Consider the following 102,954-nt stretch of genomic DNA (forward strand, 5'->3'; position numbering starts at 1 on the left):
ATCATGTCTTAGCAGGATCAGATGGTGACAGTGCTCCCAGCAGGGTCAGACAGCCAGGGAGCTCAAGTGAATTTAGCAGTATATTAATAATATCGGTGAATGATACAAAGATTCCATCTTGAATTGATGGGTAGACCTAAAGTAGCTACAGGACAGCAGCTTTAAAGCTGCAGTCTGGGATCTAGGAATAATGGTCATTTCAATTATTGAACCATTGATTCTATTCTTGGAAAATATAATGTATAAATGTACACCAAGGTAATTCTTTGTCATGCCTCATTTTAGGAGGATCAGACAGGGGTCTCAGCAGAGTCAGGCAGCCAGGGAAGACCAGTCTTTGACAGAGGTGAGGTGCTTTTTTGCAGATACAACGCTTTATTCTCTCTGTGCCGCAAACACTGGATGAGCCAGATGCTCATGCTCAACTCCTCTAGCTCCACAATGAAATAGGGTGCAGGCCAGGCAGCAGGCTGTTAGCCAGCCTGCCAGCATAGTGGAGTCTGCCACTAGCACAGTCAGTGTAGTCAGCTCAGCTATCACCATTGAGACCGTGTCTGTGCCTCGACCTAGGTTGGGCAAAACTAAACATGGCGGTGTTCGCCTTAGCAATCTCACTAGGATAAAGACCACCTCCATTCCTGTCATTATTGAAAGAGATCATGTTACCTCACATCTCAAAATAGGGCTACTTAATGTTAGATCCCTTACTTCAAAGGCAATTATAGTCAATGAACTAATCACTGATCATAATCTTGATGTGATTGGCCTGACTGAAACATGGCTTAAGCCTGATGAATTTACTGTGTTAAATGAGGCCTCACCTCCTGGCTACACTAGTGACCATATCCCCCGTGCATCCCGCAAAGGCGGAGGTGTTGCTAACATTTACGATAGCAAATTTCAATTTACAAAAAAAAAAATGACGTTTTCGTCTTTTGAGCTTCTAGTCATGAAATCTATGCAGCCTACTCAATCACTTTTTATAGCTACTGTTTACAGGCCTCCTGGGCCATATACAGCGTTCCTCACTGAGTTCCCTGAATTCCTATCGGACCTTGTAGTCATAGCGGATAATATTCTAATCTTTGGTGACTTTAATATTCACATGGAAAAGTCCACAGACCCACTCCAAAAGGCTTTCGGAGCCATCATCGACTCAGTGGGTTTTGTCCAACATGTCTCTGGACCCACTCACTGTCACAGTCATACGCTGGACCTAGTTTTGTCCCATGGAATAAATGTTGTGGATCTTATTGTTTTTCCTCATAATCCTGGACTATCGGACCACCATTTTATTACGTTTGCAATTGCAACAAATAATCTGCTCAGACCCCAACCAAGGATCATCAAAAGTCGTGCTATAAATTCACAGACAACACAAAGATTCCTTGATGTCCTTCCAGATTCCCTCTGTCTACCCAAGGACGCCAGAGGACAAAAATCAGTTAACCACCTAACTGAGGAACTCAATTTAACCTTGCGCAATACCCTAGATGCAGTTGCACCCCTAAAAACTAAAAACATTTCTCATAAGAAACTAGCTCCCTGGTACACAGAAAATACCCGAGCTCTGAAGCAAGCTTCCAGAAAATTGGAACGGAAATGGCGCCACACCAAACTGGAAGTCTTCCGACTAGCTTGGAAAGACAGTACTGTGCAGTACCGAAGAGCCCTTACTGCTGCTCGATCATCCTATTTTTCTAACTTAATTGAGGAAAATAAGAACAATCCGAAATTCCTTTTTGATACTGTCGCAAAGCTAACTAAAAAGCAGCATTCCCCAAGAGAGGATGACTTTCACTTTAGCAGTGATAAATTCATGAACTTCTGTGAGGAAAAGATTATGATTATTAGAAAGCAAATTACGGACTCTTCCTTAAATCTGCGTATTCCTTCAAAGCTCAGTTGTCCTGAGTCTGCACAACTCTGCCAGGACCTAGGATCAAGAGAGACGCTCAAGTGTTTTAGTACTATATCTCTTGACACAATGATGAAAATAATCATGGCCTCTAAACCTTCAAGCTGCATACTGGACCCTATTCCAACTAAACTACTGAAAGAGCTGCTTCCTGTGCTTGGCCCTCCTATGTTGAACATAATAAACGGCTCTCTATCCACCGGATGTGTACCAAACTCACTAAAAGTGGCAGTAATAAAGCCTCTCTTGAAAAAGCCAAACCTTGACCCAGAAAATATAAAAAACTATCGGCCTATATCGAATCTTCCATTCCTCTCAAAAATTTTAGAAAAGGCTGTTGCGCAACAACTCACTGCCTTCCTGAAGACAAACAATGTATACGAAATGCTTCAGTCTGGTTTTAGACCCCATCATAGCACTGAGACGGCACTTGTGAAGGTGGTAAATGACATTTTAATGGCATCGGACCGAGGCTCTGCATCTGTCCTCGTGCTCCTAGACCTTAGTGCTGCTTTTGATACCATCGATCACCACATTCTTTTGGAGAGATTGGAAACCCAAATTGGTCTACACGGACAAGTTCTGGCCTGGTTTAGATCTTATCTGTCGGAAAGATATCAGTTTGTCTTTGTGAATAGTTTGTCCTCTGACAAATCAACTGTAAATTTCGGTGTTCCTCAAGGTTCCGTTTTAGGACCACTATTGTTTTCACTATATATTTTACCTCTTGGGGATGTTATTCGAAAACATAATGTTAACTTTCACTGCTATGCGGATGACACACAGCTGTACATTTCAATTAAACATGGTGAAGCCCCAAAATTGCCCTTGCTAGAAGAATGTGTTTCAGACATAAGGAAGTGGATGGCTGCAAACGTTCTACTTTTAAACTCGGACAAAACAGAGATGCTTGTTCTAGGTCCCAAGAAACAAAGAGATCTTCTGTTGAATCTGACAATTAATCTTAATGGTTGTACAGTCGTCTCAAATAAAACTGTGAAGGACCTCGGCGTTACTCTGGACCCTGATCTCTCTTTTGAAGAACATATCAAGACAATTTCAAGGACAGCTTTTTTCCATCTACGTAACATTGCAAAAATCAGAAACTTTCTGTCCAAAAATGATGCAGAAAAATGAATCCATGCTTTTGTCACTTCTAGGTTAGACTACTGCAAGGCTCTACTTTCCGGCTACCCGGATAAAGCACTAAATAAAATTCAGTTAGTGCTAAATACGGCTGCTAGAATCCTGACTAGAACCAAAAAATTTGATCATATTACTCCAGTGCTAGCCTCTCTACACTGGCTTCCTGTCAAAGCAAGGGCTGATTTCAAGGTTTTACTGCTAACCTACAAAGCATTACATGGGCTTGCTCCTACCTATCTCTCTGATTTGGTCCTGCCGTACATACCTACACGTACGCTACGGTCACAAGACGCAGGCCTCCTAATTGTCCCTAGAATTTCTAAGCAAACAGCTTGAGGCAGGGCTTTCTCCTATAGAGCTCCATTTTTATGGAACGGTCTGCCTACCCATGTCAGAGACGCAAACTCGGTCTCAACCTTTAAGTCTCTACTGAAGACTCATCTCTTCAGTGGGTCATATGATTGAGTGTAGTCTGGCTCAGGAGTGGGAGGGTGAACGGAAAGGCTCTGGAGCAACGAACCGCCATTGCTGTCTCTGCCTGGCCAGTTCCCCTCTTTCCACTGGGATTCTCTGCCTCTAACCCTATTACAGGGGCTGAGTCACTGGCTTACTGGGGCTATCTCATGCCGTCCCTGGAGGGGGTGCGTCACCTGAGTGGGTTGAGTCACTGATGTGGTCATCCTGTCTGGGTTGGCGCCCCCCCCCCCCCCCCCTTGGGTTGTGCCGTGGCGGAGGTCTTTGTGGGCTATACTCAGCCTTGTCTCAGGATGGTAAGTTGGTGGTTGAAGATATCCCTCTAGTGGTGTGGGGGCTGTGCTTTGGCAAAGTGGGTGGGGTTATATCCTTCCTGTTTGGCCCTGTCCGGGGGTGTCCTCGGAATGGGCCACAGTGTCTCCTGACCCCTCCTGTCTCAGCCTCCAGTATTTATGCTGCAGTAGTAGTTTATGTGTCGGGGGGCTAGGGTCAGTTTGTTATATCTGGAGTACTTCTCCTGTCCTATTCGGTGTCCTGTGTGAATCTAGGTGTGCGTTCTCTAATTCTCTCCTTCTCTCTTTCTCTCTCTCGGAGGACCTGAGCCCTAGGACCATGCCCCAGGAATACCTGACATGATGACTCCTTGCTGTCCCCAGTCCACCTGACTGTGCTGCTGCTCCAGTTTCAACTGTTCTGCCTTATTATTATTCAACCATGCTGGTCATTTATGAACATTTGAACATCTTGACCATGTTTTGTTATAATCTCCACCCGGCACAGCCAGAAGAGGACTGGCCACCCCACATAGCCTGGTTCCTCTCTAGGTTTCTTCCTAGGTTTTGGCCTTTCTAGGGAGTTTTTCCTAGCCACCGTGCTTCTACACCTGCATTGCTTGCTGTTTGGGGTTTTAGGCTGGGTTTCTGTACAGAACTTTGAGATATCAGCTGATGTACGATTCACCGTAGAAGCACGGTGGCTAGGAAAAACTCCCTAGAAAGGCCAAAACCTAGGAAGAAACCTAGAGAGGAACCAGGCTATGTGGGGTGGCCAGTCCTCTTCTGGCTGTGCCGGGTGGAGATTATAACAGAACATGGCCAAGATGTTCAAATGTTCATAAATGACCAGCATGGTCGAATAATAATAAGGCAGAACAGTTGAAACTGGAGCAGCTGCACGGCCAGGTGGACTGGGGACAGCAAGGAGTCATCATGTCAGGTAGTCCTGGGGCATGGTCCTAGGGCTCAGGTCCTCCGAGAGAGAGAGAGAAAGAAAGAGAGAAGGAGAGAATTAGAGAATGCACACTTAGATTCACACAGGACACCGAATAGGACAGGAGAAGTACTCCAGATATAACAAACTGACCCCAGCCCCCCGACACATAAACTACTGCAGCATAAATACTGGAGGCTGAGACAGGAGGGGTCAGGAGACACTGTGGCCCCATCCAAGGACACCCCCGGACAGGGCCAAACAGGAAGGATATAACCCCAACCACTTTGCCAAAGCACAGCCCCCACACCACTAGAGGGATATCTTCAACCACCAACCTACCATCCTGAGACAAGGCTGAGTATAGCCCACAAAGATCTCCGCCATGGCACAACCCAAGGGGGGGGCGCCAACCCAGACAGGATGACCACATCAGTAATGTATATTTAATGTATATTTGAGGTGCATGTGTTTATTTTGATGTGTTTTTTTTCCAAACCTACCGTTGGGAATGAAAACATTTTAAGATGTGAACTGGGAAGGAAATTGTGTTGGGAGAGAGGTGAGTTACTGACTAGACTGGTGGGGGTCGGGCATGCAGGCGGCTCGGGCTGGCTGGTCGGTCTGGCTGAAATTTGATACAGAGGATGTCTTAATAAAGACAATCAAAAGTCTGTATTTTTTCAAGAGTTGTTCATTTGTTAGGCTACTGGTTAAAGGTGCAACACAATATGTATTATTGAATTACCTTTGATCTAGTTCAGTCTTATTAATCACTTAAACATATTTAATAATGATCTCTTTGTCACGTTCTGACCATAGTTCTTGTGTGTTTTCCTTGTTTTAGTGTTGGTCAGAACGTGAGCTGGGTGGGCATTCTATGTTGTGTGTCTAGTTTGTCTATTTCTATGTTTGGCCTGATATGGTTCTCAATCAGAGGCAGGTGTTAGTCATTGTCTCTGATTGGGAACCGTATTTAGGTAGCCTGTTTTGTGTTGGGTGGTTGTTTCCTGTTTTTGTTTTCTGCACCAGTTAGGACTGTTTTGGTTTTGCCACGTTTATTGTTTTGTATTCTGTTCATGTTTAGTTTCTCTTATTAAAGAACCATGAACTTTAACCATGCTGCATTTTGGTCCTCCTCTCCTTCCCAGGAAGAAAGCCTTTACACTCTTAACTAGCTTGATGACTGTGGAAATGTTTGCTGACTTCTTGTTCTAAATAAAGACAGCATATTGGATTATATGAAAATGAATGAAATTAGCTTTAGATGCCCAAAGAAATTCTGGGGGAGGACACACAGGTTATGCCCCCCACACTTCCAAAACCAAAGTGGTGCCCATGATTTATACAATAAGCAAAATGATCATGCTGTTTGTATGTGGCTGCCATGAAAGTGAACTGTGTTTGTGTTTGGTCAGGTGTGTATTCATTCTGACGATTCTGTTGAAAAACATTTCATAAACAGAAGAAAACAGAACAAAATGGGGATAAACATACCTGAATTTGTCCAATAGAAACTCTTGTTTGCAACTGTTAGACTAATGATTACACCCTTGATCAGCTAGGCAGGAGATTGCAAGGTGGTATTGAATGTGTCACTGTCTGTCACCTAATTTTCCTCTGGACCTGTGTTGTATACTTTCATTCATAGGATAGGATGTAGCAACCTCATGATGGGTGTAGGGAAAATTTGAGTATCATGTAGTAGCCCAAACCTATCGATGTTACATTGAGCTGGGTGAATGGAATATGCTGTAATAGAAATAAGCCATGTTCATTAAAAAAATCGTCCTCCCTTATCTTAAAAGTTACCGACAGCCACTGGCCTACAGAGGCTGACGGCACCATTTGCCCAACATCTCTGCGAAGGTCATCAGCTAAATTAACCATGCCCATTCATGCCAAGGCAGAAGGGAAAGCCCCATGTTAAAGTGGGAGGTTTTAGTAGTTTCCAGCAAAGGCCTCGAGAGGGACTCTCAAACTACCACATCTGTAGCTGTGTGAGAGAGGAATCAACATATCACAAGGACGAGTTTGGGGGAGATGCAAAGAACTAGATAAAACGTTGAGTACTGCGGACAAAGATAAACAAGTAGGTCGATTATAGTTAGAGTGGAAATTGAGCGTTAAAACGTTGGGATGCCAAATCATTGATGCAACCCGTCGCACCTCTTTCTTTAATTAAGTTAATCTTTAGAAGCAAGCTACGTTGAATATGTATATTTTCGACATAGGATGCAAGTGATAATAATATTTTTGACACCTTATTTTGCATTTGGAAGCATTTTTCCTATATGTGTAGTCTAGTAGGCTCTTGAAATTTGTTGACAAATACCTACTTGAAGAATCAGGCAAAAGTCATAGAGGGCAAAACAGGGGCTTTTTGGACGGGTGTAGTGGAATGGCACTCTGGATAGAGGCGTTTGCCCAACTGCTGTTTCTCGTGTTGGCGTGGGACCCGAGCGCACAAGGAGCGGCACCACAAGATATAAAACACGAGGTGAGTGGTCAAAGAACAAATAACGGGAGATGTTGCCCTATTGAAAATGTATGCATGCAAGTATGACTGTCACTTTGGACAAAAGTTCTGCCAAATGGCATATATTATTATTAAATAAATGCAACAAATATGCATTATTTAAACAATTTGCATTATGATGATTTAATCTGTTATAAAGCAATAGTCCCTACTGTTAAAAAAGTGGAAATAATTTCCCAAGTCTGGGATGCCAGACTGTAGGTAAAACTACGCCTGTGACTATATCGAGTGCAGCTACGACCGGAAGATACTTTTCGTAGTAGGTTAGGATAGCATTTTAGCTAACCTTAAACCTTTTCCTAAACTTTATCAAATTATCCTAACCTGCTGCCTAAATTCTCCTCGCCTGTTACGAAAAAGTAACTTCCGATCGAAGTTGTATTGCACATATTCATAACCTAGCGGGACGGCTTACTTCCAATGTCATTTACACAAAATGTACAGTCATTACCAACTACATTGAAATTCAATCATAAAAATGTACAGATAGATATCATTTAGAATATTAAAATGGTTCTCTTTAGCCTTGGGTGGTGTAGGTAAAGACACATATTGTGTTCTTATTTACTTGGTTTCAGATACATCAAACATTTCACAAATATAATTCAGTTTTAACAGTTCTGGGAAGAATTCTTTGGAAATAACTTGTCTGACATGTTTATTGTCACGCCTCTTGTCCCACAAACACCAGCCACCTATGTATACATATGGTAGGCAAGGAGATACATCGGAATATAATAGTATCCCTTTCATGATTGTACAATTTCAAAAGCTTAATAATAATAATAATAATATATGGTTTACTTCCGCAATCTTTGAGTGCGGTCGAGGATATCCAAGATTACAATTTACAGTAAAACTGGGTGGATGTGGAATTGATCTGGCCTCAGCCAAAGGAAGCAGGCCACAATGGTGATGGCTTGCATGACAACACTTAGGAATGCTGAGGCTGCAAAAAAAGATGAGATGAGAAAAGAAAAAGACAAGAAGGCGGCAAATGGGAGAAATACCATGGTCTCTGTATTGTGGTCAGGTACAGAGGCACTTTCTGAAAGGAGAGGGGATTTAGAGTTGCGCTATAGTTGCAGTATAGAATCCAAGTTCAAAGAGATGCAGAGATAATTGTTGACATCTGTCCTGAGTTAGGGTTGAACTGGGGGAGGGGAGTTTTAAGGGCTTCCTCTGAGGATATGATAGTCTGGTGTTCAGCAGTGGAGGAGGACTCGCCTGTTTCGACTACAGGAAGTTACCATGATGTTAAACCCTTCTGCACCCCACCCTCTGCCATTTAGGACAATGCAGTCAGCTAGATCATGTCCCAGGAAGCTCTGACTTCATCACTGCCCTTTTGATGTTTTTAATCTGACTGCGGGTGCATTAACTGTAATCTTAGCGTAATGTAGGTGCCTGGATTGTATTGCCAGCTGTGCAAATGTAAAGAATAATTGAACTACATTGACCTAGATTAGACTGCCAATTTAGCAGAAAGCAGGCTACTAGGTGAGGGAACTGAAGCATTGATAGTGTTTGTTTGTCATTTAGACAGACTGCTTTTTGCTTCTTCTCCTTTACATGCTTTGGGGTAAATCACCAACAAGCCACATAATACTACTGGTAAAATGAGTCCCTCAAACAGACTCTTACAATGCTTGGCCATCATTTTGCACCAGAACACTCACTAGCTTACACATTAGGTATTGAGAGAGTGATAATACCCTAAATGAACGGTAAATCAAGACCAGCAGTTCTGTTTAATAGTCCGTTGGACTGGGCTCAAAGCAGCTGTGTGAAGACCATAGTACCAGTCATGGAAGGTAGGCAGGTGTGTGAAGACCATAGTACCAGTCATGGAAGGTAGGCAGGTGTGTCATATCCTGTGGCCTCAGGGAGAGATAGGAAGTGGGCATGGGATTTCCTCTTTTCTTGAATTAGTCTCACTGCAGCCTGACCATGACAACACATACAGTGACTGACATAGAGATGGAGGGGGGAGGGGGAGAAAGGGAGGAGTGTTAGTCAGTACAAAGAGGGAACCAGTCTCAAGGAAATGTGAATGAGTGGGAGATGACTAAATGCAAAATGAAGGAGAGAGAGAAAAAGAGGGAAGGGGTACTACCCACATGAAAAGGAACCGAAAATAAGTAATTGTGATGATGCAATTTGGGAACAAAGTGGTTTAGGTTTATGAATGATGTAATTAGGCAATACACAGTGTGACCGGATGTTACTCATAGGCCACATACACTTAGTAGACATCTGCAAGCAGCACTGCTGGGTAGTAACATGGCAATGAGTCTACATCCCAGTTTCCTGACCACACAACCTGACCAGGAAATACTCAGGGTCTTAGTTATAACCTTATCATAATGATAACGTAATTAAGTATATTAGACTGACCTTCTTGTTTTTGCTTTTGAGAAGAGGATTCTCTGTTATTAAGATATGCAGACAAATTGGCTAATGCTCAAATGACTTTGGCATCAGTGGGATGTTTTAAAAATGTTACTTCTTATAAAGTTGAAGTCGGAAGTTTCCATACAATTTAGCCAAATACATTTAAACTCAGTTTTTCACAGTTCCTGAAATGTAATCCTCGTGAAAATTCCCTGTCTTAGGTCAGTTAGGATCCCCACTTTATTTTAAGAATGTGAAATGTCAGAATAATTGTATAGAGAATTATTTATTTCAGCTTTTCTTTATTTCATCACATTCCCAGTGGGTCAGAAGTGTACATACACTCAATTAGTATTTGGTAGCATTGCCTTTAAATGGTTTAACTTGAGTCAAACGTTTCGTGTAGCCTTCCACAAGCTTCCCACAATAAGTTGGGTGAATTTTGGCCCATTCCTCCTGACAGAGCTGGTGTAACTGAGTCAGGTTTGTAGGCATCCTTGCTCGCACACGCTTTTTCAGTTCTGCCCACAAATTTTCTATAGGATTGAGGTCAGGGCTTTGTGATGGCCACTCCAATACCTTGACTTTGTTGTCCTTAAGCCATTTTGCCATAACCTTGGAAGTATGCTTGGGGTCCATTTGGAAGACCCATTTGCGACCAAGCTTTAACTTCCTGACTGATGTCTTGAGATGTTGCTTCAATATATCCACATAATTTTCCTATCTCATGATGTCATCTATTTTGTAAAGTGCACCAGTCCCTCCTGCAGCAAAGCACCCCCCACAACATGATGCAGCCACCCCCGTGCTTCACGGTTGGGATGGTGTTCTTGGGCTTGCAAGCATCCCTCTTTTTCCTCCAAACATAACGATGGTCAGAGGACATTTCTCCAAAAAGTATGATCTTTGTTCCCATGTGCAGTTGCAATCCGTAGTCTGGCTTTTTTATGGTGGTTTTAGAGCACTGGCTTCTTCCTTGCTGAGTGGCCTTTCAGGTTATGGACTGGTAGGACTGGTTTTACTGTGGATATAGATACTTTTGTACCTGTTTCCTCCAGCATCTTAACAAGGTCCTTTGCTGTTGTTCTGGGATTGATTTGCACTTTTTGCACCAAAGTAAGTTCATATCTAGGAGACACAACGCGTCTCCTTCCTGAGTGGTATGACGGCTGCGTGGTCCCATGGTGTTTATACTTGCGCACTATTGTATGTACAGATGAGAGTGGCGTTTGGAAATTGCTCCCAAGGATGAACCAGACTTGTGGAGGTCTACAATTTATTTTCTGAGGTCTTGGCTGATTTCTTTTGATTTTCCCATGATGTCAAGCAAGGAGGCCCTGAGTTTGAAGGTAGGCCTTGAAATACATCCACAGGTTCACCTCTAATTGACTCAAATGATGTCGGAAGCTTCTAAGCCATGACATCATTTTCTGAATTTTCCAAGCTGTTTAAAGGCACAGTCAACTTAGTGTATGTAAACTTCTGACCCACTGGAATTGTGATACAGTGAATTATAAGTGAAATAATCTGTCTGTAAACAATTGTTTAAAAAATTACTTGTGTCATGAACAAAGTATATATCCTAACTGACTTGCCAAAACTATAGTTCGTTTACAATACATTTTTGGAGTGGTTGAAAAACGAGTTTTAATGACTCCAACTTTAGTGTATGTAAACTTCCGACTTCAACTGTATATATAATAACAATATATGCCATTTAGCAGACACTTTTATCGTAAGCAACTTACAGTCATTTTACATATTGGGGGTGGTGGGAATTGAAACCACTACCACTGGCGTTACAAGTGCCATGCTCTATCAACTGAGCTGCTTCTTTTGCTCAGTCTTGTTGATGCTGGCTAGAGGACTGTTTGCATAGACAGCTGGAATCCCATACACACTATGTGCATGTAGAGACGAGTCAGAGGTCAGGGAGGTTTATCAGTAACATCCACATAGAAGATTTATGACGATAATGTTGTAACACCACCCAGACACATTTATGTTTATTGATTCTTATGATATACACTACATGACCAAAAGTATGTGGACACCTGCTCGTCGAACATCTCATTATAAAATCATGGGCATTAATATGGCGATGGTCTGGCCTGCAGTCGGCGTTCCAATTCATCCCAAAGGTGTTCGATGGGGTTCGGGTCAGGGCTAGAATGTCATTGTATGCTGTATCGTTAAGATCTCCCTTCACTGGAACTAAGTGGTGTAGCTCGAACCATGAAAAACACCCCCAGACCATTATTCCTCCTCCACCAAACTTACAGTTGGGGCAGGTAGCGTTCTCCTGGCAACCGCCAAACCCAGATTCGTCTGTCAGATTGCCAGATGGTGAAGCGTGATTCATCACTCCAGAGAACGCGTTTCCACTGCTCCAGAGTCCAATGTGACGAGCTTTATAACACTTCAGCCGATGCTTGGCATTGCGCATGGTGATCTTAGGCTGCTCGATCATGGAAACACATTTCATGAAGCTCCCGACAAACAGTTATTGTGCTAACGTTGCTTCCAGAGGCAGTTTGGAAATCGGTAGTGAGTGTTGTAACTGAGGACAGAATATTTTTTTACGCTCTACGCACTTCAGCACTCGGCAGTCCCGTTCTGTGAGCTTGTGTGGCTTACCACTTCGCAGCTGAGCAGTTGTTGCTCCTAGATGTTTGCACTTCACAATAACAGCACTTACAGTTGACTGGGGCTGCTCTAGCAGGGCAGAAATTTGACAAACTGACTTGTTCGAAAGGTGGCATCCTATGACGGTGCCACGTAAAAAGTCACTGAGCTCTTCAGTAAGGCCATTCTACTGCCAATGTTTGTCTATGGAGATTGCATGGCTGTGTGCTCGATTTTATACACCTGTCAGCAATGGGTGTGGCTGAAATAGCCGAATCCACAAATTTGAAGGGGTGTCCACATATTTTGACCATGTAGTGTATGTATGTGTTGTGATTTGTAATACTGTGTGCTGTGGCTCCTAAGCCAAGTGTCTTGTATGGGCCAGATCATTGTGTATCTAGCTATGAGCTATGAGGCTTCTTTCTCATGCTCTGTTGTTGTGTTTGTTGGTAGTCATTGTGACACACTAAGTGGATCAGTAATCTGGAGAACCAAGCCAAATTTCATGTAAGTCTTTTTAAGGTCAGGGAAGTCATATCCTTGCCTCTAAAAAGCCTGGGGCTATTCATTTATTATTTTGTTCATGGAAAATGTCTATATACTAGGTCTTACTCACTCAACTAACTAAAGCAAATAAAGGGACCACTATAACTGCCCACTGCCCACTCACTCTCTAGGCTTCAGTGATCAAAACGACAAGAGTTAGGAGTAGTATACCCTTATTGAAGAACACTTAATTAAAGACTGTTCTTTGTGGACCCACCAATGGGACCATGGATGGGAGGAGTGGGACTCACTAGGCTTATCATTGAAACAAGTATTCAGTGTTGATCAATGGCTCTCTCGCACATACATCCATTTTAAATACAGTTTAACAACAACACACACTATGAAAGACCTAGATAGAAGACTAGAATGTTCTGTCGTAACCGGCCGCGACCGGGAGGTCCGTGGGGCGACGCACAATTGGCCTAGCGTCGCCCGGGTTAGGGAGGGCTTGGTCGGTAGGGGTGTCCTTGTCTCATCGCGCACCAGCGACTCCTGTGGCGGGCTGGGCGCAGTGTACGCTAGCCAAGGTGGCCAGGTGCACGGTGTTTCCTCCGGCGCATTGGTGCGGCTGGCTTCCGGGTTGGATGTGCGCTGTGTTAAAGAAGCAGTACGGCTGGTTGGGTTGTGTATCGGAGGACGCATGACATTCAGCCTTCGTCTCTCCCGAGCCCGTACGGGAGTTGTAGCGATGAGACAAGATAGTAGCTACTACAACAATTGAATACCACGAAATTGGGGAGAAAAAGGGGTAAAAGAAAAAAAAAAAAAAAAAGAAAAAAAAGAAGACTAGAATGAAAGGTATAGTGGCCTCAGAAAGAGCAGCTGTGGCCTTATGTCAAGCATAGAATTGAATCTTGTCCTGAAACAAACTATTCCTCTAAGACATGTCCTCACACCTCCATTATATTTCTATTATCATAATCCATTAATTACACGCTTCACCATCCCTCTTTTTCATGATGAAAGACCTCTTTCACATATTAAGTCTTAACACAGAGAACAGGGTCTCCCCGAGAGAGATTAGTCCCCTCCATTCCAAGCACGCCTACGTGTCTAGAGAATTTTGAGTAATCACGTTTTTCAACAGAATCAGCGGAATTAATACACCCCTGATCACACAGCATGATCACTTTGCTCGTTGTATATATAATTCCTTCTCGCAACTATCTATGTGCGCTCCTCCTCTCCCCTTTTTCCTTTGCTTGTGGACTTCAGTGCAGAACACATCAGCTGTCTGTGACCAGGCAAGAAAACCTTTCCAAGCCAAACCTTCATATCATGACCGCTGACCGCTACACACATCCTACAGCATTGTCACGTCATAGTCTAGAGCGTCATAGTCTAGAGCTACTAGAACTAACGCGTTAGTAAACCCGCTACAATCAAGCAGTTCAGTCAATGCAGTTTAGCTGTTACACCAGCGGGCCACTGTCGTAATCAATTAATAAAGCCAAAAGCTTACCCTGACTTGGAAAAGTTCTAGTTTTGCATAGTCATAGGCAGCTAACTAACATAGCATCCCTCTCTGTTTGAGCCGGGTGTTTGAGTAAGCTAAACTAGCTAGCTGAATTTGCTAGCTAAGTGAATGTTGAAAAAAATACAACCTAATATAGCTCTCTCTCTCTCTGAAAAAAATATATACTTTGAAATATAGTAAGCTCCCTCTCTCTCTTGCCTCTCCTTCATTTTTAAATAAATACATTTGTTCAAAACTATTCAACTGTTGTCTTTCTCTCTCTTTAAGTCAACAACTGTCCACATTTTATGCACTGCAGTGCTAGCTAGCTGTAGCTTATGCTTTCAGTACTGGATTCATTCTGGAGGACGTCCTCCGGATGTTTAAATCAAATTTTATTGGTCACATACACATATTTAGCAGATGTTATTGGTCACATACACATATTTAGCAGATGTTATTGGTCACATACACATATTTAGCAGATGTTATTGGTCACATACACATATTTAGCAGATGTTATTGGTCACATACACGTATTTAGCAGATGTTATTGGTCACATACACGTATTTAGCAGATGTTATTGGTCACATACACATATTTAGCAGATGTTATTGGTCACATACACATATTTAGCAGATGTTATTTGTCACATACACATATTTAGCAGATGTTATTGTGGGTGTAGCGAAATGCTTGTGGTCCTAGCTCCAACAGTGCAGTAGTATCTAACAATTCACAATAATACACAAATCTAAAAGTAAAATAATGGAATAAAGAAATATATAAATATTAGGACGAGCAATGTCGGAGTGGCATTGACTAGCATACAGTAGAATACAGTATCTACATATAAAATTAGTAAAGCCGTATGTAAACATGATTAAAGTGACTAGTGTTCCATTATTAAAGTGGCCAGAGATTCCATCTCTATGTATATAGGGCAGCAGTCTCTAAGGTGCAGGGTTGAGTAGCCAGGTGGTAGCCGGCTAGTGATGGCTATTTAACAGTCGGTGGCCTTTTGATAGAAGCTGTATTTCAGTCTTTTGGTCCCAGCTTTGATGCACCTGTACTGACCTCGCCTTCTGGATGTTAGCGGGGCGAACAGGCCGTGGCTCATGTGGTTGATGTCCTTGATGATCCTTTTGGCCTTCCTTTGACATTGGGTGCTGTAGTTGTCCTTGAGGGCAGGCAGTGTGCCCACGGTGATGCGTTGGGCAGACCGTACCACCCTCTGGAGAGCCCTGCGGTTGCGGGAGGTGCAGCTGCCGTACCAGGCGGTGCAGTTGCCATACCAGGCAGTGATACAACCCGACAGAATGCTCTCAATTGTGCATCTGTAAAAGTTTCTGAGGGTCTTAGGGGCCAAGCCGAATTTCAGCTTATCAAGTTGTCATAATTACTGTATAAGTCTATGGAAGGTGGTGAGAACCATGAGCCTTCTAGGTTTTGTATTAAAGTCGATGTACCCAGAGGAGGATGGAAGCTAGCTGTCCTCCGGCTATATCATGTTGCTACCCTACAGAGTGTTGCTGAGGCTACTGTAGATCATCATGTCAAAACAGTGTGTTTTAATAAATTATTTGGTGATGTGAATATATTTTGTATTGTTCTAAAAATGAGAACTTGTTTAATGTTTCACGATTTTTATTTATATGAAATTCACTGAGGAGCATGGTCCTCCACTGAGGAGCATGGTCCTCCACTGAGGAGCCTCCACTAGTATAATGAAACTGCTGACATTTTACTGTTGATAGAGAAAATGCTGAAATGGCATCATTACTAGTTAATTAAAAGTGTTGTTATGTTATTTATGTTCCTGGAACATGGACACCAACCTAACAGGAAGTTACATACACTATAGTAACGATGTACTGACTGTGCACAGGGTGTGGTTGTTCACAATAATTTACCCTCAGGCCTTTGGGTTTTCCATATTAGAAAAGAGAGGGAGAGGGGAAGGAGGAGTGGGGAGAGAAGAGGACAGAGAGACGGGTAGGGGGGAGAGGTTTTGACTTTGAGGTTTGGATGGGATCATAGAGAAATTCCCAGTAAAATGACTGACTGACTGACTGTGCTGTTTCAATAGAGACTGACATTAATGCAACTGAAGAGTTTAGTCTACTTTTGTGAAGAACTAAATAGTTGAAGGTCAAACATACAATCAAACAAATTGTATTTAGAGTTGTGAAAAACACTTCCTGGCTGTGTGCTAGCTTATTGACAATGTTCAAGTCAGGATGTGTTCGGTAAAGAATATCAGAGAAGTATCAGCTTTCACTACCTCCAACTCCTGTTTGGGGGGGAGAGAAAGGGCAGAGCTGAAACTGTGTGGGAGAGGTTTGGGACCCAGCCACGGGTTCTGCTCCAAATAGAAAGAGGGATGCACCAGAGTTTAATAAGTTTCCAGGGGAAAGTAAGGTCAGATATATAATAATTCGGCACCTTCTCTAGTGCAGCCAGACACTGTAATCTTACAAGAACAAGCCTGGAAAGCGAGGCCACCCTAGACCTATAGGGATGTAAGGACTTACTGCAGAGGCCCAACTGGAATAAAAAATCTCATAAACAATTATGACATATATCTGGAGCATGGTCTCAATCAAAAACGATAGTTCTGTAGTCCAATAGAGACCATGTTTGCCATGTACACACAAACACAATGAAAAAGACACCAGAGTACTATAGTTCATAACTTACAATGTGGAAATATTTTACCAACAGAGTGTTTTCAGTTTCACTGTTCAGTCTTTGTCTACCAGGATTTAGAATTTTCCCTACAAGGGCTTTAGTGAAATCTGAGCTGTCTTTGTGGGTGCCATTTTGCCCTGGTTTGGTTTCAGTACATCAGTACATCAGAGTCCCATTGGGCTGGCTGGACACAGTCACTGAAGAGTAGTGTTGATGTTTGAATACTTTTATACTTACCCATTGGAATGACCAGCACCTGTTTGTGGACATTGTGCTTCTCCTGCAAGCCAAAACATATGAAAACCTAAATTAGAGCTTATTCGTTATTTATGTCATTGTGAAATGTATATCAACACCAGAGCCCACTCTGTCTTATTTGAAGACATTCAACAGATGTTGATTTATTCATAGTATATTAAGTCTTCACCCATTTGAGACATGTTGTAACAGTACAACCTCCATGTTTCAGGTGTGGTTGCAGCAATATGGCTACCTGCCGCCAGGTGACCTGCGGACACATGCTTCCCGCTCCCCTTACTCCATCACCACGGCCATCACAGCCATGCAGAGATTCTACGGCCTGACCATCACCGGCTCTATCGACAATAACACTTTAGAGTGAGTCCCTTTCATGCTAAACTGTTGCAGGTTCAGTACCATATTACCCTATTTGTTAGAGTTTCTTCTGGTCAGGTCATGTGGCAAGGAAAACGCATGGTCTTACCTGTGTGAACTCACTGATTCAAAGTTAAATTAATCAATGACCTGTTTCCAAGATAGAGATTCTACTGGGCATTGTGTGACCGGTCCCTGAATTGTGTTTGCCAGGGCGATGAAGCGGCCGCGCTGTGGAGTTCCAGACAAGTTTGGCACTGTGCTGAAGAGCAACCTAAGAAAGAAGCGCTATGCTATCCAGGGCCTGAAATGGGACAAGACCGATCTCACCTATTGGTAGGTTAGCCCTCCAACTCTAAGTGCATGTGTAGGGTAAAAATGAAAAGAACCCTCACAACCCATATGGTGAAGTCAAGTCATGCTGTAAATTCCCCTCACCTCAACCAGATTTTCAGAAAAGTCAGTTGTGTATCACCGTTTTCTCTCTTATTCCCCCTGTCTCCATCTTCCTCCTTTCACAAACTGTTCTCTTCTCTCTCTAATGGTGCCCCCTCTCTCCATCTCTCAGTATACAGAACTACACCCCTAAGGTGGGGGAATATGAGACCAATGAGGCTATCAGGAAGGCCTTCAAGGTGTGGGAGAATGTGACCCCTCTACGCTTCAGGGAGATCCCCTACAGTCACATACGGGACAGGGTGGTGGACATGGCAGACATCATGCTCTTCTTCGGTGAGGGTTTCCATGGTGATGCCAGTCCCTTCGATGGCGAGGGGGGCTTCTTGGCACACGCCTACTTCCCCGGTAACGGCATAGGGGGAGACACTCACTTTGACTCTGCAGAGCCCTGGACGGTCGGCAACAGTGATCTGTCAGGTGAGTGACCTTGAGTGTTTGGAAGAGGAACGTTATGACGGGAATTCATGTTTGATTCCCGATGTCAGGAAAACCAGTTTAACCTGTTGGGAGTTACCATGCTCCCCGGGCAGTTGTGAGCAGCAGGCCATAAAACACACCATCAACAGGCCCCAACGTGTTTGTGTTTTGAACTTATCTCCAGGGCATGTTTGTGTGGGGGAGATGAATGATCTACAGATTTTTTTAGTTTTTAGTTTTGATGGTGAGAGAGAGGCCTGCTATTTAAAACCATAGTAATAGGGTGTCAATACTTTAGATGTTTCTAGTCAGTTACATTTGAATAGTGCTTTTGCTATACATGCTTAAGCTATTGTTATACAAGATTGAATTTCATGGGACAATTTAATGTGATGGTGATGACATGGTACCTTCTTTCTCAGATACTGTGTTATGGTATTGGCATGGTTCTGTTGGTCTTAGGCAATGATGTGTTCCTGGTGTCGGTACATGAGCTGGGTCATGCTCTTGGCCTGGAGCACTCCAACGACCCCTCTGCCATCATGGCTCCATTCTACCAGTGGATGGACACCGAGAACTTCCAGCTGCCTGAAGATGACCTCAGGGGAATACAGCAAATCTATGGTGAGCAAAGGCTAAGAGAAAATGCTTTATCATTCATTATCATTACTGATAGTTGTTCTACTGTATCTATGCTGTAACTAGGGCCCAGAGTTCATTTTTATCAGATCACAAAAAAAGGGCCTATGTAATGATAGTAGTAGAGGATAACATTGGATTACATCTCCCGCTACCCTGCAGGGGGTAGATCAGGTGGTGGCCCTCGCCCTCCTCCACCTAACCCACGCTCCCCTCACCACCCACCCAAACCCACTCACACCCCATACAACCCTGGCTTTGGTCCTGACATCTGTGAGGGACACTTTGACACCATCGCCATCCTCCGAGGAGAAATGTTTGTGTTCAAGGTACTTAATTACAGATATATAGCTGAAATCAGCTTTGATGTTGTGTGTATATACAGTGGGGCAAAAAAGTATTTAGTCAGCCACCAATTGTGCAAGTTCTCCCACTTAAAAAGATGAGAGGCCTGTAATTTTCATCATAGGTACACTTCAACTATGACAGAGAAAATGAGAAAAGAAAATCCAGAAAATCACATTGTAGGATTTTTAATGAATTTATTTGCAAATTATGGTGGAAAATAAGTATTTGGACACCTACAAACAAGCAAGATTTCTGGCTCTCACAGACCTGTAATTTCTTCTTTAAGAGGCTCCTCTCGTTACTTGTATTAATGGCACCTGTTTGAACTTGTTATCAAGTATAAAAGACACCTGTCCACAACCTCAAACAGTCACACTCCAAACTCCGCTATGGCCATGACCAAAGAGCTGTCAAAGGACACCAGAAACAAAATTGTAGACCTGCACCAGGCTGGGAAGACTGAATCTGCAATAGGTAAGCAGCTTGGTTTGATGAAATCAACTGTGGGAGCAATTATTAGGAAATGGAAGACATACAAGACCACTGATAATCTCCCTCGATCTGGGGCTCCACGCAAGATCTCACCCCGTGGGGTCAAAATGATCACAAGAACGGTGAGCAAAAATCCCAGAACCACACGAGGGGACCTAGTGAATGACCTGCAGAGAGCTGGGACCAAAGTAACAAAGCCTACCATCAGCAAGGGCATTGAAGTTGAAACGTGGCTGTGTCTTTCAGCATGACAATGATCCCAAACACACCGCCCGGGCAACGAAGGAGTGGCTTCGTAAGAAGCATTTCAAGGTCCTGGAGTGGCCTAGCCAGTATTGAGATGAACTTTTGTTATTGACCAAATACTTTTTACTTCTTACTATTTTCCACCATAATTTGCAAATAAATTCATTAACAATCCTACAATGTGATTTTCTGGATTTTTTTTTCTCATTTTGTCTGTCATAGTTGAAGTGTACCTATGATGAAAATTACAGGCCTCTTTCATCTTTTTAAGTGGGAGAACTTGCACAATTGGTGGCTGACTAAATACTTTTTTGCCCCACTGTACATGTATATTTAGTTTGTAGAGGTCTTAACCCTGTCTCTCTCTCTCCTTCAGGATAAGTGGTTCTGGAGAGTCCGTAACAACGCGGTTCTGGATGGGTACCCAATGCCAATAGGCCATTTCTGGAGGGGCCTGCCGTCAAACATCAATGCTGCTTATGAAAGGGATGATGGCAATTTTGTATTTTTCAAAGGTAAATTTGACTTTACTCTGTTAACATTACAACCTCTGTTAAGGTTCCGTCACAATATTTACATAGTCTACTATTCCCATTAAGTTAGATATCATTACTGAGGAAAACCACTCATTCAGATTCTCTCTCTCACTCTGTGTAGGAGACAGGCACTGGGTTTTCAAGGAGTCTCTTCTGGAGGATGGCTACCCCAAGCCTCTGAAGGAGATTGGAAGTGGTCTACCCAAAGACAAAATAGACGCTGCGCTCTTCTACACCCCCACCGGCAAGACATACTTCTTCAGAGGACACAAGTCAGTCTTTTTGCATCTGATTGTCTCTGTGTCTTTGTTTCGGTCAACATTACTTGACAGAGTGGAGTGGAGCGTACAAGACTAAAGAACGTTGAAAACATATTTCTCTGTCATGAATTGCCCTATTTGGCCATTCGATGATAGCAAATTTCCCAAATAAGTGGTTCTGACTTTTGACCAGCAATGTGAAACAAAGAAATGCTACAATGATACTATTCACTCACTGAATATCAGTTATCCGGCTGAACTCAAGAGGCCAAGCTAAGAGAACCAGAACGTCTGTCTCCGGCAGGTTTTGTCTTTCAGTGGCTCACTTAGCCTACATCTCATAACCCAGAGCACACCAGCTGAGAAACCACATCTTTGGAAGAGTAATAGGCCTGTAGGTGTGAGGTCAGCACAGACCAGAGGTTTGGAGACATGCGGATGCACTGACGTTGAACTGAAACATGTCTATCTCTCCCCATGTTAGGTACTATCGGTACAATGAGGACTCACGCTCTGTGGACCCTGAATACCCCAAACCCATCAGTGTGTGGCAGGGCGTCCCAGACAATATTAAAGCTGGCATCATGAGCAGAGACCAAGGTAACCATCCTGTGTGTTTTTGTGTACGTGCGTGTGGGTGCATGCACGTGTGCAGTTTATATTTTTTCTGTTTTAATCTAGAGGAAAACAGTTATTCCAACTCTGGATTTATTTTGTTCATCTTTATCTCCACACTGTATTTGTCTCTCAGGACACACCTACTTCTACAAAGCCAATAAGTATTGGAAGTTCAACAACCAGAAGCTTCGTGTTGAGCCTGGATACCCCAAGTCTGCTCTTAAGGACTGGATGGGCTGTCCAGAGGAGGACCCCAAGACCGACGGAGGGAGAGGGGGTGGAGGACAAGACCGGGAAGACAGAAAGGAGGATAGAGACGAGACGGAGGTGATCATCATCGAGGAGGAGGGAGGATCTGGCGGAGGGGCGGGCGTGGTGGCGGCGGTGGTGGTTCCCCTCATGCTGCTGGCGTGTGTGATCCTCACTCTGGGGGCACTGCTGTTCTTCCGCAGGTACGGCACCCCACGCCGTCTCCTCTACTGTCAACGCTCACTACTGGACAAGGTGTAGAGGGGAGGAGACGGAGAGAGAAGGAACGAGAGGAGGTTGAAGAGTTGAGAGGGACTGTATAGGAGAGAAAAGAGCAAACAGAGGGAAATGCAAGTGGAGATGAGGGAAAAAAATTAGAGAACTAAAGTCAAAGGGATCTGTAGACTGTGAGCGAAGGTTAGCCAGAGCAAGATATATTTGTTAGCTGTAGCTTAGATATTCCTTACCGGGGCCAACTTAAATATGGAATAGATTCCTTTTGCTCTTACACTCCCACTCTATTCCTCTATTTCTCCCCCCTCTTCTGTTCTCTCATTGTGGTTGTTGATGCCAGCTCATCGCTGTTTGTTTAGCCTTTTTAAATTTTGTTTTTCAGTTGCTGTTGTCAGTGTTTGTGTCCTGGTAAATTTCAGCTTTATTTGAACATAATTATGTGCAGTGCCTCCATCCATCCATTCCAGCACCTATTGTGTTAAAGAATACAACCAGCGTCATGTGATGTTCTGCTCCATGTTAGTAGAGGATGCTAGATTCTGTCAAAGCCATTCACCTATTAAGTGTTGCCTCATATACAGTATCTCAGTTATATCACATGAACTATGAACGGTCTGGAGAGAGAGGGGATAAACACTGAGTTTACCAAACATTAGGAACACCTTCCTAATATTGAGTTGCACCCTACCCCCTTTGCCCTCAGAACAGACTCAATTCGTCGGGGAATAGACTACAAGGTGTCGAAAGCGTTCCACAGAGATGCTGGCCCATGTTGACTCCAATGCTTCCCACAGTTGTGCCAATTTGTCTGGATGTCATTTGGATGGAGGACCATTCTTGATACACACAGGAAACTGTTGAGCATTTAAAAAAAACAGCATTGTTGCAGTTCTTGACACAAACCGGTGCACCTGGCACCTACTATGGAGTTGGGGGGCCAGACCCTGGTTTCTACACAATGAGAACACTCTTTACAGCAAATACTGTTTGCTGTGAATTATTAGTATCTTTCATATGAATCTTAACCTTGTGACCCATTCTATACACCTGTGATTTGTCATGAACATCCAGAAGGATGGACTTAGTCCTGCTGGTTGGGCTCTCGCTGAATCACCTACGTGGGGCTCGTTGACAAGCTCCATTACTGCAATAATTCAATAATAAAGTTGACGAAATGTAAAAGTCTCTCCTTCTGATTAGAATAATTCCACGACAGTCCTTAATATTCTTTAATGTCATGCAGTGTTTTAATTATTATTATAATGATTATTATTATGATTATTATTATTATCAATGATGTTGTCATTATTATTATGTCTAGTACTATTGTTTTTTGTTCTCCATGTATAGAATGTGTTTGTGTACATTGTCATTAAATGTCCTGCTGGACAGGGAACTACGTTTTGAAAGTGGCCTTAAATGTATATTTGATTTGAGGGAAAGGGAATGGGATGGGGATATTATTTTGTGAAACTTGATTGTTTTTCCATCTCAATGCAATAAATAGAAGATATGAAAATGACTCCTTTTTGTCATTGCACTTGTTTACAGTTCTCAAATCATGGTGCTGTTTTTATTTTTCAGGGACGCAAAGGTTTACTTACTGGTATTTAGAACAATAATAATGATATTCATTTTTATAATTATAATAATTATAACTACTGTATTTAAAGTATTTGAATAAGATTGTGCCTGTCTTTTTCACATTAATCCTTTAAATAAAATGTTTTTAAAAATGCATAGTAGTATGTGCTCTTTATTTTTGTTTCAGCACTAATTGGTCAGTCACAGACATACACAGGAATTTACACTCAGAGGCACTCCTTAACAAATGACTTCGTAAACAACTTACGCAAGTAAAATCCTAACTGAAGCTCAATATCACCCTGGTATTGTAATCATTCACCCTTACTGCTTACCTACTCTCCATATTGCTCCACCTTACCATCGTACGGCAACTGGTCCCATACTCACTCTTCCTTTACCTCCAGGGTTCTTACTCCCCAAAAGCTCCACTCTCTTACTGGTGCTTGGCAACTGGCAGGCCTGAAACTGGGTCGGAAAACAAAGACTATGTCTAAGGATTAAATGAAACTAGGAATGAAGAGGATTGTGTAAACCCTATGGCGTTCATGGCACGAAAACATATCTCGGCTATAGGGAGGGAGGGAGGGTGTGTGTGTGTGTGTGTGTGTGTGTGTGTGTGTGTGTGTGTGTGTGTGTGTGTGTGTGTGTGTGTGTGTGTGTGTGTGTGTGTGTTATATGAGCCAATAGAGCAAGCAATCAAATCATGAAGCAACTGGCTAAGGCGTCTCCTAACAGCTAATGAGCCTTTGACAAAAAACTGATTTGTGCATGAGAGAAAGAGAGAGAGAGGAAATCACTTTAGTTAACATATTCAATGTTATGATTAAAGCATGACGTTTGGGCAATTACGTTGATGAGGTAGTGTATTTTCCTATTGTGTTAAAATGATTTAGGTTGACCAGCCTTTCCATCTGCTGGAGACAGTGTGTTGTGGATTGAGTTTTGAACTGGGGAGAGAGTCATGAGGCTCACTTGGTTGGGATGGGAAGGGAGAGGGAGTGTTGAATCACATTTGGAAGCCAGAGATGGAGAAGAATTCCATTAACAACATCTGGAATTCCAACTGCATCTGAACTGCCAGACACACAGCAGGCCAACAGGATGGCGGTTGGAGGGGGTATTTCCATTGTGTGCTGAGTATATCACTGTAAATGTACATGTTTTATGTGTACGAGTCTACCTCCATGCCTTGTGAACTTGTCAGACGTGTGTTTGTGGGGAGATTTGTGTGTGTGTGTGTGTGTGTGTGTGTGTGTGTGTGTGTGTGTGTGTGTGTGTGTGTGTGTGTGTGTGTGTGTGTGTGTGTGTGTGTGTGTGTGTGTGTGTGCACTTACTCTTTTCCCAGCTGATTCTTCAGTATGAAAAACAACCTCAGCATATTCCTCCCCACAAATCCCTTTCTATCTCTCTCCCTCCCTCCCTCTCCTTCTTCCCCTCTCTCTCTTTCCTCTCTCTCTGTGTAATTGGAAACAGTTTCTTCCCTTTTGGCTAAATTACTAACTTTTTTCACAATCCCTAACAAAGACCACTCCGCTCAATAACCTCCTCCTTTCCCAGCCCCTCTTTCATCATCCACCTCTCATTTCTCTTTCCAAATAGATGAACAGAAGAAAACCCACTATTTTCTTAATCTCGCACACTTATCCATCCATCTCTCTTCCCCTCTCTATGGGGCCTACATTTCTTGCAGTCCAACACCTAGCTACATTATATGCACCCCAGACAATGTCCCTGCTCTCTCTTTATTTTGCTTTCCCTATATTTCCCCAGTCTCTCTATCTCTCCAGGAGAGACTTCCTGGGGCTGTTTTAGTTGCAGTGCCGCAGACCTGCTAATGAATGGGCCTTGGTGATGAGGAAGCCACCGTCTGTCTGCCACAGAATGACATCACTGTCTGGCCAGGCAACCCATGATGAATAGGACCTAGAATCTTTGCTGACCACGTGACTTGAAGAGGCAAAACTCTGGCCCCAAGGCTATAAGCACGAACTAAAGTTGTTTTGGTCAGGTCAATTGGTCAGGAAGAACAGGATGGTCTCATAGACTAGACGTAACATAGTAAATTAAAATCCGGGACACTCAAATTTGTATGATATGTTATGTTTGGTAAGGTTACATAAGACAGAAGATTACTTAAGGCAAAAACAAAAGGAGGGTGGTTGGTTGGGGGGTTGGGGGTGGGGGGGGGGGGGGTATAACACAAATGTCTAGCAACCCAAAGGTTGCACGCTCTAATCTCATCATTGACAACTTTAGCACTTTGTGACATCTGCTGATGTAAAAAGGGCTTTATAAATACATTTGATTGATTGATTTTAGCTAATTAGCAACTTTGCAACTACTTAGCTAACCCTTCCCCTAACCCTTTAACCTAACTCCTAACCATAACTTTAAACCTAACCTTAACCCCTAGTCTAGCTAACGTTAGCCACCTAGCTAACGTTAGCCACAATAAATTATAATTTGTAAAATACAGTTTCATACAAATTGTATCAAAAAATATCAAACAAAATGTAATTCATAACATATCATGACCATTGCTGTAAAACAGTGGCGGTCAGTGACGTTTAATTCGTATGTCATTCATATTCCATTCACCCAGCTCAATGTAACATCGATAGGTTTAGGATACTACATGATACTAAAATTTTCCCTACACCCATCATGAGGTTTCTACATCCTATCTTATGAATGAAAGTATACAACGTAGGTGCACAGGTCCAGAGGAAAATTAGGTGACAGACAGTGACACATTCAATACTGCCTTGCACTCTCTTGCCTGCATCTAGCTGATCTAGAGTGTAATCATTAGTCCAACAGTTGCAAACAAGAGTTTCTATTGGACAAATTCAGGTATGTTTATCCCCGTTTCGTTCTGTTTGCTTCTGTTTAAGAAATGTTTTTTGGCAGAATGAATACACCCCAGATCATACGCAAGCACAGTTCACTTTCATAGCAGCCACATACAAACAGCATGATCATTTGCTTGTTGAAAAAATTCCTTCTCGAATCTACGTGCTCTCCTCCTCATACACCTTTTCCCTTTGCTAGTGGACTTCAGTACACAACACATCAGCTGTCTGTGACCAGGCAAAAAAACATTTCTAAGCCAAACCTTTATATCATAACCACTAACCTCTACACACAGCCTACATCGTTGTCACCATAATAGCTAATAATCAACATAGCTACTAGAACTAACGCATTAGTAAACCTGCTACAATCATGCAGTACAGTGTACAGTCAGCAAGCAGTTTAGCATTTACACCGGTGGGCCCCGGTGGCAATAAATGAATTAGGGCTGACCCCATTTAGTTGACTGGTCGATTGTTTGGTTGATAGACTGTTGTTCAACCGAGAGTTCTTTCATCGAGCAGTAGCAAAAAATATATATATATAATATTTAAAAAATAGATAGTGGTTGCTGTCCGTGGGTCAGACACACATCAGTGTGCTGTTGAATTGACACCTTTTCCTAGATCATGTTGCTATGTGCATGATAGCAAAGTTAACCAGCATGTCGGTGTTGAGAACAATGCGGCGGAGGCTGCAGCAGAACGAGGAGATGAGAAAACAGCCCAAGCCTTAGGAGAGAGGAAACCCCCACTTAGGTCTATAATCAATAGTCTAACTTTAAGTGTGCCTGGCTTTGTAAATCATCAATATATCTACAGAAATAAGACAAATCCTGCTTAGGTTGCATATTTGAGTCTTTGTTTAATAGTCTACTGATTCTGTGAGCACCAAGCCTGCAACAAAATGTCAAGTAAACAATTTTACAATTTCTGCTGTTTTTAAGCTTTGCTTTGCTGTAATAAAGGCTTTACACTTATTTTTTGTTAGAACAGGCTCTCTGGTATTATTTATAATTTATTTAGTGTTGTTTACACTGTTACATTGTCAAAAAAATTATATTTAGAATGATAATAATAGTAATATATTATAATTTATACAACACTTGTTTGACACACATCATACGCACGCAGCACTTGCTCCTTACCTTATTTTTCTTGATCTCCAATTTTTTCCATAACTAGTCAAATGTATTACACACATCTGACTTTCCCTTTACCTCCTGAGCAACCAGTAAACATTCCCAAGTTTCAAGTTGGTCACACACACATATTTAGCATATGTTATTGCAGGTGTAGCAAAATGCTTGTGTTCCTAGCTCCAACAGTGCAGTAGTATCTAACAATTCACAACAATACACACAAATCTAAAAGTAAAAGAATGGAATTAAGAAATATATAAATATTAGGACAAGCAATGTCGTCGTGGCAATGACTAAAATACAGTAGAATAGAACACAGTATATTCACATGAAATGAGTAAAGCAGTACGTACACATTATTTAAGTGACTAGTGTTCCATTATTAAAGTGACCAGTGGTTCCATGTCTATGTACATAGGGCAGCAGCCTGTAATGTGTAGGGTTTAGTAACCGGGTGGTAGCCGGCTAGTGAATGCTATTTAACAGTCTTGGTGGCCTTGAGATAGAAGCTCTTTTTCAGTCTCTTGGTCCCAGCTTTGATGCACCTGTACTGACCTCGCCTTCTGGATGTTAGCGGTGCGAACAGGCCGTGGCTCGTGTGGTTGATGTCCTTGAGGATCTTTTTAGCATTCCTGTGACATCGGGTGCTTTAGGTGTCCTGGAGGGCAGGCAGTGTGTTACTGGTGATGCGTTGGGTTGACCACTACACCCTCTGGATAGTGTTGCGGTTGCAGTTGTCATACCAGGCGGTGATACAGCCCGACAGGATGCTCTCAATTGTGCATCTGTAAAAGTTTGTGAGGGTCTTAGGGGCCAAGCCAAATTTCTTCAGCCTCCTGAGGTTGAAGAGGCGCTGTTGCACCTTCTTCACCACACTGTCTGTGTGGGTGGACCATTTCAGATTTTCAGTGATGTGTATGCCGAGGAACTTGAAGCTTTCCACCTTCTCCACTGCTGTCTCGTCGATATGCATAGGGGCATGCTTCCTCTGCTGTTTCTTGAAGTCAACGATCAGCTCCTTAGTTTTCTTAACATTAAGCTGTCTCGTCATTGTTGGTAATCAGGCCTACTACTGCTGTGTCGTCTGCAAACTTGATGATTGTGCTGGAAGCCTGCATTGCCATGCGTTGCCATGCAGTCATGGATGAACAGGGAGTACAGAAGGTGAAGGTGTTGTTTCCTACCTTCACCACCTGGGGGCGGCCCATCGGGTAGTCCAGGACCCAGTTGCACAGGGTGGGGTTCAGACCCAGTCTGAGGTTAATGATGACCTTGGAGGGTAATATGGAGTTGAAGGCTGTGGTATAGTCAATGAACAGCATTCCTACATAGATATTCCTCTTGTCCAGATGGGATAGAGCAGTGTGCAGTGTGATGTCAATTGCATCGGCTGTGGATCTATTGGGGCAGTATGCAAATTGAAGTGAGTCTAGGGTGTTAGGTAAAGAGGAGGTGATATGATTTTGGTCTCCCAAGTGGTGCAGCTGTCTAAGGCACTGCATCTCAGTGCTTGAGGCATCACTACAGACATCCTGGTTTGAATCCAGGCTGTATCACAACCGCCCGTGATTGGGAGTCCCATAGGGTGGCAAACAATTGGCCCAGCATCGTCCAGGTTTGGCCGGTATAGGCCGTCATTGTAAATAAGAATTTGTTCTTAACTGACTTTGCTAGTTAAATAAAAAAAATCCTTAACTAGCCTCTAAAGGCACTTCATGATGACAGACGTGAGTGCTGCAGGGCGATAGTCATTGAGTTTGTGTACATCTTGAAGCAAGTGGGGACAGCAGACTGGGATAGGAAGAGATTGAATATGTCCGTAAACACTCCAGCCAGCAGGTCTGCGCATGCTCTGAAGACAGGGCTTGGGATGCCGTCTGGGCCGGCAGCCTTGCGAGGGTTAACAAGCTTAAATGTCTTACTCACGGCCATGGAGAACGAGAGCCCACAGTCCTTGGGAGCGGAATCCTGGATTCATTCTCTGATCCTTTGATTGGGTGGACAGCATGTCCGAGCTCTGATAGGTTGGAGGACGTCATCTAGAAGTTGTAATAATTACTGTGTAAGTCTATAGAAGGGGGGTGAGAACCATGAGCCTCTGAGGTTTTCAAATTAAGTCAAATCAAATTGTATGCATCACATGCGCCGAATACAACGGGTGTAGACATTACAGTGAAATGCTTACTTACAAGCCCTTAACCAACAATGAGTTTTAAGAAAAATAAGAGATAAGAAAAATATATACTGATAAACTAAAGTAAAAAATAAACGAGCAACAATAAAATAACAATAACTAGGCTATATTCAGGGGGTACCCGTACTGAGTCAATGTGCGGGGGTACAGGTTAGTCGAGGTAATTGGGTTACTATGTACATGTGGGTAGGGGTAAAGTGACTATGCATAGATAATAGATCATAAACAGTGAGTATCAGCAGCGTAAAAAAAGGGGGGTTCAATGTAAATAGTCCGCGTGGCCATTTGATTAGCTGATCAGCAGTCTTAGGCTTGGGGGTAGAAGCTGTTAAGAAGCCTTTTGGACCTAGAGTTGGCACTCTGGTACCACTTCCTGTGCAGTAGCAGAGAGAACAGTCTATGCCTAGGGTGGCTGGAGTCTTTGGCAATTTTTAGGGCCTTCTACTGACACCGCTTGTTATAGAGGTCACGGATGTCAAGAAGCTTGGCCCCAGGGATGTACTGGGCCTTACGCACTACCCTCTGTAGTGCCTTGGGGTCAGAGGCTGAGCAGTTGCCATACCAGGCGATGATGCAACCATGCTCTCAATGGTGCAGCTGTATAACTTTTTGAGGATCTAAGGACCCATGCCAAATACATTTTCAGTCTCCTGAGGGGGAATAGTCGTTGTCGTGCTTCACAACTGTCTTGGTGTCATTGGAACATGATAGTTTGTTAGTGATGTGAACACGAGGGAACTTGAAGGTCTCAACCTGCTCCACTATAGCCCCGTTGATGAGAATAGGGGCCTGTTCACGTTGAGGGAGAAGTTGTTGTCCTTGGACCACACTTCTAGGTCTCTGACCTCCTCCCTATAGATTGTCTTATTGTTGTTGGTGATTAGGCCTACCACCGTTGTGTCATCGACAAACTTAATGATGGCGTTGGAGTCGTGCTTGGCCACGCAGTCGGGAGTGCAGGAGGGAACCAAGCACACTATGGTGGTCTGCTTGAAACATGTAGGTATTACAGACTCGGCCAGGGACAGGTTGAAAATGTCAGTGAAGGCATTTGCCAGTTGATCAGCGCATGCTCAGAGTACACGCCCTGGTAATAACACAAATTGAATTTACTGTACTTGTGCAGTTTTCCCCAAACCTCTCCTCCAGTACCCCCAATCATTGCATGTATTCAGTGTATTCCAGTACCCACACAGGGTAAAGGCCTGGTGTAGCGAGTTAATATTTAGGCTACACATGACTTCATTTTCAAACAGCCATGCCACATCCTGCACAAGCTCTAAATACACAAAATAAAATGTGTCATTATCTATACTCAACACCACACATGTTCATTCAAAATGGCACACTGACACAAATACGCGTGTACACATAAACAAAGACACCTACACTTGTTTGTATGGTATTTGCTCTGTGTGCATATTTGTGGTGTGTTGCTGGACTCAATGGAAAAGAGAAAGGGTGGAAAGAAAGATGGTATGTCTAATATTCACAGTCTTCTATTACATATTCTATTAGTTTCACTGGAAAGACAATTTCCTCACTTATAGGTCTATAGTGTGTGTGTGTGTGTGTGTGTGTGTGTGTGTGTGTGTGTGTGTGTGTGTGTGTGTGTGTGTGTGTGTGTGTGTGTGTGTGTGTGTGTTAAACTATCCTTGTGGGTACCAGAAGTCTTCACACGGATAGTAAAACAAGGAAAATACGGACAAGTGGAGACAACAAATGTGTGTGTATGTGGCTTGTATTACTATCCTTGAGGGTACCGGAAATCCGGTACAAAATTCTCCCTTGTGGGGGAAAAGGCTATTTTAGGCTTAGGGTTTAGGGTTAGAATTAGGGTTACGGGTTAGGAGTTAAGGGGTTAGGTTTAGGGGTTACGGTTTAGGTGTTAGGGAAAACAGAATTTTGAATGGAAATCAATTTTAGGTCCCCACAAGGATAGAAAAACAAACGTGTGTGTGACTGCATGTGTGTGTTCTTGCAGATGTGCTAATATTCCTTTTTTTCTCCAATTCAATAACTTCATATCTCCTTACCAACTGTTTCATTTCTAATCATTTTTTTGTTTTCCTTTGTGGTACAGTATGTCGCTCTCCCACCAGTGATGAATCTGCACACAGCTATCACGGTATGTTTGAAGTGACTGCATTAATGTGCTATGCTATGTAAGTTATACCGTCTGTCTGCACTTTGACTATGGTGTGGTGTTAGTTATTTTTAGTCAAACAAGGTATTGTGTGAAAATAATACAAGTGGTAGGAAGTTGAACACTCATGCTTTTTTTCTTCTCATATAGCACCGTTTCTCAAACTATGCAAGAATGAGACTTCCCAGCAAGAGCTGCTGAATCAGACTCTCCCTCCTTCCCTCCTCTCCCAAACCCCAGCCACCCACGCTATGACTCAGTCACATCCGTTAGGAAACCCCCCTGCTTTAATCTGGGCCTGGTCTGGACTACTGGCACTTGTAATCTGGCAGCAAAAAATGCACACAATGTTAGTCTAGACCACATGAGAGGGCAGAGAGACGTCTTTAACCTCATGCTGTTTCCGATTACCCAGATATCACTCTTTCAAGTTGTCTGCACCTTATCTCTGCATTGTCCTACAGGTCAAACTCTTGTCAGAAAAAGGACTAGAAGAAAACAAGAGCAAGAGCGAAAGAGAGAGTTCTGAGCAGCCACATCAGAGGTAGCCTTTAAAAGTGGAGCCGGGGGCCCCTGTCAGTGTTATGTTACAGTGAGCGCTGGTCTGGAATCTGGACACAAAGAACCATGTGGGCCTAAACCATGTTTTTATTGCCCAGTCATTAGCATGGATTGGCCTGGCTCAGCTCAGTTTCCAGGGAGGGCTGGAGAGGCCTGTACGGATGAGTATAGTCTTGACAGAGGTGGGGACAGGTTCTGTTAGACCTAGCTACAACCAGAGAGCCATGCGTTTCAGCGCCATCTTCCCACACCAGAAAGTTGCTGTGTTCAGGAAACTAAATTGAGTCGGACTATTGGCAACCCAGAGGGCGAAAATAGCCAAGTATCCTTGTCCTCCTCGAGGCCGCCTTGCGCTGTGTCCTGTAGAGCACTTAGCCTACTTGGCCAGCGGACCTTGGACCTTGTCCACTTCAGTCTCTCTTTCCACAGAGAGGTTTGCCAAACTCTCCCGGCCCCACTGCAACTATTGTCTCATACACCATCGCAACAGACTCCGGGCCCACAGAACATCTACAAACCCCACACCCTCCATGCTCTACACCAGGGTTCCCCAACTGGCAGCCCACGGGCCAAAACCGTGGTTTTATTTGGCACCCCAAGTTCTCTGACAAAAACAAATAAAAACTAATTTTTATTGTTGTACATAATATACAAAAAACACTAGGAGATCAGCTCAGAAATCTGTTCCCAAGTATTCCCACACATAATAGAAACGGGATCATATACAAATGTACACAAGGTTTGAAATGATGTTTTAGTCAAACATATCTGTCTGGGCTTCTTGCGGCCAATTTGCCGTTTACAAATGATTTGTAATTATGTTCTGGACCCCTGACCATCTGCTCGTGGCTGAATCTAGTTAATGATCCCTGCCGTACAGCCACCCACACTGTCAACACATTGCTCTACCTTTAATTAACCTCAAACCTTTCTCTATTGTTACTCCCAAACACACATAATTGTAGGAACAGGCTCTCATCTCATCCTTCGGTCTTCACTTGGTCTGACACATAAATGAGCACACATGGCTGTTGTTAATCAAGTAAAACACTATCCTGCTAGATAAGAACTTAATTGAAAGATGTGTCAAACACAATTGTCTCATTTCTAAAGTGGGTTTTTCCATGGAGTGAGCTGCTCACAGGCTGGCAGGAGTGTGCCGGCTGGGCCGGGGTTGACAAAGCCAGGAGGGTTGACCCAGTTCAGTTGAGCCGTCCTGCACACAGAGTTGCATCAGGGCACAAAAATGTTCAGCCCAGCGACCAGAGAGCTGTAATTACAGAGGAGCTCTGCTGAGCTCGGCAGGAAGAACGTCAAGGCCTGAGAGAAGTAGCAAGGGATTGGCCAGAGGAAGAGGGCACTTCATGATGCACAAAATACTAATGAAAGAGAGGAAGGGTGGGAAAGACAAACGTGAGATGGAGGGAATTGTGTGTAAGGCGTGAGGTTATGTTAAAAATTGTAACATGTTAAGTTTCCATTGTAGTCTCTCAATTAACTTAAAACTGTATTTAGTGGTAGATACACAAACAAATGAGGTGGTTTGGCAGGTCATGTATCGGAGGACACGTGACTCGACCTTCACCTATCCCGAGCCCATTGGGCAGTTGCAGCATTGAGACAAGACCGTAATCGGATATCACAAAATTGGGGGTAAAATACAAAAATAAAAACTGACAGCACTGCAGAGCAAAATGCATGTATTTTATTGGCTTGACAAAGCCATATGGGGAAAAGCTATTCTAACCATCACATATTCCTCATGACAGTCTTTTTTAGAGCCATTTGCTTTCAGTAAAAATGTTTTTTTTAAATGCCGTCCCCCAAATCGTATGTCAGAAAACCTTTCCATTCGTCTTTCCTATTAATTACTTATCTTCATCTACTTCATGGCCCTAAGCACTTCGTACAAATGCCTGTTGTCCATCACTGACACCTTGTGGATCTCCAATATTACTGCAACTTTTTTTTTTTGACCGGCATTGGTTTTAAGGTATATGCCATTTTCAGCTTCATAGTAATAGAGGATAAAGAAATGAAGAAGTTACCCGGAACATGAAAAGTGTGAAAGAGTTAAAAAAATGTATCCATTTAGCTCTTTGTTTTGCTACAATGATCTGAATAATTATGGGCATCTCCAACTGACAGAAGTTCGCTCTTGCAGAAAACAAGCGCAAAAGCTTTTTCAAACGTATTTTATTTGTACATTCACAGGAGTAAACAAAAAAGAAAAGCTTTAATAATGATTTAAAAACCTATTAAAACCATTTGTGTGGAGTTTTAATATGCACCCCTTCTCCAGCTTGCGTTGACCGTACAGGGAGAACTATTGGATGAGCAGAAAGAAGCATTTAGAAGATGAAAACACAGATCAGAGGAGCATGTCATTTCTACTATCTTGCAGATAATAGTCTCATCCCTCAAACTAAACAAAGACAGAGGGGACAGAACACTGTACAACCACGTCAGTCCTCCCTAGGACACAAGGCTGAACTGGGACAACATGCAGCAATGATGAAGCACCCCACAGAAACCAGTCGTGGAACACACACTGGTTTTTGGCCTTCACCAGTTGTATGTGTGTGTGTTCCACGACTGGTTTTTGGCCTTCACCAGTTGTATGTGTGTGTGTTCCACGACTGGTTTTTGTGGGGTGCTTCATCATTGCTGCATGTTGTCCCAGTCCACTGTGCTCAGCCTTGGCCAAAAACCAGTGTGTGTGTATGCATCGAACTCTACGTAAAACACTTACATATGGGGGGGGGGAGAGAGTTGGTTGCCTTACTGTCAATCTCACAAGAATATAATAAAACAAAAAAATAAAACAGTCAGGCAAAATGAAATAAAATCTAAACTTTCATAATGGAGCAAGACAGATAGCAGCCTGGGGGGAAAACATTGCTAAACCATGGTCCCTATCTGTGTCGGTGTGTGTTTAAAAAAAGTGACAGATAGTGACAACATCTGTTGGTCTACTGTAGGGTCTTATATTGTAACAAAGTAAATGTAGTGAGGGGGAATGGAGGGGGTTATTTTAAGACAGTTCCTCTAGCGTCGTCTGTCACGATGTGGGGGGTCACTGTGGCTGCGGGAGCGTCTGCCCCCCCCTGCACTGCTGCCCCCAGGTCTGCGGTAGCAGTCTTCTCTGTGTTTGTCACTCTCTCCATCTCTTCCCCCGTCTCTCTCTCGCTCTCTGTACCGCTCCCCCTCGCCTCTTTCTCCAGATGCGGCACTCGCGGCTTTCATCCTTTCTTTGCGATCTTCCTCCCTTTTCTTCTCCACCTCCTCTTGCTGCTCCTTCCTCCTCTTCTCTCTCTCCTTCATCCGCTCTTGTCGAGCTGTCTCCTTCTGTGAAAACTGGCCACAAAGAGACAGAACATGGGAGAACGTCAGAGATGTGCACTGTGAACAATTGAAATCAATACTTTCAACAAATGTAAGGAAGGACATGTAGACCCTATATCAATCACAAATGAATCTATAATCTTGTTCAGATAGTTGTGTTGTGTGTATAACTGACCTGCTCTTCTGTGAGGGGGAGCCAGTATATACAAGGGGCTGCTTTGGTTTTCTTGAACAGTTCATCCAGCAGTTTGACAGGAGGTTCATCTGCAGCTTTCTCTGAAGAAACACAAAGAGTAAACATACAGTTGACACAACAGGGCACAGATCGAAACACCCATCTTTCCATCACTAACTCGTCACCTTTCTTGTCCATCTTCCTCTCCTTGCGTTTCCTCTCTCTGGAGCGGGATCGTCTGGGGACCGCTTCCTTTCCAGGTTTTTCTGGACCAAAGTCCCGGACCTTGTCCCTGTCCCACTCCCTCTCAGCCCGGGTCCTCTCCCTGTGCTCCATCTCACGCTCTCGCTCCGCCCACTGTTCCCGTTTGGGCAGGAGAGGGGGCAGGGCCGCCCCCCGACCAGGCACCGCCGCAGCCCCCCGCTCACCCTCCCCAGCCCTCTCAGGGGGAGGCAGGCCTCTGTGGAAATCCAGCTACAGAGGAAGGGGAGCGTTACCATAACGATATGGGAACGATATCCATCATCAGGTAGGGCAAACCCACGAGAACACAGATAGTCTTACCTCCTCCTGCTGAATGAAGTCCAAATTGAGGAACTTGGGGTTGCTTTGAGGCCATTTCACCCCATGCAGGGCTGCACAAGTGGCAATTGACTCCTCTGCACTGGAGTACTGGAAGAAAAAGGAGAGCAAGACAGGACATCCATGAGGAACAGTGAGGCTTGCCTTAGATAAGACAGAATAGGGAGATGTAGGTGATGTTCTGGGCTGCACCTCAAATGACACCCTTGTCCCCCCTATAGTCAAATGCACTAGCTTTGACCACAGCCTCCGACGGATGATAACAAGAAGTGTACTATACGGAGAGTAGGATATCGGTTGAGACACAGCCCTGGATTCAGGATGATGGCTAACAGACAGAGACGTACTGTGACGTAGCAGTGAGATTTGATCTTGTCGATCCAGAAACCGTCCTCGTGCACGGTGCCGGTCCTACCGAGCAGCTCCTTCAGCTGGCTCAGGGTGAACGGACGAACCAGGTTGGACACGTGGACGATGTTGGACACTTTGCCTCGTGGAGGAGAGGGCTGCTTGGCCGTGCGGACAGGGTCATCTATGGTGATGGACACGCCAGACTTCTGCTGGCTGATGGAGCGACGGATCAATGTGTCACTGGGGGTCACTGAGGAGAGGAAAAGATAGAGATACATCAACCTGACCTCACTCAACATATCAAAGGGTAGAATCTAGCCCAGGGTTAGAGGTTTTGATCTGATAAGAAAATTAATTAATCAATTTTGGATCAATCTATCACCTGTTTTCATCTCCATGTCATGGCTGGGGGGAGAGGGGCATTGTGTCTCCATGGAGTCTCTCTGGAATGAGCCATCCATCTTCTCCTCTCTGTCTCCTTTAACCTCCCTTCCATCCTCTCGGTCTTCCTCCTCGTGTTCACTCCTCTTGGACTCCTTCTGTCCATTCTCCTGGGTCACTGACGGGACCACCTACATTACAGGTGGGTGGGGAAGAGGCGGCACACACGTTTTAATATGACATTCACAAATGCTAATAGCTTTGGGTTAATTAAGGATGTTAGCCGTTATAGTAAATCCTACTGAATGCATCTTTATTAATGAGTGCAGAAAAAACAATTTCCAGTAATACATTCCTACCACTTGAAACTAGATAAAATGTACAGTCCACAGACCAGGTGAAGTTAAAGTTGAACTCTGACCTGTGTGACTGTGCGTCTGATCTTGAGGTCCTGCTCACCCCGCTCCCTGCCCTCCTCCTCCACCCCAGAGAGGTGATCCTCCCCTGGGTGCAGATCCACCACCATCTCCTGGCCTGGACACAGTCTGATGTCTGGGATCAGAGACTGGGGAAAAACAGAATCAACAGATTAGGGGTGGGAGAAAGAAGCATCAAGACTCTGATAGTAAAAAGTTTGATAGTATTCATTCTGAGGTGTTTTAGATAAGTAATATGTACAAGAGTATTTTTTGCAGTGTACTGATGCTATACCTTCAGAGAGTCTGTGGTGATGCTCATGGATGATTTCTTGGTTGTGACTGCAGTGCTGGATCCCCATCGCCTCTTCCTCCCAGCCCCAGACTCTGTTTCGCCCTCTGCAGTGACAGCACCTGGAGAGGCCTTGCTGCCTGGAAGACATAGGGGAATTTAACCATGGCCAAACGCACAATCGCAAGCACACACACACATTTATAACTGGCGCTCACTCACACATATGCAAACTAAACAAAAAACCAAGACTACCTACTGGGCTGAAAAAAACAAAACAGGCATGAGCGTTTAGAGGGAGGTATACTCACTGCTAAGGGAGATCCTACGGGCTGTGAATGCTTTTGGTGTCACACGCTGAAACAAAAAGAAATAAACACACCCCAAAGTAGAGAGGGGAAAAGGTGAGAGGTAGAGATGAAGAGGTGCATGGACAGATTGAAGGGAAGACAGGACAAGAGAAAGTGGGTGGGTGAATAAGGGAAGAGAAACTAGATGAGACTGCAGGTCACTTTCCACCTCAACATAGCCAGACTATGATTTGCACCAGAGTCATATAGACTCACTATATATGTCTCTCAATGGCACACTGTAGTTTATATATATGCTTGGTCTCAAAACAGTGCGTATGACTTTAAGATAATGACTGAAGCCCCAAATGTGTTTATTATTGGTGTAGAATGGTGTTAGGGGAGCCGAAGTCTCACACACACAGAAAGACATAGTAGCCTGATGACAATACTGCAGTTTAAATTCATTTCGTTGCAATAGAACATCTGAATGGTGTAGCTGGTAAACCAAGAGGCTGCCAGGATTACTGAGTCATAAAACAAGACTATGAAATATTGGGTGGTTTATAACCATTTTTCATTCCAAACTGCAGTAGCAATAAATATGTAAATTAATCCATTTGGATTTGACAATTATGTCAGAATCAATTCCCCCATTTTAGGGTAAGAGGAGGGAGTCAACAAACTATGCATTTTCTAAATATAGTTTTTTGGTAAATAATAACATTGAGAAAATGACTACTTATTCCCTGGTACCACTGACACCTGATGCTTACTGGGATGGATATGGCCCAATCTTGACTGCATGTACTGTATCTAGGCAACAAGGGTCCAATCAAAGGAGGTTGTCAAGTTTGGGTGGAAATCTGACAGCTGGTTGGCAGGCAGCATGGGCTCTGTAGTTCAGTGGTGGCGGGGCTTGAGTGGCTTTTGAAAAGGTTTGAGTCCAGTCCTTAAGAGGTCAGATATCAGTCCTTTCAGATCTTTGTCGTGCCTTTCTGTTGTGACTGTCCAACTGAGGTTCAATGGAGATGGGACAAGGATAATCAATAATTAACAAGAGTCACTCCAAACACTAGAAGGGGCGTAAGCAGACACCCTCTTCCTCCGGGGCATCAGGAGACAGTGTTGAGTGACAGGTAGCAGCAGAAAAGGGGATCAAATTGGCAAGTCCCTTTTTCAACCAACAACTAGACATTTGGTTGTGAGTCCAAAGAAATGCTGAAGACCATTGAGAAAGTTAACAAATGTCCAAGATCATGTCTTTGAAAAACAGCCATGAAAGAGAGGCCCCAAGTTGTCCACGTGAGAGATTCATTTGGATCCCATTCTGAACAGTTGGAGAACAAAATCCCAAAATGTCCTTTCTCAGAGAAACCACTTAGTCCAGAACAAATATCGACCAGTTAAACTGTCCATTGAGCAGCACATTCGGGTGTAGATAGTGAGAAGACAAATGTACTGAAGTGACCCCATGGGAAGACATCTACAGGCCTGTCGCTGAAGGGTTTGAAACAGTCTATTGAGTGTCTGCCTCTTCATTTCCACTCTGACCCCTCTGTGTGGTGAGATTGTATGTGGCCATACAGGTGTGTATGAACCAGTTGAGCCAGGTGTTGGTGACAGACAGACGAGATCAGTCATCCCAAACCCTCAGCCCATTAGTCCAATCAAGTGCCATCTCCGGGGCAACGTGGCTTTTGTTGCCACAGCTGTCCCACTGCAGTGCCATCTCCGGGGCAACGTGGCTTTTGTTGCCACAGCTGTCCCACTGCAGTGCCATCTCCGGGGCAACGTGGCTTTTGTTGCCACAGCTGTCCCACTGCAGTGCCATCTCCGGGGCAACGTGGCTTTTGTTGCCACAGCTGTCCCACTGCAGTGCACTCGGGGGCCTATCTGTGGTATACCCAGGGCTCTTGGGGACATTGGAACAGGTGCAGCAGTAGTGGCAGAAGTAGTATGCAGGTACCATTATGGGCAATGGAAGAGGCATGAGCACCTTTATAACAAAGCAATCAATGGGGTTTTAAACATCAGCCACAGTAAGAGCATATCCCCTGCTGGTTCTGTCTGAGAGAGCATCAGCAAAGGTTAAGAAAAATACAGAGCTAAGTAAAAAAAATAACAAAATAAACACCTTGCTAATTAAACCTCTTTAAAAAAATGTTTTTTTTTTAAAGAGGGGGCAATGTCACCAAATGAGTATCTTAACACTACAAAAAAAAAGACTTAACTTTCATTTAGATATACATACATACATACATACAGTGGGGCAAAAAAGTATTTAGTCAGCCACCAATTGTGCAAGTTCTCCCACTTAAAAAGATGAGGCCTGTAATTTTCATCATAGGTACACTTCAACTATGACAAGACAAAATGAGAAAAAAAATCCAGAAAAATACATTGTAGGATTTTTTATAAATGTATCTGCAAATTATGGTGGAAAATAAGTATTTGGTCACCTATAAACAAGCAAGATTTCTGGCTCTCACAGACCTGTAACTTCTTCTTTAAGAGGCTCCTCTTTCCTCCACTCGTTACCTGTATTAATGGCACCTGTTTGAACTTGTTATCAGTATAAAAGACACCTGTCCACAACCTCAAACAGTCACACTCCAAACTCCACTATGGCCAAGATTAAAGAGCTGTCAAAGGACACCAGAAACAAAATTGTAGACCTGCACCAGGCTGGGAAGACTGAATCTGCAATAGGTAAGCAGCTTGGTTTGAAGAAATCAACTGTGGGAGCAATTATTAGGAAATGGAAGACATACAAGACCACTGATAATCTCCCTCGATCTGGGGCTCCACGCAAGATCTCACCCCGTGGGGTCAAAATGATCACAAGAACGGTGAGCAAAAATCCCAGAACCACACGGGGGGACCTAGTGAATGACCTGCAGAGAGCTGGGACCAAAGTAACAAAGCCTACCATCAGTAACACACTACACCGCCAGGGACTCAAATCCTGCAGTGCCAGACGTGTCCCCCTGCTTAAGCCAGTACATGTCCAGGCCCGTCTGAAGTTTGCTAGAGAGCATTTGGATGATCCAGAAGAAGATTGGGAGAATGTCATATGGTCAGATGAAACCAAAATAGAACTTTTTGGTCAAAACTCAACTCGTCGTGTTTGGAGGACAAAGAATGCTGAGTTGCATCCAAAGAACACCATACCTACTGTGAAGCATGGGGGTGGAAACATCATGCTTTGGGGCTGTTTTTCTGCAAAGGGACCAGGACGACTGATCCGTGTAAAGGAAAGAATGAATGGGGCCATGTATCGTGAGATTTTGAGTGAAAACCTCCTTCCATCAGCAAGGGCATTGAAGATGAAACGTGGCTGGGTCTTTCAGCATAACCATGATCCCGAACACACCGCTCGGGCAACGAAGGAGTGGCTTCGTAAGAAGCATTTCAAGGTCCTGGAGTGGCCTAGCCGGTCAATAACAAAAGTTTTCCACCATAATTTGCAAATAAATTAATAACAAAATCCTACAATGTGATATTCTGGATTTTTCCCCCTCATTTTGTCTGTCATAGTTGAAGTGTACCTAATTACAGGCCTCTCATCTTTTTAAAATGGAAGAACTTGCACAATTGGTGGCTGACTAAATACTTTTTTGCCCCACTGTACACGTGTGTGTGTGTGTGTGTATATATAAACACACACACACACACACACACACACACACACACACACACACACACACACACACACACACACACACACACACACATATATAACAATGTCTCATTTTCTTTTTGCTTAAATCCCCCAGTCCCATTATAGGCAATTAAGTGATTTTAGGTCATGAAAAATGCTAAGTGATGAGATGTGTGTGCGCGTATATATATTAATATATATTTATATATTAATATATATATATATTTAAAGAACTTGCACATATATATATTAATATATAAATATATATATAAATATATATATATATATATATATATTAATATATATATTTTATATATATATATATATATTAATATATATTTATATATATTAATATATAAATATATATATATATTAATATATATATATATTAATATATAAATATATATATATATATTAATATATTATATATATATATATATATATATATATATATATATATATATATATATATATACACACACACACACACACACACACACACACTGCTCAAAAAATAAAGGGAACACTTAAACAACACAATGTAACTCCAAGTCAATCACACTTCTGTGAAATCAAACTCCATTTAGGAAGCAACACTGATTGACAATAAATGTCACATGCTGTTGTACAAATGGAATAGAAAAACAGGTAGAAATTATAGGCAATTAGCAAGACACCCCCAATAAAGGAGTGGTTCTGCAGGTGATAACCACAGACCACTTCTCAGTTCCTATGCTTCCTGGCTGATGTTTTGGTCACTTTTGAATGCTGGCGGTGCTTTCACTCTAGTGGTAGCATAAGACGGAGTCTACAACCCACACAAGTGGCTCAGGTAGTGCAGCTCATCCAGGATGGCACATCAATGCGAGCTGTGGCAAAGTTTGCTGTGTCTGTCAGCGTAGTGTCCAGAGCATGGAGGCGCTACCAGGAGACAGGCCAGTACATCAGGAGACGTGGAGGAGGCGGTAGGAGGGCAACAACCCAGCAGCAGGACCGCTACCGCCGCCTTTGTGCAAGGAGGAGCACTGCCAGAGCCCTGCAAAATGACCTCCAGCAGGCCACAAATGTGCATGTGTCTGCTCAAACGGTCAGAAACTGAATCCATGAAGGTGGTATGAGGGCCCGACGTCCACAGGTGGGGGTTGTGCTTACAGCCCAACACCGTGCAGGACGTTTGGCATTTGCCAGAGAATACCAAGATTGGCAAATTCGCCACTGGCGCCCTGTGCTCTTCACAGATGAAAGCAGGTTCACACTGAACACGTGACAGACATGACAGTCTGGAGACGCCGTGGAGAATGTTCTGCTGTCTGCAACATCCTCCAGCATGACCGGTTTGGCGGTGGGTCAGTCATGGTGTGGGGTGGCATTTCTTTGGGGGGCCGCACAGCCCTTTGTGCTCGCCAGAGGTAGCCTGACTGCCATTAGGTACCGAGATGAGATCCTCAGACCCCTTGTGAGACCATATGCTGGTGCGGTTGGCCCTGGGTTCCTCCTAATGCAAGACGATGCTAGATCTCATGTGGCTGGAGTGTGTCAGCAGTTCCTGCAAGAGGAAGGCATTGATGCTTTGGACTGGCCCGCCCGTTCCCCAGACCTGAATCCAATTGAGCACATCTGGGACATCATGTCTCGCTCCATCCACCAACCGCTCCATTGCACCACAGACTGTCCAGGAGTTGGTGGATGCTTTAGTCCGAGGAGATCCCTCAGGAGACCATCCGCCACCTCATCAGGAGCATGCCCAGGCGTTGTAGGGAGGTCATACAGGCACGTGGAGGCCACACACACTACTGAGCCTCATTTTGACTTGTTTTAAGGACATTACATCAAAGTTGGATCAGCCTGTAGTGTGGTTTTCCACTTTAATTTTGAGTGTGACTCCAAATCCAGACCTCCATGGGTTGATAAATTTGATTTCCATTGATAATTTGTGTGATTTTGTTGTCAGCACATTCAACTATGTAAAGACAAAAATATTTAATAAGAATATTTCATTCATTCAGATCTAGGATGTGTTATTTTAGTGTTCCCTTTATTTTTTTGAGCAGTGTGTGTGTGTGTGTGTGTGTGTGTACGTATATACACACACACACACACACACACACACACACACACACACATATATATATATATAGGACAGGGGGATTTAAGGAAAAAGAAAACGAGAGGTACGCTCAATAGTACCACCTAAAACTATTACCAAAAACAAACACCTCATCTCCAATTCCTCACTGATATGGTTCATTTTGATGGCTGACAACTGGAGTGATGCCTCCTCACTCGTTGGCCAGCGACAGTCTGAGCCCTCTTTTCAGAGTCATGAAATCCCAGTGTTCCTCAGTAGCCTTACCTCCTCACTGCTCTCAGGAGCCTTCTTAGGCTCAGCCATGGCAGCCTCATTCACCTCCCTATGCAGAGAATGAAAATGAGTGATGACAAGATGAAAGGTTAATGAGACAAGAGGATTGGGGGGGGGGGGGGGTTCTAGTTCATGGCAAAAAGGTATTCAGAAGAGAAAAAAAAATGCAATATGGGGATAGGATGTACAAGCAATATGGTAGTGTCCTGTCCCAAAAATAATGACCTGCCTAACAGGGTGCTCCATGCAGATTGCTGTAGCAGAGACAAGAGCTGCAATATCTGGTGCAACTACTCCATATCACCAAATAAGGCGGGAATCCCTCATCTGCACATTTGCTTTTTTAGCATTTACTTCCACAAGAGAACAAGCCTCATTAGGCTATATTAGGCTATTAGGAAATATTAGGCGTTTGTTTTGCGCTAAATCAAAACCTAGAACTTGCTCTATTAGAATGTAATCATGCTTCTGTAAAAAATGAAATGAACTTGATGTATGAAATGAGGTCTGCTAACAAAATAGACAATGGATACAAATGTGTATGCTTATGATTGCCATTCGCGCATTCTCTTTCCAATTCATGCAGAGTCTGCAGTCACTTTGAAAAGCAAGGTCCGTTGGAATATCCTATTCAAGCGCAATCCCTTTTCACTTGGTTCATTCATTAATTCCATCCAGGAGCGGCACAGTACAATGAGAGCGGTGACTGAACGCCCCCATACAACTCCCGTCCACCCACCCACACACCATCATTCAACAGGAGGACTCTTGTGCTTCGCAATAAGAATCTGACAGCGCAACATTTACCGCTACAAACTTGCAATGGGTTCTAAAAGAGCTGGACGAGAAACAATGTCGCTACAATGCAACACTGCAAACTGGGTGTTGCTTTAAAATCCAAGCACCACGACGAACAATCTCTTCTCTTCCTACCTTATGTTTAACGGCTTTTAATCCCCCCGGACAGCATTTTTACAAAACCTGGTAGAGAGCCAAATATCTCAGCCCGATCAAATCATACAAGGAGACACGCTTTGCAATGAATTAGGCTGCTGGCCGATGTAATGCGTTGTCATCGGTTACAACCAAACCATACACGCAGCACAGCCATATTGAATTGAATGAAAAATGAGACAGGAAAAAAGGACCCTCATTTTCTCAGTCACACCGGTTTCTAGGCAGTCACATTAAACGCCTGAAAGAAATTGTATTAACCTGCGATTCTTCCGTTGACAACACATTTAATAATAGGGGGTCAAGCACCGCATGTTTTAATGGTATTGTTATTTTCCTGCCGTTTGGTCTACAAATAGAGATGGTAAAACTTGCGAGGTTGACACTTGTATTCTCTGGTATTTTTCAGATTGGCTTTATGGAGTTAAGTGTTTGGAATAGCAAACGTAATAAGCAGTATTCTGAATAGACTGCACACAAAAGTTAGCTATATTTTTTATTAAGATAATAATTTTATGTGGAGCATTGGTGGTCTGAAAATGAATTTGAATAAACTGGGTCAAATTGGAAACCTGCAGCTACTAGACAGTTATCACCCTATTTCAAATAATTTTACTTGGCTTGCTTGAATGATGAGCCAAGCAGACAATAACCAACATGACCTTGAGTTGATGGCAATGTTCCTTCTAAACTGCGGGTGAGCTCGCAGTAGCTCCGAGACTGCTGCAAGCAGAGTGCAGAAGAAATAACAGTCCATGGAGAGAAGCACAAGATACAATTTAACTCAACTTCCTAGTTTCCCCAGTTAGTTAACACTATCAACTTTTTCCCCTTTTCTGTGGCAATTGTGATCGAATCAACGCAATATTAGCCACCTTCGATGCAACATAGCAAAACTATGCAAAATATTTTGTTGTAGCGAGAACGCATCAGAGTAGGATTGTATTGCCCAGGACTCAGCCAGTACTCTACACAGACCGGTGCGGCATAACCAATCAGAGCTGCAGTAGGCCTATATGCAAATAGATCTGTGCAATTTATTTTGAAATAGACTTTTTACAGCTGTGGTCGTCAGTAGATGCGCTTGTTTTGAGAACAAATGATGGCAAGATGCAGTAGATGTAAACATTATATTAAATTATATAAATATAGATATATTATATTAAACGGCATTGTTTAAAGTGGCTAGTGATACATTTTTTACATACATTTTTCCATTATTAAAGTGGCTGGAGTTGAGTCAGTATGTTGGCAGCAGCCACTCAATGTTAGTGGTGGCTGTTTAACAGTCTGATGGCCTTGAGATAGAAGCTGTTTTTCAGTCTCTTGGTTCCTGCTCTGATGCACCTGTACTGAGCTCGCCTTCTGGATGATAGCGGGGTGAACAGGAACTGGTTTGGGTGGTTGTTGTCTTTGATGATCTTTATGGCCTTCCTGTGACATCGGGTGGTGTAGGTGTCCTGGAGGGCAGGTAGTTTGCCCCCCCCGGTGATGCGTTGTGCAGACCTCACTACCCTCTGGAGAGCCTTACGGTTGTGGGTGGAGCAGTTGCCGTACCAGGCGGTGATACAGCCCGACAGAATGCTCTCGATTGTGCATCTGTAAAAGTTTGTGAGTGCTTTTGGTGACGAGCTAAATTTATTCAGCCTCCTGAGGTTCAAGAGGCGCTGCTGCGCCTTCTTCACCACACTGTCTGTGTGGGTGGACCAATTCAGTTTGTCCGTGATGTGTACGCCGAGGAACTTAAAACTTACTACCCTCTCCACTACTGTCCTGTCGATGTGGATAGGGGGGTGCTCCCTCTGCTGTTTCCTGAAGTCCACGATCATCTCTTTTGTTTTGTTGACGTTGAGTGTGAGGTTATTTTCCTGACACCACACTCCGAGGGCCCTTACCTCCTCCCTGTAAGCCGTCTCGTCGTTGTTGGTAATCAAGCCTACCACTGTAGTGTCGTCTGCAAACTTGATGATTGAGTTGGAGGCGTGCATGGCCACGCAGTCGTAGGTGAACAGGGAGTACAGGAGAGGGCTCAGAACGCACCCTTATGGGGCCCCAGTGTTGAGGATCAGCGGGGTGGAGATGTTGTTACCTACCCTCACCACCTGGGGGCAGCCCGTCAGGAAGTCCAGTACCCAGTTGCACAGGTCGGGGTCGAGACCCAGGGTCTCGAGCTTGATGACGAGTTTGGAGGGTACTATGGTGCTAAATGCTGCGCTGTAGTCGATCTACAGCCTTCTCACATAGGTATTCCTCTTGTCCAGATGGGTTAGGGCAGTGTGCAGTGTGGTTGCGATTGCGTCGTCTGTGGACCTATTTGGGCGGTAAGTAAATTGGAGTGGGCCTAGGGTGTCAGGTAGGGTGGAGGTGATATGGTCCTTGACTAGTCTCTCAAAGCTTCATGATGAGGGAAGTGAGTGCTACGGGGCGGTAGTCGTTTAGCTCAGTTACCTTAGCTTTCTTGGGAACAGGAACAATGGTGGCCCTCTTGAAGCATGTGGGAACAGCAGACTGGGATAAGGACTGATTGAATATGTCCGTAAACACACCAGCCAGCTGGTCTGCGCATGCTCTGAGGACGCGGCTGAGGATGCCGCCTGGGCCTGCAGCCTTGCGAGGTTTAACACGTTTAAATGTTTTACTCACGTCGGCTGCAGTGAAGGAGAGTCCGCAGGGTTTGGAAGCGGGCCATGTCAGTGGCACTGTATTGTCCTCAAAGCGAGCAAATAAGTTGTTTAGTCTGTCTGTGAGCAAGACATCCTGGTCCACAACAGAGCTGATTTTTTTTTTTTTGCAATCCGTGATTGACTGTAGACCCTGCCACATACCTCGTGTCTGAGCAGTTGATTTGCAACTCTACTTTGTCTCTATACTGACGCTTAGCTTGTTTGATTGCCTTGCGGAGGGAATAGCTACACTGTTTGTATTCGGTCATGTTTCCGGTCACCTTGCCCTGGTTAAAAGCAGTGGTTCGCACTTTCAGTTTCGCGCGAATGCTGCCATCAATCCACGGTTTCTGGTTTGGGAATGTTTTAATAGTTGCTGTGGGTACGACATCGTCGATGCACTTGCTAATAAACTCGCTCACCGAATCAGCGTATTCGTCAATGTTGTTGTTTGACGCAATGCGGAACATATCCCAATCCACGTGATCTAAGCAATCTTGAAGCATGGAATCAGATTGGTCGTTGAACAGACCTAGGAATCCTTGTGAGTAAGTATTAGTATTAGCTAGGTTGCCACTTGTTGATTGCCTATTGAAATTGAACTTCAGTTCATGAAAATAAATAGCTATCCTGCAACTTAACCCCGTTGCCCAAAGCTAACATTATAAGCAGCCAGCTAGCTTCATCTGGCTAGTGACGCTCGACCAGAACAGGTTGTGTTGTAAAGCTAGCTACAATAAGGATTAGGCACAATAGTGGAATTTGAGGTTTACCTTCAAAATAAAAGCATGTCATTGACAGTGAAGCAAATAGAATTATGCTATACTTTTATTTTGAAGGCTAACTGCAAAGTCCACTACTGTGGCTAATCCTTATTGTGACAAGCTTCACAGATGGATCTGACCACCATAAATCAAATAATATAACGGTCTTCTAAATTAGGGTTATTTTAGATGATGACACCTACCTATATAGTTAGCTAGCGAACTATAGCCACTGAAACAGATGTTGTTTTGCTATGTTTTTGGGGAAGAACATTGTTTGCATCCATGAGCTAGCTAGCTTTTTATGACCAGCACTGTAGGTGCGCGAGACAACTTTACCAGCATCATAGCATACATATCGATGAATCGTGGTGACGTATGAAATTCTAGTGCTAGTGTAATCAATGTGTAATAACTACCTAAAAAAATGTATGAACGCGTTAAATATTTTTGTGAAGTGCAATCATATTCAGGTCCTGATTGGTCAAATAGTGTTATTTGATGCGTGTCTTTTTTGACGCAAAGACCCAAACGGCGTCCCATAGAAATCCTGGTTGAGAATGAAACGGCTGAACAACGAAACAGCACAGCAAGTAAGTGAAAGAAATAGGTTTTGATGATGTTTTACTGATAATGGGGACATATGTAAATGGAAACAATAACTTTTTGGTCAGTGTGGTGTGTGTGTGTAACCTTTATTTAACTAGGCAAGTCAGTTAAGAACAAATTCTTATTTACAACGACAGCCTACCCCGGCCAAACCCGGACGACTCTGGGCCAATTGTGCGCCACCTTATGGGACTCCCAATCACAGCCAGATGTGATACAGCCTGGATTCGAATCAGGGACTGTAGTGACGCCTCTTGCACTGAGATGCAGTGACTTAGACCGATGTGTCCATTTGTGTGTGTTAACTATTTAAACTGTACTAAAACGCTTAAAAGGCCGCAAAAATTGTCAATATCAGGATCAGCTTTTTTTGGCAAGGAAAATATCACGTCGGTATCGGCCAAAAATATAATAATGACGCATCACTCAAGGCAAGGGATGGCTACTTTGAAGAATCTCAAATCTAAATGACATTTGTTTATCACCTTTTTGGTTACTACATGATACTACTAACCCTAACCCATATGTGTTATTTCATAGTTTTTCACTATATACACTGCTCAAAAAAATAAAGGGAACACTAAAATAACACATCCTAGATCTGAATGAATGAAATATTCTTATTAAATACTTTTTTCTTTACATAGTTGAATGTGCTGACAACAAATTCACACAAAAATGATCAATGGAAATCAAATTTATCAACCCATGGAGGTCTGGATTTGGAGTCACACTCAAAATTAAAGTGGAAAACCACACTACAGGCTGATCCAACTTTGATGTAATGTCCTTAATACAAATCAAAATGTATCCCAGTAGTGTGTGTGGCCTCCACGTGCCTGTATGACCTCCCTACAACGCCTGGGCATGCTCCTGATGAGGTGGCGGTTGGTCTCCTGAGGGATCTCCTCCCAAACCTGGACTAAAGCATCCGCCAACTCCTGGACAGTCTGTTGGTGGATGGAGCGAGACATGATGTCCCAGATGTGCTCAATTGGATTCAGGTCTGGGGAATGGGCGGGCCAGTCCAAAGCATCAATGCCTTCCTCTTGCAGGAACTGCTGACACACTCCAGCCACATGAGGTCTAGCATTGACTTGCATTAGGAGGAACCCAGGGCCAACCGCACCAGCATAAGGTCTCACAAGGGGTCTGAGGATCTCATCTCGGTACCTAATGGCAGTCAGGCTACCTCTGGCGAGCACGTGGAGGCCTGTGCGGTCCCCCCAAAGAAATGCCACCCCACACCCTGACTGACCCACCGCCAAACCGGTCATGTTGGAGGATGTTGCAGACAGCAGAACATTCTCCACGGTGTCTCCAGACTGTCACGTCTGTCACATGTGCTCAGTGTGAATCTGCTTTCATCTGTGAAGAGCACAGGGCGCCAGTGGCGAATTTGCCAATCTTGGTGTTTTCTGGCAAATGCCAAACGTCCTGCACGGTGTTGGGCTGTAAGCACAACCCCCACCTGTGGACGTCAGGCCCACATACCACCCTCATGGAGTCTGTTTCTGACCGTGTGAGCAGACACATGCACATTTGTGGCCTGCTGGAGGTCATTTTGCAGGGCTCTGGCAGTGCTCCTCCTGCTCCTCCTTGCACAAAGGCGGAGGTAGCGGTCCTGCTGCTGGGTTGTTGCCCTCCTACGGCCTCCTCCACGTCTCCTGATGTACTGGCCTGTCTCCTGGTAGCGCCTCCATGCTCTAGGCACTACGCTGACAGACACAGCAAACCTTCTTGCCACATCCCGCATTGATGTGCCATCCTGGATAAGCTGCACTACCTGAGCCACTTGTGTGGGTTGTAGACTCCGTCTCATGCTACCACTAGAGTGAAAGCACCGCCAGCATTCAAAAGTGACCAAAACATCAGCCAGGAAGCATAGGAACTGAGAAGTGGTCTGTGGTTATCACCTGCAGAACCACTCCTTTATTGGGGGTGTCTTGCTAAATGCCTATAATTTCCACTTGATGTCTATTCCATTTGCACAACAGCATGTGAAATTTATTGTCAATCAGTGTTGCTTCCTAAGTGGAGTTTGATTTCACAGAAGTGTGATTGACTTGGAGTTACATTGTGTTGTTTAAGTGTTCCCTTTATTTTTTTGAGCAGTTATATATATATAATGAGTAGGTGTGTCCAAACTTTTGACTGCTACTGTGTCTTTTGCACCAATTCTATAAGCTCACCTTGTAGTGTCTGTCTTTACCTCCTCTCCCTCGCTGTCCTTCTGCCCATTGTCTTCTCCTGCATGTATTCCAAGGAATGGTTTCTGATGGTCATGAAGAGGGTGGTGTCAGACGAGAAGAACCATAAAATAAAAGATATTTAGGAGATTTGTAGAGAATAAAGAGACTACAGGTTGAATCTCTGCTGACCTTCCTGTGTCTGGCTCCATCAATGTTTACGTCCACTTCCTCCTCCCCAGATACTCGCTTTTTATGCTGTGGGGCTTTTGGGGCCTCAGTTGGATCCTCAGGTTGACTAACCGTTTCCGTATCCTGGGATATGGTGTTTGTCTGAGGTTTCTCAGGCTAAGGGATAGCGAGAACAAGTAAATTAATTGTATATTGTGCAGAATATCAAGACATGAGCAGCTGAGTCACAGTTGTAAGTATACATCTGTCATTTAGGCAACTTATGGTTAAAATAAGAATGATGGATGTTTGTGTTATGCCATCATTACGTCTCGGCTTGTCTGGTCTTTTATTTGTATTGTTTTTACCCCTTTTTCTTTTGTGCTATTGAGTAAGCAATGCAAAGACAAAAAACAGTACATGACAATGGACTTGATCATCTTTTAATATTTCATCATTGTTTTGCTGCAAGTTGTTTCATGTTTATTGTGTGATTTACAAGTACATCATGTAGGCTTAAAGAGTCCAGCAAGAGCACACCTAGACCTATACCATGTACTTATATACACACGCACACAGAAAACCCCTTTGCCTCTATCTGTTACTACTAGAGCGAAACATGTTATTCATAAATCAGAAGCATTCCTGAAACATCGAACATCTGGATTTGATCACGTCGACAAGGTTACTTTGAACATGAATGAAATAACAGCTTCTAATCTCCAATGACCATTGATTGTCACTGCTTGGGTGGTCTTGTAAAATCTAGGCCCTGACAAAATGAAAAACAAAAACAATCTAAAGAAAATCCAAGTACTAGGCTACATGGTTAATGAACATTACTATTCTCATATTGCTGTTGGATCATCATTTCATTGATTGAAAGAGAAAGAACACATAGACCACTCACCTTTCTACCACTGGGAGTGGTGTGTGTTTTGCCCTGGGATGATGATGAACCAGACGAACCTGAGGACGACGACCCAGAGTCAGAATCTGAGGAGTCATTCGACGAGGAAGACCGTCTTCCCAGCTTTTCTTCTTTCTTTTGACTTCTCTCCCTTCCTTTTTCTACCTTGCCTTCCACTGGTTGGGGTGAGGGAGGTAGCACAGCTCCCGCTGGACCTGAGGGGGCGTTTGCTTCTCTGGCCATCTCTCCCACCGCCTGTTTGTCTGTCTCCTCTCTATGTGCTTGGACATGCTCCTCTGAGACCAGGCTCTTACCCTTTTCTTCTTCAGGACTCTTGCCCAGTGTGGCAATCACTGGGGTCTCCCTCTCTGGCCCTGTCGTCCCCGACGTGTCTGCTCCAGAAACAGGGACCCCCTGACTTGCAGGCTTCTTTGGTGCTGCTTGCCAAGCAGAAGGCTGGGCCCCCTGCTGAGTACCTTCCTGCTCTGGTTCCCCAGGTTTGCTGGGGGACTGGAGAGCTAAGGACTGAGGATGGGGGCTTTCAGAGAATGTACGGGGCCTCTTGATGACCCCGGATGCAGAAGACTGGGATAGAACTATGGGGTCTCTCAAGAAACGGAACTTCTTGAAGGAGGACTGGGGTGACAGAGACGTTGCTAGAGATTGTGACAGGGGCGTACCAGATTCAGCTGGCCGGTTGTCTCTTAATGCTTTTTGGGGTAGGGATGGCACTTTGGGCTCCCCACCCTCCTCTGTTGCCGCCATCTTACCTGCTCCTGTGGAGAGGGGAGGAGTAGGCAGGGGGGTAAGACCAAACTCACGACTACGCTTCCATGGAGGAAGATGACTCTCCCTCTCCTCTTTCTCTCTCTGCGAGGACTTCTGTTCCAAAGCTCTCTCCCTCTCCTCTTTCTCTCTCTGCAAGGCCTTCTGTTCCAAAGCTCTCTCCCTCTCCACTTTCTCTCTGTGCAAGGCCTTCTCCTGTTCCAAAGCTCTCTCCTTCTCCCTGTGCAAGGCATTCTCCTGTTCCAAAGCTCTCTCCTTCTCCTTTTTCTCTCTTTCTCTGTGCAAGGCCTTCTCCTGTTCCAAAGCGCTCTCCCTCTCCTCTTTGTGCAAGGCCTTCTCCTGTTCCAAAACTCTCTCCCTCTCTCTCTGCAAGGCCTTCTGTTCCAAAGCGCTCTCCCTCACCTCTTTCTCTCTGTGCAAGGCTTTCTCCTGTTCCAAAGCGCTCTCCCTCTCCTCTTTCTCTCTGTACAAGGCCTTCTCCTGTTCCAAAGCTCTCTCCTTCTCCTCTTTCTCTCTGTGCAAGGCCTTCTCCTGTTCCAAAGCTCTCTCCTTCTCCTCTTTCTCTCTCTGCAAGGCCTTCTCCTGTTCCAAAGCTCTCTCCCTCTCCTCTTTCTCTCTGTGCAAGGCTTTCTCCTGTTCCAAAGCGCTCTCCCTCTCCTCTTTCTCTCTGTGCAAGGCCTTCTCCTGTTCCAAAGCTCTCTCCTTCTCCTCTTTCTCTCTGTGCAAGGCCTTCTCCTGTTCCAAAGCTCTCTCCTTCTCCTCTTTCTCTCTCTGCAAGGCCTTCTCCTGTTCCAAAGCTCTCTCCCTCTCCTCTTTCTCTCTGTGCAAGGCCTTCTCCTGTTCCAAAGCTCTCTCCATCGCCTCCCTCTCTCTGTGCAAGGCCTTCTCCTGTTCCAAAGCTCTCTCCCTCTCTCTGTGCAAGGCCTTCTCCTGTTCCAAAGCTCTCTCCCTCTCCTCTTTCTCTCTCTGCAAGGCCTTCTCCTGTTCCAAAGCTCTCTCCCTCTCCTCTTTTTCTCTCTGTAGGACCTTCTCCTGTTCTAAGGCTCTCTCCCTCTCCTCTCTTTCTTTCTCCATGGTTCTTTCTTTCTCAAGGGCTTTCTCACTTTCGATTATTTCTTGCTCCAAAGCCCTCACCTTCTCCTCCCTCTCTTTCTCCTTCATCTCCCGTTCCAAAGCTTTCTGCCGCTCTAGCTCCAAAACCTTTACCCTCTCCATACGCTCTAGCACCAAAGCCTTCTCCTGCTCCCTCTCTCTCTCCAAAGCCTTCTCCTCCTCCCTCTCTCTCTCCAAAGCCTTCTCCTCCTTCCTCTCGCTCTCCAAAGCCTTTTCCTTCCTCTCGCTCTCCAAAGCCTTTTCCTTCCTCTCGCTCTCCAAAGCCTTTTCCTTCCTCTCGCTCTCCAAAGCCTTTTCCTTCCTCTCGCTCTCCAAAGCCTTTTCCTTCCTCTCGCTCTCCAAAGCCTTTTCCTTCCTCTCGCTCTCCAAAGCCTTTTCCTTCCTCTCGCTCTCCAAAGCCTTTTCCTTCCTCTCGCTCTCCAAAGCCTTTTCCTTCCTCTCGCTCTCCAAAGCCTTCTCCTTTCTCTCGCTCTCCAAAGCTTTCTCCTCTCTCTCCTGCTCCAAAGCTCGCTCTCGTTCCATGGCTCTCTGCTTTTCTAATTGCATAGCTTTCTCTCGCTCTTCCCTCTCTTTTGCCAAAGCTTTCTCTCTTTCCTCCTCTTCTCGTTCAAGAGCTTGCGCCCTCTCTCGCGCCAAAGCCCGCTCCTTCCTTTCTTGCTCCAAAGCTTTCTCTCGCTCCAAAGCCTTCTCCCTCTCCTTCTGCTCTCGCGACAAAGCTTTCTCTCTCTCCTTCCTCTCTCGCTCCAAAGCTCTTTCCCTCTCTTGCTCCACAGCATGCTGTTGCTCAAATATTCTCTGCCTCTCCAGTCTTTCCTGCTCCACGGCACCAAGTCGCTCTTGCTCAGGGGATTTTTCTCTTTCACTCTCTGCCTGCAGGTCCTTTTCCTTGTTGTTTTCTTGTGGCCATGCAGCATCTCTCTCTTCCATAATAGTGGGCCTAAGCACACTCACAGGAACTTCACTGTGGGGGAGATGGCCTCCAAGAGCTCCCTGGTTTGTTACTGGAACCAGTCTGGGGAAGGGCAAACTGGCTGCAGCATTGGTTGTGTGGGTGATGGCAGACACTGTGCCCTCTTGAGGACCTCTACCAGAAGACATTGTTGCAGTTGCAGCATTGTTGTCCTGCCTCTCTGCATCCCCACGCCCATGCCACCCAACTCCAGAGAAAGCCCCCTCTGATGCCATTTTGCGTGCCAGCAGGGTCAGTGGGCCAGGCTTGCGCTCTGTGTTGCTTTGTGGATCTGGGCTGCTACTACAACTGCCACTGCTAGAGGAGCCAGAGCTGGAGGTACTGGAAGTACGCTGCCTAGCTGGGGGCTCACCTGGACTAGGGGGGCTTTGTTTAGGGGTATCAGGCAGTGGGAATGATAACTCTGGGGGAGGGGAGGGAGGAGGGGTAGGCTGTCGAAGCTGCGGAGACAATAGGGGGGGAATGTGCTGTGGGTGTTGGCGGGATCCTCCAGACCTTGCTCTTGCTAGTTGGCCTCTTGGTGGCTCTCCTAGATTCCTCCTCCTGGCACCGCTATCCCAGGCCTCATCAGCGCCGTCATCATCACTATCTGCTGGGACTTGACTAGAGGTTGGGACTCTCTCTGGTCTCTGCTCGTCAACAGCTACACGCACAGCCAGAGAGGCAACAGCAGCAGAGGTAGGGGCAGGTGGAGGAGACACATGGCCGTCTCTGGACATGTGCCCCTCTCCCTCTCTTGCTGGGCCTGCTAGTCCCTTTCCCTCTGAGAGGCCAAAAAGTTTGCGCTGGTCAACCAACACGGGTGCGACATCCTGATGAGGTCAGAAAGAGAGTTGAGATCGAGTATGTAGCAGGACTATGCCAGAGTTTCTCCCATGCAAGCAATTATTCAAGCCTAGATTAAAGTGCATGTAAGATCAGGTCAATCATGCAAGATTCTCATACATGCAAGTTGTACAACAAGAGACTTAAAAACCTGAAAGAATACAGTGATTAGTCTGCAAAAAACCTGGTCTGGGGCAGCACAGGCAGCGCTGTTATTGTCCTGTGTGTGGTCCTCTTTGTCTGTATCTGGAAAAACATAGTAGTGATATGTAAGAGGGGAAAGTACCCTCAGCAAGAAATGAGTCAGCTGATCTGATTTGATACACAAACAAAGCTCTCTCAGTAAAGGCATGGAGCGGTCATGTAAACTACTCGAGCATAAACCCAAAGCCAATATGTACAGGTGAGGGGGGGCTCTGCCAACTTACCATCATCTTCAACTGCTTCCCGGGCCTCTCTCTCCAGACGCTGCCTCAAGAGCTCCTGCTGTTTTGCCAAATACTGCTTTATGAAGCTGTTCTGGCTCATCTCTTCACCAATCTGAAATACACAAGACAAACAGAGACTAATAAAATCCTTGCCGATAACCATCCTCTTGAAGAAGTAATCAGAGAAACTGCCAAATATCTACAAGGAGACGATTTAATTATGTTATGGTTCAATCTAAAAAAAAACTACAAAAATAAGGAAGAAAGTCACACTATACATACTCCCAACAATTTAATGGGTAAACCTAGCCAATGTTATTCTTCATGGTGCTAAAACATGATCCTTGCTATGCAACATCTTGATAGGTCTCACCTGGGAGTTTGGCTGCAGTCCTATGTGATGGTGTGAGGTTCTCTGGAGGTTCTCCAGCATGAGAGCCTGTCAAACATAAGAAGGGATTGACAAACAGTAAACAACCGTTAACTCCCTAAATAATTAGTAATTGTTGTATTGCATCTGATAATCATGTTGTTGAGCTTGCTCCACGATGTGCTCAGAGGAAAGCACACACGGCAGGCACAGGCATGTGTGAACCAGTATCTGGGCCGAGGAGGACACGATGAATATCATCCTTCTCTGCCCAGATACTGGTTCAACTGACATGGAACACTTCAGCAAAACATCAAAGTCAAGATCAACGTCTCATAGTCGTAGAAGAAGCGTAGATTGGCCAATATAATACAACCCTTAACTAGTTAGTAGGCCTTATAATATATTTACAAACTACTTGTTTGTTAGATGCATCTCACGCTACTTGCAATCCAGTTGGATGGCTAACATCACATCTTCTAATTATACAATCAAGCAAGAATTCGTAGAGGATCCGAGGCCCAAAACCAAATAACATGTACTTATTATTATTCATTATTTTGTTTACTACGCTTCCCAAAAGCTTACTAGGTTAAAGTACAGTAAATAGAATATTACTTTGCAGGCTCGTCCACGTTGTATAACCTCCCCCCCAACTCGTGCACATCAACAAAGCGCAGACTTTGCCGCGGTCGATAAAACTAGTTATCACCAGCAATAGTTAGCTATCAGACGTGTCTCATATGAACAACACACGTCCATTTAAACTTCGGTTAACAAGTTATTCATCAAACGAGCCATAAAATGTTTTACAACATAGCACAAAGCTTCCAGTGACGACAAAACATCAACACCACATAAAGTAAACAGCACACACATTTTTATTCTCAAACTAGGCAAGCACTCCGGCCTGCAAGACAAGCATCCGCCAGTCTACTATCCAACACCGAGGGTTTAGTGACTGCAGGTTATAAATTGTCTCTGACCCTTAACGAAACGTACCCCTTTGAGTCTCTTAACGAGAGTATTTTTCTGTCCGCTTTTAGGAAGTCCGCGCTCCTCTAAAGCAGCTTTCAAATCCGCCACGCGAAGTGATTGTAGCGGCCTCCCGTCCAGTTTAACGTCTTCGAGGTCCGCCATTTTCCCCTTCCACTCGTTCGCGTCAGCAACGCCTTCCTTCAACCAACGTCGTAGACAACTTCTGGCAGAAGTGTAAACTGAATGACATTCTTAGATTTTATTAAAATAGGATACATACATTGGATGGTGGATTGTTATCTACACACGCTATTCACTGTGAATTTGCAGAAATAACATACCTAAACTTTATTTTGAAATGGTCATTTCCTACATTATGTTATTTGTGCCGACAGGGGGTACTCTTTCACGTGTCCAAATCATCTTTGGGTCATGTCAAATGAGAAGGGGACCCATAATTATCTTTGGCCTGACCGCCGCCGTGTCTAGAGAAACCAGAGCGAAAGAGAAAGAGAAAGACCCAACTCAGCGGAAAATCTGTCTCCCTCCAGCAGGTGCCAATTTTTCATTGTTTCGCACACCAAGCAATGATTTTTTTGTATGGAGATCACCGAGTTTGAGTTTTTACCCGACAAAGTCATGTTAGGATATATATCTGTTATCCTGTTAACTTTTGTGCCGAATCCACTGCAGTGTTTATGGTCATGTTGCAGGAGTGTGTAGGAGGGTGATTCCAAGATGTGGGAATTGTGAAGGGGAGCATGGGACTGAGTATGCTGTAGTTTTGGTGGATAAAATTGTGTCACCTATAGGGATCCTCATGTTGCTGGGGATCGGAAGTGTCCGGTGCAATAGAGGCAGGTTGAGGTGACCAGAGTCAGAATAGTGCAAAGGAGTCGTATGCAGAGGCAGAGAAGAAAGTAGAGGAGGATGGGTCAAGGGTGAGAGGATCCTTGTGAGTAGTAGATCTGTGCCAGTACAGATGGATGGGCCAATGAGTGATATGCATCGGTAAAGTTGGCTTCTTAGCATTCATAGCAATGGTTATCCACTGTACCGCAGAAATATAACGTAAATAACAGAAAATAGATTTTGTGGTGGCAGCTGCAGATAAGTATTTGGGTATACGAGATTTGACTTAAGAAGAGTTACAGGGTGTGTTGAGTGGTGGTGTCCTGTCCTCTCAGGTCATTGGCATGGTGCAGGAGCAGTAAGGGTCAAGTAGTGGAATGGGGTAGTGGGTTTTTGAGTGTAGGTTTAGTTGGAAGGTTTTTTTTATGAAATAGTGGTATATGTGTAGTGTTAATTGATGGTGCAATGTTTCGCTTTTATATGTGTGTATCACAAAATGTTACATGTTTGACCACACACACTACCGCACAGTAGGTGGCGGCATGCACAAACAAAATGTGCGAACGCCAAGATACCAAAGAAGAAGAATACAGGGCCATAATTGCTGCAGCATGACTAAAATAGCGTCCTGGCCCTGCAATACATGAGCAACTCGCTGTCTGTATGACACTTGTCGTTGATGCTAGTACCCACGCCTTGTGATGAGATGAGTATAGGCTCTGACTCGGCACTACGTCTGCTTTTAAGTAGACAAGGTCGTCTCCAACATCCTTCAATAATATCCGTCCGACTTTGTTACCGTGTAGGTATTGGTACGCCTCCGGACTTTTTAAGTTGCTCATCGCCTTATCATCGCAAGCTACGGATTCAACAAAGTAAGTACGTGATACAAGACGACTTCGTCACGTCATCTTCCCAACCATCAATTACGGAGGGTAGAGGTAGGCTAATAATACCCGTCAGGTTGTGTTCCCATATCATTATTCGTTTTTGCAAGCTCTGCATGAATGTTTGTTTACTTCGAAACGGAAATAACGCCCATAATTCGCGCAAGGCATCATGGGACACAGGACACTCATGCATAGAACAATGAGAGATATTTCACCGGATGTATAAATGTGAAGCATCCGGTTGACATTTCCACTCACGACCAAAAGTGAGAGGAAGCCCAGTGGCTGAAGGTGGAACTACATGGATTTTGGCCCACATTCTGATAATTTACTCATCGGTGACACATTTGATCTCAATTGTTTTTTTCGTCTCAATACAGTTTGTTCCCGAAACTAGAATATGTTACGAACAGAGTGGACTAAGTTTTGTAGACTCGAGCCTTTGCCAAAATGTCCAAAAATTGCGTTGTTTAAGAGTGCAAATGTGAATTGAGTTATTGTACACGCAGACTTCAGAGTATGCGTTCCCCAACTGGGAAATGTACGCTAAAACGCGCCAATAAGATTGCGCTAGCTCGTACTTGGCTCTGCCCACTATGGCTCATTTGTTCCAATTTGAAACGATAGGCTGTGGTCTATCTTGGTTTAGTTATACAATATATTTGATGCTAGTGCTGCTCGGTTCAGTTGGAGGTTGCAACATGTTGAAAATAATAACGTGACTTGTAAAAAAAAAAACGCTTAATGGTGAGGAATGTGTTTTAGATATCTAAGCATGTCTGGTGGTTAAGTCGTTAATTTTCCATATCAAATGTTACCGGCGTTTGGTACACTGCTAACTACCAAACAAGGAAGTGCCATTGCTGTCTAGCTAGCTACTGTTGTGGTCGAAGCAGATATAATTAACACAAACAACTGGTTACGATAGCCAGCTATCGATATAACATGATCGAAGGGGATGTCCAAGTTCGGTGGTAAACTAGCCCTTGATCATGACTATCAGTTCTATTACACATACAAGTAATTGGACGAAGGCGTATTCTGTGGGGTGGGGAGATTTGTTAAGAGCCACGTCGCTTGTGGTACGGTTTTGGAAGCATAATATTTCATATAGGCCAAAAACAAAAGGTGAAATTGATACACCCATTTTATAGGGTCACCACACAGACATATTGACATGTTACAGAGCTTGTTTACGGAAGCCAGAGTTGACTACCAGTGCTAATGAGCTATCAGCATCCCCGAACACTTGTGTGTAAATGGAAGTCAGACGGCACAAATATGTTGTCCCTGGAAAAATAGTTGGCTGTGTTAAAACGGTGTACTGTACAGGAGGTTTGTGGCACCTTAATTGGGGAGGACAAGCTCGTGGTAATTGCTGGAGTGGAATGGTATCAAACATGGTTTCCATTAATTATTATTTTTTCCTGTGAACTGAAAATAGAGGAATTTGTTTCTTAGTATCAATTCACGTTTAGATGGAGCATTTGGCTGTTTTGGCTTCTAGAGCCAGTTTGCCCTAACATGTACGGACTAAGGATTAACATCCTTGGACTAAGGATTAACATTATGCTCAATTAGTCCAACATTGGGCTAGGTGGTAACTAACATATCCTGATCCCGTATCTATTAGGCTAGCTAGTTGGACATGCCATCTCATCTGTTTATGTAAATATGACATGAGACATTTATTTACCATGTTTTTATTCTGTTTTTCCAAAGATGTCCTGGTTCTTCCATGTCAATCAAGGCTCAAACCAGCAGCCCCCTGTCATGATGCCCCCAGCTGCTGGTGCCCTGTCTAGCAACACACACTATCCGACAATCAGTAGCAACACACTGGATACAGCTAACACTGCTGGGCAGGGTTGGCTCTGCACACAGTCCAGTTCGTCTTCACCCAGCCTGGCAGACTTTCCGTCAGTACCACAGGGTTTAGTGCCTCCCAGCTTGGAGAACCTATCTTGTACCTCTCTGAAGTCAGCGGCAGGCAGAGAGCCCCTACCACTCTCCTACGTAACTCTTCAGGAGCAGCGTTGTGTATTGAGCTGGTTCTTGAGCTGGAGCACTGCCCAGAGGGAAAGGTTTCTGCAGGACCTGTTGGGGAAAGCTGTGCCAGGGAAAGTGTGTACCCTCCTCGAGTCGCTCAATACGCTACAGGTACAACCCATCCTGCTATCACAATTATTTAATGGTTTGTCCTACAGTTCGTTACCAGCTACTAGTAATGTAACAGTCATGTCGATCTCATTTGCACTGAAACCTCGCCACCATCTGTTCCTTTCTGATTCTAGGTTAAGGACAGCCCACCAAATATTTTTGAGTGCCAACTGCGCCTCTGGACCCAATGGTTTGAGTCATGGAATGAGGAGGAGAGGAACAGTTTCCTGCACATTCTAGAAGAGAGAGACCCAATCTTTGTTGCCCACTTTTACAGAGGTGTAGCTGGGACAGCAGGCAGAGATTGAGGGATACAGGAGAAGAGGGTGTAGAATGGATAGGCAATGCGTGGGTGGAAGACAGAAACAAGTTAGGTTAGAGTGGTACATAGGGAAGCATATGTGTGGAGACAGTGAAGAACAGGCCAGTGGTTAAGAGCATTGGGCCAGTAACTGACAGGTTGCTGGTTCGAATCCCTGAGCCAACTAGGTTAAAAATGTTGATGTGCCCTTGAGCAAGGCACTTAACCCTAATTGCTCATGTAAGTCATTCTGGATAAGAGTGTCTGCTAAATGACTAAAATATATGTACAATTGTTTTCTGGCTAGGGCTGAGATGAATCTAGTAACATATGAGGAAGCCCTTATAGTATTGATACATTCTGTTGACCACATACTTGAGGGTATTACAGAAGATGGACTGAATAAGATGAACATATTTATTTAATTCTCTACCAAACGAATGGATAGCTGTAATATCCTTATTGATCAACCTTTTTCCTCTTCTCTCAGTGCAGTTACACCATGGCTGTGTTCAGGTAAAATGGAGTGAGTGTAGACTAGAGGTAGATAAAGTGAGAGGCCAGGTCCAATTCTGTTACCAGTGGGAATGCTTCTACTTCTGTAATGATCTTGAACAGTTTTTCTACAATGCCAGAAATAAAATGCCATTTCATAGATCAGGTGCAACATTTTATTTGTTGAATGATTGAAAATGCATAATTGAAATTACTTTATCTTGAATCACTACCACAGAAAAAAATGAAATGAAATGTGATTTTATACAGAAATTAATTTGATTTCAAATGCATTCTCTAGTCTATCCATGACACCGAACCAACACGAGTTAAGACAATCGGAGCATCCTCATCATTAGTCTCCAGACAGGTATTGAAGAATGGATATAGTTTATCTGTGAATCTATTGCCTGTGAATGTATGGAGAAGAGACCTGGTATCTGCATTGTAGAAAGAGACCTCTCCCTTCTTGTAGTCTAAAAGTATTCCAAACTTGTGGGGGACCGCAGGCAGCTGAATATCAAGTGGCCGAGCTGCAAGGGCTTTGAGCACACCTTGTTTTGTCAAGATTATGGTCCAGTAGCCTTCTGCTGGTTTTAGTTTCAGCTGCCCCTTCCTATTAGCTGATCCTCTGGCAACTCCGATATTGTAACATGTCTTCCCAGCCACTTCAACCTCCCAGTAATTTCTCCCGCTGTTAAACCCAGTCTTTCCAAGAGCAGCAAGAGACAAGTCATACCGCCCTGGATCGTTGGGGACATTCTGTCGCTGTTGTGCTACAGACATTACTGTCTCATCCGTTGACAGAATGATTTTAGGATGGGCTGTGTCCGGGTCGAAGGCCACCTTAGCTGTGGGTAGAGAGGAATGGATATAATAATGTTCTCTACTGCACAGAGCCAGACATTCATGCAATATCCATTCAATGTTTGTCAATTATCTTCCAGACTTACTGCTATGGACAACCGTTTCTGGATCTACCAGAAGATCTAAGAGAGGAGTGCAACCCAAACACATTGTATTAATTCACAATAAAAGCTTTGACATGTTTTTGTCTGAAAAAGGTAAACATACACATCTTACCTTGTAAATTCATCTTGAGTTTGTCATTCTCCTCTTGCAAACCTTTAGAGTGAAAGGGGAGAGACGGCCAACGTGACAACCCCTCAAAATTATTTACAGTAATTAAGGCTATTGTTGAACTCTTTCACATGTTCAGTATTTGGTTTACATTATCACTGTCCTGTTGATTGGTCACTGATAATATGAATATCTCACTCTTATTCATCTCCTGTAGTCTGGCATTGTCATCCTTGCTGTCTCTGAGTTGCTGCTGCAGTCTATTGAAGGCTGCCTCCTTCTCTCGCAATTGCTGCTGCATTTTAAGCAAGTCCTCTTGGTTTTGATCTGTTTGAAGCTGTACCTCTGTGTGATAAATGTTGTTCAGTACACCAAATTCAGCAAATCATTTAAACTCCATACATCGATTCAAAGGACAATCTCACCTTTGCACCTGTGCTGGATTTCATCACATTCCATTTTCATTTCCTTCTGAAATTTCTCCAGCTCTAAAGAGATAAAAGAGAAGTTAAAATATTTTCCCCCAAGATGACCAGAAACGATTTCAGGGACCTGTGTGTCACACCTCTGTTTTTGGAGTCAAGTCTTGCATTCAGCTTCTCCTTGGCCTTAAGTTGTTTCTGTAGCTCTGGGTAGAAGGAAAGCTAAATTAATCATAATGACAAAAGAGAATAATCTCCCAAACCCAATTACTTTTTAACACCATTCAACGTGAGATGATTATACATAAATGGAACATGGACAAACCAGCGATTTCTGATGCACTTTTATCTTTGGCTTTTGAAGCTTCCGTTTGTATCGCTTTCATTTGTTTCTGTAGTTCAATGATTTTCAGAACTGAAATAACAGAACAAAAAGGCACTGTAATTCAATACTAACATCAAATCATTGTATTCAACCTTTTAGAAGATTATACATGTTTAATGACTTCTAATGACTACTCTTGTCAACATACTCTGTTCTGCATTTTTGGCATCTACAGCCCTCAGTTGTGTAGTGTTTTCTTCAAGCTGCTTGCTCTTCTGCTTCAGTAGACTCTGTAGATCTGAGGAGGAAAGATATTTATTTACAGTGCAGTCGGAAAGTACAGCCTTATTCTAAAATGGATTACATCATTTTCCCCTCTCATCAGTCTACACACAATACCCCATAATGACAAAGCAAAAACTGGTTGAGAATTTCATCAAGGATCTCTCTGTACTTTGATCCACTCATCTTTCACTCAAGCCTGACGAGTCTCCCAGTCCCTTCTGCTGAAAAACATGATGCTTCCACCGCCATGCTTCACTGTGTGGATGGTATTGGTTAAATGAGCGGTGCCTGGTTTCCTCATGCCGGGCATTCAGAACAAGAGTTCAAACTTGGTTTCATCAGACCAGAAAATCCTGTTTTTCATGGTCTGAAAGTCCTGTCATGTGACTTTTACTGAGGAGTGGCTTCCGTCTGGCCATACTACCATTAAGGACTCATTGGTGGAGTGCTGCAGAGATGGTTTTCCTTCTGGAAAGTTCGTCCATCTCCACAAAGGAACTCTGGAGCTCTGTCAGAGTGACCATCAGGTTCTCGGTCACCTCTGACCAAGGCCCTTCTCCCCGATTGCTCAGTTTGGCCGGGCGGCCAGCTCTTGGAAGAGTCTTGGAAGAGGTCTGTGCATCGACCACAATCCTGTCTTGGGGTTCTACGGACAATTCCTTAGACCTCATGGCTTGGTTTTTGCTCTGACATGCACTGTCAACTGTGGGTCATTATATAGATAGGTGTGTGCCTTTCCAAATCATGTCCAATCAATTGCATTTACCACAGCTGGACTCCAATCAAGTTGTAGAAACATCAAGGATGATCAATGGAAACAGGATGCACCTGAGCTCAATTTCGGGTCTCATAGAAAAGGGTCTGAATACTTATGTCAATAAGGTATTTCAGTTTTTTTAAAATAATAGATTTGCTAAAAATAAAATATAAACATTTTTCTCTGTCATTATGGGGTAATGTGTAGCATTTTTTATTGAATCCATTTTAGAATAAGGTATTTCAGTTTTACATTTGTAATAGATTTGCAAAAATTCAAAAAAACGTTTTTCTCTTTGTCATTATGGGGTATTGTGTAGATTGATGAGGAGCATTTTTTATTGAATCCATTTTAGAATAAGGCTGTAACGTAACAAAATATGGGAAAAGTGAGGGAGTCTGAATACTTTCAGAATACACTGTATCTTACCAATTATAATCTCCTCTGTGTTAAGATAGCGTCCACTTTAAACTAAATGTTTCCCTTCGCATCAACCCAACAAGACGTTCAATAGTATTTTAATTAAACAAAATGTACCTTCCATCTTGTCAGCACTTGTCCGTTTGAGCTCTGATAATGTTCTTTCTAACTCTGTCAGTTTGTTACGAAGTCCCATGATCTCTGCAACTGAAAAATAAAAGCATGCCACTCTGGATGAAGCATTCAAAAACAGAAGTCACCCTCCAAATAATTGAGAAATAATTAACTTGTAGATTATAGATAAACTCCTTGAAACATGCTTGACAACTTACTGAGTTGTGGAATTCTACTGTCAGTTTCTTTCAGCTCGTCTTTCTTTTCATTCAGCTGGTCTCTCGTCTCCTGTAGCTGATTCTCTAGCTCTGAGACACACACATTATTTCAAATGTTATCCTCTTTCCACCACAAAGTTTTCTATTACACGGTATGCCTACAGAAAAGCTCTTAATGGTAAATATAAGGATAATAAACGTTCCAGCACAATTGTAAGAGTACTGAGGATAAAGAAAAATTATAATGGCACTCACCAGCAATCTTGGCCTCAGATGACTGATTGAACTCTAACTCTTGCCTCTGCAATCTTGTCACTTGATTTTGGAGTGCAATGATCTGCAGAACTAAATGAGCAGGGATATGCAGGATGTCACAACATTCAACATTTGAAGTAATGTAGAAAATTCAAATCACGATTGCAGCCAAGCCTGAAATGATAAGGCTTTTCACACTCACTCTGTTTACAGTTGCCATTGTTCTTCTCCTCGATTGTGGCAATCAATGCATCCAGTTCATTCTCAAGTGCTGTGGACAAGAATAATTGAAGAGCTTGAATGTTACAAGCATAATGGGATTTGAAAACTTCATGAATGGGCTAAATGCAGTGTATTGTCATCACACCATCCTATATGTCTACCAGTGAAGGACTATCCCTCTGAGGAAACATGATAACTATTGTTATTGGTCTAACGTGCTGAACACATAGAGACTCCTATGTTCTTCAGAACGCCTGCTACTCACCAGCAATCTGGTCAAAGTTTGTCCCATTGCTAACTCCTTTCTGCAGGTTCAAGATCTCATTCTGTATTGCAATGATCCTTAGAACTGCAACAAACAAACAGCTTAACAATTTGAGGAATATCATATACAGATAAATACTGAGCAGGCTGGACCTAAACTGTAAAAGCTGTCTGTTCAACTGAAAACAGACTATAAAAAGGCTAAATAATACGAACCGTTCTCTGGTTGAGGAGCGTTATCCTCCAGTTCCTGTGTTTTCTTTGCCAGTTCTTTGATCTTCTCATCCAGCAACTTTTGGAGCTCTGAAAGACAAGTAAAAATCATGACAGGATCAATGCTAACATATGTATATCTTTCAAAGCAAACATGATTTGCCATGAATAATGCGCGGCAACAGGGATACTCACCATTGATCTTAGTTGCAGAAGTCACAGTTCTCTTCTTTAGATCGTCTACCTCATTAGTCAGGGTCCATACCTCAAGAACTGATAGAACACATTGAAATGAGCTGAGTAGTATTCTGAATTAGAAAAATAAACGAGACTACTCGCCTCATTCATCAGTGGGCACTGATGTATATTCATCTGCTCACCGAGTTTGTCGTTGTATCCAGTTACATTGTCCAGTTTATTCATTGCAGAACCAAGCTTATCTTGCAGATCTGTGAGAGACCAATACAAATCAGCTGTTGACTAGGTTCTATTGAATAGGGTTCATATCATTTAGATCACTCAGTGTCATCAGCAAAAGGTAGAGAGAGGTGAAGCTCACTGTCATATCGGTCCTGGAGTCCAGAGCACTGTGCATCCTTATCGCCCAGCCTCTTCTCCAGGTCTGGTTTGAGAAAACAATATTAGACTGATGAGATGCGTGCTTCTGTTTCTTTACCTGTAGTTATGATTCAAGCAGCTTTGCTCATCAAGCGTCTAGTTACACAAGCTGGTGAACCAGACTAATATCAGAAGGACCTGATCTTGGCTTACCTTTGTTCTGGGCCTGACATCTGGCGCTCTCTTCCTCTCTGGCCTCTAGTTGCTCCTGAAGCGCTGTAATTAAAGTACTTATGTTAGCATACTGCTACATATACTCGGTACATCATGATGACTATACATAACAATTTCCCCAAACCCATTTCTTTTTAACACTTTTCAACATGTGAGATTTTAATGATCATACATAAGTAGAACATGAGACAAAATAGACAAACCAGAGATTTCTGATGCAGTTCCATCTTTGCCTTTTGAAGCTTCAATCTGTATCTCATTCATTTGTTTCTGTAGTTCAATGATCTTCAGAACTGAAATAACAGAACAAAAAGGCACTGTGTAATTCAATACTAACATCAAATCATTGTATTCAACCTTTTAGAAGATTATACATGTTTAATGACTTCTAATGACTACTCTTGTCAACATACTCTGTTCTGCATTTTTGGCATCTACAGCCCTCAGTTGTGTAGTATTTTCTTCAAGCTGCTTGCTTTTCTGCTTCAGTAGACTCTGTAGATCTGAGGAGGAAAGATATTTATTTACAGTGCAGTCGGAAAGTACAGCCTTATTCTAAAATGGATTACATCATTTTCCCCTCTCATCAGTCTACACACAATACCCCATAATGACAAAGCAAAAACTGGTTTTGTGAATTTTTTGCATATTTATAAAAACATTTTTTAAAAATGAAATATCACATTTACATAAGTATTCAGACCCTTTACTCAGTACTTTGTTGAAACACCTTTGGCAGCGATTACAGCCTTGAGTCTTTGTGGGTACGACGCTACAAGCTTGGCACACCTGTATTTGGGGAGTTTCTCCCATTCTTGTCTGCAGATCCCCTTAAGCTCTGTCAGGTTGGATGTGGAGCGTCGCTGCACAACTATTTTCAGGTCTCTCCAGATATGTTCGATCGGGTTCAAGTCCGGGCTCTGGCTGTGCCACTCAAGGACATTCAGAGACTTGTCACAAAGCCACTCCTGCGTTGTCTTGGCTGTGTGCTAAGGGTCGTTGTCCTGTTGGAAGCTGAACCTTTGCCCTAATCTGGAGGTCCTGAGCTCTCTGGACAGGATTTCATCAAGGATCTCTCTGTAATTTGATCCATTCATCTTTCATTCAATCCTGACTAGTCTCCCTGCCACTGAAAAACATCCCCACAGCATGATGCTGCCACCACCATGCTTCACCGTATGGATGGTATTGGCCAGATGATGAGCGGTGCCTGGTTTACTCCAGACATGACACTTGGCATTCAGAACAAGAGTTCAATATTGGTTTCATCAGACCAGAAAATCTTGTTTCTCATGGTCTGATAGTCCTGTCATGTGGGCTGTCATGTGCCTTTTATTGAGGAGTGGCTTCCGTCTGGCCATACTACCAAAAAGGCCTCATTGGTGGAGTGCTGCAGAGATGGTTTTCCTTCTGGAAGTGTCGCCCATCTCCACAAAGGCTCTTCTCCCCCGATAGCTCAGTTTGGCCGGGAGGCCAGCTCTTGGAAGAGTCTTGGTGGTTACAAACTTCTTCAATTTAAGAACGACAGAGGCCACTGTGGGGATCTCCAATGCTGTAGAAATATTTTGGTGCCCTTTGCCAGATCTGTGCCTTGACCACAACCCTGTCTCGGAGCTCTACGGACAATTCCTTCGACCTCATGGCTTAGTTTCTGCTCTGACATGCACTGTCAACTGTGGGTCATTATATAGATAGGTGTGTGCCTTTCCAAATCATGTCCAGTCATTTGAATTTACCACAGTTGGACTCCAATCAAGTTGTAGAAACATCAAGGATGATCAATGGAAACAGAATGCACCTGAGCTCAATTTCGAGTCTCATAGCAAAGGGTCTGAATACTTATGTCAATAAGGTATTTCAGTTTTACATTTGTAATAGATTTGCAAAAATTCAAAAAAACGTTTTTCTCTTTGTCATTATGGGGTATTGTGTAGATTGATGAGGAGCATTTTTTATTGAATCCATTTTAGAATAAGGCTGTAACGTAACAAAATATGGGAAAAGTGAGGGAGTCTGAATACTTTCAGAATACACTGTATCTTACCAATTATAATCTCCTCTGTGTTAAGATAGCGTCTACTTTAAACTAAATGTTTCCCTTCGCATCAACCCAACAAGACGTTCAATAGTATTTTAATTAAACAAAATGTACCTTCCATCTTGTCAGCACTTGTCCGTTTGAGCTCTGATAATGTTCTTTCTAACTCTGTCAGTTTGTTACGAAGTCCCATGATCTCTGCAACTGAAAAATAAAAGCATGCCACTCTGGATGAAGCATTCAAAAACAGAAGTCACCCTCCAAATAACTGAGAAATAATTAACTTGTAGATTATAGATAAACTCCTTGAAACATGCTTGACAACTTACTGAGTTGTGGAATTCTACTGTCAGTTTCTTTCAGCTCGTCTCTCTTTTCATTCAGCTGGTCTCTCGTCTCCTGTAGCTGATTCTCTAGCTCTGAGACACACACATTATTTCAAATGTTATCCTCTTTCCACCACAAAGTTTTCTATTACACGGTATGCCTACAGAAAAGCTCTTAATGGTAAATATAAGGATAATAAACGTTCCAGCACAATTGTAAGAGTACTGAGGATAAAGAAAAATTACAATGGCACTCACCAGCAATCTTGGCCTCAGATGACTGATTGAACTCTAACTCTTGCCTCTGCAATCTTGTCACTTGATTTTGGAGTGCAATGATCTGCAGAACTAAATGAGCAGGGATATGCAGGATGTCACAACATTCAACATTTGAAGTAATGTAGAAAATTCAAATCACGATTGCAGCCAACCCTGAAATGATACGGCTTTTCACACTCACTCTGTTTACAGTTGCCATTGTTCTTCTCCTCGATTGTGGCAATCAATGCATCCAGTTCATTCTCAAGTGCTGTGGACAAGAATAATTGAAGAGCTTGAATGTTACAAGCATAATGGGATTTGAAAACTTCATGAATGGGCTAAATGCAGTGTATTGTCATCACACCATCCTATATGTCTACCAGTGAAGGACTATCCCTCTGAGGAAACATGATAACTATTGTTATTGGTCTAACGTGCTGAACACATAGAGACTCCTATGTTCTTCAGAACGCCTGCTACTCACCAGCAATCTGGTCAAAGTTTGTCCCATTGCTAACTCCTTTCTGCAGGTTCAAGATCTCATTCTGTATTGCAATGATCCTTAGAACTGCAACAAACAAACAGCTTAACAATTTGAGGAATATCATATACAGATAAATACTGAGCAGGCTGGACCTAAACTGTAAAAGCTGTCTGTTCAACTGAAAACAGACTATAAAAAGGCTAAATAATACGAACCGTTCTCTGGTTGAGGAGCGTTATCCTCCAGTTCCTGTGTTTTCTTTGCCAGTTCTTTGATCTTCTCATCCAGCAACTTTTGGAGCTCTGAAAGACAAGTAAAAATCATGACAGGATCAATGCTAACATATGTATATCTTTCAAAGCAAACATGATTTGCCATGAATAATGCGCGGCAACAGGGATACTCACCATTGATCTTAGTTGCAGAAGTCACAGTTCTCTTCTTTAGATCGTCTACCTCATTAGTCAGGGTCCATACCTCAAGAACTGATAGAACACATTGAAATGAGCTGAGTAGTATTCTGAATTAGAAAAATAAACGAGACTACTCGCCTCATTCATCAGTGGGCACTGATGTATATTCATCTGCTCACCGAGTTTGTCGTTGTATCCAGTTACATTGTCCAGTTTATTCATTGCAGAACCAAGCTTATCTTGCAGATCTGTGAGAGACCAATACAAATCAGCTGTTGACTAGGTTCTATTGAATAGGGTTCATATCATTTAGATCACTCAGTGTCATCAGCAAAAGGTAGAGAGAGGTGAAGCTCACTGTCATATCGGTCCTGGAGTCCAGAGCACTGTGCATCCTTATCGCCCAGCCTCTTCTCCAGGTCTGGTTTGAGAAAACAATATTAGACTGATGAGATGCGTGCTTCTGTTTCTTTACCTGTAGTTATGATTCAAGCAGCTTTGCTCATCAAGCGTCTAGTTACACAAGCTGGTGAACCAGACTAATATCAGAAGGACCTGATCTTGGCTTACCTTTGTTCTGGGCCTGACATCTGGCGCTCTCTTCCTCTCTGGCCTCTAGTTGCTCCTGAAGCGCTGTAATTAAAGTACTTATGTTAGCATACTGCTACATATACTCGGTACATCATGATGACTATACATAACAATTTCCCCAAACCCATTTCTTTTTAACACTTTTCAACATGTGAGATTTTAATGATCATACATAAGTAGAACATGAGACAAAATAGACAAACCAGAGATTTCTGATGCAGTTCCATCTTTGCCTTTTGAAGCTTCAATCTGTATCTCATTCATTTGTTTCTGTAGTTCAATGATCTTCAGAACTGAAATAACAGAACAAAAAGGCACTGTGTAATTCAATACTAACATCAAATCATTGTATTCAACCTTTTAGAAGATTATACATGTTTAATGACTTCTAATGACTACTCTTGTCAACATACTCTGTTCTGCATTTTTGGCATCTACAGCCCTCAGTTGTGTAGTATTTTCTTCAAGCTGCTTGCTTTTCTGCTTCAGTAGACTCTGTAGATCTGAGGAGGAAAGATATTTATTTACAGTGCAGTCGGAAAGTACAGCCTTATTCTAAAATGGATTACATCATTTTCCCCTCTCATCAGTCTACACACAATACCCCATAATGACAAAGCAAAAACTGGTTTTGTGAATTTTTTGCATATTTATAAAAACATTTTTTAAAAATGAAATATCACATTTACATAAGTATTCAGACCCTTTACTCAGTACTTTGTTGAAACACCTTTGGCAGCGATTACAGCCTCGAGTCTTTGTGGGTACGACGCTACAAGCTTGGCACACCTGTATTTGGGGAGTTTCTCCCATTCTTGTCTGCAGATCCCCTTAAGCTCTGTCAGGTTGGATGTGGAGCGTCGCTGCACAACTATTTTCAGGTCTCTCCAGATATGTTCGATCGGGTTCAAGTCCGGGCTCTGGCTGTGCCACTCAAGGACATTCAGAGACTTGTCACAAAGCCACTCCTGCGTTGTCTTGGCTGTGTGCTAAGGGTCGTTGTCCTGTTGGAAGCTGAACCTTTGCCCTAATCTGGAGGTCCTGAGCTCTCTGGACAGGATTTCATCAAGGATCTCTCTGTAATTTGATCCATTCATCTTTCATTCAATCCTGACTAGTCTCCCTGCCACTGAAAAACATCCCCACAGCATGATGCTGCCACCACCATGCTTCACCGTATGGATGGTATTGGCCAGATGATGAGCGGTGCCTGGTTTCCTCCAGACATGACACTTGGCATTCAGAACAAGAGTTCAATATTGGTTTCATCAGACCAGAAAATCTTGTTTCTCATGGTCTGATAGTCCTGTCATGTGGGCTGTCATGTGCCTTTTATTGAGGAGTGGCTTCCGTCTGGCCATACTACCAAAAAGGCCTCATTGGTGGAGTGCTGCAGAGATGGTTTTCCTTCTGGAAGTGTCGCCCATCTCCACAAAGGCTCTTCTCCCCCGATAGCTCAGTTTGGCCGGGAGGCCAGCTCTTGGAAGAGTCTTGGTGGTTACAAACTTCTTCAATTTAAGAACGACAGAGGCCACTGTGGGGATCTCCAATGCTGTAGAAATATTTTGGTGCCCTTTGCCAGATCTGTGCCTTGACCACAACCCTGTCTCGGAGCTCTACGGACAATTCCTTCGACCTCATGGCTTAGTTTCTGCTCTGACATGCACTGTCAACTGTGGGTCATTATATAGATAGGTGTGTGCCTTTCCAAATCATGTCCAGTCATTTGAATTTACCACAGTTGGACTCCAATCAAGTTGTAGAAACATCAAGGATGATCAATGGAAACAGGATGCACCTGAGCTCAATTTCGAGTCTCATAGCAAAGGGTCTGAATACTTATGTCAATAAGGTATTTCAGTTTTACATTTGTAATAGATTTGCAAAAATTCAAAAAAACGTTTTTCTCTTTGTCATTATGGGGTATTGTGTAGATTGATGAGGAGCATTTTTTATTGAATCCATTTTAGAATAAGGCTGTAACGTAACAAAATATGGGAAAAGTGAGGGAGTCTGAATACTTTCAGAATACACTGTATCTTACCAATTATAATCTCCTCTGTGTTAAGATAGCGTCCACTTTAAACTAAATGTTTCCCTTCGCATCAACCCAACAAGACGTTCAATAGTATTTTAATTAAACAAAATGTACCTTCCATCTTGTCAGCACTTGTCCGTTTGAGCTCTGATAATGTTCTTTCTAACTCTGTCAGTTTGTTACGAAGTCCCATGATCTCTGCAACTGAAAAATAAAAGCATGCCACTCTGGATGAAGCATTCAAAAACAGAAGTCACCCTCCAAATAACTGAGAAATAATTAACTTGTAGATTATAGATAAACTCCTTGAAACATGCTTGACAACTTACTGAGTTGTGGAATTCTACTGTCAGTTTCTTTCAGCTCGTCTCTCTTTTCATTCAGCTGGTCTCTCGTCTCCTGTAGCTGATTCTCTAGCTCTGAGACACACACATTATTTCAAATGTTATCCTCTTTCCACCACAAAGTTTTCTATTACACGGTATGCCTACAGAAAAGCTCTTAATGGTAAATATAAGGATAATAAACGTTCCAGCACAATTGTAAGAGTACTGAGGATAAAGAAAAATTACAATGGCACTCACCAGCAATCTTGGCCTCAGATGACTGATTGAACTCTAACTCTTGCCTCTGCAATCTTGTCACTTGATTTTGGAGTGCAATGATCTGCAGAACTAAATGAGCAGGGATATGCAGGATGTCACAACATTCAACATTTGAAGTAATGTAGAAAATTCAAATCACGATTGCAGCCAACCCTGAAATGATACGGCTTTTCACACTCACTCTGTTTACAGTTGCCATTGTTCTTCTCCTCGATTGTGGCAATCAATGCATCCAGTTCATTCTCAAGTGCTGTGGACAAGAATAATTGAAGAGCTTGAATGTTACAAGCATAATGGGATTTGAAAACTTCATGAATGGGCTAAATGCAGTGTATTGTCATCACACCATCCTATATGTCTACCAGTGAAGGACTATCCCTCTGAGGAAACATGATAACTATTGTTATTGGTCTAACGTGCTGAACACATAGAGACTCCTATGTTCTTCAGAACGCCTGCTACTCACCAGCAATCTGGTCAAAGCTTGTCCCATTGCTAACTCCTTTCTGCAGGTTCAAGATCTCATTCTGTATTGCAATGATCCTTAGAACTGCAACAAACAAACAACTTAACAATTTGAGGAATATCATATACAGATAAATACTGAGCAGGCTGGACCTAAACTGTAAAAGCTGTCTGTTCAATTGAAAACAGACTATAAAAAGGCTAAATAATACGAACCGTTCTCTGGTTGAGGAGCGTTATCCTCCAGTTCCTGTGTTTTCTTTGCCAGTTCTTTGATCTTCTCATCCAGCAACTTTTGGAGCTCTGAAAGACAAGTAAAAATCATGACAGGATCAATGCTAACATCATCTAATATCTTTCAAAGCAAACATGATTTGCCATGAATAATGCGCGGCAACAGGGATACTCACCATTGATCTTAGTTGCAGAAGTCACAGTTCTCTTCTTTAGATCGTCTACCTCATTAGTCAGGGTCCATACCTCAAGAACTGATAGAACACATTGAAATGAGCTGAGTAGTATTCTGAATTAGAAAAATAAACGAGACTACTCGCCTCATTCATCAGTGGGCACTGATGTATATTCATCTGCTCACCGAGTTTGTCGTTGTATCCAGTTACATTGTCCAGTTTATTCATTGCAGAACCAAGCTTATCTTGCAGATCTGTGAGACCAATACAAATCAGCTGTTGACTAGGTTCTATTGAATAGGGTTCATATCATTTAGATCACTCAGTGTCATCAGCAAAAGGTAGAGAGAGGTGAAGCTCACTGTCATATCGGTCCTGGAGTCCAGAGCACTGTGCATCCTTATCGCCCAGCCTCTTCTCCAGGTCTGGTTTGAGAAAACAATATTAGACTGATGAGATGCGTGCTTCTGTTTCTTTACCTGTAGTTATGATTCAAGCAGCTTTGCTCATCAAGCGTCTAGTTACACAAACTGGTGAACCAGACTAATATCAGAAGGACCTGATCTTGGCTTACCTTTGTTCTGGGCCTGACATCTGGCGCTCTCTTCCTCTCTGGCCTCTAGTTGCTCCTGAAGCGCTGTAATTAAAGTACTTATGTTAGCATACTGCTACATATACTCGGTACATCATGATGACTATACATAACAATTTCCCCAAACCCATTTCTTTTTAACACTTTTCAACATGTGAGATTTTAATGATCATACATAAGTAGAACATGAGACAAAATAGACAAACCAGAGATTTCTGATGCAGTTCCATCTTTGCCTTTTGAAGCTTCAATCTGTATCTCATTCATTTGTTTCTGTAGTTCAATGATCTTCAGAACTGAAATAACAGAACAAAAAGGCACTGTGTAATTCAATACTAACATCAAATCATTGTATTCAACCTTTTAGAAGATTATACATGTTTAATGACTTCTAATGACTACTCTTGTCAACATACTCTGTTCTGCATTTTTGGCATCTACAGCCCTCAGTTGTGTAGTGTTTTCTTCAAGCTGCTTGTTCTTCTGCTTCAGTAGACTCTGTAGATCTGAGGAGGAAAGATATTTATTTACAGTGCAGTCGGAAAGTACAGCCTTATTCTAAAATGGATTACATCATTTTCCCCTCTCATCAGTCTACACACAATACCCCATAATGACAAAGCAAAAACTGTTTTTGAGAATTTTTTGCATATTTATAAAAACAATTTATAAAAAAAATGAAATATCACATTTACATAAGTATTCAGACCCTTTACTCAGTACTTTGTTGAAACACCTTTGGCAGCGATTACAGCCTCGAGTCTTCCTGGGTACGAAGCTACAAGCTTGGCACACCTGTATTTGGGGAGTTTCTCCCATTCTTGTCTGCAGATCCTCTCAAACTCTGTCAGGTTGAATGGGGAGCGTCGCTGCACAACTATTTTTAGGTCTCTCCAGATATGTTCGATTGGGTTCAAGTCCGGGCTCTGGCTGTGCCACTGTAACGAATGTGAAACGGCTAGCTTAGTTAGCGGTGCGCGCTAAATAGCGTTTCAATCGGTGACGTCACTTGCTCTGAGACCTTGAAGTAGTAGTTCCCCTTGCTCTGCAAGGGCTGCGGCTTTTGTGGAGCGATGGGTAATGATGCTTCATGGGTGACTGTTGTTGATGTGTGCAGAGGGTCCCTGGTTCGCGCCCGGGTATGGGCGAGGGGACGGTCTAAAGTTATACTGTTACACCATTCAGAGACTTGTCACAAAGCCACTTCTGCGTTGTCTTGGCTGTGTGCTTAGGGTCGTTGTCCTGTTGGAAGCTGAACCTTTGCCCTAATCTGGAGGTCCTGAGCTCTCTGGACAGGATTTCATCAAGGATCTCTCTGTACTTTGAGCCATTCATCTTTCATTCAATCCTGACTAGTCTCCCTGCCACTGAAAAACATCCCCACAGCATGATGCTGCCACCACCATGCTTCACCGTATGGATGGTATTGGCCAGATGATGAGCGGTGCCTGGTTTCCTCCAGACATGACACTTGGCATTCAGAACAAGAGTTCAATATTGGTTTCATCAGACCAGAAAATCTTGTTTCTCATGGTCTGATAGTCCTGTCATGTGGGCTGTCATGTGCCTTTTATTGAGGAGTGGCTTCCGTCTGGCCATACTACCAAAAAGGCCTCATTGGTGGAGTGCTGCAGAGATGGTTTTCCTTCTAGAAGTGTTGCCCATCTCCACAAAGGCTCTTCTCCGCCGATAGCTCAGTTTGGCCGGGAGGCCAGCTCTTGGAAGAGTCTTGGTGGTTACAAACTTCTTCAATTTAAGAACGATGGAGGCCACTGTGGGGATCTCCAATGCTGTAGAAATGTTTTGGTGCCCTTTGCCAGATCTGTGCCTTGACCACAACCCTGTCTCGGAGCTCTACGGACAATTCCTTCGACCTCATGGCTTAGTTTCTGCTCTGACATGCACTGTCAACTGTGGGTCATTATATAGATAGGTGTGAGCCTTTCCAAATCATGTCCAATCATTTGAATTTACCACAGTTGGACTCCAATCAAGTTGTAGAAACATCAAGGATGATCAATGGAAACAGGATGCACCTGAGCTCAATTTCGAGTCTCATAGCAAAGGGTCTGAATACTTATGTCAATAAGGTATTTCAGTTTTACATTTGTAATAGATTTGCAAAAATTCAAAAAAACATTTTTCTCTTTGTCATTATGGAGTATTGTGTAGATTGATGAGGAGCATTTTTTTATTGAATCCATTTTAGAATAAGGCTGTAACGTAACAAAATATGGGAAAAGTGAGGGAGTCTGAATACTTTCAGAATACACTGTATCTTACCAATTATAATCTCCTCTGTGTTAAGATAGCGTCCACTTTAAACTAAATGTTTCCCTTCGCATCAACCCAACAAGACGTTCAATAGTATTTTAATTAAACAAAATGTACCTTCCATCTTGTCAGCACTTGTCCGTTTGAGCTCTGATAATGTTCTTTCTAACTCTGTCAGTTTGTTACGAAGTCCCATGATCTCTGCAACTGAAAAATAAAAGCATGCCACTCTGGATGAAGCATTCAAAAACAGAAGTCACCCTCCAAATAACTGAGAAATAATTAACTTGTAGATTATAGATAAACTCCTTGAAACATGCTTGACAACTTACTGAGTTGTGGAATTCTACTGTCAGTTTCTTTCAGCTCGTCTCTCTTTTCATTCAGCTGGTCTCTCGTCTCCTGTAGCTGATTCTCTAGCTCTGAGACACACACATTATTTCAAATGTTATCCTCTTTCCACCACAAAGTTTTCTATTACACGGTATGCCTACAGAAAAGCTCTTAATGGTAAATATAAGGATAATAAACGTTCCAGCACAATTGTAAGAGTACTGAGGATAAAGAAAAATTACAATGGCACTCACCAGCAATCTTGGCCTCAGATGACTGATTGAACTCTAACTCTTGCCTCTGCAATCTTGTCACTTGATTTTGGAGTGCAATGATCTGCAGAACTAAATGAGCAGGGACATGCAGGATGTCACAACATTCAACATTTGAAGTAATGTAGAAAATTCAAATCACGATTGCAGCCAACCCTGAAATGATACGGCTTTTCACACTCACTCTGTTTACAGTTGCCATTGTTCTTCTCCTCGATTGTGGCAATCAATGCATCCAGTTCATTCTCAAGTGCTGTGGACAAGAATAATTGAAGAGCTTGAATGTTACAAGTATATTGGGATTTGAAAACTTCATGAATGGGCTAAATTCAGTGTATTGTCATCACACCATCCTATATGTCTACCAGTGAAGGACTATCCCTCTGAGGAAACATGATAACTATTGTTATTGGTCTAACGTGCTGAACACATAGAGACTCCTATGTTCTTCAGAACGCCTGCTACTCACCAGCAATCTGGTCAAAGTTTGTCCCATTGCTAACTCCTTTCTGCAGGTTCAAGATCTCATTCTGTATTGCAATGATCCTTAGAACTGCAACAAACAAACAGCTTAACAATTTGAGGAATATCATATACAGATAAATACTGAGCAGGCTGGACCTAAACTGTAAAAGCTGTCTGTTCAACTGAAAACAGACTATAAAAAGGCTAAATAATACGAACCGTTCTCTGGTTGAGAAGCGTTATCCTCCAGTTCCTGTGTTTTCTTTGCCAGTTCTTTGATCTTCTCATCCAGCAACTTCTGGAGCTCTGAAAGACAAGGACAAATCATGACGGGATCAATGCTAACATATGTATATCTTTCAAAGCAAACATGATTTTCCATGAATAATGCGCGGCAACAGGGATACTCACCATTGATCTTAGTTGCAGAAGTCACAGTTCTCTTCTTTAGATCGTCTACCTCATTAGTCAGGGTCCATACCTCAAGAACTGATAGAACACATTGAAATGAGCTGAGTAGTATTCTGAATTAGAAAAATAAACGAGACTACTCGCCTCATTCATCAGTGGGCACTGATGTATCTGCTCACCGAGTTTGTCGTTGTATCCAGTAACATTGTCCAGTTTATTCATTGCAGAACCAAGCTTATCTTGCAGATCTGTGAGAGACCAATACAAATCAGCTGTTGACTAGGTTCTATTGAATAGGGTTCATATCATTTAGATCACTCAGTGTCATCAGCAAAAGGTAGAGAGAGTTGAAGCTCACTGTCATATCGGTCCTGGAGTCCAGAGCACTGTGCATCCTTATCGCCCAGCCTCTTCTCCAGGTCTGGTTTGAGAAAACAATATTAGACTGATGAGATGCGTGCTTCTGTTTCTTTACCTGTAGTTATGATTCAAGCAGCTTTGCTCATCAAGCGTCTAGTTACACAAACTGGTGAACCAGACTAATATCATAAGGAGCTGATCTTGGCTTACCTTTGTTCTGGGCCTGACATCTGGCGCTCTCTTCCTCTCTGGCCTCTAGTTGTTCCTGAAGCGCTGTAATTCAATTACTAATGTTAACATATTATTAGATAAATTAGGTACATATTCAAAGAGTGTATGAGTCATATTTTAATAAGTTAATGATATATTAAAAAATCAACAAAATAATGATATATTTATTTTGCTTGATGAAGTCCAAACACTCACCAGTAACATCAGCAGCAGTTTCATTGAATTGCTGAGATGCTGCATTTTGTATGTCTCTGAGTTTCCTTTGTAGATGAAGAATTTGCATAACTTCGAGTACAAAAAAAAGTAGTGAGTTACAGTATTTTAAAGTGGCACTAAATAAATAAACATTATCATGGAACTTTTAGATAAGTCTTTGTTCTGTTGAGAACAAGGTAAAAAAAAAGTACTTAGGCAGCATGTCCATTATATTCAAAATATGCAGTGAGCTATTTTTAAAACAGTCGTTGGCTATTTCAGGTTACTATAGTAACTCACTCAGGTAAGAATTCTTGCTGTCTTTCTTCTTCAGTCTTTTTATGTTCTCCTCAAGCTGCCTCTCGCTTTCCTTAAGCTGTGTTGTCAGCTCTGAGAGATGGAATTTAAAAGGTCATATCCCAACCTGAGAAATCTGACTTTATCATAATTAATTCTACTTTGGGCTCTTTTCAATCTGTATCACTGAAGCATTTCAGATTGCGCGCTAGAAATGTAAAGGTCATTTCTGATTGAGCCGACATATGCAGAATTTACCATGAATGCTGACATGAACATTGCCTTTCAATTTCAATCAAGTTGTAACTCTGAATTTCAGCAATATGGATTCAATATATCCCTTTATTTATATTCAGTACCATTCAAAAGTTTGGACACACCTACTCATTCCAGGGTTTTTCTTTATTTTTACTATTTTCTACATTGTAGAACAATAGTGAAGACAACAAAACTATGAAATAACACATATGGAATCATGTAGTAACCAAAAAAGTGTTAAACAAATCAAAATATATTTGAGATTTGAGATTATTCAAAGTAGCCAGCCTTTGCCTTGATGATAGCTTTGCACACTCTTGGCATTCTCTCATCCAGCTTGATGAGGTAGTCACCTGGAAAGCATTTCAATTAGCAGGTGTGCCTTGTTAAAAGTTCATTTATGGAATTTATTTCCTTCTTAATGCGTTTAAGCCAATCAGTTGTGTTGTGACTGTAGTATCTGTGATCTATATATGTTTGTATTAGTTACTATGCTGTTACTAAGCAGTAATGTATTACGGTAGTGTTATGTTACTACACCTAATAGGAAATGCACATGCGCACTATTGGGCCGGGGCTGTAGAGCACGAGAGGTTTTGACTAAACGAAACAAACTGTACTCCCGTCTCCTGCCTGGTCATTTCTCCACAACACAAATATTACAGTGACAAGGTAGAGGTGATATACAGAAGATAGCACTATTTGGTAAAAGACCAAGTCCATATTATGGCAAGAACCGCTCAAATAAGCAAAGAGAAAGGACAGCCCATTATTACTTTAAGACATGAAGGTCAGACGATCCAGAAAATGTCAAGAACTTTGAAAGTTTCTTCAAGTGCAGTCGCAAAAACCATCGGCTATGATGAAACTGGCTCTCATGAGGACCGCCACAGGAAAGGAAGACCCAGAGTTAAGTTCATTAGAGTTACCAGTCTCAGAAATTGAAGCCCGAATAAATGCTTCACAGAGTTCAAGTAACAGACACATCTCAACATCAACTGTTCTGAGGAGTGAATCCGGCCTTCATGGTCGATTTTCTGCAAAGAAACCACTACTAAAGGACACCAATCAGAATAAGAGACTTGCTTGGACCAAGAAACACGAGCAGTGGAAATCTGTCCTTTGGTCTGACGAATCCAAATTAGAGATTTTTGGTTCCAACCGCTGCTTCTTTGTGAAACGCAGAGTAGGTGAACGGATGGTCTCTGCATGTGTGGTTCCCACCGTGAAGCATGGAGGAGGAGGTCTGATGGTGTGGTGGTGCTTGTGACACTGTCTGTGATTTATTTAGAATTCAAGGCACACTTAACCAGCATGGCTACCACAGCATGGTTACAGCATTCTGCAGCGATACGCCATCCTATCTGGTTTGCTCTTAGTGGGACTATAATTTGACCCAACACACATCCAGGCTGTATAAGAGCTATTAGACCAAAAAGGAGAGTGATGACTGCTTCATCAGATGCACTGGCTCCCACAATCACCCAACCTCAATTCAATTGAGATGGTATGAGATGAGTTGCATCGCAGAGTGAAGGAAAAGCAGGTAACAACTGCTCAGCATATGTGGGAACTCCTTCAAGACTGTTGGAAAAGCATTCCAGGTGAAGCTGGTTGAGAGAATGCCCAGTGTGTGCAAAGCTGGCATCAAGGCAAAGGGAGGCTATCTTGAACAATCTCAAATATAAAATATATTTAGATTTGTTTAACACTTGTTTGATTACTACATGATTCCAAATGTGCTATTTCATAGTTTTGATGTATTCACTGTTATTCTACAATGTAGAAAATAGTAAAAATAAAGAAAAATCCTGGAATGAGTAGGTGTGTCCAAACCTTTGACTGGTACTGTATTAGTTTTATTGATATTACCAGTGATCTTGGCTTCAGGATTTTCTTCTTTTAGCTCTGCTATTCTCTTTTCTATTTCACTTATTTGATTCTCAAGGTTTGACATTTTTGGACCTGAAATTAAAAATGAGATATAATTTAACACTGTGTAACTGTCAGACATTACAAATAAAAAATGTTTGTCTCCTTAAGGAAACTGTGTCAGCGGGATGGATCCACTTAGTCTGTTCATCACCCTTTCCACTTTGCTCAACCAGCTTGGCCAACTGCTTCTTCTTATCCTCCAACTGCTTCTCCAGCCCTACCAGAGATATGAAAAAGAAAAGGACCACCTGATAAACTAAGACTTTTACGTAAAAGAGAAGTAACTTGAATCACATTAAAATAGTGAATAGAGATGACACTTACGAACTATCTGGGCTGCAGTTGACTGACTGAGAGCTGACAGCATTCTCTGTAGGTTGACCACCTCACTCTGTAATGTGGTTATCGTCAGAACTAAAAAGTAGAGGGAGAAGGAGATGAAAGACAGACAGTCAATAAAGGTGTTGAGCTCCCATAATTTAATCTTGCCTGAAGTAAACATGACGAGAACTACCATCACACCCACTGGGCACACCATGTCATTTCAACATGGAGAATTGGGTAATATTTGGGAGATACGTTGATCAATGAGATTCCAACCTATTTCACCCACTCAAAAAGACTGCCAAATGTTTGTTGAATTACCAATGTGTTATTACTGCGCTTTCAACCATTTAAAAGCACAACAAAGTTCAAATGGGAATACAATGTCAGATATTTTGCTTATAACAACTTACTGTGTTATCACGGTGGTTAATCTAGTGGCACAAACAAATAACCTGTTTTGCAGTTAATATTACATTAATGTACATGGTGCAAATGTTCAATGCCATTTCAGATTCTGTACAGATTATTATAGCAATTGTGAAGATTTCCACAGACCTGTGACCCTAAACATGCACGCTTTTTATGATCACATAAGAAGACATTTACTGTTACAGTAACCTCAAAATGTGGCCATGGATGTCTTACTAATGTTAAGGTTGAATAAATACATACAGTACATCAGTTTCAGGGCATTTACTGTCTTACAAAAGTAGTATTGAATTGTGTTTGGTTGACAACACAACCAAATATCAACATTTAAAGGAGATGTATCTACTGCTTGGATAGATAGATCTGAGCCCCTGGCTGAATCCTATTATTTTATTTTTTATACTTTTATTTTTTGGTTGAGATGGAGATGTGAATCTAACATACCCAAGAATAGTAAAGCCCCCTTTACTGGCTCAAATAGCCGACCAATCAGCCTGTTGCCAACCCTTAGTAAACTTCTGGAAAAAATTGTGTTTGACCAGATACAATGCTATTTCACAGCAACAAAAAAAATGGACACTTACACAAATGACTGATGATTGGTTGAGAGAAACTGATGATAAAATGATTGTGGAGGCTGTCTTGTCTAGACTTCAGTGCAGCTTTTGACATTATCGATCATAGTCTGATAATGTGGAAATTGAGTAAATTGAGGTGACTAAACTGATTGGAGTAACCCTGGATTGTAAACTGTCATGGTCAAAACATATTGATACAACAGTAGCTAAGATGGGGAGAAGTCTGTCCATAATAAAGCGTAGCTCTGCCTTGACAACACTATCAACAAGGCAGGTTCTACATGTCCTACGGGCCCTAGTCATTCATTCCTTTTCCATTTTAGTAAGCACGCTTATCCAGAGCAACTTTTTTATTTATTATATATTTTTTACTTTTTAGTGATATCCAATTGGTAGTTACAGTCTTGTCCCATCGCTGCAACTCCCGTATGGACTCGAAGGTTGAGAGCCATGCGTCCTCTGAAACACAACCCCGCCAAGCCGCACAGCTTCTTGACAGACTGTTCACTTAACCAGGAAGCCAGCTGCACCAATATGTCGGAGGAAACACCATACAGCTTGCAACCAAAGTCAGCATGCATGCACCCGGCCCGCCACAATGAGCACTAGAGCGCAATGGGACAAGGACATCCTGGCCGGCAAAACCGTTCCCTAACCTGGACCAACTGTGCCCCGCCTCATGGGTCTCCCGGTCACGGCCGGCTGCGAAACACAGCCTGCGATGCAGTTCCTAAGACCGCTGCACCACTCTGGAGACCCACAGAGTAACTTACAGTAGTTGCTCTTGGGGAATCGAACCCACAACCCTAACATTGCAAGCACCATTCTCTATCATCTGAGCTACATCATCACATCACATCATCACAAACCACTTGATTCCTCAATGTACTCAATTACTGTATTGTGTATTGTTTTTCTTCATGATGATGGAAAGTACAAAACAGTAATGTAGATTTAGGAAGACCCAGAGTTACCTCTGCTGCAGAGGATATGTTCATTAGAGTTACCAGCCTCAGAAATTGAAGCCCAAATAAATGCATCAAAGAGTTCAAGAAACAGACGCATCTACACATCAACTGTTCTGAGGAGACTGTGTGAATCAGGCCTTCATTGTCGAATTAATGCAAAGTAACCACTACTAAAGGACACCAATCAGAAGAAGAGACTTGCTTGAGCCAAGAAACACAAGCAATGGACATTAGACCGATAGAAATCTGTCCTTTGGTCTGATGATTCCAAATTTGCGATTTTTGGTTCCAACCACTGTGTCTTTGTGAGACGCAGAGTAGGTGAAAGGATGATCTCTGCATGTGTAGTTCCCACTGTGAAGCATGGAGGAGGAGGTGTGAGGGTGCTTTGCTGGTGACACTGTCTGTGATTTATTTAGAATTCAAGGCGCACTGAACCAGCATGGTTAACACAGCATTCTGCAGCAATACTCCATCTCATCTGGTTTGCGCTTAATAGGACTAACATTTATTTTTCAACAGAAAAATGACACAACACCTCCAGGCTGTGTAAGGGCTAATTGACCATGAAGGAGATTGATGGAGTGCTGCATCAGATGACCTGGCCTTCACAATCCCCAGACCTCAACCCTGTATATATACACTGCTCAAAAAAATAAAGGGAACACTTAAACAACACAATGTAACTCCAAGTCAATCACACTTCTGTGAAATCAAACTGTCCACTTAGGAAGCAACACTGATTGACAATAAATGTCACATGCTGTTGTGCAAATGGAATAGACAACAGGTAGAAATTATAGGGAATTAGCAAGACACCCCCAATAAAGGAGTGGTTCTGCAGGTGGGGACCACAGACCACTTCTCAGTTCCTATGCTTCCTGGCTGATGTTTTGGTCACTTTTGAATGCTGGCGGTGCTTTCACTCTAGTGGTAGCATGAGACGGAGTCTACAACCCACACAAGTGGCTCAGGTAGTGCAGCTCATCCAGGGTGGCACATCAACACGAGCTGTGGCAAGAAGGTTTGCTGTGTCTGTCAGCGTAGTGTCCAGAGCATGGAGGCGCTACCAGGAGACAGGCCAGTACATCAGGAGACGTGGAGGAGGCCGTAGGAGGTCAACAACCCAGCAGCAGGACCGCTACCTCCGCCTTTGTGCAAGGAGGAGCACTGCCAGAGCCCTGCAAAATGACCTCCAGCAGGCCACAAATGTGCATGTGTCTGCTCAAACGGTCAGAAACAGACTCCATGAGGGTGGTATGAGGGCCCGACGTCCACAGGTGGGGGTTGTGCTTACAGCCCAACACCGTGCAGGACGTTTGGCATTTGCCAGAGAACACCAAGATTGGCAAATTCGCCACTGGCGCCCTGTGCTCTACACAGATGAAAGCAGGTTCACACCGAGCACATGTGACAGACGTGACAGAGTCTGGAGACGCCGTGGAGAACGTTCTGCTGCCTGCAACATCCTCCAGCATGACCGGTTTGGCGGTGGGTCAGTCATGGTGTGGGGTGGCATTTCTTTGGGGGGGCCGCACAGCCCTCCATGTGCTCGCCAGAGGTAGCCTGACTGCCATTAGGTACCGAGATGAGATCCTCAGACCCCTTGTGAGACCATATGCTGGTGCGGTTGGCCCTGGGTTCCTCCTAATGCAAGACAATGCTAGACCTCATGTGGCTGGAGTGTGTCAGCAGTTCCTGCAAGAGGAAGGCATTGATGCTTTGGACTGGCCCGCCCGTTCCCCCAACCTGAATCCAACTGAGCACATCTGGGACATCATGTCTCGCTCCATCCACCAACGCCACGTTGCACCACAGACTGTCCAGGAGTTGGCGGATGCTTTAGTCCAGGTCTGGGAGGAGATCCCTCAGGAGACCATCACCCACCTCATCAGGAGCATGCCCAGGCGTTGTAGGGAGGTCATACTGGCACGTGGAGGCCACACACACCACTGAGCCTCATTTTGACTTGTTTTAAGGACATTACAAGTTGGATCAGCCTGTAGTGTGGTTTTCCACTTTAATTTTGAGTGTGACTCCAAATCCAGACCTCCATGGGTTGATAAATTAGATTTCCATTGATAATTTTTGTGTGATTTTGTTGTCAGCACATTCAACTATGTAAAGAAAAAAGTATTTAATAAAAATATTTCATTCATTCAGATCTAGGATGTATTATTTTAGTGTTCCTGACATGATGACTCCTTGCTGTCCCCAGTCCACCTGGCCGTGCTGCTGCTCCAGTTTCAACTGTTCTGCCTTATTATTATTCGACCATGCTGGTCATTTATGAACATTTGAACATCTTGGCCATGTTCTGTTATAATCTCCACCCGGCACACCCAGAAGAGGACTGGCCACCCCACATAGCATGGTTCCTCTCTAGGTTTCTTCCTAAGTTTTGGCCTTTCTAGGGAGTTTTTCCTAGCCACCGTGCTTCTACACCTGCATTGCTTGCTGTTTGGGGTTTTAGGCTGTGTTTCTGTACAGCACTTTGAGATATCAGCTGATGTACGAAGGGCTATATAAATACATTTGATTTGTTTTGATTTGTTCCCTTTATTTTTTTGAGCAGTGTATATATATTTTTATTATTATTCTGAATTTTCAGGGGGTGCTGCAGCACCCTCAGCACCCCTACCTCATATGTTTCCACATCACAATAAATGACATTGAAACAACATTGAATTAACCAGTTTGTGCCCAGTGGGATGTTCAGCTTTCCTGTCCATCCTATTATCAAAACTCACCCAGTTTTGAGTCGTCATCGGCCTTGTCCTCCATTTCAGCAGTCAGGTCATTCAGCTCTTTCTGTAGCACTGTGCAAAATATGTACAACCGAGTTACAGATGTGGTTGAATAATGTATGTCTCATGAGTAGTTTTACACTAAAATAATCAAAGTATTTATCTGAAATGACCTTGTAATTAATTAAATGCTTTTTTCACTCACATGCAATCTGGTAAATGTTGCTCTGAGTAGCCACTCCTTTCTGGAACTCCCATATCAGATTCTGCACCTCAATTATTCTCAGAACTGAAAAAGGACAACCACATTTGAAACGACTTGAATTAACCTAAAAATTTAGAATTAGTCTCATTTGTAATTTGTCAGTGTCTATTTATTATAATTGCATAGCATTCCACATGCTCTCTCAGGATGGGTTAAAACAGTGAAAACTCACTCCTTTGTCCGTTTGAACTTTTTTCCTGCAGTTCGTTGCTCTTCGTTTTTAATTCTCGGTTCTTCTGCTCCAGTTGCTTCTGCAGCTCTGAGAGACAGATACAGTTAAAATATAACAAATTAAACCATGACAGTTTTTCATAACAGAACAACCCTTCTGCAGCGCATGGAGTAATGAAGGGGAAAGCACTGGCAGTGACACTCACCATCGATCTTGTCTGCGGCTTCTGGAGAAATGATTTGAGTCCTCAGCCACTTCACTTCATCATTCAGAGCCACGATACTTAGAACTGTTAGAACCAAAATGATCTACTATTACTATACAGTGCTGCTGTCAACTGTAGAAAACATAATGTACCAATTATAAATTAGCAGAAACTTTCCAACTGGCCTCACTCACCTAGTTTGGAGATGCCTGAATTTTGACTGTTAAGTAAGTTTATCTTGTCCTCTAATTCACCCCTCACCCCTGTGAGAGGCACACACAAAACAGGCTTAGGATCATAAAGGGAGTTTCAACATCTCAGAATATCATGATGATGTGTGAGAACCAGTTTAGTCAAAATGTTAAATGTTGAGGACATGGTGAATGAAACACATTTCCAGGTAGAATGTTCTGGCTTTAGTGATAGGAAAAAGAAAGAGTCTCACGGTCATATTTGTTCTCGAGACTGAAACACGTTGCATTATTCTCCTTCAGCTGTTTCTGCAGGTCTGTTTTAAAAGGAAGGAGCATAATCTATCAGACATTCTTATCAAAGTAACACAACAATCAAATCAAAAATCAAACGTAGAACACTGTGGGTTTTATACCTAAAGTAATGATTAGAGCAGACTAGCGCTGTAGGCCTGTAGTGATAAACAAGACAGGAACAGAGGAAGTGGTCTTTACCTTTGTTTTCAGCCTGAACTCTGTCAATCTCATCCTCTTTGTCCTGAACTTGTTGCAGAAGTGCTGGAGTTCAAACAGTTCATTTTGATACACATTATAAAATTAGAGCATCATACTTCACACAACCCAATGAGGGTGTATTCACAGGAGGGTGCATTCACAGGAGGGTGCATTCACAGGAGGGTGCAATCACAGGAGGGTGCAATCAAAGGAGGGTGCATTCACAGGAGGGTGCATTCACAGGAGGGTGCAATCACAGGAGGGTGCATTCACAGGAGGGTGTATTCACAGGAGGGTGTATTCACAGGAGGGTGCATTCACAGGAGGGTGCAATCACAGGAGGGTGCAATCACAGGAGGGTGCAATCACAGGAGGGTGCATTCACAGGAGGGTGCAATCACAGGAGGGTGCATTCACAGGAGGGTGTATTCACAGGAGGGTGTATTCACAGGAGGGTGTATTCACAGGAGGGTGTATTCACAGGAGGGTGTATTCACAGGAGGGTGCATTCACAGGAGGGTGCAATCACAGGAGGGTGCAATCACAGGAACATTGGAGATAATAGCAATAAAGATCTCACCAGTGATCTGGGCTGCTGTTGTCTGCATCTGCTGTGTTGTTTGTATCTGTAAATCCCTCTGTTCCCTCATTATAGAAATTATCTTCATAACTGGACAGAGAGAAAGAAAATGAGCAAAGTAACAGGTTGGGATTATTTTAGTCTGTATCCCTTCTTCAAATCATATTTCATAAATTGTTGAAAATAGCTTTTGTATTTTCTGGACAGTTAGATATGATAAAAAATATCACATTTTGCTGCTTCACTCACTCAGCTGTACGCTAGTCTCGTCCTCCCTCTTCAGTTGTTTCTTCCAAGCTTCTTGTTGTTTTTCCTTGTTGTTTAAATTCTTCTGCAGCTCTAATAAAAACACACAATGCTTTTGACATTCTTCCAATCATGCAACATTTAGTGCAAAAGGGTTCACAGTCAGTGGTGCAACCAATAACAATTACAAGTAGGGTTGGCATGTACCTGCATGTTGGGCATTGGTCTTCTTTTGTAGGTTTGATATTTGTATGTATAGGTTATTTATTGCATTCTGCAACGCTAAAATCTCCTCAGCTGAAATAATCAAGAACAGAGCAGTTAGTAGGACATGCAGAGACACTAGATCCTATTGCAGCATATCTCAGTCTAGGATCATTATGGAGAGACACTTGTCCACTTACTTAGTTCAGTGTTAGTGTTGTTGTCAGGCAGTTGTAATATCTTGTCAATTAGTTGCTGGTTCATCTCCTTCAGTTGCCTCTGTAGATCTATTTAAAAAAAAGCAATTTAGCTTTATCAGAGATCAGTTCAACTCAATGCCCAACTCAGGGGAGGGGGGGGGGGTAATTATGTCTATAAAATAACAACTATTTAGTCACCAGTCATTTTAGTTTTGGATTCCTCAGTGAGCTCCGAGATCCTTTTCTGTAGCTCTGTAACCTCATTCTCCAATGTGATCATCATCACCACTGAAAAGCCAAGAGAGATAACTTAGCAATGCATTTTGGAAGAAATTCTCCTCTGATATTATCAGTATGCTTTGTGAGCTATCTTGTGTGAGTGGGCGTCTGTTTGCCCTACAGATGTTTTTTTCCCCAGGTGAGTCAGTTTCAGTAATCCAACCCAAACAAACTGACCTATTTTGGAGTCATCACTCCCTTCGGAGTTGCTCTCCAGTTCATTGATCTTGGCATCCACTTGTCTCTGTAGAACTAGACAGAACAATAGAAAAATTATTTGCGGGTGCCAGGCTTTTGGGAAAGGAAGAAGGTAAGTATTCTATGGTAAAAAGATACGCAAGCGATTCAGTTAAAGTAAAAATACAAAACTGTCTGAACATTTCTAAATCTTGAGTAGTTTAGATTATACTGTACCAGTGATTTGGGTTAAAGTCTCCTGACTGTGATTTGTTTTCTCTAACTCCCAGATCTGGGTCTGCAGTTCAATAATCTCAAGAACTAAAAAATAACAAATGTCATAGTCAAGTGAAATTACACATGCATATTTAAAATGTACAAAACTGCTATCCTGCATTCTTTCTAAGAAACTGGACTGAAAATGATTCCCTGATTCTGAACCAATTTTACACAATTCACCACTACTGAACAGTAACATGAATGCTGAAATAACAGGTTTCTTCTCTTACTACGTTGAGAACTGTGACTGTTCCTTTCCAGTTGTTCTGTTTTAAACTGCAATTGTTTGTTCTTTTCCTCCAGCTGGCTCAGTAGGTCTAAAAGACAAATAAACATCCTTCATGAAGAACCAGTAAGGTAGTTGTTAACATTTTTATTTTAACACAGTTCAGAACGGTACAAAAATCATTACCTTGATTTGATAAAAATGAAAATACATTTTGTTCACTAGGTTTCATAGTGACTATGTGGAGATAACTCACTGCAGCAAATTATACATTGTAACAAATGTTGAACAGAGTGGAACTGGAGGGTGTCATGGTTATGGTCATGGAGAGAAGGCATAATAAACAACATTCTACCAGTGATATTGGTGGAAGTTGAGGTGGATGTGTTCTTCTTCTGTAATTCATTCACTTCATAGGTAAGAGCTGTGATCCTCAGAACTGTAATGAGAAAAATAGGAAAATGAAATAAATATGAGTGATAGGGTTTCTACCAGTAATCTAGCATCTATGGTAATACCAATTAAGTCAGCTCCACTCACCCAGGTTTCCATTGTCATGCGACATCTGTTCCAGTTGACTCATCTTATCCTCCAACTGAGCTTGCAGTTCTGTTAGATATATTATATTGTTTCAAGCATTAACAGTATTGTACCATAGTATAGTTGTTCTATAAGAAGATGTTTGACATATCCCCCTTATGTCTAAAAGATAAGACTTGCAGTGGTGAGGTAACACTTACTGGCAATGTGATCTGATGTTTCCAGACCGCAGGTTGCAGACTTCACTCTCAACTGTCTCACTGTGAGCTTCAGTCTAAACACTTCTTGTTCTAAAATGAATAATAAAGAGTATTAGAGCCATTTAATTGGTCCCTACACTTGACATCGAATAATTGGTCTTAGATGCCCAAAATTAAATGAAAGCTTATTGGTCGCATACAAAATTTTGCAGATGTTATCGCAGATGCAGCGGAATCATGGCTGGCTCTAGCCTTTTGGGGGCCCTAAGAGGCCCCCCACCTCGCGGGCAAAACATTTTAGTGGACCGCCCTTGACGGTAGAGATAAAAAATATTTACGTTTTAAAGTTAATTTCCTGCAATTCTACACATTTTGCCATGAGGTGAAGAGAAAATGTTGCAGTTTTAAAGGAAGTTTTCTGCAGTTCTACACATTTTGCCATGGGGCGGAGATCATTTTTTTCAGTTTTGCAGCTAATTTCCTGCAATTCTACACATTTTGCTATGACATCTTTATGCCATGTTAATGATATCTGAGTGAAAGTGACTAACAAAATAAATGGGGGCACCCTGGAGGTCAGGACCTCTGGGCACGTGCCCTGCGTGCCCGGTCGGTATTCGGCCATTATCACTACAAGTTTAGATAGCTGGCTAGACTAACTTATCAATCTAAAAATTGTTAGCTGACATGGGTAATTGATTGACTGTCAGTGACTGACATAACAAGTAAGTTGAGACATCGACTGAGTTGCTAAATGTATTAAAATTATGTTTTTTAGTGTCGTTTATGTAGGTTATGCCTGGAGCCGGCCCTGAGTGAAATGCTTAAGTTTCTAGCTCCAACAACGCAGCAATATCAAGCAATACAATAACAATATACAATTAAGACACATCAGAACGAGCAATGTCAGAGTCCGAAATAATAATATTAGAAACATTCTGAGCAAATAATGTAAGTAATAATACAAAAAAAATACAAAATACTGCAAAGTTGGCTAGGAGCTAGAAAAAGGGTGACCGCGCTTTAGGTGATATGTAGGACCAGCAGCAATACAACAGCTCACCCAGTTGAATGGTGTGGCTGGTTTTCTCCTGCAATTGTCTGTTTGTGTCCTCCAGTTGCTCTTTCAGACCTGTGAACACAGTTGTGTTAAAATAACATAGGTTCAATAGAATCATTTGTCACATCACAGATGAGACCTCATCTATTCAGATTATATGATTACATGACAACACTCATTTTAGGTAGGCATATGCAACAATATAATCTATTATTACCACATTATGTATTTCAACCACCCCCCCCACCCCTCGCTGAATTGCTGTAAAATTGGTGAACAATGTGCAGCATCTTATGATACCAGTATAATAATAGATTTGATATGAAGAAGTGTTTGCAAAAGCAAGGTACTCACCCTCACAGCTGTTCACAACAGTGCACTGTAAAGAAAAATGTAAGTTGATCCATTAAAAAAAAATTAAGGCAACCAGCTGCCATATCATTTCTAGTTTGCTCAACTTTGAGGCAGGAATGTTTTGCTAACATACAGGTAACTGCCAAAATAAAGGAAACATCAACATAAAGTGCCTTAATAGGGCACACTTTTGTTGGTGGTGAAAAAAGCCGTCTCAGGCGCCGCTCCAGAATCTCCCATAAGTGTTTAATTGGGTTGAGATCTGGTGACAGATGGCCATGGCATATGGTTTACATTGTTTTCATGTTCATCAAACCATTCAGTGACCACTCATGTCGTGCTCTGTGGATGGGGGCATTGTCATCCTATGGAGGCATAACCATGGTAGCCAAAATAATGGCCTGCCCTGCAGGGGAGGGCTGAATTTTCAGTGTGCCACAGAAGACTACACAGGTCTGCTAATACAGGACTAGTAAAGGCCTGGTGCACTAATTTTGTAAAATATAAATAATTGTTTCAAAAATACATATTTTAGTTTTTATTGTGATTTTTCAGGGGATGCTGCAGCACCCTCAGCACCCCTACTTCCTGCGGCTACGGTTACCGGTACAATCCTGAGTTAGCACAATGTGTTGTTTGTCTTGTTTAACTTCCATATGAAAATATATCATCAGCTAAACTATACATTTTAAGTTGGATGAACTAAAATATCGACTTTTGCTCAACTATGTAAATTATTTGTATATGGACATATGAATGTTGTAAAGTTGTTATTTTGTATGAGTATATCAATGTTGTCCTTAGTCACCTTTGACTCCTTTCTAGTTATTTTAAATATACCTTGACTAACTACAGACCATATAAACAGGTACAACAATCTCCCCAATGGGGAAAACTAATCCACTTGCTTTTTTGCTATATCTGTTGTAATAAATCAGATTATAAACTGGTCCTCGACAAGTCAATTGAAAAAAAGAAAGTAAAATACAACTTCCCGAAAGGCAGATAAGAAGACATGTATTAATAAGAAGACTTGTATTTTAAGCCAACACAGTATATTAAGTAAAAACTTGTTGTGTAATCAACTTAGTTATTTGTGTTGCAAAGACAAAGTTCCTACAAGTTCTTACCTGACCAAGGTAGCCATTTGGTAAAGTGATCTGAAGGTAAGAAAAACAGAACATTACATCATTCTAACACCCAATTTCTAACCTAATCACATTGAACATTATTATCGGGCAAGTGGAAACCAGACAAACCTGTATGGACAAAACAACTGTTATATGCTACGAGAGAGGGACCAAGCTTGGTTTAAAAATGTGTGTATTTTGGAGTAAGAGACAGAATGTATAAGGAAGGCTCTTATGTAACAGTGTTGCTTTCTTCCCTCTCCTCGCCCCAACCTGGGCTTGAACAGGGACCCTCTGAACACATTAACAACTGCCTTCCCACGTAGCATCGTTAACTATCGCTCCCACCCAAAACAATTACATCACCGATTGAAATACTACTAGCATGCACAGTTAACTAGCTAGCCATTTCACACCTATTACACTTACATTGTGCTTCCGGAGGATTGCGTCTACATCCGTTACATGAGTTATTGGCCCCTGTAAGACCACAGGGTGATCTACATTCTTTATGTCTCTCTGGATGCGAGGTTGCAAAGCATGGCCACCTTCATGGGGGACTGACAAACAAAACACATTAGTGTTCAATGACTGTCCTTAACCATTTAAACGACACATAGAAATGTATATATTGTATTATATTGATATTATCCAGTTGTACAATATCTGTCTATGCTGTGAAAATAGCTTGAAGCAATACATTTTCAAACTCAGTTGTGACTTACCATGTCTACTTAACGAATCCTGAAGGAGACAGAGGAGAAGAAGGCAAATTAAAGTTGTCTGTATTCTTGCCATCATTCTCAGACAGACTTATGCTCGTTCCACAGTCGTCTAGCTTTTATAAAGCTGGCTGCTCCCAATGTTTGTTAAAGTTTCTGAATACTCTTCTAAAGACCTCATCCAAGGGGGAGGGGATGAAGTATCCAAGATACTCTCCAACTAATTTAAACATTGTGTAATTTTGACCTATTTCCAAATCAGGAAAACAGAGAACTTGACAACCAGCCTAGATTAGAGCAATATTAGAGCAAATAGTCTTATCAGAAAATAGTATTGCTGACGGGAAACAGGAACAGGAATCCAAAGTTCATATAACTGATATGTTATATTAACCAACCAATGGGTAGCGGTCTGGTTGCGTCCACACACTCCTCTGGACAAGGGCCATGGATGTGCGGTAAATTAAGGGGAGCTGCTGGCACTGGACGATTAGGGGCAAACAATCACGGTTTATTCATTGCATACTAAACAAAAATACGTAAAGTGTTGGTCCCATGTTTCATGAGCTGAAATAAAAGATCCCAGAAATGTTCCATACGCACAAAAAACTTATTTCTCTCCAATTTTGTGCACAAATGTGTTCCCATCCCTGTTACTGAGAATTTCTCGATTACCAAGATAAACCATCCACCTGACAGGTGTGGCATATCAAGATGTTGATTAAACAGAATTACACAGTTACACCTTGTGCCGGGAACAATAAAAGTTCACTCTAAAATGTGCAGCTTTGTCACATAGCACATTGCCACAGGGAGCATGCAATTGAGAGAGCGTGCAACTGGCATGCGGAATGCAGGAATGTCCACCAGAGCTGTTGCCAGAGAATTCAATGTTAATTTCTCTACCATAAAAGCCTCTAATGCTGTTTTAGAGAATTCGGCAGTACGTTCAACTGTTCTCACAACCCAGACCACGTGTATGGCATCGTGTGGGCAAGTGGTTTGCTGATGTCAACGTTGTGAATAGAGTGCCCCATGGTGGCGGTGGGGTTATGGTATGGGAAGGCATAAGCTACGGACAACGAGCACAATTGCATTTTATCTATGGCAATCTTAATGCACAGAGATACTGTGACGAGATCCTGAGGCCCATTGTCGTACCATTCATCTGCCGCCATCCCCTCATGTTTCAGAATGATAATGCACAGCCCCATGTTGCAAGGATCTGTACACAATTCCTGGAAAATTCCCAAATTCCAATTCCAGTTCTTCCATGGACTGCATACTCACCAGACATGTCACAGATTAAGCATGTTTGGGATGGTCTGGATCGACGTGTACGACAGCATGTTCCATTTCCCGCCAATATCCAGCAACTTCACACAGCCATTGAACAGGAGTGGGACAACATTCAACAGGCCACAATCAACAGCCTGATTAACTCTATGTGAAAGAGATGTGTTGCGCTGCGTGAGGCAACTGGCAGTCACACCAGATACTGACTGGTTTTCTGATCCACACCCCTACCTTTATTTTAAGGTATCTGTGCATATCTGTATTCCCAGTCATGTGACATCCATAGATTAGGGCCTAATAAATATATTTCAATTGACTGATTTTCTTATATGATCTGTAACCCAGTAAAATTTAGAAATTGTTGCATGTTGCGTTTATATTTTTATTCAGTATAGTTGGATCTGTTTTCACAGAAGTATGATTGGTAGCAGAGAGATTAAAATAATTAATGGCTTAGATAAGATTGCTTTAGCTGGAGTCAGAGTGTTATTATGGAGATACAAAATTGACAAACTGTGACACTGGATTGACATAAAATGGAAAAAAGTTTAGATGATTATGAAGATTCTGCATAGGCTATAGAGGAACACAGCCCTCTAACACTTGTATGACCTTTCAACAGAAATATGGAGAAGTAAGACTTACGAAACCATTCTTTCCAACTGTGACCCTGGATTGACATCAAAAGGTTGAGATTTTCACATGATCATGAATATGATGCACTGTCATAAATGTCTTGCACAAGAAGAATACTGCAGAAAAAAGCACATCCAATACCAGCTACATTCGTGTTTATCATGCGACCAACACCCTTATTTGCCATGATAAACAGTAGATAACCAGTGTAGTCAAGGCACGTAGCCTCTAAACAGCTACAAGAGTAATACCCTACAGCTAACCCAGTGCTGCTCGGTGACGGAAATATTAACAAGTCCACTATTTTCACCGTTACAGGTGTAAACAACAAAAAAAGTTAATTTCAGTTCACTACAGTACGTGTTCTCTCACTCTACTAACAACTCAGTGTAAACCAGATCAAATCAGTTTGGAAACTGAATGAAGAAATGTTGGTCACTTGTACTGTGGAGGAGCCTATGGCTAATTGAGCCACTGCCATGAGTAAGCCTTGCTCACAACACTTATTGTAGTGTTGTGGTATTGTGGACTTGATATTGTAAATGTGTACTAATAGATTAATAATGTATTAATTTCTAGTATGATGTATTGTTTTATTTAGGCCAGTGGTGTCAAACCAATTCCACGGAGGGCTTTGTGTCTGCTGGTTTTTGGTTTTTCCTTTCAATTAAAGACATCCAGGCGAGGGGTGTCCCTTACTAATTAGTGACCTTAAGCTGTTGTGTTTTGCTGTGATGTAATTGTTTTAATCCTGTTTGGACCCCAGGAAGATTCGGGATCTTATACTAAGTACTGGGGAGTCTATACTAAATATTAATAAGGGGAACAAAACAATGCTCTCTAGTCTATTCCAACAGCACTATCTGTATATGCTGTGAAAAAAACCTGAAGCAATACATTTTCAAACTCAGATGTGTCTTACCATGTCTACTTAAAGAATCCTGAAGGAGACAGGGGAGGCAAATTAAGGAGGCTGCTGAGGGGAGGACAGCTCATAATAATGGCAAGAACGGCAGAAATGGAACAGCATCATGATGTATTTGATACCATTCCACCAATCCCACTCCAACCATTATCACCAGCCTGTGTTTGCAAGCATCCACACTAGAGGAAATTGTATATATATATATCCCCAAAGCCAACACCTCATTTGGCCGCCTTTCCTTCCAGTTCTCTGCTGCCAGTGACTGGAACGAATTGCAAAAATCGCTGAAGTTGGAGACTCACCAACTTTAAACATCAACTATCTGAGCAGCTAACTGATCGCTGCAGCTGTACATAGTCCATCTGTAAATAGCCCACACAATCTATCTACCTCATCCCCATACTGTTTTTATTTTATTTACTTTTCTGCTCTTTTGCACACCAGTATCTCTACTTGCACATCATCATCTGCTCATTTATCACTTGTGTTAATCTGCTAAATTGAAACTATTCGCTCCTATGGCCTATTTATTGCCTACCTCCTCATGCCTTTTGCACACACTGTATATAGACTTTCTTTTTTCTACTGTGTCATTGATTTGTTTATTGTGTTATTGGCTTGTTTATTGTTTACTCCATGTGTAACTCTGTGTTGTTGTCTGTGTCACACGGCTTTGCTTTATCTTGGCCAGGTCGCAGTTGCAAATGAGAACTTGTTCTCAACTAGCCTACCTGGTTAAATAAAGGTGAAATAAAAATAAATAGTCCTACAGCCTACACCTGTCAATCAACTGATCAAAGTATCCTACTGCACGCTGTAGGCCTATTCATAAGGTGGTAACACAGACCATTCAAATCAAAATGCATCAAATTTTATTGGTCGCATACACATATTTAGCAGATGTTATTGCGGGTGAAACAAAATGTTTGTGTTTTCTAGCTCCAACAGTGCAGTAATATGTAACAATACACAACACACACAAATTTAAAAAGTCAAAAGAAAGGAATTAAGAATTACAGAAATATTAGGACGAGCAGTGTCTGGAGTATAAAATATATATATATATATATATATATATATATATATATATATATATATATATATATATATATATATATACACACACAGTTGAAGTCGGAAGTTTACATGCACCTTAGCCAAATACATTTAAACTCAGTTTTTCACCTTTCCTGACATTTAATCCTAGTAAAATTCACTGTCTTGGGTCAGTTAGGATCACCACTTTATTTTAAGAATGTGAAAGGTCAGAATAATAGTAGAGAGAATAATTTATTTCAGCTTTTATTTCTTTCATCATATTCCCAGTGGGTCAGAAGTTTACATACACTCAATTAGTATTTGGTAGCATTGCCTTTCAATTGTTTAGCTTGGGTCAAACATTTAATGTAGCCGTCCACAAGCTTCCCACAATAAGTTGGGTGAATTTTTGCCCATTCCGCCTGACAGCGCTGGTGTAACTGAGTCAGGTTTATAGGCCTCCATGCTCGCACACGCTTTTTCAGTTCTGCCTCACATTTTCTATAGGATTGAGGTCAGGGCTTGTGATGGCCACTCCAATACCTTGACTATGTTGTCCTTAAGCCATTTTGCCACAACTTTGGAAGTATGCTTGGGGCCATAGTCCATTTGGAAAACCAACTTAACCTCATGACTGATGTATTGAGATGTTGCTTCAATATATTCACAATTTTCTCATGATGCCATCTATTTTGTGAAGTGCACCAGTCCCTCCTGCAGCAAAGCACCCCCACAACATGACGCTACCACCCCCGTGCTTCAAAGTTAGGATGGTGTTCTTCGGCTTGCAAGCCTCCCCCTTTTTCCTCCAAACAGAACGATGGTCATTATGGCCAAACAATTCTATTTGTTTTATCAGACCAGAGGACATTTCTTCAGAAAGTACGATCTTTGTCCCCATGTGCAGTTGCAAACCGTAGTCTGGCTTTTTTTATGGCAGTTTTGGAGCAGTGGCTTCTTCCTTGCTGAGCGGCCTTTCAGGTTATGTCGATATAGGACTCGTTTTACTGTAGATATAGATACTTTTGTACCTGTTTCCCCCAGCATCTTCATAAAGTCCTTTTCTGTTGTTCTGGGATTGATTTGCACTTTTCACACCAAAATAAGTTAATCTCTAGGAGACAGAACATGTCTCCTTCCTGAGCGGTATGACGGTGTTTATACTTGCGTACTAATGTTTGTACAGATGAACGTGGTACCTTCAAGCGTTTGGAAATTTCTCCCAAGGATTGATTGATTTCTTTTGATTTTCCCATGATGTCAAGATAAGAGGCACTGAGTTTGAAGGTAGACCTTGAAATACATCCACAGGTACACCTCCAATTGCCTGAAATTATGTCAATTAGCCCACCAGAAGCTTCTAAAGCCATGACATCATTTTCTGGAATTTTCCAAGCTGTTTAAAGACACAGTCAACTTAGTGTATGTAAACTTCTGACCCACTGGAATTGTGATACAGTGAGTTATAAGTGAAATAGTCTGTCTGTAAACAATTGTTTGAAAAATTACTTGTCATGCACAAAGTAGATGTCCTAACTGACTTGCCAAAAATATAGTTTGTTAACAATAATTTTGTGGAGTGGTTGAAAAACGAGTTTCAATGAATTTAACCTAAGTATATATTATATATATATATATAGTTGAAGTCGGAAGTTTACATACACTTAGGTTAAAGTCATTAAAACTCGTTATATATATACACACACACATATATATATATATATATATATATACATACACTGCTCAAAAAAATAAGGGGAACACTTAAACAACACAATGTAACTCCAAGTCAATCACACTTCTGTGAAATCAAACTGTCCACTTAGGAAGCAACACTGATTGACAATAAATTTCACATGCTGTTGTGCAAATGGAATAGACATCAAGTGGAAATTATAGGCATTTAGCAAGACACCCCCAATAAAGGAGTGGTTCTGCAGGTGGGGACCACAGACCACTTCTCAGTTCCTATGCTTCCTGGCTGATGTTTTGGTCACTTTTGAATGCTGGCGGTGCTTTCACTCTAGTGGTAGCATGAGACGGAGTCTACAACCCACACAAGTGGCTCAGGTAGTGCAGCTCATCCAGGATGGCACATCAACACGAGCTGTGGCAAGAAGGTTTGCTGTGTCTGTCAGCGTAGAGGGCAACAACCCAGCAGCAGGACCGCTACCTCCGCCTTTGTGCAAGGAGGAGCACTGCCAGAGCCCTGCAAAATGACCTCCAGCAGGCCACAAATGTGCATGTGTCTGCTCACACGGTCAGAAACAGACTCCATGAAGGTGGTATGAGGGCTCGACGTCCACAGGTGGGTGTTGTGCTTACAGCCCAACACCGTGCAGGACGTTTGGCATTTGCCAGAGAACACCAAGATTGGCAAATTCGCCACTGGCACCCTGTGCTCTACACAGATGAAAGCAGGTTCACACTGAGCACATGTGACAGACGTGACAGTCTGGAGACGCCGTGGAGAACGTTCTGCTGCCTGCAACATCCTCCAGCATGACCGGTTTGGCGGTGGGTCAGTCATGGTGTGGGGTGGCATTTCTTTGGGGGGCCGCACAGCCCTCCCTGTGCTCGCCAGAGGTAGCCTGACTGCCATTAGGTACCGAGATGAGATCCTCAGACCCCTTGTGAGACCATATGCTGGTGTGGTTGGCCCTGGGTTCCTCCTAATGCAAGACAATGCTAGACCTCATGTGGCTGGAGTGTGTCAGCAGTTCCTGCAAGAGGAAGGCATTGATGCTATGGACTGGCCCGCCCGTTGCCCAGACCTGAATCCAATTGAGCACATCTGGGACATCATGTCTCGCTCCATCCACCAACGCCACGTTGCACCAGACTGTCCAGGAGTTGGCGGATGCTTTAGTCCAGGTCTGGGAGGAGATCCCTCAGGAGACCATTCGCCACCTCATCAGGAGCATGCCCAGGCGTTGTAGGGAGGCCATACAGGCACATGGAGGCCACACACACACTAC

At 42.8% G+C, this 102,954-nt stretch overlaps 4 protein-coding genes across 4 annotated transcripts; 2 read left to right on the top strand and 2 right to left on the bottom strand.

Moving 5' to 3' along the window:
- Positions 1-6,735: 6,735 nt before the first annotated feature.
- LOC139387194 (matrix metalloproteinase-14-like) lies at positions 6,736-23,637 on the top strand. The gene is made up of 10 exons (XM_071133260.1): positions 6,736-7,247; positions 17,475-17,623; positions 17,834-17,956; positions 18,189-18,496; positions 18,959-19,120; positions 19,298-19,464; positions 20,598-20,736; positions 20,879-21,029; positions 21,502-21,617; positions 21,769-23,637. Exons 1-10 carry the CDS (start codon positions 7,149-7,151, stop codon positions 22,143-22,145), a joined length of 1,791 nt encoding a protein of 596 aa, XP_070989361.1. The 5' UTR covers positions 6,736-7,148; the 3' UTR covers positions 22,146-23,637.
- An 11,796-nt stretch (positions 23,638-35,433) lies between these two features.
- LOC139387319 (apoptotic chromatin condensation inducer in the nucleus-like) lies at positions 35,434-60,049 on the bottom strand. The gene is made up of 17 exons (XM_071133442.1): positions 58,213-60,049; positions 57,214-57,279; positions 56,841-56,952; positions 56,597-56,658; positions 52,719-56,399; positions 51,830-51,985; positions 51,641-51,723; positions 44,450-44,507; positions 38,454-38,499; positions 38,146-38,282; positions 37,856-37,999; positions 37,436-37,625; positions 37,050-37,303; positions 36,685-36,792; positions 36,306-36,594; positions 36,121-36,221; positions 35,434-35,957 (listed from the first exon to the last, which is right to left on the bottom strand). Exons 1-17 carry the CDS (start codon positions 58,348-58,350, stop codon positions 35,649-35,651), a joined length of 5,934 nt encoding a protein of 1,977 aa, XP_070989543.1. The 5' UTR covers positions 58,351-60,049; the 3' UTR covers positions 35,434-35,648.
- Positions 60,050-60,597: 548 nt separating this feature from the next.
- c28h14orf119 (chromosome 28 C14orf119 homolog) lies at positions 60,598-63,046 on the top strand. The gene is made up of 3 exons (XM_071133443.1): positions 60,598-60,677; positions 61,653-62,090; positions 62,225-63,046. The coding sequence occupies exons 1-3, from the start codon at positions 60,675-60,677 to the stop codon at positions 62,396-62,398; spliced, it is 615 nt and encodes a 204-aa protein (XP_070989544.1). The 5' UTR covers positions 60,598-60,674; the 3' UTR covers positions 62,399-63,046.
- Positions 63,047-63,048: 2 nt separating this feature from the next.
- Positions 63,049-96,433, bottom strand: LOC139387318 (putative leucine-rich repeat-containing protein DDB_G0290503). The gene is made up of 82 exons (XM_071133441.1): positions 96,085-96,433; positions 95,789-95,919; positions 95,360-95,389; positions 94,230-94,254; positions 93,879-93,947; positions 92,816-92,905; positions 92,616-92,684; positions 92,431-92,514; positions 92,080-92,166; positions 91,808-91,891; positions 91,571-91,645; positions 91,313-91,402; positions 91,115-91,201; positions 90,918-91,007; positions 90,714-90,803; positions 90,465-90,554; positions 89,885-89,947; positions 89,644-89,706; positions 89,393-89,461; positions 89,199-89,282; positions 88,994-89,080; positions 88,762-88,845; positions 88,560-88,628; positions 83,832-83,921; positions 83,659-83,724; positions 83,445-83,537; positions 81,318-81,407; positions 81,018-81,107; positions 80,802-80,864; positions 80,590-80,652; positions 80,411-80,479; positions 80,232-80,309; positions 80,040-80,126; positions 79,825-79,908; positions 79,540-79,608; positions 79,338-79,427; positions 79,083-79,172; positions 78,868-78,957; positions 76,893-76,982; positions 76,683-76,772; positions 76,459-76,521; positions 76,247-76,309; positions 76,070-76,138; positions 75,885-75,962; positions 75,691-75,777; positions 75,476-75,559; positions 75,191-75,259; positions 74,989-75,078; positions 74,734-74,823; positions 74,519-74,608; positions 72,780-72,869; positions 72,570-72,659; positions 72,346-72,408; positions 72,134-72,196; positions 71,955-72,023; positions 71,770-71,847; positions 71,578-71,664; positions 71,363-71,446; positions 71,078-71,146; positions 70,876-70,965; positions 70,621-70,710; positions 70,406-70,495; positions 68,667-68,756; positions 68,457-68,546; positions 68,233-68,295; positions 68,021-68,083; positions 67,842-67,910; positions 67,657-67,734; positions 67,465-67,551; positions 67,250-67,333; positions 66,965-67,033; positions 66,763-66,852; positions 66,508-66,597; positions 66,293-66,382; positions 64,922-65,011; positions 64,714-64,803; positions 64,532-64,594; positions 64,392-64,454; positions 64,165-64,311; positions 63,970-64,011; positions 63,840-63,875; positions 63,049-63,737 (listed from the first exon to the last, which is right to left on the bottom strand). The coding sequence occupies exons 1-82, from the start codon at positions 96,158-96,160 to the stop codon at positions 63,184-63,186; spliced, it is 6,972 nt and encodes a 2,323-aa protein (XP_070989542.1). The 5' UTR covers positions 96,161-96,433; the 3' UTR covers positions 63,049-63,183.
- Between the last annotated feature and the right edge of the window lie 6,521 nt (positions 96,434-102,954).

The sequence above is a fragment of the Oncorhynchus clarkii genome, chromosome 28 (assembly GCF_045791955.1).
Source record: "Oncorhynchus clarkii lewisi isolate Uvic-CL-2024 chromosome 28, UVic_Ocla_1.0, whole genome shotgun sequence".
NCBI lineage: Eukaryota > Metazoa > Chordata > Actinopteri > Salmoniformes > Salmonidae > Oncorhynchus > Oncorhynchus clarkii.

What these genes read in the sequence shown, in the direction of transcription:
- LOC139387194 (XM_071133260.1), top strand. Translation starts at nt 7,149, where the DNA reads ATGGCACTCTGGATAGAGGCGTTTGCCCAACTGCTGTTTCTCGTGTTG. An exon ending in CACAAGATATAAAACACGAG is followed by an intron (nt 7,248 to 17,474) that starts GTGAGTGGTCAA and finishes TCCATGTTTCAG; the next exon opens with GTGTGGTTGCAGCAATATGG. An exon ending in GGGAATACAGCAAATCTATG is followed by an intron (nt 19,121 to 19,297) that starts GTGAGCAAAGGC and finishes GCTACCCTGCAG; the next exon opens with GGGGTAGATCAGGTGGTGGC.
- LOC139387319 (XM_071133442.1), bottom strand. Translation starts at nt 58,350, where the DNA reads ATGGCGGACCTCGAAGACGTTAAACTGGACGGGAGGCCGCTACAATCA. An exon ending in CCACTCCCAGTGGTAGAAAG is followed by an intron (nt 51,986 to 52,718) that starts GTGAGTGGTCTA and finishes GCTATCCCTTAG; the next exon opens with CCTGAGAAACCTCAGACAAA. An exon ending in TCAGACGCACAGTCACACAG is followed by an intron (nt 37,626 to 37,855) that starts GTCAGAGTTCAA and finishes CCTGTAATGTAG; the next exon opens with GTGGTCCCGTCAGTGACCCA.
- c28h14orf119 (XM_071133443.1), top strand. An exon ending in AGTCGCTCAATACGCTACAG is followed by an intron (nt 62,091 to 62,224) that starts GTACAACCCATC and finishes TTCTGATTCTAG; the next exon opens with GTTAAGGACAGCCCACCAAA.
- LOC139387318 (XM_071133441.1), bottom strand. Translation starts at nt 96,160, where the DNA reads ATGATGGCAAGAATACAGACAACTTTAATTTGCCTTCTTCTCCTCTGT. An exon ending in ACTCCAGGACCGATATGACA is followed by an intron (nt 80,480 to 80,589) that starts GTGAGCTTCAAC and finishes GGTCTCTCACAG; the next exon opens with ATCTGCAAGATAAGCTTGGT. An exon ending in CAATGGCAACTGTAAACAGA is followed by an intron (nt 75,079 to 75,190) that starts GTGAGTGTGAAA and finishes CTGCTCATTTAG; the next exon opens with TTCTGCAGATCATTGCACTC.